General features: G+C 46.5%; 13 protein-coding genes and 2 long non-coding RNA genes across 17 annotated transcripts; 6 read left to right on the top strand and 9 right to left on the bottom strand.

Annotated features, from left to right (window-relative positions):
* The first annotated feature begins 7,854 nt into the window (after positions 1-7,854).
* LOC120691844 (protein NODULATION SIGNALING PATHWAY 2-like) lies at positions 7,855-9,759 on the top strand. Its single transcript, XM_039975039.1, has one exon. It carries the CDS (start codon positions 7,967-7,969, stop codon positions 9,644-9,646), a length of 1,680 nt encoding a protein of 559 aa, XP_039830973.1. The 5' UTR covers positions 7,855-7,966; the 3' UTR covers positions 9,647-9,759.
* Positions 9,760-13,458: 3,699 nt separating this feature from the next.
* LOC120687983 (mitochondrial phosphate carrier protein 3, mitochondrial-like) lies at positions 13,459-17,389 on the top strand. The gene is made up of 6 exons (XM_039970099.1): positions 13,459-14,077; positions 14,192-14,553; positions 14,650-14,693; positions 16,098-16,312; positions 16,482-16,606; positions 16,846-17,389. The coding sequence occupies exons 1-6, from the start codon at positions 13,799-13,801 to the stop codon at positions 16,922-16,924; spliced, it is 1,104 nt and encodes a 367-aa protein (XP_039826033.1). The 5' UTR covers positions 13,459-13,798; the 3' UTR covers positions 16,925-17,389.
* A 789-nt stretch (positions 17,390-18,178) lies between these two features.
* On the bottom strand, positions 18,179-20,894 carry LOC120687985 (splicing factor 3A subunit 2-like). Its single transcript, XM_039970101.1, has 7 exons — positions 20,658-20,894; positions 20,403-20,572; positions 19,628-19,704; positions 19,148-19,213; positions 18,961-19,035; positions 18,809-18,883; positions 18,179-18,716 (listed from the first exon to the last, which is right to left on the bottom strand). The coding sequence occupies exons 1-7, from the start codon at positions 20,807-20,809 to the stop codon at positions 18,393-18,395; spliced, it is 939 nt and encodes a 312-aa protein (XP_039826035.1). The 5' UTR covers positions 20,810-20,894; the 3' UTR covers positions 18,179-18,392.
* A 271-nt stretch (positions 20,895-21,165) lies between these two features.
* On the bottom strand, positions 21,166-22,770 carry LOC120687984 (protein STRICTOSIDINE SYNTHASE-LIKE 13-like). Its single transcript, XM_039970100.1, has 4 exons — positions 22,361-22,770; positions 21,963-22,282; positions 21,707-21,874; positions 21,166-21,571 (listed from the first exon to the last, which is right to left on the bottom strand). Exons 1-4 carry the CDS (start codon positions 22,742-22,744, stop codon positions 21,166-21,168), a joined length of 1,278 nt encoding a protein of 425 aa, XP_039826034.1. The 5' UTR covers positions 22,745-22,770.
* A 10,502-nt stretch (positions 22,771-33,272) lies between these two features.
* LOC120691362 (glycine-rich selenoprotein-like) lies at positions 33,273-36,740 on the top strand. The gene is made up of 4 exons (XM_039974407.1): positions 33,273-33,526; positions 35,962-36,065; positions 36,173-36,350; positions 36,435-36,740. The coding sequence occupies exons 1-4, from the start codon at positions 33,508-33,510 to the stop codon at positions 36,467-36,469; spliced, it is 336 nt and encodes a 111-aa protein (XP_039830341.1). The 5' UTR covers positions 33,273-33,507; the 3' UTR covers positions 36,470-36,740.
* Positions 36,741-38,384: 1,644 nt separating this feature from the next.
* LOC120689589 (probable BOI-related E3 ubiquitin-protein ligase 3) lies at positions 38,385-42,729 on the top strand. The gene is made up of 4 exons (XM_039971898.1): positions 38,385-38,574; positions 38,679-38,776; positions 38,868-39,166; positions 41,977-42,729. The coding sequence occupies exons 1-4, from the start codon at positions 38,477-38,479 to the stop codon at positions 42,505-42,507; spliced, it is 1,026 nt and encodes a 341-aa protein (XP_039827832.1). The 5' UTR covers positions 38,385-38,476; the 3' UTR covers positions 42,508-42,729.
* Positions 42,730-44,354: 1,625 nt separating this feature from the next.
* Positions 44,355-47,449, top strand: LOC120688349 (uncharacterized TPR repeat-containing protein At1g05150-like). The gene has a single exon (XM_039970636.1). It carries the CDS (start codon positions 44,633-44,635, stop codon positions 47,165-47,167), a length of 2,535 nt encoding a protein of 844 aa, XP_039826570.1. The 5' UTR covers positions 44,355-44,632; the 3' UTR covers positions 47,168-47,449.
* A 1,106-nt stretch (positions 47,450-48,555) lies between these two features.
* Positions 48,556-56,896, bottom strand: LOC120689859 (ASC1-like protein 3). The gene is made up of 6 exons (XM_039972295.1): positions 56,354-56,896; positions 53,382-53,590; positions 50,676-50,831; positions 49,608-49,793; positions 49,341-49,519; positions 48,556-48,988 (listed from the first exon to the last, which is right to left on the bottom strand). The coding sequence occupies exons 1-6, from the start codon at positions 56,450-56,452 to the stop codon at positions 48,969-48,971; spliced, it is 849 nt and encodes a 282-aa protein (XP_039828229.1). The 5' UTR covers positions 56,453-56,896; the 3' UTR covers positions 48,556-48,968.
* A 5,784-nt stretch (positions 56,897-62,680) lies between these two features.
* LOC120691023 (cold-responsive protein kinase 1-like) lies at positions 62,681-66,186 on the top strand. Of its 2 annotated transcripts, XM_039973974.1 has the most exons (7): positions 62,681-63,053; positions 63,174-63,375; positions 64,021-64,145; positions 64,292-64,502; positions 64,582-64,819; positions 65,039-65,189; positions 65,440-66,186. In XM_039973974.1, exons 2-7 carry the CDS (start codon positions 63,285-63,287, stop codon positions 65,803-65,805), a joined length of 1,182 nt encoding a protein of 393 aa, XP_039829908.1. In that variant the 5' UTR covers positions 62,681-63,053; positions 63,174-63,284; the 3' UTR covers positions 65,806-66,186. The 2 variants fall into 2 exon arrangements, with proteins under 2 accessions (XP_039829908.1, XP_039829909.1); XM_039973975.1 differs by lacking the exon at positions 62,681-63,053 and having other exon boundaries at positions 63,235-63,375; positions 64,016-64,145; positions 65,440-66,172.
* On the bottom strand, positions 65,945-67,412 carry LOC120691024. 2 transcript variants are annotated; one of them, XR_005682074.1, is made up of 3 exons: positions 67,256-67,412; positions 66,897-67,076; positions 65,945-66,801 (listed from the first exon to the last, which is right to left on the bottom strand). It is a non-coding gene; the product is annotated as an uncharacterized LOC120691024 (long non-coding RNA). The 2 variants fall into 2 exon arrangements; XR_005682073.1 differs by having other exon boundaries at positions 66,897-67,412.
* A 2,756-nt stretch (positions 67,413-70,168) lies between these two features.
* LOC120690831 (anthranilate synthase alpha subunit 2, chloroplastic-like) lies at positions 70,169-75,379 on the bottom strand. The gene is made up of 10 exons (XM_039973670.1): positions 74,762-75,379; positions 74,453-74,642; positions 74,212-74,363; positions 72,678-72,793; positions 72,350-72,596; positions 72,197-72,253; positions 71,955-72,107; positions 71,644-71,724; positions 71,075-71,161; positions 70,169-70,691 (listed from the first exon to the last, which is right to left on the bottom strand). The coding sequence occupies exons 1-10, from the start codon at positions 75,149-75,151 to the stop codon at positions 70,365-70,367; spliced, it is 1,800 nt and encodes a 599-aa protein (XP_039829604.1). The 5' UTR covers positions 75,152-75,379; the 3' UTR covers positions 70,169-70,364.
* A 21,633-nt stretch (positions 75,380-97,012) lies between these two features.
* On the bottom strand, positions 97,013-98,691 carry LOC120693345. Its single transcript, XR_005682969.1, has 2 exons — positions 98,304-98,691; positions 97,013-98,219 (listed from the first exon to the last, which is right to left on the bottom strand). It is a non-coding gene; the product is annotated as an uncharacterized LOC120693345 (long non-coding RNA).
* Positions 98,692-99,027: 336 nt separating this feature from the next.
* LOC120692891 lies at positions 99,028-101,257 on the bottom strand. Its single transcript, XM_039976281.1, has one exon. The coding sequence runs from the start codon at positions 100,760-100,762 to the stop codon at positions 99,449-99,451; it is 1,314 nt and encodes a 437-aa protein (XP_039832215.1). The 5' UTR covers positions 100,763-101,257; the 3' UTR covers positions 99,028-99,448.
* A 17,607-nt stretch (positions 101,258-118,864) lies between these two features.
* Positions 118,865-120,672, bottom strand: LOC120691621 (protein ENDOPLASMIC RETICULUM-ARRESTED PEN3-like). Its single transcript, XM_039974765.1, has one exon. The coding sequence runs from the start codon at positions 120,626-120,628 to the stop codon at positions 119,201-119,203; it is 1,428 nt and encodes a 475-aa protein (XP_039830699.1). The 5' UTR covers positions 120,629-120,672; the 3' UTR covers positions 118,865-119,200.
* A 1,119-nt stretch (positions 120,673-121,791) lies between these two features.
* On the bottom strand, positions 121,792-136,417 carry LOC120692181 (chromosome transmission fidelity protein 18 homolog). Its single transcript, XM_039975424.1, has 24 exons — positions 136,116-136,417; positions 135,697-136,029; positions 135,536-135,597; positions 134,308-134,445; positions 133,954-134,205; positions 133,760-133,846; positions 133,154-133,255; positions 133,016-133,081; positions 132,766-132,873; positions 132,621-132,682; positions 132,492-132,536; positions 132,304-132,377; positions 131,902-131,969; positions 131,747-131,815; positions 124,960-125,057; positions 124,792-124,873; positions 124,590-124,668; positions 124,432-124,519; positions 124,212-124,365; positions 123,688-123,879; positions 123,545-123,604; positions 122,808-123,073; positions 122,601-122,706; positions 121,792-122,063 (listed from the first exon to the last, which is right to left on the bottom strand). The coding sequence occupies exons 1-24, from the start codon at positions 136,300-136,302 to the stop codon at positions 122,007-122,009; spliced, it is 2,835 nt and encodes a 944-aa protein (XP_039831358.1). The 5' UTR covers positions 136,303-136,417; the 3' UTR covers positions 121,792-122,006.
* Between the last annotated feature and the right edge of the window lie 3,351 nt (positions 136,418-139,768).

Below are 139,768 nucleotides of genomic sequence, written 5' to 3'. Positions count from 1 at the left end.
AAATTGAATGGAGGAAATATCCAAGAAGTAAAATAAGCAAGCAATTTGCTACATATTATAGATGATGCAATGGCATTATTTGATTTCATTTAATACCCAGAAATTGCATTCACCAACCTAAAGTTTGCAATCAAAGACGGGGCAAACTACTTATAATTTTTGTTAAAAAAAGAGAATAATACATATGCCTTTATAAGCCATAAAACCATTCTGATTGGATCGACGCCCGCAAAAACTTGTTGGCACTCGTGCAAACATTTGAGCATACGAACTGCGCCTTAGATACTTTTAACAGTTTAACAGTTGTTTTTTGACAACATCTAAGTGAACTTTTAACGGCATCTAATGATCTTATTAGTGATCTTATAACAACATCTAAGTGAACTAGATGGGGTATAATATAAGCAGTTTGCTGTGTATATTGTGGTTGTAATTGATTCTATTGAACTGCTAGTATAGGAAATTAAAGTATCGACCGAGATTTTGAAATCATAATTAGATTAGTGGTTTCTTCAAGAAAGAGTAGTAGGTACTCATGCTTCTAGAAGCCATGAAAACATTCTAATTGAATGGACATTATGAAGCCTGTTGACCGCCTCTTACTGGTTAGAGAAAATAACAGAGAGCTGAATGAGCTAGCAACTTGATTCTAAAATCTGAAGTTCCTTTCTACAAAAAGTAATATTTCCGGGTTGTGGTCAGCTGCGTGCTTAGATATAAAGAGCACCGGTTCTATTGGCTCCCAACTCCAACCAGGCAACCACCATTTTTTGTGATGGAGACTTTCACAAAAACAAAAAGGGACAGCACAGAAAATTGTGGGTAGAGACACCTGAACACTTTTTTTATGACGAACTTGTTGCGCGCGCAGCGTTAGAAAAAGCCAAGAACTCATCATGGTTCAATATTGTTTTGTTGCCTGCCACTACTCCTAGCACAAGGATTAAAACAACCCCATGAGGCCATGATTAGGTGGCCAGGCCCCAAACAACACCTACCAAGTAAATTATGAGGAATTTAGTGCCATGATATAACGTTTAGTTTAGTTTTTTTAGCAATGATAAAGTTTATAATCGAAATGTGTTCCTATATAGAGATAGGGATAGGGGCTACTTATGTGTAGTTTGACCAGATTGTTTGGGGAACGAGCTGCCAACCAAGGAAGGCATTGGGAGCGTACCGTGGGGCGGGGGTTCATGGCATCTTGCCATCTCCAGAAGCCGAAACCCCTGGCTCTGAGAGGTTCAAATTTCAAAGGGCTAAAGGGCCACCAGAAGCTCACCAAGAAGAAGCCTCCTGGAAGGAAAATGATATACAAATAACAAATTAAAGACGAGACTGCCCCATATTTATCCTTGTGATGGTGTCCTCCGTACGCACAGGGATAGAATGCAAAAGGCCTAAAGCCAATCTAAATGCCCTTGGCTACAAACAAGGTCATTCTTTCTTAAGAGACGACCCATTTTCTGCCACTGCTCTACCAGGAACAACCTCCATGATGTCAAATTAGGCATGCACGCCGCAGGATTCTAAGCAGTTTCTCCGCCCGAGCCCGCTGAATCCATGGGTCGCTTCCACAGCCACCGCACGCAATGATTTCAGCCTCGCTTACCGGAGCACCGGCCATCATCGCCGGATCGGAAGCTAAACAAATGCTGCGCCTTTTCGCATGGCGGCTCCATAGTTTATGAGCAACTCGCCTCCCGCTGATGGCATCGCCCGGCATGTTAACGTTATCACATTTTGATTCTCGCCGCGCTGTCTGACCCAGGCCGCGACAAGAAACCACTTTATTGAAGTCATGCAATGAAACCACAACGGATGATGCAATCGGGAGGTTCTGCCTGGGCTGGGTTTATGCCGAGAATATGCGCGCCACCGATTTGGGCTGCATTTGCCGGAAGAGACAGCGGTAGGGTTCATCCTTCGTGTTTGCAAACTGGAAAGCTGTCCCTGGAAGTCTTCCTAATCGAGCATCGTCAAGTGGGCAGATGGAGATGGAAATGGAATGGGGTTGGAGGCAACGAGCAGAGCAGGTGGCCGAATTAGGGATTGATGCGATCTGTTTCTGTTTGGATCTTCTTGAAATGGATTCAGATTTCTATTACTATTCTCTGGTCCTCTTATGATCTGAAGATTGTTTTCTTTCTGGTCTTGTTTAAGAAATAAACCAGGCAGCATATATAGCAATGACAAGTATTTGTCTGCAGCGAAAATTGCCACGGATTTAATCACAAGGAAGTCTGAACTTTTGCTTTCAAGGAATAAAATCTTAACTGCTGAATTCAGGTTGCTTTTCCCAGTTCATTCACAGACTGTCGAGAGCGTTTTAATTGCTTTTAGTGCATAGTCCCTCCAGGTGTGAAAAAGCCAGATGCCAACACAAGAAGCCTGATGGATTGAGAGAGAGAGAGAGAGAGACAGGCAGCCGGCAACACAAAGTATAATTCTGTAGATTTCACCCTTGTAACTGACCATAGTCAACAAGTTCAGAAAACTTTACCTAGTCCAAGTGAACATACAAATAACAAAATCATTTCTTCCAAAAGCTCCTAGATCAGCTCGCTAGGAAAACATAGTTTAAACCTGCAAATTGCAAGACGACGGCCATAAGCGGCCACCAAATGATTTTTAGCCCCTGTCAGCATCAAAACCATCCATTCACCCTCCATCATTGTTGTAGGCCTAGTCGGACGCGAAGAAGAAGACGAGGGACGCAACCATTTCTTTACTGCCACCACCCACAAAATTAAACAATTGCACGGATGACGGAAGCAACGCAACACATAGCGCAGCGCCTCTTATTTTCTTGAACTAGCTTATCAAACCGTGCTCTTGCACAGACTAATAAAAAATAATATAAAGTTGAATCTTAAAGCTTGTTGCAATAGATTTCATTTTATGTCACATCTCAATGTGTGTTTGATATATATTTAATTTTTATCATACATGAATATACGGTGACACATATCGTGGGTAGTATTTTTATAAAAAAATACATAAATAATATACTAACAATGATAGAAATATTGATTTAGAATTTATATTGGTGCATTTTAATAATTTGTTATAATTATATAATTCAGATTTAGGGGTTACTTTAACTTTTAATATATAATTGAATAATTTATATGCAAATTTAGGGGGTTTTTTTATTAGTTTTTATAATGACATAGGTGGGTAATTTACACAAAGATTAGAGGGTTATTTTATATTTTTAATAATAGCAGACGTGGGTAATTTAGATACATGTTTAGGGAGTTACTTTAGCCTTTTTTCATAATGGCAGATGTATGTAATTTATTAGAAAAATAACAGATCCAATGACTATTATAATCAGAGTTGTTGAACTGATAGTTAAATGTTTCTAATTTTTGTGAGAATTTTTAGAATTTCTTTATTTTTTAAGTGTCCACCTAGGATCCTAGGTGGCTTCACGTGAACTCTTCAAAGAAATCTGTAATTAGTAATAGTAAATATGTAGGAGAGCTATATTAAAAAGAAAAAAATAAAACGTTCGGTTTACAACCGCGGAGCAGTGTTCACGCTGACACAGTCAGGCACAACGCTCCTGCAACAAGTGATATCAAGCCTCCCCCTTTTCGCTCGCGTTCCCCTTTCTCGTCTACAGTAGAGGGCAGAGGAGAGGGCGACCGCGAGGCGAACGTCGCTTCTGGCGGCGATTCCGCCGCCCTCCTTCTTCTTCGTCGGCCGTTTCGGCGGTGGAGAGGGAGGAGGGGGTGGAATCGACGCGTGGATGTACTTAGCTTAGGTAGTAGGCTGTCTAGGACTAGGGTTTGCTCGCCGTCAGGCTCCGGCGGTGGAGCTAGGGTTCCGGAGATGGCGGTGGCGCCGTTCCGCCGGATAATAAGGTCGCTTGCTGTTGGGGCGACGGGTTTGCTCCTCCAGGAGGGCTACACTGGTCACGCCGTCGGTGTTGACGGCGCCGGATCTGCATCCTGCCCTTCCTGCAGGTTAGCGTTTTGCTGCGGCAGGGGATCTAGCTTTCGTCTCTCCTGCATCGCCTGTCTTTTCCGGGTTCTCGGCGCCGCTGGGGACCGCGGATTTGCTTTCCGATCGATGGTTTGCCGGCCGTCGGGGCGGATTGTTTTCTTCCTCTTTCTTCTTCCTGTTTGGTTGCTTGGTGGTCTTCTTTGTGTTGCTGTTTCTGCGGATTGGAGCGCCGAGGCACGAGGAGGCGAGGGGCAGAGCCATAACGGGGATGTTGATGGCTGTGTTCACTTCCTGAGGATTTCTTGCAGCCTTTCAAAGTTTGGAGTCAGATCTTCGTTATGGGGGGGAGTGGAAGGAGGGTTGGGGCTTCGGTTCGAGTTTCAGCGACCGGATGGTCATCGTCAACTGGTCTGGAGGAGGAAGATGAATAGTATCGTCAGCAGGGGCCTAGTTGTAATTTTCATTTCTTTTAGAGTCTTTCCTGCAAAAAGTATTGTACTGTGCTATCACTTTTCTTAATATAATATACTTCCTTTCCTCGCAAAAAAAAAACGCTCCTGCAAAAAAAAACAGCGCCGCGCTTTTTGGCGACCGGATCGCAATAATTGCCTGGCGACGTCCTCGCCCCTACCGGTCGCTCTCTTCTCCGGCCGGCGCGCCAATCCCGAGGGCGAGGACCTCGCAAAGATGCGAAACGAGCGCAGTTTTTATCTCCCAGTTCCGGTTGGACGCACACAACGCTAGCTGCTGCCCCCTGTGCTTCTTCTATCCCCACCACTACTCGCGCTAGCTAGTAGCTACTCGGTCGTCCGGACCACGGGCGGCGACCGCGACGGCTCCGGCCGGAGCTTTGCCGTTTACTAATGGCGGAACGCACCGAGCACAGCGTAGGACGAGGCCGCGCTTTGCAGCCATGCATGGAGCCACATGTCAGCATCGGGACTGCGTTGATGCTGGAACTAATATTTTTTTAGCAGCTGGTAGCAGATGCATCATGCCAACGGGTAACTGGACTGCCGGCCGGCACTGGCTCTTTCCCTTGATCCATGAAATTCTAGTGTTTGGTTGACCACCGGGAGCGTCGGCATATTACAAGATTCCAGAGCAACATGGGATCGATGATGGAGAGTGAGTGAGAGCTCTCAATCATAGACGTTTGCATGGAGGCGTTAGGGTCAAGGTAGATTTGCAGAGCAAGTTGCTACTGAAAAGGTAGGCTGTCAGCTTTTGCTTACAGGTTGACAGTGGTTCATGGCTTACTAAAAGAAGGTAAATGCTGGTGGCTCACTAAGTTGGGAGGTCAAGTTGCCAATTTGCTCTTCAGCAAACGCATATAACAAATGTGGATATTTTCCCCCCATGAAAGGTAAAGGAAGCAAAGAAGATTGTCAAATGGTATGCTGTGTGCAAGACCATACTATGGACTAGCATATGGCTTATTACTCATAAATCCGCAAAGAAAATGCCAACTAAATTCAGGGCCTGTTTGAAATGGATGAATTACAAAGAATTCTATATATAAGATTAGGGGGGGGGGTGTTACTTTAGATTTTGTTTCAGAATGGCGGAGATGAGTAATTTAGGTACATGTTTAGGGGGTTACTTTAGTCTATTTTCATAATGGCAGAGGTGAGTGATTTATTAGAAAAAATAACAGATCAAATGAATCTGCGTGCTTGAAACTTGCATCCCCTCAATTTAATATACTAGTCTATCAACCTGTGCTCCCGCGCGCACTAATCAGAATTAATATAAAGTTAAATCTTATAACTTGTTGCAATAGATTTCATTTTATATCACACCTTCATGTGTGTTTGATATATATTTAGTTGAACCATTTATTTGTGAATTAGTATTCTTATCTCTTCTATCACACATGAATACATTGGTGACACATATCATGGATAGTATTTTTATATAAATAATATATAAATAATATAGAATTTATATTGGTGCATTTTTAATACTTTGTTATAATTATATAGTTTAGATTTGGATTTAGGGGTTATTTTAACTTTTAATATAACATAGTTTGATGATTTATATGCAAATTTAGAGGGTTATTTGCATTATTTTTTATAATGGCATATGTGGGTAATTTACATAAAGATTAGAGGGTTACTTTAGATTTTTAATAATGGCAGAGGTGAGTAATTGAGATACATATTTATGGGGTTACTTTAGCCTATTTTCATAATGACATAGGTGAGTAATTTATTAAGAAAGATAACATATCCAATGACTTTTATGATCAGAGCTGTTGGATTGATGGCAAGATATTTCTATTTTTTGTGAGAATTTCTATGATTCTTTTATTTTTCTAGAGTATCCATTTAGGATTCTAGGTGGCTTCACGTAAAGCCTTTAAAAGAGCCTCCAATTAGTAATAGTAAGATATGAAATAATTCAATCTCTCCCCGCCCCTGTGTTAGACGCTCCTTGATCAACACTACTAAAATAGCGACAGGTCCTTGGCAGCCCCAGCAGAGAGACAAATATGTGCAGATCATTTTGGCACCTATGGTGTAGGCCCAGACCTGTGAGCACACCTTCATTTGGCTGCTATTGCACGAAATATTTGGCAAGCACAAGCGAGGCCCTTTTGCAGCAAGTTTAGTTAATAAGATGCAGAGATGATTTCCTTTCCTTAGGAAGATCTGCAAATTCAGATTTCCAAAGGGGTATAATAATTAGTAATAGATATTTATCAAAATGATTAGAGCTTGTGGTTATCCTTTCATAGTCCAGCCACCAAGGTTGTTATTGCCTAATCTCCAGTCCAGCAGATGAGACATCATTAGACACACGGTAGTGCTCACTTACAAAGCTTCACTACATAGTGAGTTGGAAGAATCTTTTTGGATCATTTGTAACCTACTACAACTCAACGTGCCCTGATTCAACCAGAAACAATACCAAACAAATTAGTGCTCCCGTCCAACAGTAGCGACGAGAAAAGGATGGAATCATGGACGCAAACAAAAGCAAGCTAAAATATTACTTTTGTATCGTTTGATGGTACCCAACAGGATATACCATATGAATTGTTAAGAGACGTATGGAATGTGGTAACATATACAGCCATTTCCACAAAATCCAGAGAAATTTATGTGTTTTTAAATCTTAACATTAACAGCTTGAAAAATATTTTCTTGCAGAAATCTTTTAACATATTACCATGTAAAATAAAGTTTTTTTTTGCGTGGTGGTAGCGAGGGGGTGGGCTGGGGGGTTGGGAGGAGTGTTTGGCAACTTGGCATGAGTTGAAGAACAAACATTTTTGTCTTCCTGTTACCTCACAACAAAAGAAATTATTGTCACAATTATGGCAAAAAAACGTATTGATATTCATGTTTGTCCTAGATCTTATATTTAACAACGGATTGAGTAACACCTAAATTATAATAGCTGGTATCTCTTGATAGCTTTCAAGGAAACACTCATAACTAGATGGGTTATGCCGTTTAGTTTGACAAAACAGTATGCCAGCAGTGGTGGTTTGTTTGCTCAAATGACGAGGCATTCATGTGTCTAACAGAGATGTTAATAGCTTGTTTATTTGTGGGATTTCTATGACTTATCCTAACACCACTCAGCGTCTCCTAGGTCTTAAAGATTATACCAATAGAACAGTAAGATCGAGAGCACGGTGGACAAAACTTACTGTGATCTGTACGGTTTGACGAGGAAAAAAAACAAAAACCCACCCACCCTATCCAATATACTAGTCCCAATAGAGATGCCCGTGTCTGATAGTGTAGTGATGCTGTTATATTTCCAATTCAGCGTGGCAATGCCGGTCCGTCCGGGTCCCGGCGCCCGGAATGGTTAGCGCCTTCGTCTATAAAAAGGCCTCTCCCCTTGTGCCCTCCCGTACTCAGCAAATCCCCCCCTGCTCCCTTCCTACCAATCCATCCTCCCCTGCTCCCACGGGCCAAAACATTCGCGAGCACCAAACCAGTTCAGAGCACAGCTCGACACGACACTGATCCACGGGAGAGTCGCGCAGGCCATGGACGTGACCATGGACGACATGCCCGGGGATCTCGACTTCTCCGGCTGCAGCTCCACGACCACCTCGTCGTCGTCGCCGTCGCTGGACGACGGCATGGGGATGTACGCGTGGAATGGGCTGTCCCCCGTGGCCGACTGGGGCTCGTTCTGCCCTGACGACAGCAGCCAGGACCTGCACGGCCTCATCGAGTCCATGCTCTGCGACGACACGCTCGCCGACCTCCACCCGGCCATGTTCCCGGACGAGGTGTACTGCTGCACCAACGGCTCCGCCCCGAGCAGCACCACCACGACGAACCCGGGCACACCCGTGAACGACGGCGACGCGGCGCAGGGCGACGGCCCCGAGAAGGGCCTCCGCCTGCTCCACCTGCTCATGGCGGCGGCCGAGGCGCTCTCCGGCCCGCACAAGAGCCGGGAGCTGGCACGGGTGATATTGGTTCGGCTCAAGCAGATGGTATCCCACATCGGCGACAACGGCGCCGTCTCCAACATGGAGCGCCTCGCCGCGCACTTCACCGACGCGCTGCAGGGGCTGCTCGACGGCTCCCACCCCGTCGGGGGAGCCGGCAGGCACGCCGCCGCGGCAGCGTCCCACCACCAGCACACCGGCGATGTGCTCACAGCGTTCCAGATGCTGCAGGACATGTCGCCGTACATGAAGTTCGGGCACTTCACCGCGAACCAGGCCATCCTCGAGGCGGTGGCGGGCGACCGGCGCGTGCACGTCGTCGACTACGACATCGCCGAGGGCGTCCAGTGGGCGTCGCTGATGCAGGCCATGATCTCGCGCCCCGATGGCGTGCCGCCGCCGCACCTGCGCATAACCGCCGTCTCCCGAGGAGGCGGGGGCGGCGCCCGGGCGGTGCAGGAGGCCGGCCGGCGCCTCGCCGCCTTCGCGGCGTCCATCGGGCAGCCCTTCTCGTTCGGTCAGTGCCGTCTCGACTCCGACGAGAGGTTCCGGCCGGCGACGGTCCGTATGGTCAAGGGGGAGACACTCGTCGCCAATTGCGTGCTCAACCAAGCCGCGGCGACCACAACCGTCAGGCGCCCCACCGGCTCGGTGGCGTCTTTCCTGGCCGGCATGGCGACGCTCGGCGCCAAGGTCGTGACGGTGGTTGAGGAGGATCAAGGGGAACCCGACAAGGACGAGGAGGAGGCGGGCGGCTTCGTGGCTCGGTTCATGGAGGAGCTCCACCGGTACTCGGCGGTGTGGGACTCGCTGGAGGCCGGGTTTCCGACGCAGAGCCGTGTGCGCGGCCTGGTGGAGCGGACCATCCTCGCCCCGAACATCGCCGGCGCCGTGAGCCGCGCGTACCGTGCCGTGGACGGCGACGGCGCGGCGAGGGCCGGGTGGGGGGAGTGGATGCGCGGCAACGGGTTCAGGGCCGTGCCGCTGAGCTGCTTCAACCACAGCCAGGCCAGGCTGCTGCTCGGCCTGTTCAACGACGGGTACACGATGGAGGAGACGTCGCCGAACAAGATCGTGCTCGGGTGGAAGGCCCAGCGGCTGCTGTCAGCGTCCGTGTGGGCCCCGCCGCCGCTGTCGGTGCCGTCGTCGCCAGCGGAGGGGGCATTCCAGCCCGTGGGGATCGCGCCGGCCAGCGGTGGCGTGGGCCGGATGGAGTTTGACTACATCGACTCGTTTCTCGTCGAGCCTGCTTATGCGCTAGTTTGATCGTGGTTAGGTTGAGGTTGAGAGATTCAGCTGCTTAGCCCGGATTGTTTTGAGTTGTTCATCAGCTGTAAAAAGTTGGATTAGTTGCTTCGCCAATTTCACTGGTGTTTTTAGACCCGAGGCTCTCCCCCCATTTCCATTGCAGCAACGGAAATACCAGTGATACAGAGTTTGACGCAAGTCACAGAGAAGAAGAGGGGGAGAGGACAGAGGAGAGCAGGGGAGAGGCAAGGCGATCCAGTCTGATTCAGACAGGATCGTGCCAAACGTACCCATGATTCCCAGGCTTTAAGTCCCCGAGGGAATTACAGCAAAAGTTTATCCAGAACAATGAAAAAACTACCAAGGCGAGACACGAGCTTTCACTAAGATTCAGAAACCGACAGACTTCGGAAGCCTTATCACATCTCCTGATCATCATCCTGCGGTAGTGCAGTGGTGGGAGAAGCCTTCTTGTGGAGGAGGTAGTAGAATGACCCGTCAGGACCTTGTGAGCACATGCCAGGAGGTCTTGCACGCCTTCCAGTATCTTCTCCTGCATTGACTCATTCTAGAGGCCTGCCCAATAAGATAAAAAGGAGCAAAAAAGGGTTATGATCTCAAGGATTCTTAAGGTTCTTCCCTTCAAAACAAACTTTGTTTATGCATTTCCAGATGGACCAGCAGATGGCAGCACAGCCACTGGTATAAACCAGTTCTCCTCCTGGGAGCCATTTGGCTATCCACTTTTTGTATTGGTAGATGTCACGGGGGATGTTATTATCTCCAAAGCATAACCCAACAATACCCCAAATTATTCTAGCAACAGGACATTGAAAGAACAAATGATCAATTGTTTCATCCAATTTCACTGGTGTTAGTGCTGTGTTAAATCCAAGAGGTTGAGAGTTGCTAACTCTGGTGGCCAATCCCCTTGAACTTCAGAAGGCTACGTTCAGTACGGCGCAGCCTGATCGTTTGAACAAAATTTGGCGAATTTCTTCCTTAAAATATTTTTTGACAACTTCCTTAGAATATTTTTTAGGAAGGTACCGAATAATCCAAATAAGTAACTACCTAAACTTTTTTTGGTCTTTATCCTTTGTTGGTCTGAAGTCTTAGCGGTGGCCTTTGTGCGTTGTGCTCTCTAATCCAGCCCATGTCGTCTTGCCATCTTGTCGAGGCCTAGTTGGCACTTTCGGCCTTTTGAACCTTGCATCTGGGCTCCGGTTGAGAGGGGGGGCACTTTAGGTAGGGCAGTTTTTGACGCCTTGCTCCAGTTTCTGTTTGGAGACGCCGGAGCGGAACGGCCGGGGCCGGCGGCGTGCAGAGCGGGGGGGGGGGGGGGGGGGGGGGGGGGGGGGCGGCGGCGGCAGCTGAATCCTGCAGCTGGAAGTTACACTGAGACTTACCTAAACCCAGGGTTCACCTAACTGGTGGAAACCGGTCTGGTTTGACCGGTTACCGGTCAAACCGATCCGGCCTGGTTCCGGTTTGAGCCGGTACCAAACCGGTCCAAATTCAAAATTTAAATTTAAATTCAAAAAATGAAAAATTTCTTAAAACATACTTCAAGGTGCGACGAATTTAATGGTGTCAAATTTTCTCAAAAATTCGTTCATTTAGTATAGTTTGCAGGGATTTGAAGTTAAACAAAAAAAACGTGCATACAAAAGTATACAAATACAATATAAAAGTAGTACAAAAAAAGATTGGAAGGTTCATTTAGACTAAAATATGTTATACAAACATTTATTTAGTATACTTTGCGGGCATTTGAATTTAAACCAAAAAAAAAATTGAATTTGACCGGTTACCAGTCAAACCGGCCGGTATACCGGTACGAACCGGTTGAACTGCGCCATTTGAATTCAAATTTGAATTCAACCGGTTCTGACCGGTAACCGGCCAAACCGGACCGGTATACCGGTACCGGAGCCCGGCGGTTACCGGAGACCGGTCGGAAATTAAAACCCTGCCTAAACCTAACCTAATTGACCACCAAATTCCAGCCCAAAAATTGCCCAAGCCCAAAGTTGCTGCACACTTAAACTAGTCGTCCACACACTAATTAGATAACTAATCATAATTAGTCGATGATTAGTCGGACGACTAGAGTTCTAGTCAAGGTAATCGTGTCGGTGATCCTTATTGGTAGCAGCTGATTGATAAGGGCAATTAGTCGCGACGATTAGTCGGATGACTTTAACATTGGAAGACATCCATCGAGACCCTGGAACATCTGGAAAAAAGTCCAAGAATGCTGACAGTGCGAAGGAAGAGGAACGTAGCTGTTCCTGCTAGTAGGTGCTCTGTGAGTTTCTCCCCTTTGCTAATGTGAGAGTAGTGTTGCTAGTTCTTTTGCTGTTTTAGAGTTGTTCATCAGTTGTAAAAAGTTGGATTAGTTGCTTCGCCAATTTCACTGGTGTTAGTGCTGTGTTAAATCCAAGAGGTTGAGAGTTGCTAACTCTGGTGGCCAATCCCCTTGAACTTCAGAAGGCTACGTTCAGTACGGCGCAGCCTGATCGTTTGAACAAATTTTGGCGAATTTCTTCCTTAGAATATTCTTTTGACAACTTCCTTAGAATATTTTTTAGGGAGGTACCGAATAATCCAATAATCCAAATAAGTAACTACCTAAAAAAATTTGGTCTTTATCCTTTGTTGGTCTGAAGTCTTAGCGGTGGCCTTTGTGCGTTGTGCTCTCTAATCCAGCCCATGTCGTCTTGCCATCTTGTCGAGGCCTGGTTGTCACTTTCGGGTTTCGGCCTTTTTGCATCCGGGCTCCGGCTGAGACTTGAGAGGGGGGACACTTCAGGTAGGGCAGTTTTTGACGCCTCGCTCCAGTTTCTGTTTGGAGACGCCACGGCGCAACCTGGTATGGTAGAATGCTCGGTAAAGCCTACTAGGTGTCATTGAAACAAATGGGTGTCACAAAAAGACCATAGCTCCATTGCGTTGGAAAAAGGAAATAGAGGAAATTGTCGCTGCAAAGGATCTGAAGATGAAGACATCCATCGAGGCCCTGGAACATGTAGGAAAAAGTCCAAGAATGCTGACAGTGTAAAGGAAGAGGAAGGCGAGAACTTTCTGAAAATGAGCAGTCTGCTGAAGACAAACTAGAAGATGATGTTTCGGTCTGGCCGATGGCCCTGCCTGATCTAGCGTAGCTGTTCCTGCTAGCAGGTGCTCTCTAAGTTTCTACTCTTTGCTAATGTGAGAGTAGTGTTGCTAGTTCTTTTGGTGTTTGTTGGAGCACCTAACTCTTATGCTGTAACTGAATGATCTATTATATTTTCAGTGAGACGGGGACTTTTGCCTAACTCTTATATACGAAAAAAAAGAGAGAAAAGAACGACTCCCAGCACATGGAGTGGCCGTCCGTTGCATCACTTGCCTGCCGTCTATGCTGCCGATGAGAGTTGAAGGCTTCAGCTATACAAAAGTCCCAAAGTCAAATGTAGCCGATCAGCAATTCAAAAACTGAAAGAGGACCGAAATCAAACTACACTGCCAGCTCCCAAAGTCCGCAGGTCAAGCAAGCAAGACGAGAGATACCATGTCATGCAGATTTCAAATTCCAAACCATGCGACTCTGCGCTCAAAAAAAAAACATGCGACTCCGATCCACTCGGACGCCGTCGCAAGATGCCACTTCGCCGTCGGCCACGAAATGCGCGAACGTGTCCTTCCTCGTTTCCGCCGTGCGCCGCATCTTTTTCTCCGGCTCGGATCGCACTCGCGGAAAACCCCAGCCCGGAATCACGGATATGCCAAAAATCCCCGGCGCGCTCGGGCCTAGCCCAGCGCGGCAGCGCCCCCACGCCCACAGTCCCGCACGGCCGCACCCCGCGACACAGCCCCCACCCCATCCGCGAGCCGGAGGCCGCGGCCCAGCCGAAAAGCCGCCGCCGCGCGTTGGCGGAGCACGCCACTTCCGCCAGCCGCCGCCGGTGCGCGCGGCCGGGAACTCGGGACCCGGGAGGAGAATTGCGACTTTGCGAGAGCCCCCAGCTGCTCTGCTCCCGAGCGAAGCCGAGGGCCGAGGGAGGAGGCCGGCCGCGGCACCACGCGCACGCGGCCTTCGCCGCGACCCCCTCCCCGTTATCCCCTCCCCTACCATGCGCGAGGCCCTCCCGTCGGACCCCGAGCTCCCGTGCCTCCCGACCCGAGATGGCGAGCCGCGACAAGGTCGGGTGCTCCCCGGCCGCGCTGCCCCTCGACCGCGTCCTGGCCGAGCTGGCCGCCAACGCCGAGCAGCTCGGGAGGCGGTGGGAGGCTGCGCTCCGCGGCCGGTGCGGGAAGCGGGACGGGTCGGCGGTCGGGAGAGCGCAGGCCATAGAGATGCACACGCCGCTGTTCTACGTCACCTGCGCACTCGGCGGGACCCTCAGCACCGGCCTCACCCACCTCGCCGTCACGCCGCTCGACCTCGTCAAGTGCAACATGCAGGTCCGTGGAACCATCCACTGTGAGTGGGAACCGAGAGGTTCCTCGCTTGTTCTTCCTGATGGCTCAAATGGCTAACGGAGCCGCTGCTTGCTTCGATGTTCTTTCCCTCGTCAGGTGGATCCTAGCAAGTACAGGGACATTCCGTCTGCCTTTGGTGTCATGCTCCAAGAGCAAGGCCTCGGTGGGTTCTTCAAGGGCTGGATGGCCACGCTGGTTGGGTACAGCTGCCAGGGGGCCTGCAAGTTTGGGTTCTACGAGTTCTTCAAGAAGTGCTACTCCAACATTGCTGGTCCCGAGAATGCTGAACGGCTCAAGACATTGATCTACCTTGCAGCTTCAGCGTCTGCTGAGGTGATTGCAGATGTAGCTCTCTGCCCCATGGAGGCTGTCAAGATTCGAGTCCAGACGCAGCCGGGATTTGCTCGGTGCCTGATCGATGGGCTTCCCAAGATTGTCCAATCTGAAGGTGCCTTTGGGTATAGATACTGCAAGCCTTGTGTAATTTGTGTTGCAATTAATCATGTCCAACGTTTCGGAGAACAACACTCTAACACTACATTTGCAAATTTCAGGCTTTACAAAGGACTGCTTCCTCTTTGGGGCCGTCAAGTTCCTTGTAAGTCAAAATGTCTGTTAGAAGTTACCTTTTTTGCCACTGTTAGAAGTTACCCGCCACTTCTGATTTTATAAACCTGGTACTTTATAGTTTGAATACCAACTTTCTGTATTTAGTCCCCATTGCAGCACTTGCTCAGTGCCTCAGCTATGAATGAACCTGCTTGGTTTCATTGCTTGCTCCTGTAGTTGGTGCAGAAATACTAAAAAACTTTCGGAGTGGATAAATTATCATATTAACAGCTTTTTTGACCCATGCAATTCATTGTGCTCTGCATAGAAACCTAGGCCAGCCCGTTGTCAAACACACAATGATTTACTAGAGTTTAAAGAATGTATCAGATTTCATTTCATTTGGTTTGTTGTACTTTATTATTAAAGTAAATTTTATCGGTGGTCCTTTAACTTGTCCCGATTTTCATCGCGGTCCTGGTACTCTTAAAATGCAAATAATAGTCCTTAAACTTGTCCCACGCTCTCATCCTGGTCCTTAAACTTGTCACGAGTTCTCATCCCGGTCATCGCACTCTCAAAATGCACATAATGGTCCGTAAACTTGTCTCATGTTCTTATCCCGATCCTTAAACTTGCCCTACACTCATCCAGGTCCATATGCTTCTAAAATGCATTATTTATTTAGAAAAAACCTTTGCTAATTGCTTCAAATTTGTTTGGACTTCAAATCAACTTGATTCCTACTCAAAGTGGATCCAAAATTTATGGATAAATTATTGCGAATTGAATGTGAAATATCTAAATAACCTTGATTTGAATTATTTCTTTATTTTCTTAGGATTTTTTAGAGCAAAGGATAAATGATTTTAATATTATTTTAATTTTTAAAACAAAATCAACTATTAAATAAATGTATTAAAATAGCAACTCTAGAAATCGTTAAATATTGTATCCAAAATGATTGCCTCATGAATTTTTTATCAATTTTGAGTGAGATTAGAACTTGATTTGAAATTCTAAATGCTTAAAACAATTCATAAATGTTTTTTAAATATTTTGGAAGTATATGGGCTTGTTTGAGAGCATGAAATAAGTTTACGAACCATTGTGTGTATTTTGAGAGCATGAGGACCGGTATGAGAACCCGGGACAAAGAACCGGGATGAGTGCATGGGACCAGTTTATGGACCGCCGGTGAAATTTACTCTTATTATTGTGCTATTTGGAAAAGTATGTCATTAATTATATTTTCTTCCTAAGAGAAAATAATAGGACGATCTTCAAGTATGGTGTCATAAGTCGATTGTTCAACGGACTACCCATTGTCCACTCACCTAGGAGGTGCTTTGCAAGAAACATAGTCATGTAGATAATCTTTGCCTATATGTTGTTTCTGTTTCTACCTTGTGTTCACCTGTGTAGCCTAATTACTTTACATACTACCCTGCAGACACTATGATGAAATTTACTTGCTTTGAAACCATTGTCGAGATGGTCTACAAGCATGCGGTGCCAAAGCCGAAGGATCAATGCAGTAAGCCACTCCAGCTAGCAGTAAGCTTTGCAGGGGGGTATATTGCTGGAGTCTTCTGTGCTGCTATATCTCATCCTGCAGATAACCTGGTGTCTTTCCTCAACAATGCAAAAGGAGCCACAGTGGCAGATGTAAGCCACTAGTCCTATGTCAAAAGAATAAAGTTCAAAGTGAACTATAATTTACAATTCATGCCAAAAAAAAGTAGCTTACACAACTATACCTATGTTAATATCTGATCTCATTATTCTGTACTATTAATAATTTACTAAATTGTTTCTTAACGAACCATACTTCCAGGCTGTAAGAACTCTTGGAATGTGGGGCCTTTTCACGCGCGGCCTTCCTCTTCGTATTATTATGGTCGGTGCTCTCACAGGAGCACAATGGGCAACATATGACGCGTTTAAAGTCTTTGTTGGATTGTAAGTACACCTTGTTGCCTTTCATGCATGTTTGGCATCATCGACTCTTTATGCTGTGATACTAGGGGTGCAAATAGGTGACCCTTAGGTGCACCTCCAACCCTCCTTAGTTCAAATATTCGTACTACTTCTCTAAAATGGGATCACCTAAGGAGGGTTGGAGGTGCACCTAAGGGTCACTCATTTGCACCCCTATGTGATACTATGTTATCTCATGGCTGGTTTTGATTATTGTACAGGCCAACATCTGGTGGAGGGAGTTCTAGTTGTGCTGCTGCCTTCCCTTTGCACCAAGTGGGTCATGAAAAGCACAACTGACTGCTTTGAGAAGATATTGCGCTGAGGTATCTGGTACCGAAGACTGAAGTAGATGAGTTGTGTGATTTCGCTCAGATTTTCACTAGAGTTTGAAGATCAGAACTAAGTTTTAGATGGTAGAGCATTCTCTTTCAAGGAACTTTTCTTCCAAACCTCTTGACTGACATAACACTGTAGTGATCATACATCCTTTAGAAATGCATTTGGCCAATTGCCAAGCTGATCTGATATTTCCCGGCCTGGTGCCCAGTCTTGATTAATCAGGGTAAGAACACCTGCTTGTGCACTTGCTACTCGTCATTATGGTTATGCAGGAAGTTAAGCCTGCTGCTTATTTTGGAGGGGAAGTGGGGGCATTCAATCCAGTCTGAAAATTTCCTTGTACCTTAAGTCTCTGTTGTTTATTTTGGAGGGGAAGGTGGAGGAATTCAATCCAATTGGAAAAATCCTATGCACGGTGTACCTTTAGTCTTAAGATTGCCTAAAAAGGAATTTTGGTGGCCAAAAGATTCCTCCACATTTTAGAGCGGCATGAGATCTTACCACATGTTTCCAATTACTTCAAAAAGTTTCATGTGTCTATGGACCCAGAGATTGTGAGTAGCACATGCCTTGGCGGGTCCGAGGAGAGCGTGGGCAACTGATGCTGATCCAAATGTCAGTTTGGCTGAATGTAATGATCTGATGATGGTTTAATGGAATTCTCGTCCCAAAAGACAAGTTGCATGCACCTTTCCTATTGTGTAAATGGTAACAGCGGTTCTCGTCTCATCTGGTGTGGTGCCTTCCATTTATTTTGGCCTGTGTTGTGAAGAACTAATGTGACTGGTAAACCTCTCAAAAGTAAAGTACGCGCTACGAATGCAGGGAGTAGTGTAATTTCAAGATGACGTTGCTAGTTGTAGAAATAGTGAACTTTATTCTGTTCTAGTGCCTCCACTACTCTCCTTATATCAAATTTACTACATCATAATGGTATTTCAGTTGAGAGAAAGAGAGAGAGCAAAAAAGTTTTGCAGAATTTTAAAAGACAGTTTGAAAACTTCTAGTGGTAAATTATACAGGAAAGATAAATGTGGAGAACTAATGAGCCTGATGACCACATTTCCTTGGGCAAAGTGATTAGGAAAGGGAACAACCGGATAACAATATCCACCTCATGTCTGCCCCCACCAATTCAGATTACCGTCCGGCGTGTTTCCTGTAGTCTGGTCATCCATTAAGGCATTAAGTCCACAAGTGCACAACATTAGATGTTACCCAAGAAAAAGAGTGATCACTTGCAATTTTAGATAACAGGTACATAGCTTAAACCGCATACAAAATTCAACCCTATCACTGATAGGCACATGCATACACAGTTTTGAGTTGAAATACACAACAAGCAATCTAGGCAAGTGCTAAACTCTTGCAGGCTGATATTGCTTCTTGAAACTCAGGTCAACTACTGCTGTTGCCCAGCAAAACCTTACATTGGAGGGCGCGGTGGTGGTGCTCCAGGAGTAAAGTTAGGTGGCGGTGGAATCATTGGACGTGGAGGTCCATTAGCAGGTGGCGGTGGTGGTGGAGGTTGAGCACTCCCAATTGGTGGCGGAGGGATCCTTGGGGGCATTCCCATAGGTGCAGGAGGAGGTGCGTGAGGGGGCGGTGGAATTTGTGGCGGGGGCGGTGGAACTTGTCCCGGTGGCCTTGGTGGAGCACTAGGACCTCCAGTCCCATTAGGCAAAGTCCCAGGAGGAGCCGGTGGTGGCTTATTAGCTTCCGGTGGTCTTGGCTTGAAGTACAGTTGCAGCTGTTACAATAAGCTCAAAGTGTTGGTGTCAAACCAAGCTACAAATCCAGCTAAATTCAAGGTAAAAACTTTGTTAAAAGAACAAAACTCACCAGGTACTCCTTCTTGTCAGGATCCCAATAAGAGAAGAATTTATCTGCTGATTTGTCAATCTCTGTGCTTGGTATCTGCGACATAAAACAGTGTTAATAATATAAATTGGCCAGTGCATCAGATGCCCTAACAGTTCCGCAAGATAAATTACCTTAAATCCAATGATTTCGTAGGGCTCTGCTGCAAAAAGTAGGTATTGATACCTCTTGTCCCAAGTTTCAACTTTCTGCACAAACAAGAAAAGAATATTTAAGCACACAAGACAGTACATAGACCAAAGCAGCATAACTGTTCAAACAGACATGCCAGCCCTCATCATGTTCAGAGTTTAGCTTTACCTGTTCATATGATGACATGAAACGGTGCCTTGGCTTGGTATTGTCTTCGATTTCAGGGTAACCAATCTAAACAGAAAAATATCAAATGTTAGCACTCCATTGTATGAAATTATTTAAACTGTGCATAAGTTGCATAACAAAATAAATTACAATGGGAGATTAGCATCTTCCAAAATGTGTTGGCAACTACTGCAGCATTTATCAAGATTGCATTTTATATTCAATCAAATGCAGCAGACCAGCATATGCAATGAACATAAAGATGCAAGCTGGAAATAATTCAACTGGTACCGTTATAAGATCTTTGGCATCTGAAAGCTGTTAGGTGGCCTACATTTTATGACATGAAAATAGATTACAAAAAAAATATGCATTGATATGGGCAGATTGGAAATTAAAAAAACTGCATTTTACATTATTCAGTCAATCATGTGAAGATTTTGTAGGTAATGCGAACACAATGAATAATTGAATACTCACCTCAAAAAGAAATGAGTGTTGCTTGGTGTCAGGATCATATTGTTTGGTTACTGTATAACCAGGTCTGCCGATCTTAACTGCAGAGGGAGGAAACATAGTTATGAAAACAACTGCCAAGAAAAACATAAATTGTGGGTGGACAACTGAAGTTATAGATAATGTATTATGTATGGTATTACCAAAGGGTAACAACAATATAGTAAATAAGTAGCAACAATCACCAAGTGTGTTATTTACGAAGGATATATAATCATAAACAACGTACCTAAACATCAAATGGCAAATGAAGGCTAGGCTAGTATATATAATGATCATACCTAAACATCAAATGGCAAATGAAGGCTAGGCTAGTATATATAATGATCACCAACTGTATTGTATGCCTTGTTGTTGACAACCGAAAAACGCATCCATCTTAGACCACTATGCTGCGGTGAATATCCAAATGGAATCAAGCGCTTGGCTTTACACCAAGAGGGAACTTGAAGCGCCATGGAATCCTTACAACAAGTAACTACTGGCTAATAATTTGACGAAAGTATAAATTGATACCAAGAATCAACTTTACAATAACCAGACGCCCCAGATAAGCCCTCTAAAAAAAATCTGAACGAGCCTAGCGCAGAAGCAAACTTCTATCTGATTGAACCAAACAATGTCCAAGCAGCTGGGGAAAGTAAATAGCGCGCCCTAGTTGGTAATTGCAGCTTAATCCCCAGAGAGCTGAATTGGGAAGAACAAAAAGGAGAACGAAGGTTATGTTTTTCTCACGCACCAGACTTGCGCGGTGCGAGCTTGCGCTTGTTGGGTTGGGGCTGCGCGGGCGCGTCCTTGGCCTCGCGTGCGGCGCGCTTGGCGAGGTTGGTCTGATGCCGCTTGCCCTGCGTGTGCGCCAGGTAGTTCCCCTCGTTGTTGTGCAGCGTCAGGCACAGCTTACACTCGTAGCTACGCGGACACCAAAACCGAGCGGAGTCAGCGAAGCGAGTCGGGCGCAAGCTCGAGGAGGGAGCTAGGGTTTAGGGCGGGTTACCTGCCGAGGTGGTTGCGCATGAAGTAGGGGTCCTTCGCGAGGTCGATGGTCTCGAGGGCGAGGCGGCGGAGGCGCTCCCGCCGGTCGATGGCCTCATTCTGGGCGGAGGCGGCGCCGCCGCTGCCGGGCTTCGAGCCCCACTCACGATCCATGGCGTCGTCCTCTCAGTCTGGCTCGCCTCCTCACGAGCCGACGACGCTCCCTTCTGTTCGATTTTTATTTGCTGCGGCTCAGGTCGGTTTTCTCTTTCCTCACTCAGCGAAAGTAGGTCGGCTAAGGCAGACCGAGCCCAACTCGCCGGCCCGTAGCACCAAAGTCCAGAGCTGATTCGGCCCAAACATATTTTGCTCACATCGATCGATTTCTATCCCGTTCCAGACTTCCGTAATGTAAATTATCCATATTATTCAATCTGAAATTGTCCATTATTATGGCAAATACAAACAAGACAACGAGCACTAGTCACCCCCCATCAGACAAAGGGAAGACACGGCACGGTGCGGCTCGGCTAGTCCAGTGGGTAGGGGATGGTGGCGATGTGGTTGTGCGCCACGGTCCCGATCCAGAGCTTGCGCCCCACCTCCCGCACCTCGCTCACCAGCTTCATGACCTCGCGGCCCCGGTCCTCGAGCACCTCCACGACGCGCCCCTCGCCGTCGAGGAGCGCGAGCACCGTGTGCATCCGCGTGGCGGCCCTCCGCATGAGCATCCTGAGCGTCAGCGGGAACTTGAAGTACACCGTCCGGAGCCACGGCCGCTTGGCGAACGCCTCCTGCGCCGGCGTCCGGCAGCAGTCGATGGCCACCCAGAACTGGCCCTTGCCGTTGGAGCGCACGTTGTCGGGGAACCCCGGCAGGTTCGCGAACACCTCCAGCTCGCCCGTTCTTGGGCCTTCCAGCCAGTACCTCATGATCCTAATAAGCAAGGAGAATTTGATGTGTAAATTATTTAATTGATCATGCTAATCGGAGCCATTATTAGCTGGTTATGAAGTTCGTATCATATGTGATAGAATCGTGAGCATCGAATTTATTTACAGTCTGTTTCACCTGCAATTCGTTGTCTCGGAGAAGAGAAGAAACCGTTGGTCAACTGAGATCTGCAGGCCGTTTGGGAAGACGAGCCCCTTGAGCACGACATGGACAGCACCTGTTCCGGGGTCGTATCTGAGCAGCCTCCCGGTGCCTTCTCCTTCTAGCAGGATGTTCAAATGATCCCTGCAAAACGAGCTCTGGTCAGCCACTCTTTCAGCAGAAATGCAGAAAGATTTTTTTTTTTACTCTTTCAGCCACACTTTCTGCTCACTTTCTGCTGTATCTCATGCTCGTGTCGGTGAAGAACACGGAGCCGTTCCGGTGGACGTCGAGGTCGTTCGCGAACCGGATCAGGTCCCCGCCGGCTTCCGTCGCGAGGGACGTCGCCACGCCGCCGCTCCGGCCGACGGCCATGAGCCCGTAGTACGCGTCGGCGACGTAGAGCTCGCCGGTCTCCCTGTGGAACCTCAGCCCGAGCGGCCGGCCGCAGAATTCCTCCTTGTCGTGCTGCTTTCTCGTCGTTGAGTTCGCTCCATTGGCGCAGACTTTCTCTGACCTTTTCCAAGCAAGACGAATTGCACATTGTGTCAGCTGCCAGTGCATGCTCATGCTCATGCTGTCATGCCGTGCAAGTAAGTTATTACAGATCAAATGTCTTTCCACGGGAACGTACCAGCCAGGATTCATGACGGCGAACGTCTCCCACCCGACCTCCTCGCCCATCCACCGCACGACGCGGCCGTCGGCGAGGCCGGCGTACGGCCCGCGCCCCTCGCCGTCGAACTCGATGGACTCAGGCCCGAACACCTCGCCGACGAACTCCAGCCTGCCGTGCCGGAGACGGCTGGCGTTGTCCCTGGGCCAGCTGCCCATCACCTCCCCGTACGGCGCGAGCTCGTGCTTCACCGGCCGGTAGTCGACGCCGGCCAGCGGGCTGAGGCGGAACGGGTCCGCGACGACCAGCGCCAGCGCCAGCGCCGCGAAGAAGAGGTGCGGGCACTGCACGATGCCGTCGCGCCCTCGCCGCCACTGCAGCTTCCTCTTCTCTTCCATGGAGGGCGAGATCAGCAGGGCTTCGGTTTGGGCGCAGAACCAGAGGATCGAGAGGAGAACAAGGGAGGCTGTGATCTTAATGGATTTGTTCAGGAAAGACTACGTGCGTAGGTGTCTCCATCGACTTGCATGGAAGTTGCATGAGTAAGATGGATTGTTTGGGAGTAGGTGTCCTCTTGGTTCAGAATAGCCAAGGAATCTAGCGCTTTAGGCCGGCCACAGTGTGGATAGCGATGCCCAAAAATTGTGGGACCCACGGAGGAAAAATAGGCATTCTCTAGAGCCGCAGCGTGGAGAAAAATTGAAAGTGGTGTTATCTATTTCCAGATGGAACCCACTAATAATAAATAATTGTGACGTCTGTTTTCTTCGCGCGGCAGGAAAATCTCTTCTCTCCTTCCTCCTTTCGCCATATCCAAAGGTCATGTGAGGCAACAGCTTCCAACATAACAGTAGGTCCAGCCTGATCTCCACGGGTATACTACCCCTTCCATGCCACCGGACAATTTCTCCATTGCCAATGCATGCAATCTACACTTCCCAACATTCCTGGGAACCCACGAGCAGATCCTATATGAAGTAACCTTTCGGTGTCTTGTCTAGTTGGTTTTCTTAGGTATGTAGGACCAAAGCACTCAATCAAACCTCTACAGAAGTTACTCATGCACTCAATAATTATAGTTTCAGCAATTCGTAGATTTTCATCCCACATATCCGCCGGTGTTCCATATGCTAACATCCGCATGGGCATTTGTGCAAGGGTGAAAAGCCCACCTTCCCAAATGCATCACTTCTTTGGCAAAAATAAGGAGACCAGGAACTAAGAGTTTGCACAATGTGTAGAAATAGGTGCTTCTTCATCCTATACCTCCGTCGAAACTGAAAATCATTGTATACTGGATTTTCTATGAAGTAATCAGACATCAATCGATCCCTAGCAGCTCCACGATCTCTTTCTATGTGTCTTCTACGAAACCTTCGGTACTGTCGGTACCCTGTAACAGGGATACCCACTCTTACTGTGCCAAGACTCGTAGTTATCCATAACTACGACCAAAGGAGCTGAGCAATCGGACCCCTGGGGTCCGACTCCATCTCATCGGATCAACGGACTCGGACCCGCATCCCGCTCGGGGTCGGGTCCGGTGTCACCACGTGTCCCGGAGAAGGATGCACTCAGACAAAACAGCCGGGGGCCCCGGACCTCCCACGGGGTCCCAAACCCCCATATACTATCCGGACCTCGGTAGGGAGGGAACGGACCCCGCCTGGGGGGTCCGGAGCCGCCACGTGTCCGCAGACGCAGGTACGCGCGCGGCTGCCAAGCTTTCTCGGGAAGACTTGGCCACCTACCGCATTCAATGCGGGAGACGTTAAGAGCGCTCTGCCACAGCAGAACCCGAGGAGACTCTCGCCAGGCTGTACTGTTGACCGCGTGTTACCAAGGTACACTGTACAGCCGCTAGCGCCACTCACGCCGCGCACGTCAGTCTGCTACACCAGTTAGACATGACAACTCGGCGACAGAGTATCATAACGCCTACGCGGTAGACCCAACAGTCTACGCCGCAACCTACACTGCCTCAACGGGCGTCTCACAGATGGGACGGGAGAAGACTCCCCTCGGTCAGAACATCTACAAGGTGATGAAGCGTATCTGGCAAGAGATGCTCCACCACTGTAGCTCCATTAATGCCTATAGTATACATCCATGTTGGACCCACCTGTCGGGGTCCCACACCTGTGTACGCGCCCTCCTTGCTCTATAAAAGGGAGGTGCCCGTTAGGAGAAGGCAGGCCCGGCGGGGCAGAGGATAGACTCATTCATACAAGTGCAATACACACATCAGTGGATGTAGGGTATTACGCTCCGGCGGCCCGAACCACTCTAAATGACGTGTGTTCTTGCGTTCTTGCCCCCGAGCTAGATCGGCCTAGTAGCTTGGCACTTCCCCGAGTACTCCCCCTCAGGGAATAGGCGGGTGCGTTCCGCCACCCGGCTGTGGGTACCCCCTAATGCCCGCGACAGGTACTGAGTAGACATACCTCTCTCTTGTGCCTCAATCTGAGCCCTGATTTGTGCCTCAATTTGAGCCTCAACTGGATCATTCATGAAGTCCGAAAAGAAGTTATCAACTTCAGCATCACTATCACAATCTTCATGTGTTTCAATGAAAACATTTGAATCCATTGCCACCTTTTATGGAGAAACTGGTTTGCTGGCTGGTAGAGTAGGAAAATTTCTGCTGGTTGAAATGGTCTGGAGTGGGCAAGGTAGACTGGAGGGTCCTTCTTTTATAGGAGGGAGCTCACAACAGCTAGTTTTTACAACGGCTAGTTTTTACAACGGCTAGTTTGTCAGAACAACTAGTTCCTTGCTTCAACTGCATTTTTCTTTTCTTTACTGGTCATTTGGGAGTAGTAAAAAAAACCAACAAGGCAAGGTATCACAGTTATGCATATAGAACGAACAAGTTAATACATTGATAGTAGCGCATTGATACATGATCTGATTCACAGGAGCAGTACAACAATACTCATTTAATTTAGAGAGGTAGTACAAGTGAACTAGTCAAAGAAAAAAGAGATCATTTCAACTAAAAAGCTGAGTAGCTAAGTAAGTCAGCATCTCTTCATGTCGTGCCTTGGTAACTTCATCATAGCCTGTAGTGTCTTTATATAGCAACGCCATGTACTTATCCATCATCTGCAGCTTTGTCTTTCCCTTCTCAGCATCTGCCATTTTATTATCAGCTTCAGCTTTGGCTTGTGCAGCTTGTGCTTTGGCAAGGGTTGCTTCAGCCATTTTTTCAGCAGCAATAGCTTTTCTTAACTGAAGTTCATTGAAAAGGCTCACATTTTCATTTGAAATAGTGTCTTCTGAATGTACTGACTTGCCCTTTCCTTTTTGTTGAGCTTTGGATGTATTTCGCCCGGGTGGTCGGCACCTGACTGCAGGGTCTACATCTTCGCTGTCTTGATTTGAAGAAGAATAAGCTCCTGATGCATTCAGCCTGCTTCTTTTGTTCATCATTTCTTCAATTAGGTAAGCTTTACTCCACTTGGGTTGATCCTTCACTGCTCTCCACCAATACTCCAATGCAAAAGGTCTCTTTTTGTTAACAACTTTTTTGTACTCTTCACGGGCTCTTTCCATGACTTGGTCATTAGATTCGCCACTAGCATGCTCTCTCCTTGCCTTGTCATAACATCCATTGAACTTGGTAATAAAAGGTATAGTCTTGTTCCAATGGTTTTTCAACTTAGCTGCTGTTCTTCTTTGCTCTTTGGGTGCATGCAAATTGTACTCTGCTGCAACATCCTTCCAGTACCTATCTCCCCTTCTATCAACTCCTTGAATTGGATCATTAGAACACTTCAACCAAGCACTTACTAACCTAAGGTTTTCCTCCTCTCCCCAATTCACACGCCCTTCTTTCTTTTGCCTTTCGTCGGGGCTGCTATCACTCCTCTCACTCCAATCTGCAGGGTTAGCAGGATCTTCTTGTTGAAGTTGCTCTTGGGACACCGGAGAAGCTGAACCAACATGACTGCTCTCATCAGCTCGTGAATCACTACCTTGAAAGAAGGTGCTGGATCCAACTAGTGTTGCTTGTCCACCTCCCTGTTGTTGTTGCCTCAGGCCCTGGTAAGTCCCCTGATGATAGCTTCCTTGTGTGAATGGGAATTGTGGTTGTGGGTAGCTTGATTGAGCTCCAAATGGATTGAACAGATGTGCATACTGAGGGTTGAAATTGGGAGGGTATTGTGGTGGTGGATAATTCATAGGGTATTGGGTTGGAGGGAAATGGTGCTGCTGCTGACTAATTTGCTGCTGTTGACTAATTTGATTTTGTGGCTCACCATTTCTGATTGCAGAATTCAAGAGATTTGACAAAGAAGAGGAAGTGTTCTCCATGACTACAATGCGAGAGCAATAGATTTGTATGCTCATGTATATGGTCTCTCTCTCTCTCTCTGTGTGTGTGTGTGTGTATAGCACTTTGGTCTAGATGAGCCAACGGTAAAATTCTTGTGACCGTTGAATGTAGACGTTGGCTGCATGCAGGGGGAGAGAGTCAGGTTTCAACTGCCACTGTTGCTACAGTAAATATATGTTTCTTTACTCTTTGGGCACCGGTGAATGTAGATGCCTCGCTTCCTGGTTTTTGGGCATCACTTTAAGTTAGCTTCACTAGCTGCAGTGGGTGGAGTGATGCCCAAACCTTCTCTCTCATGTTTGGGCATCACTCTAGGAACAACACTGTGGAGGGCCTTAGAGTGTTCTTAGAGTTGCACGTTTTCGTTGCTTGGGTGACGGTGCAAGGCGAACGGTTCAACAAGCCTTTCTATCATGTGAGATGACACAAGGGGTTGCAGGTATCTTAGCAGCAAGCAAATAAAAGGGAAATGTATGCTGGAAAAGGTCTCTTTTTCCAAGATGCTTGTTTTTCTCTTGCAAAAGAAAATTGTTTTCTTTTTTGAAGGTTGTCAAGATGCTCGCTATGCACTACAAATGCCCTATGTAGGGGTGTGGGGGGGGGGGGGGGGGTAGTCAGGCAGACCAGTCACCAATGGAATTAGCTTTTGGCATGGCAGCAAGATGGAACTGCTATATTCATCAATCAGACCATTGGATTCAACTTGATCAAGCAAGGAATTGAACCTAGGCACCTAGCCTACTTTGTGGAGGATGAGTGTGCGCATACACTCTCATCACCCACACTTAAGTCCTCTTCAACTTGGATTTGGTAGTTTTTTTTCCTCAATAAAAACACTTAGCTTATAACATTTCCAAAGTTTATAATAGTTTTTTTAGATAAAGGAATGTTCCGACCTTGAACACTCTCAAGAGAATGTCTACATCAAATGAGGGATAGGACCCTCGAGTTACAAGAGTTCTTAGCCTCCAAATCTCAAATGAGGAATTTCACAAAAACAAGAGAAACTAAAAAAATCAAAGAAAGAAAGCTAGAAGACTACGCTTTAATATTCTTCTTCGTTCCTGTTTCAACCTTACAATATCTTTACACAACACAAATCCATCATATCTCTGTCTACTTAGAAACTTGATGTCCCGATCATCTGTGATTGTCATATCTATTCACGTAAACCTCTGTCAGCTGGTAGGCTAGCACATCGGCACAGCCTCCATGAACAGCAGCCCCATTGCTGGCTGGCGTAAGGCCAGACAAAGCAACAATCCATCATATCTCTGTCTACTTAGAAACTTGATGTCCGGATCATCTGTGTTTGTCATATCTCTTCACGTAAACCTCAACCAGCTGGTAGGCTAGCACATCGGCACAGCCTCCATGAACAGCAGCGCCATTGCTGGCTGGCGTAAGGCCGGACTCAGTAGCAATTAGCGACAGCCACCAAGGCAATTCGGGATCTCCGAAAGCAACGCCGCAGGCGCCGTAGTCGCCAGTTCAGAAAAACTAAACACAGTTTTCACCAGGAGTCCCGATCGTCGAAGAGATGGGAAGCAAATCGATGACGCTTCCGAGAAGGAAATGGCCCACAGACGGCGGCGTCATCAGCACTGACACAATGCTAGTGTAACATCCCGAAAATCCACAAAATAAATCACGCGCTAAGTTATTTTCAAAATTATTTTTCGTCGTTGAGCTCGAGATCCTCCTAAAGCCGTAAACCCTAGATTCCGGGAACCTTTCCCTGTCCCGAACACCCGATGTCCCATCTTCTTTTTCCCGCTCCGCGCGACGCGCTGCGTGTCGCCCGACAATGCGCGTGTGGCCGACCAGCCCGCGGTCGCCGCCGCGGATTTCGTTGGCGCGCGCACAATCTCTCTTCTCTCTCCCTCTTTCCTTTTTTTCTTTTTCTTTTTCTGTTTTCCTTTTTCCTTTCCATTTTCTCTTTTCTTTTCTTTTCTTTTCTTTTTCCTCCCTCCTTCCTTCTCCTTTCCCCCTCCTCTGCCCCGCTCCCGCGCCCCCCCGAACGCTGCCCGCCACCGGCCACTCCCCGCCCTCGCTCCACGCGCGCGCTCTGCCCCGGCCGACCCCACGCACGGCCCACGCGTGCCTGCTGTCCACGCGTTCGCCTGCTGCCGCTTGCACACGACACGCCAGGCGCGCCGCGCCGCCCGCTCGCCGCCGGCTCGTCCCGTCGATGCACCGCACGCGCACAGGACCGAGAGCACCACGCGTTCCACGCGGCCGCGCCGCTCGCCGTGCCGTCCATCGACCCGAGCATCACCACTGCCTTCCTGTGTCCGTCCTCGCCGCCGGCCGCCACACGCACACGCACGCACCACGCCGCTGCCTCGCCGCTCGAGCCCGCGCGACGACACACACAGCACCCGGGCCCCCTCCACGTGCCTGCGCGCATGCCCGAGCCGTCACTTCGCCCTGGTCCGCCGCGAATCGCGCCACCGCCGTGTCGCGACACCGAACGCCATTAATGGCGCCCGTGTCGCTCGCCGGCCGCCACCGCCGCGCTCAACCCTCCCCACCGCCTCTCGCGCCCTATAAAGGAACCCCCAGCGCCACTTCCCCGCTCCACGACCGCCTCCACCGTAGCTAGCCCCCTTCCGAGCTGCAGCAGCGCCGCCGCCGCGATCCCGCTCCGCCCACCGCGCCTGCTCCCGTGGCTGGCCCGCTCCGCCGTCTCCCTGCTCAAGCCAAGGGCCGAGGTAGGTGCCCTGGCCCTCCCTCTTCCTTTTCCCCACGACCACTCACCCCGAGTCACCCCTGCCTGCGCCGCCCATGGCCGCCGTTCGCCGCCACGACCATGGCCGCCACGCCCTTCCTGCAGACCCCCTTCCATGAAATTGGAGAGGGGAATCAACCCCCCATGGCCCCACCTCTCTTTTCCCCATGACCCCGGCCGCCCTCGAGCCCCCAGGCCACCGGAACAGGGCCGCCGCCGGCATGCGCCGCCCTCCCCTGCTTCTCAGCGCGGGGGGAGGAAGAAGACAGGGCACTTTTGCCCATAACCCCCTCCCCTCTATTCTATTTAATTAAGAAACCTTCCACCCTTTGGTTTCTTTCAAATAACACCCTATCCTTTATGATATTTACAAACAAAACCTCCACCACATAGACTTATTTATAAATAGAACCCTACCCTTTTTCCCGAGTAACCCGAACCTTTCCCGAAATTCTAAACAAATCCTTTCACTAATTACACGCAGGTCCCTGGACCCTTATTTAACCCCTAGGCCTTTATAAAACCTATCATTTCATGCGCCAAAACATCTCTGATCGACCCGAAACTTCACCACGCCATTTCTAATATAGTTTTGGCCGTGTCATTAAGAAATCACCTGAAAATATCACTTCTATCTCCATATCTTAATTATTTCCGATTTGAGCTCAACGATTAAACTTTTATTTCTGTTTCTTGATTGTGTGTTTGTTTGTACGCATCGTAGATCACGGTGTGAACGAGGGAGAACCCGTCGACGAGCAATACTGCGAGCAAGCGAACGAGGACCAGTTCCGCGACCCCGAACCCGAAGGACAGTACCTCGATTAGGACTTCCCGGAAGGATTTGAAGACGGCAAGTTCAATCCCATCCTTTGATGCATACTTTTGTCCTAGTTTTTATAAACACAACATATTGGCCTGTTTTAGAAAAATGCATATATTTTGCTTGCTGAAAACATGGTTGGATAGCCACTCCTTGATTTGTTATGACCATTCCTTGACCACCTAGATTAATGTCTGAATGTGTTGTTTGGACGTTAATCACTGCTAGAACGTTATGCTTAGGACCTTAAATTTAATACAATTTGTTTTATAAAGAAAAGGTGGGTGTGTGTGGGAAGGGATAAAAGTGGAATTTTCGAAAGACAAGATTAGACGGGATGGATGGCATTTCTATGTAATTTGCCGTTTGGTGTGCTCGTGCCTGTGTGGCAGGGCAAGGAAAGGAGATATCCATCTTGTCACCACTAAGGACCGAGTTGATGTGTCATCTCACCTAACTCCACTATCGTGCAAACCACTCGACCGTTGAATAGGCAACGGCTTAGCATAAACCCCACTAGTTAGTCTGATAGCATCAGGAGAGCTGAGAGCAACGGGTGATCAAGGAGAAAGGATTAGCTTTGTGTGACTTATGCCCCGATTAGAACCTCTGTGATAGGTCAATGACCCCTTGGTGGATCCCGTGATGGCTAGTCAGGTCTAGCTAAGGTGGGTAATGGCTTTGTTAGGATCTGCACCGACACTAAGGTGATCGAGTTGTGGTACCCCACTTGTGGGTAAAGTTGCACACCTCTGCAGAGTTAAAACCTATTCGAATAGCCGTGCCCACGGTACTGGGCGAGTTACAGTGTGGTCACATAACTAGTGTTTACTTTGGGATGGGTTGGCGTGAGTTATTTCGGAAATGTGTCCGGCAGTTGTGCCGTGTGCTACGGCGGATGAGGAGTCTGGTAGCAGCTTAAAACTTGGATCCTGTGTGGATCAACACTACGTGTTACTCGGTACAAGAAAACTAGCTTTGGAAATTCTTTCTTTCAAATGAACCCCTGCATAAAATATTGCTTTCCGCAAATTAAACCCTAGCCTTACCCTTGATTTACCCTGTGCATTATATTCTGTTTATACCCCCTCCGTGGATGTGATTGGACTTGCTGAGTACGTTTGTACTCACCCCATTCTTAATTTTTACAGAGGAAGACCCAGACTTCGTTCCAGAGGACGTTGAGTAGGGTACCGTCCTGTACCCAGTCTTGCCTGTGGATTCGGGTCACCCGCAGGAGATACCGCATGGCGCAAGACTATGATGACCCCTTTTTATAATTAATATCGTTGTATGGGTGTGGGTTGTAATCCTCGCGATAGTGGCGCTTCTCTGCCCACTACCACGTAGAGTTGTACGGTAATGAACCATCTGATGTAATAAATGTGTCATCAGCTTCTTAGGACTGATGTTTGTATCACATTTAAGTCTTCTCTTATGAGGGGACGCTTCAGCTAGGCTAGGCTTTCGCCAAAGATCCTCCCGCCCCTCTGCCATGTAACAACTACCGGAGGACAGCCAGCCCCAGACCGAGTCTCCACCAGCAGGCTGTAGATGCCATTGCCGCCTCCCAATCCCGCCGTCGTGTCGTGCCGGCCATGGTCGAGCCACCGGATGAGGGGCAGCATGTCACGCGGCCACCCCAGTAGGGATGAGAGGAGACATGGTGGGGGCCTAGCGAGCACCCGCCCGTGCTCCGGCAGCAGCGCGGCGAGACTTGCGGTGCCTCCACACTCCCTCGACGCCGGCAACCAGCAAATAGGAAGAGGGGGAGTGCAGGCGCTCCACCAGTGAGCCCCTAGCCGAAGATGCCCCTCCGCTTCCGTCCTCACTGCCACACAAGCTCGACAGCCCGCCCAACCAGCGGCAAGTGCGAGTGGAGGGAGGATTGGGTCGTCACCCACGAGATCTCGATCTAGAACAAGAAGAAAGGAGCTGCTCATATTTGATTGGTTCAGCCCTGAGATGGCGATGTTGCCCGCCACTGTTCTCCTCACTGTCGCACGGACTTCCGACAGGTAGCTCCGATGGAGGTGAGATGGGATGGAGGAGAGGAAGGGGTGGCGGCGATCAGGATGGAGGAGCGGTGTAAAGTTTAGAACAGTTAATTTTTCTTTTGTATAACAAGTTATTCGCATATTCATCTTTCACTGTGATGGTGACTTTAAAACTGTTAATTAGATTCTAATGTGAGTTTAGGTTTATCCATACTACATCAAAGTATTTTCGACTTGAATTTAAGGTTTTCAAACCTCTATTAACATTGCATCCAATGATTTATATTCTTCTCTATCTCAACTTGTGCAACAACAGCTAGGCGTCCTCACCTGATCTACTGCCGCTCCCAACCACCATACGAATCTACAGTAGCACACTGCTATTGTTCCTCACTAATCACTACGACCTTCACTACCAACATCCATATCATCTCGTTGCCTTACCGTAAATTATCTCTACTATTTTCTTTTTGAGATACAGGGCAGACACAGATAGAGCCTGATTGGTTGGCTAATTTTTGGCATGTCAACGTTTTGGCTAGACAAAAGTTGCTAATTTTTTGGCCAGCACTTGGTTTACTGCCAAAAGCTGCCAATATCTTACATTTAGCTTACCAAAATGGTGGCAAGTATTTTCGACCCGCTCAGTTCGCTGGGGTGGACGCGGCTGGGGCTGGTGCTGGTGCTGGTGCTGGACTTGCTGGAAAGAACATGGCTACGGCTGGACTTGCTGGAAAGCACCCCAGCAGCTCCAGCCTAGCCGGACGACTTCTTTACTTATATTTTGGCCAAAATTTTGGCATACTAATATTTAGGTAGCAAACCAATATGACTTATAGTAACAACTAGCTATTTCTATCGCTACCAACTATCTCTGCTACTAAATCAACTTTCCTTCAAAATCCTTAAATCCTAATATGTGTCGTTAAGTATTGGAATCCTCAAACCTTCTTTATTTTCTTTTTTGAGATCATGATTTTTTCTTTTTTTGGGGTAAATTATGGATTTTCTTTTGCTGCAAAGGAGGCAGCAGCCGCAGGCCCGCAGCCCGCATTGCACAGGTTGAGCGCGCCCGAGCCTGGTTGACTTTGACCGGTTTGCGAGTCCCGACCGTATCGGCGTGACCTCTGGCGGTCTCTCCACGCGCGACGAGGAAGGTTCGGGAATCCCCTTCTCCCTTCGCCCTCGTCTTATATTACTCCCCGCCAAACCAAAGCACAGAACATCCTAGTTTCCATCGAGGAGGGCGGCAAAGGGGATCCAGGGCGACCATGGCTTACGTCGAGAGAGGTAATCCGATTTCCGAAGGCACAGTCCAATTCTTAAGATCCGTTCTTGGAATTGCGTATCTATGATTTGTTCTGTGGGTTCGCTTGCCTGTCCGATCTGTTAATCGATTGATTCGTGTGATTCTTATGATCTTGTAGCTGTAGATGCCGTGTGAGTTGAGCATGTAATCCAATAGATTCGGACCCTAGGGAAGTGGATAAAGCATGCTGACATCTCTATTTCCAGATGCATAGCTGAAGTCCTGGCCATATAATAGGATGGATGTCTGCCCCATGTTTTTCTTCTCAGCAAGAGGATGTTTCTTTCTGAATGACCAATTATTCCCCTATCATCGGAAATCAAGTGTAGATTCTGTTGGAAATTCCAGCTAGTTGATGTTTGGATGAAGGATAATTCAAAATCCCCAATCCAACCAGACCCTTTAGTGTTGCAACTGTAGCCAACTACCCTCAGTGTTTGGTACCTTACTGACTTTAGAATATACTGGATTACATATCTTGGTGCTGTCGCTGTATGTTTATTTGAGGCATCATGATGAATGACTAGATTGAACAACTCAATGTTTATTTGAGGCATCATGACGAATGACTAGATTGAACAACTCAATGTTTGTGCTGTAGTCCTTCATTCTTGATTTCGTGGACAACGTCATGTAGGCAAGAATGGGAGTAGAATTATCCAGTTTTACAGCCGAACGCACTGGAGGCAGGACCCATCTCGGAGAGAGGCACTGGCCCCTTAGTCCTCTCTACTAGTATCTTATTGATCATATATAGGTGCCTGTGTCTTTTCAGAACAAAGAGATAGCTATTAGGATTGTAGAAATTTAAGAATATAGAAGTAGTTCATATTTTGAGGAAAGTACAATTGTCAGTTTATTTTTTTATTTTAGCAATACTGAGTTTTCTCCCATGAAAAACGCTGAGCTATTTCCTTTAAGCTGCGGAGTTAGAATGCAAAATGCAATTATATCACTCAGCTAATGAAGTGCTGAGTTATTGTATGCTGTCAATCATGCTATATGTTTTTCCTTTTACGAAACTGCAGACTTTTTGCTTGCTAAAAAGTTAGGAAATTTAATAGGTTGAAGTGCCTTCTGCCATCCAAATTTCATAAGTTGTTCTTTGAGGTCAAGAACTGTTAGGATGTTTTCTGACAAACAGCTGCCATACTTACCAGCGGGGCTCGTAGAAAGCAAACACAGCTTAAGATATCACATGTACCTTTTTTTCATGCACATATAGAGGAATTATCATGTGTATATCTAAAACAGAATATTGTGTGTGTCCTGGTGCTTGGTGACTGTATCTGGTTTAATTTTCTTCCTTCAGAAGGATTTGAAATTTCAACTTTTAAAAAAATAAGTGGACATGGAGTTGGGGGGGGGGGGTTGAAATCTTTTCTGAGCCCGACTTAACGGAAAGGAGAAACTGAAATGATTCCCTTGGCATAAGCCATAAGGACATGATAGAAGTATATGCTGTGTGTGGAGAACTTGGTAATTTACCAGCATAGTATTTAAGGACAGTCCTTGTGGGGGTTCTAGTTGGCTCCTTTTTCTCGATGCTGATGCTTAGTAGTGGTTGTAGGTTTTCTCTTGCACTGATCTGATCACTATCCATTACAGATTCATAGTTATCCATGGCTCCTTAATATATTAGGCTTGTTGGTGATGTTTGCCTACATCATTAGTATCCATGGAAAGGTTCTGAATACCCTGCTTTGGTTGAAGAAGAGTCTGTAACTAAAAGGGCGTACCTAGTGCCGTAGGCTTCCCGCACTGTGCGGGGTCTGGGGAAGGGTAGAAGAGTCTGTAACTACTCATGTAAAATATCATTCTTTAGATTTTCCAACTGATCTAAGGAAATGATTATAACAAGCAGTATTAAATTTCCTGGAGATAATGTCTGGTTTAATAAAATTGGAAAGTTTAAGGTTGCATTTTCTAAACCTGTTTTCAATTATTAATTTCTCTGCAAAAATCGATGTTGTGGTTTTGGACAGTGAGGTTATAGAAAGTGGAAGATATTATGTTGAAGAAAGTGATTCATTTGTGGTGAAGCACTGAAGGATCAGGATACTTTGTCCTGCTAGCATCAAATCATAAGCAGGCTGCTCATGATTTTTCTGAGCATCATCAACATGCATTTATTTGGATAAACCACATCGGATTGTTGCATTTAAAACTTTTTTAATTTTGTATAGTTTGTCAATTCATTCCTAAAGAACTTTTGGCAAGGTTGATTGAGGTGCTTCAATTCTGGAGGATGAAGCAGGAAGTTGTTATGTTTACTTTTGAAGAATTCATAAAGGGTTCTTAAAATTGTTAGGATTGATTCCATTTCAATTGTTATTAGGATCCAAAAAGGATAACAGCAACACACACAGACAGAGTCGCCTTTTCACATATAATCTAATATGGCCTTGCTTTGCAGGTGTTGTGAAAGACAAGCGGACTATATGGCGACTGAGCATAATCTCTGACTTCTTTCGAGCTGTTGTGAACTTCATCAGAATCTTCTTTCAAACAATGTTCTCAGTAAGTAATAATACTGAAGTACCCAATGTTAACTGCAAACTTTGCATTTGTTGGATACACTTAAATTTGACAAACCAAAATATAATCATTGTACTTGGACCTTTTAGGTGGAAAAAACAGACAACTACAGGAAAGGATATGGTTCTGGTAAGAAATGGGATGGTGGACCCGGTGGTGGTGGACGCGGCCCATATGGCGGCGGAGGTGGCGGCGGCGGTGGAGGCTTTGGCGGCGGCGGTTCACGTGGTCCTCGCACGATATCTGACATTCGATCCAATGACCACAGTATGTATTCAATTATTTCCGGACTACATAATCCTATTTCACCACTGTGAACTTCTGTTTTCTAACCATCAGTGCTCATTTCAGGTTCTCTCCCTGCTTGTGGATCCTGCTGTGGCTAATAAGCGCACAACCATTCTGCCTGATGACTGTTTAACGGATGAATACACATGCTCCTACATGCTCTGAAGGGCATCATAGCTATTGATATGTATTTCACTATCGACAGAGTATAGTCAGTGTGTTGTTTTAAACAGTCCACTCTGTAGCTTGACTCTGGCATGATTCGCATAGTACATTCGTGGTTTATCTTACGTGTAATGATGTCTGATGCATAACAATACCAATTACCAAGCTTGATAAAGTGTCTCATTCACTGCGTTGTGTGATTAATCCTTCTTATATGGTAATTGGTAGGTAAACAGACACTGAAGTAGCTATGGGCAGCTGTATTTGGTTCCGGCTGCCGTTCATCGCAATCTGGCTGCCCAATTTGATGCCTCTGATGGCATGAGGTGCATCGAGCTTACTAGGTCGTCAAAGCATAGCTTTCTTAGTCTTTGTTTTTCAAGAAAGACACCTGGTGTCTCGTATTAGATTCATATTAAGAGGAAAATAATTGGTGATACAAAAGAAAAATATCTTCTTATATTTGATTCATATTAAGAGGAAAACAAGTAGTGATACAAAAGAAAAATAACTTGACACAAAACAACATAATAAAATAAAATTATATCGAAAAAATTCTCTGGTGGTCTTCTTTATTCGATCAAGTTTAGCTGCTAAAAGTTTAGCTGCTAAGGTATTTTCTCTGGAGCTGATGAGTTTAGCTGTTTATGGCGTGACTCCGGAGAGCCAGCTTTAGGCCTTTAACCTCTACAGTTAGAACTTAGAAGATATTGTGACATTAAATTATTATAGAAGTTATTCAACAACGGTATAAGACACTTCCGTCCCTAAAAGAATGTAACTTCCCCTTAAAAACAAGTTCAAGTTTGATCAAATTTATATAAAAAAATATTAATATTTATATCTTCAAAAAGATTTAGTATGAAAATATATTACAGATTTAATTTAATACTACTTATTGTGTAATATAAATATTAATACTATTTGTATAAATTCAGCTAAACTTAAAATTATTTGCCTCATCGGGAAGTGAGAGTTACCTTCTTTAAAGATGGAGGAAGTGCCAATGATAAAATTTATGAATTTTTGTAACATCTCAGTGAGATGGAGGTCTCGGTATGGTGTATGGCCCATTGCCATACCTTGTTTTACTGTTAGTACTTATCATATACCATATCTTGCTTCCTTTCTATGTATTTTTACTTCACTACCACGATCAGTTGAGGATTGGAGCTTGATCAGCCCAACTGAGCCAATCCATAGCTTTAATTTGTCCTCCACCACTGTTTCATCTCGTACATGCTATTGCTCCTCCATTTCATTTGTACTTGCTATTTTTTCCTTGAAGTTGCTGATTCAAAATTTCACATTGATGAAAAAAAGTTTAATGATGTTTTCACACTCATCTTTTGATTGTTCCATATCATTAACCGATCATATATGCATTCTTCTCTTAAGTCGCATTTTGATAGATGATGGTTCTAAGATGCGAACATAATCCCATGGACTTTCTTTTTTTTTGGAAAACTTCACGTATTTTTCATGTATTATGAACATCATTGTCTAGTACTCACTTCGTCCTAAATTATTAGTCGTTCTAATTTTTCTAAATATATAGATTTCGCTATGCACTTAGACATAACACAAATTTAGATGCATAGCAAAATTTATGCACCTTGAAAACTCAAAACTACTAATAATTTGGGACGGCGGAAATACATATAAAAATATCTGAACTGATTTTGCATATTTTGACGAAGCACCGGGGTGTTAGCAAAAATCAGCGGATCAACGGCAACCATGTAGTCCCTACTGACATGCGGGGTCAAAAAGCATGGCCCCACATGTAAACGAGAGATATGTAAACCCATCTCTGTATCTCTAATTCACATTTTGCCATTCGCCCCCAGAAGGCTCCTCTCTCTCTCTCTCTCTCTCTCTCTCTCGGTGACCCGCCCCTTTCCCCTCGGTCCTCTCTTGCCTCCTCTCCTCGGCTCGCCATGGCGTTCTTCTCTCACCACCATCTCCAGCAGCCGCACCCGCAGCAGCCCCCGCCGCCGCCGCAGCATCAGCAACAGCCGGTGCTTCCTTCCTTCAGGTGATTTCTGGACCTCAATTTTCGTTTGCGCCCCTTCTCTCGAGAACTGCTGCAACGTGAGAATCGCGCTCAATTTCCTTTCCGGATGCTGCAATTTTGGGCAGGAACGCGCTGCCAGTGCCGGTGGATGGCCAGATCCCGGCGCCCCTTGCCTTCTTCAACCCGCCGCCTGCCTTCCCGGAGCAGCCGCCGCAGGCACCGCGTAAGCTTTCTCCTCTAATCCTCTGTTCGCCTCTTGGAATTCCCCTTGAATTGGCGCTGATTTTGGAGGGGTTTCGCTCTATTTTGGGTAGTGGTGGATGCGGTGGGGTTGACGGCGGCCGCGGGACTTGGGTGGAGGCAGCCGAGGGAGCAAGAGCTGCTTGGGGAGAACTCCCAGATGTCGTCCATCGATTTCCTGCAGACGGGCTCGGCCGTGTCGACGGGGCTGGCGCTGTCTCTGGAGGACCGGCGCCACGGCGGGGGCGGGGGCGGCGGGGCTGGGAACTCCTCGGGCGATTCCCCGCTGCTCCTGCTGCCCATGCTGGACGATGACATCTCCCGCGAGGTGCAGCGGCTTGATGCTGATATGGACCGGTTCATTAAAGCTCAGGTCACCCACTCATCTTTCTCGGGTGTGCTCATAAATGTAATTGTTGAAACATTGAGGGAGGTGTGCAACACTATACGTCTGCTCAACCAGGTCATGTTACTTTTAGGAAATTACCGAAGAGCTAGTGTTTGAGGTTTAGGCCACCAGTTTGTGGAGATGAAGGGTGCATGTCTAGTCTTTGGCTAGGTTGCCAATGGTGGCATGGTGCACATAGATGTAGTCTAGATCTTTACCTGTTCGCACTAGGTGGAGCATTGAGACAATTTCCTCTTTTATGTCTGATTTAGCATTCATATTCCCTTATTGCTATCTTCCATGTTTTGTAGCTGAGTTTTAGTCTTATCTGACTATCATAATTAATCAGGCTAAACATGATGGCAGTAGAGTAGGCGTATGATTTGATAGCACTGATATCTATGAATGTTGTATGTGGATATAGACTTTGTGGGTTTCAAGCACAACTGCACAAGACAGTAGCACAATTAACACATCAAGCATACTGAAGTGCAAGAATAGAACTTTCTGATCCAAGACCAAGATCGAAAGTGTGAAATAACTGTAGACACATTCTTTTATGTGCCATGGTGTATCTTTAGGTCTTATGTCTATTAATGCAAGACAACATTCTTTCATAGTGCATCACGTTTCCTAGCACATCTCTAATTACACAGGGTAGTTTCATCTGTAACACATCTTAGTGTACCTTTCATCTGTACCACCAGGCTATGTCATGACGTGTGGGGTCTGGCCCTACATGTCGTTGATACTGGTGATGTACATGAAAGGTGCACCTCAAATGGTGGTATGGATGAAATTTATTCCAATCACGTGATCACATGTTAATTGTAATGGGGTGGCTCTTTTTATCTGTTGATTTTGTTGAAATACATACATAAGCCATTGTAGTGTATCTTCAACAGTCTCCCTTGTGCCCTTTAACTATGATTTTGCTCCTGAGTTTTCGTTTTGGTGTGTGACCCTGCCACCATTTTTTATGAGTAACTGCGATTAAAAGGAAGAAGCTACGCCCAATGTTAAAAGCTCGCACACATGTTGGGATCGGGCGAAGGGAATTTCTAGGCAGCCTCATCGTTGATTTTTTTTTACAAGGAGGCTGGTTAGACCTCTGGGACACAACTAGAAGGATTGTTGTACAATTTGGTCTCCAGATTCTCCACCAACTGTCCTGTACTATGTCCCTGGATTTCCTCCTGAAATGTTATTGTTAATTTCATCTAAGGAGCCACTGCATAAACTCCTTGTAACGTGATGACACTTATTTCCAGCCAAGCAACCACCAAACAAGCAGTTCTAGTAATTTTCTTGAGTACAGATTATTTGCTTCTCAAGTTTTGCGCACCCCTAATGTGCACCATTGAGGATGCAAACGGATTTGTGCTACTGCTAGTGCACATCCTGATGCATCCTTAGGCCTCAGTTGTGTTGATTAGGGATGCACATGCCCCTGGGGAGACATCGTTTTCCTGACTTAATGTTAGTTATATCTTTGAATGTGCTTGGTAGAAAAGAAATCCTCTGTATGCGTTTGCAAAAAAATATATATTAGCACAGTGGTCTTGCATGGGCTTCATTTTTGGATATAGCTTGTGGTGGTCATGTTGGTTTCGTCATCAGCCCTCACCCATGAAGCAAGCAAACCATTCTATGTCATCACTGTTGGTGCATTTTGTCAGGATTTCATATGTTATTGCAAGCATTAGCTTTGAATAGTTGTGATTGATGATCTATATGAATACATTTGTAACCTACACCCACCTAGTCTTTATATTGTTGTTTAAAGGATAAATAAAAAACATTTCCTGTTTTATATTTGCATTTTTCTGTCCTTCGGCTGTAATATTACTGTTGAATTGCACGGGCCTGGATAGGCTTAATGAACTGGTGTTTGCGACATGATTTGAAAATCTAATCAATTCTCATTAATGTGAGAACACTTGATTTTTTAGCAGATCTGGGGCTGGAGGTGTGTATATAGGCTTGAAGATTGGTTGGCGGGCTTTACTTTTGGGTGGATTATTTTATTTTTATTGTGTCTTTTTTAAAGCCACATTTCAGAGTTCAATACTCAAAGTGGAGGGTAGGGAGAAAAAGAGGGTGTGGGCAATATTGTATGTAACAAGAGAAGCTTGGTTGCATGTTCTTCAGTTGAGGTGTCAAACTTTCTATCTGGCAGAAATGCAATCAGTGGGTGTGTGTATGTGATAATAGAAGTTCTTAGGCCTGTAGGCAGACAAGCCAAAAACAATGTGACTTAATAATACTTGTCTATCATGAGAGTGATGTTGCTAGTACGAAGGTTCTCCAAATCCCTCAAATAAATTAGGGTGAGTTTGTGAAACATAAGTTAGAGGAGCAAGTGCTGCAGGTGCTATATACATCACCAAACATGTTTCATTCTAATTTGCAGTACTTGACATTCCAATTTCATTATTTAGTGCTATCTTTATTGATACAGTAGTACTTGGTTAATTCTTTTGTCCGAAGTTTGAACTTTACTATCAATCCCTGGAGTACTGGATGCCTGAACTATCTTACTTTTATGAAACACTGGAAGATTTTTTAGCAAGGGAGAGAATGATTTTGACCGATCACTTGTGATATTTTATCCACTGCAAGATAACAGTTACACCTAGAGTAGTCATGCAGTAGGCAGCCGCATAATTGAGCAACCATAAAGTTTTTTTCCCCCTTAGAATACTTACTCTTTATAATTGGCATTATTACTGGGTTGCATTCATTGTTTGGCATTTATTTTTGGCATCCTAATTCTAACTTTCATCAATTTGCAGAGTGAACGGCTGAGGCAGTCTATATTGGAGAAAGTTCAGGCAAAGCAATTTGAGGCACTGGCCTCTGTTGAGGACAAGATACTACGAAAAATACGGGATAAAGAGGTGGAAGTGGAGACCATTAACAAAAGGAACTCTGAACTTGAGGACCAGATTAAGCAGTTGGCAGTGGAAGTTGGTGCGTGGCAGCAAAGGGCCAAGTACAATGAGAGCATGATCAATGCACTCAAGTACAACTTGGAGCAGGTATGTGCCCATCAGAGCAAGGATTTCAAGGAAGGTTGTGGTGATAGCGAGGTAGATGACACGGCATCCTGTTGCAATGGTGGTGCCGTCAATTTGCAACTGATGCTGAAGGAGAACAGGCAACCGAAGGATTTGACGGCCTGCAGGGTCTGTAAATCAAGCGAGGCATGCATGCTCTTGCTGCCTTGTCGGCATCTTTGCCTATGCAAGGAGTGCGAGAGCAAGCTGAGCTTCTGCCCCCTGTGCCAGTCCTCGAAGATACTTGGCATGGAGATATATATGTAGAATAGAATTTATGTACCACATGAGTATCTTACGAGGTATCTTACGAGATACTGCTGTGTTAATATGCCAATCTATTGCCAAACTTTAGAACATGTGTACCACTATGACCTGCCACTGGATCGAAAAGACTGCCGTTTATGCTAGATTTACCTTAGCAAATTTCCATCAGACTTTAATGCTTAATTTGTAATAAACTTCTTAATAGAGTTGATTTTGTCATTCTGTGCTACTGGTTGTTGCCTGCACTGCATTTCAGGGACTAGGCGTTTTCAGAATGCAGCAGGCCTTTATTTTGTTATTCCCTATTTTTTATATTGAGGAAAAGTCAAAAGTATTGATTATTTTGAAAGGATAAAAATATTGATTATCACTTAGAATTTGTAACTTATCAGTTAGAAGGTGTCTCCAGCCATTAGGATTTGACAATGTCCAAAGTCTAAACATATGTAAAATAAGGAGTCAAAGCACTACATGAATTGCAAAGCAGCTCCTATTGAATCGGTGATTTCGGATACTGATCGTAGCAGCATCTTTTTTTTCCAAAAAAAAAAAAGGTCTAGCTGCTCGTTTCAGACGTGCGAGTTATTTTTTTTTATAAACTGAGCATGGAAGTTAGCTATAGTTTGCAGTTGGTTTTGATACAAGTACTAAAAAATTTTATGAGAAAGATAAATGATGCTATATATTAATGGTAAAGAGCTAACCAAGAAACTTTATAAGAAAGATAAATGAGGCTATATATTAATGGTAAAAAGCTAACTACTATACAAGTGGATTGAGAGATAAACTGCAAAGATTCTTACCGTGGCTATATTATTATTCTTGCTGTAGGTATATAATTAATGTTTCTCAAATTTGGTTGGCGTACACGGATTGGCTATGCCACTTGATAACCTATCTTCAGGCGGATTACGGCAATTATGACCTGGTGCCGGGTGGTTAGCAAAAAGCACCAATAGCCTTGTCGTTCAAGCCCAGCAAATCAATTACACTCCTGTTGCCTGCTGGCCCGGCTATCTTATTAGTTTAGGGGGATCGATCCTTGAGAAGTTCAGATACGCCCTAGGCCCCTCAAAAAAAAAACGCCATATAAATATTCTCTGCTCAGATTGTGACTCTATAAACGGACTGCAAAAACCACAAATAATCAACAAACCGGTCCCCCGTGACCCCAGATGATGGTATGGTATCCCACCAAAAAAAAAACTACTCCCTCCGTTTCAAATTATAAATCATTCCAAAAATCTTGGAGGGTCATACTATTTCAAAGTTTGATTAAAATTATAGAGAGAAATCCAAAAATTTATGGCATCAAATAGGTATACTATAAAAATATAACTAACAAAGAATCTAATGATACTTAATTGGTGTCGTAAATATTATTATGTTGTATAAATTTCGTCAAATTTAGAAAATTTTGACTCTCCAAAATTCTTGAAATAACTTATAATTTAGAATAATTTAGAATGGAGGGAGTAAAAAATAAAAGCAATGGTAGACGACGATGCCTTGGACAGTTGTGCTCCCCTCCACCTTGTCCAGTTTTGTTTTGACGCCTCCGAAATCCAAATCGACGGTTCCAGCAAAGCTGCTGGGCCCCGGACCACGCCAGCTAGGCCCGGTCGCCTCGCCCTCGCGCAACAGGATCCTCCTGCCGCTATCGCCGCAGCTGTACCACCACTTCTCCATGACTCCACCCGTCCACAGCACCACAGCCCCGGGGGCGAGACGAGGACGACCCGGGGCGCCCCCCGGCCAGCGGTGACGGACGCGGGGGCGGAGCGCCCTATCCACCGGATATCCACCATGTGAACGTTGGGGGCGAGCCAGCCAGGCAGCCGCCCAGCCAGCCGCAGCCAGCCAGCAGCCTTCGTGCCCCCGTCCACCGTCATCATAGCCATCGTCTCCTCTCGTTTAGCAGCTAGCCTAGCCATAGGCCGCCAGCGCACGGCCCCGCCGCCCCCTCCGCTCCGCCCTCCCCTCCGCTCCGCCCGGGCCCACCCGGCATTCCTGAACTCCCCCCGCATCAAATCCCCCACCCGTGCCGTGGGAGCGCCCGCCCCCGCGTGCCCGAATTCCCGCCGCAATCCGGCTGGTGTTTCCCGTGAGCAGCAGCGGGGCCGTAATGGCGCTGTCCGCGTCGGCGGCGTCGGCCGGCCGCGGGTCGCGGGTGGAGAAGGTGAGGAGGATCTTCGAGCGCTTCGACGCCAACGGGGACGGCGGGCTGGACCGGGACGAGATGGCCCAGCTCGTCGTCGCCGTCAACCCGCGGGTCAAGTTCAGCGAGGACCAGATCTCCGCCATCCTCGACGAGGTCTTCCGCACCTACGCCGAGTTCATCCTCCCCGACGGGAAGGGCCTCTCCCTGCCGGGGCTGCTCCGCACATACGACGACGGCGCGGGCGACGTCGACCGCGACTTCCTCGCGCTCTCCCTGCCCGCGCTGGACTCCGACGCATCCTCCCCGGAGATCGCCCCGGGGGACGCCGCCACACCCTCCTCCCCGCCCCCCGGCGCGGCCGTCGCCGCGTCGCTGCTCGACGACCACGTCAAGCCGCTCGGCGCCGGTGGGGGTGCCCCGCCGTCGTTCAGCTCGCGCGCCGCGGCCGCGGCGCCAGCGTGGGCGACCTCGCCGAACCACGGCATCGCCTTCGACTCCTCGTGGGGGCTCCTCGACGACCTGGAGATACTCGTCAAGCGCCTCCGCTCGAAGCAGCAGCGGAAGGGCTCCATTGACGGGAGCGTTGGCGGCGGCGCTGGCAACAGCAACTTCGACTCCTTCTCCGACGCCGGGTGGTCCAGGGAGATCTCCGGCGCGGCGGATTCGGCATCCAGCGCCGCGCCGTGGGACGAGACGAGCCGCGACTACCTCACCTTCGTCAAGGAACTCGCCGTGCTCCGCACGCGCGCGGACGCCTCTCGCTCGCGAGAGGAGGCCTTCGACAACCACATGGTCATCGGCCGGGCGCTTTCTGAGCACCGCCTCTTCCGAGACGCCCTAGCCAGCTTCCGCCGCGCCTGCGAGCTGCAGCCCACTGACGTCCGCCCCCACTTCCGCGCGGGGAACTGCCTGTACGCCCTCGGCCGCCACGCAGAGGCTAAGGAGGAGTACCTCCTTGCCCTTGAGGCCGCAGAGGCAGGAGGCTCCCAGTCCGCGGACATCCTCCCACAGATCCATGTCAACCTAGGCATAGCCATGGAGGCCGAGGGGATGGTACTTGGGGCCTGTGAGCACTACAGAGAAGCAGCTATACTGTGTCCATCCCATGCCCGGGCGCTCAAGCTCCTAGGGAGTGCTCTCTTTGGTGTTGGAGAGTACCGTGCAGCGGAGAAGGCGCTGGAAGAGGCCATCTTCTTGAAGCCAGACTATGCTGATGCGCACTGTGACCTTGCGTCAGCCCTGCATGCAGTAGGGGATGATGACCGTGCTATTCAGGAGTTCCAGAAGGCAATCGATCTCAAACCCGGGCATGTTGATGCCCTATACAATCTTGGTGGATTGAACATGGATGCAGGTCGTTTTGTGAGGGCTGCAGAGATGTATACTCGTGTGCTGAGCATCCGACCAAACCATTGGAGGGCACAGCTAAACAAGGCAGTGGCTTTGCTTGGGCAAGGGGAGTCTGAAGAGGCTAAGAAGGCACTTAAGGAGGCATTTAAGATGACACAAAGGGTTGAAGTGTATGATGCCATCTCTCATCTGAAGACACTGCAAAAGAAGAAGCCAAAGGCGTCCAAAGGAAAAGATGATGGTCAAGGTGAGCAGGCCTATGTTGTTGTGGAGGCATCCAAGTTCAAAAGGGTTGGCAGGAAGACTACCTTGCGACAGGATTTGGCTAATGCCTTAGATATAAGGGCCTTTGAGAGGATGACAAAGCTAGGTCACTGTGATGTGGAGCTTGTTAGGAAAGAGATGAATGAGACTGATGTCCCTGTATCTTACTCAGGCACTGGCATCCCTGAGAAGTCAATACGGAAAGCAGCTCTTGAGGTTATTCTTCGCAGGCTCCTCTCATTTCTCAAGCCAGATACCTTTCAAGGAGCTATCAAGGCAATCAACGAAAGAATTCTCTCAGTCCTTGATGCCCCTGGCTCTGGTCGGGTTGATCTTGGAATGTTCTTCGCCATCATTGCTCCAATCTGTTCTGGCCCAGTGGAAAGGCGCAAACGTGTCGTCTTTGATGCACTTCTTTGGCGTCCTGCTAGCGAAGGCGGCAATGGACAGATTAGGAGGAGCGATGCGCTTACTTATATTAAGCTTCTTCGAGCTGTTTATATACCCACCCATGGTGCTAGTGACATGCTTGAAATGCATGGGGAGTCTGACCCTACAATGGTATCATACACAGAGTTCCTAGAGATGTTCAATGACCCAGATTGGGGATTTGGGATCCTCAGCACTCTGGTGAAGCTTGAAGAGAGTGATCACATACGTCACGGCCGCCACACATGCTCCATCTGCCGGTACCCTATCATTGGATCACGGTTCAAGGAAACAAAACACTCGTTCAGCCTGTGTAACCGGTGCTACAGTGAAGGGAAGGTTCCATCAGCGTTCAAGTTGGAAGAGTACAGGTTCAAAGAATATGGTAATGAATCTGAGGCCCTCATCGATAAGTGCATGTGCTTCAATTCTAAGAAGTTGGAAACTGATGCTTGATCATTCAAACTTTGATCTCAAGTGCTCAAGCATCAACTTGTGTATTTTCCTAGGTGCAAAGGTGTCTAGTTAGCTCTACTGCCCCCTTGTAAACTAAAGTGCTATTATTTGGAGTTCTCCAATGTCTCCTGGTTACTAATAACCCTAATGTGTTAGCCGCTATTTTGTTTGAGTGTGCGGGAATGAGTAAATGTGAATTCCATACACACTGTTGTCACAGTCAAATACAACCTTGCTGACCCTTGCATATTCTTGTTTAAGCCAGTACAATTTTGGGTTTCTCATTCAGGTTTTTATCCTGTCATCTCTTACTCCATTTGTAGAGTACTTTATCTTACTGGCACATCATTTTCGTTTTTATTAAGCCATTCATGGTGTTATTGTTTGTGGCCCTGGTGAGTTCACTGTGAGCAAAAGGACTTGAACGTCTTTCTGCTGGAGTAGTGATGATTGCCTAATTCTGCTTCCTCTACCCGAGCACCTGTGGTTGGTATGACGAACTGAGACAGGTCAGAGAAAGGACTGGACCTAGTTCCTACATTTTACCGGGTGAAGAAATTACACATGCTGAAATTTTTCTGCTTTTATGGAAAAGAAAAGCAAGACCTTTGTGAATCAGTTGGACACTGCTGGAGCTCCCTCGCTAACCCCGTTGGAGTCAAGTCATTTCAAGATATATGTACTCATGAATTATGATTTTAAAGTTTGACTGAAAGCATATCCAAAATGTCATGACTGGCACTGGCAGACCAATTCTGGTGCGATAATGTGTTAAGAAAAACCGCCCCTTAGGCCGCGCGTGTTGAAGATCGGGACGTGAGAAGATGACCGATAAGACGAACGGTACAAGTAGGAAAAAAAAACTAACTGTACAAAACGATCTTCTCAATTATTATTCCCATTGAACTGACACAGAAGTCGTTGAAAAACAGACCACTGCCCACTCCCTTCGACATGGTATATTTAGTCAATGCAGTTGAAGTTTTCTACGCTGATTTGATCAGCGAACTTTCAATGCCTCCTTATGTATAGTAAAAGTTACGCACCCAGTATATGCTTCACAAATAAATGCAATTGTAGTCCGATAATGTAAAATTGATGATATCCACTAATATGAATATTTCTCCATTGAATTTGAAGAGTTCAGATTGTGTTTGATACGGAAAAGTTACATGTTCGCATCCACATTTTTCATTTTTGTATTAAACTGAAGTCTAATTGGGAAAAATCTAATAACCAGATGGATCTAAACCATATTTCTATCCTATTGCATAGAAGAGGGATAATGCATATTCTTAGATGGGAACTTCGTCCAACTAGAACTCGGATTACGCTGTACAAAAAATTTGTACAGCTGCATAAAGTTCAATGCACATCACACCAGATTATTAAGATACATGTGAGATTTACTCCCGATCAAAAGAATCAATTTATTACCATGAATTAGAACTAAATCTACTCACAGGTGAAGTATACTGAACATGGTACAGAGGGGTTCTGTAAGCTTCGAGAAAAAAAGCTACGGAACACGCCCTCTCATGTCTTTTCCCATATCAAAAAAGGTGAACCAAAAATTTGTGAAGGAACCTTCAAGTAAGCTGCTAGCTATACCCGTCATGTATACGACCTGCTCCATTCTCGGTCTAGCCACGTTTGATATCATAAGGCAATATACAGATATCAACTTTCCTATCCGTGCCCCGAACTTGCCAAGACCAAAACAATCTATTGTGGAAGCAGGCATAGAAAAGTATCAGCGAAGAAATGACACATTGCAGACGTCAAAGAATGATTCTCCCTATTACTCGTCGTCCTCGGAATCTGCATTATAACAAAATAAAATAAGTTAATCATTAGAACTAATGCTAATGCCTTTTCCACTAGAGTCTCTGTTCCAATGAAAGTTCACATATGCATGCAATACTATGACAGGAGGGCTCCTAAAATATGTGCCAATCCATTTGCGAGAAGGCAATCTGAAATAGAAATGCAGGACTTGTCGTTACACGCATGCTATGATGGCATCCTCTATTTCTTTTTTCTTTTACCTAAACAATAATAATAAAATAAATGCAAGGCTCTCTTGTTGCAAGTAATGTGCCAAAATAATATCCATGATTCATGGCTAGATGCAAACCAATCAATTGAGTAATTCTAAAGAAAAATTATTTACCAGATCGAACATCATCTGTAACTTGTCCTTTATTATTCAATTGTCTCATTATCATCAAACATATGAGTTTCCCCCAGTACACATGGAACACAAGCAATGTGAGAAGCATCGTGTTCAAGATATAGTACAGAGTTGTAGGGAATTCATCCAGCTTCCTCAAGAATGTGATGGAATGATAGCTGGCATTGCAAAGTCAACAATAGTAAGTATAAAACTACAAGGAAGCAAAAAACAAAAAGTTATCATAAAGAGAAGTAGCAAACAAACCTAGAGGTTTTGATTATCCAAAATGGAAAGTAAATCAGACGCAATAGGAGCCACGAGATAGCAAAGAGACCAAAAAACAAGCTAGCACCCAGCTCCTTTTCTGTGTACTTGCACAATTTGGCAGTCTCAAGAAACACATCACTTGTATCATGCAGGGCGAGAATGATGGTCCCGATTCGGAAAAACCTGCAAGAGACCACAACTTTAGCTATCTTAACATGGCAATACCCTATGCCTAAATGGAACCACATCAAAAGAAAATGAGGTGGAAGGAAAACTGGTAATACCATGTGCCTAGCAGAGACATAAATTTTCATAACAATTAATGTGCAAGAGCAGACATAGTTATGCGGGTGGTCAAATCAAGGACCGGAACTGAAATATCAGGATCAACCGATGCCAATACATAGTTACATACCTTTTATATCCCATAGTCATTGAGGGTTTTGCTTTTCTATTCATGTATAACCTTAGATCCAAATGTTTATCAATACATTCCAAGAACCAAACTACCACTCCGTTCTCACTCTATCTAGAAAAAGCGACTACTCAAAAAAATACTACTCCCTCCGTTCCAAGTTGTACGTCATTTTGGCTTTCTAGATACACAGTTTCTGCAATGTATTTAGACATAGTGTGTATCTATGAAAAAAAGGGCGTACCCAGTGCCGTAGGCTTCCCGCACTGTGCGGGGTCTGGGGAAGGGTTGTTTTTAAGCCCAAAGCCTTACCCACACAAATGTGCAAAGGCTGGGGCTCGAACCTGGGACCTTCCGGTTACAGACGGTAGGCTCTACCACTGCACCAGGCCCGCCCTTCAGTGTGTATCTATGAGCGTAGCAAAAATTAATTTAGAAAAGCCAAAATAACCTATAATTTGGAACAGAGGGAGTATCTAAGCCCTGTACATCCTTGAATTCCTGTGGAAATATGGACTAATCAATCACACTGTTGCCTCATAAAACTCACAATATTACCAGTAGACCCTAAATATCTAACACCAGAATGTAAGAGAATGAAGGTGTTGTGAAGTGAAAATACATCATTAGGTGATTGAAAAAAGATTTACCCGGTCAGATACGAAACTCCGATTAGAGCAGATGTTATTACATGATGAGACATCATTACAGCAAAATCTTTTCTGCGGGTTTCCCAAGCAACAAGAGCACCAATGCTGTAGACATAAAATCCACACTGGCACATGTAGAAAAGCATCAATATCCTCCTGAGAGAAAGTATAATATACATTAGAGGAAGCAAAAACTACCAATTCACTCCAGATAACATGTTAGTAAGTCACAAATAATATGCTTGAGTGTGTTTCACTTGTGGAAGTTAGAATAGAAGGATGACAACTCCAAATCTGAGCCATTCAATCAGCAGGGAAGAAATACAGGGAGTTGTGCTGCTGGAATTAAATGGTGCAGCTTAAAGTTTGTACAAGACATGTTTAGCAGAAGCCTCTGCCATTTGTAGTCAAACAATGGCAAACAGAAGTAAACTTGATGAAGTACATTTATGATTTATAGTTACAGCTGCTAGCAGTGAATTAAGCAGAGGATTCAGCCATCAAGATGTGAAAGCTGTAATAACAACCACGGTGAATAAAAAGGCAGTAGAACAAGTAGCGTGCTTACATGGTTGTTAGACAGCAGATTTGTTTTTATTGTATGCATGTCCCAGTGTCACCTTTAACTAAATCAAAACAAAGTTCATCACATAGCATAATATATGGCCATGTGCTTTAACCACAATTAGGGAACTAGATAAAAGAATTAGCTAGCCAACAAAATTGTACAAAAAATCATCTAAATTTCATCCCAACTGAATTGCCAACAAAAGAAGAAAACAATGACAGTGTTTGGAGGGAGTTAGATAAGTATTATGTTGTTCTTACTTTCAAGTGCAACTAACAAAATGGTATAGACAAACAAGCATGGGAACAGAAATTTCCTTTGGCTACTCTGGTCAGCCTCACCAGACTAGGGTCTGATTGCTGTGCCATTTTGCTTGACATGGGGGAGCAAAATAAGAAGAAAAATAGACAATTCTATTTCCACAGACAATGGTTAAAACATGACAACTTTTTAAATTTGGTAGCTGAGAAATGGCAGCTAGGAAGGGAAATGTCCCGACTCAGCCTACTCTTTAGATAAATGGCACGGTTTATTATCCAGGCTGAGACAATTTCTCAATGGTGGGGGGCGAAATTTGAGAGGTGATTTCAGAAGAAAGAAAGAGGAACTGATAACAAAAATCAAATGCTTAGACAGTCAGGAAGGGCCAGATGGGGAGGGGATTGACCAGTTAAGAGCACAGTTAGAAAATGAGTTAGAGTCTTTGTTTCAAGAGGAGGAAATGTATTGGCAACAAAGAGGGGGTGAGAAACATGTGCTTGAGGGGGATGCTAGTACAGCTTTCTTCCACCTCTCTGCCAATAGCAGCAGGAGAAAGAAGACTATCCTTTCCCTAGAAGATGCAGGGGATTTAGTTACTGACCAACAAGAAATAAGGCGCCTAATTGATGATTTCTTTTTGGGAAGCAGCCGCAGAGCTTGGAAAGGAGTGCTTGGAAAGCCGCGATTCTCGTGACAGAACCATGAATAATGGTCTTTGTTGGGTTTCAACTCTAGCCTACCCCAACTTGTTTGGGATTAAAAGGCTTTGTTGATGTTGATGTTTGAGCCGCAGAGCTCAGTGTCCCTTGATAAGGAGACATGGCCTTCTTTGGGGAGGTTATCTGTGGAGGATAATGAGTTTTTAACTAGACCCTTTAGTGAAGATGAGGTGAAGAATGTAATTGTTAGCATGAAGGAGAACTCAGCGCCAGGGCCCGATGGATTCGGGGTGACCTTCTATAAAAGCTGCTGGGAAATCATAAAGAAAGAATTCATGGAGATGGTTAATGACTTCCATAAAGGGGGGGGGGGTAGATTTAGACCCTGGGGTGGGAAAGATCGCCAGTCAGCTTGGCTGACTGCCTTGATTTTCTTATTCCTTTGGGGTGTCGTGACTCTGACCTTAAACTCTTTATCTTGGTGATCATTGCTCGTTGTGGGTTACCAGAAACAGAATCCGCATTCAGCATATTTTCCCCCATTCACCTGTCTCGGTTCTATATAAAATCAACTTCTTTGTGCAGAAGTGGGCAGTGCTTCTGTGACCACCTGATCAGGAGAAGCTGGAGTCCATACACAAAATCATGGAAATCTGGGTGAAGAACTTCGAGGAGATGAGGACCGTGTCCACTGAAGATTGGTGATGCTAGGGTTCAGGATGTGCCCCTGCTTCTCTCTTCTTCTTAGTTCTGTTTGCCGGTCTAGTGACGGCTCTATCTGTCTTTTGTGCGGCTTCCTGTAAGTTGGTAACCCCAACAAGAGATCTCTCTCAAAAAAAAAGGGATAGAGTAAGTACACCCAGATGGTTGATAAAGCGCAGGGTGCAGGCAGATCCTAAATAAACATGGTTGCACGATAATAATGATTTTTTGGGTACATTCAACTATCATGTTACCTTAATAACAAATAACAAGAATGAAAATGTGCTGATAACAAGCAAGCAATGATTTCCAGTTTTCCACAGCTACCAAGTTTTAGAAAATAGCTCGTCCATTCCGCAAAACCAAGCACTTAAATGCCATGGAAGATTCCACGGCTAGAACATTTGGAGGATAATTTATTCTAATGATAGTGATGAAGTGCTGTCTCTTCAACTTCAAAGAGAGTGGCAACAGCAGTAGATTTCAGTAACATATTGAGGAACAGTATGCACTCACGGAATGGGTTGATTCGGCCAGCCATTGAAGTATTGCATCTTATCCAATGACCATGGTTCCTGCTTTATTATCATGAGGACCCATGCTTGAACAGAAGCATAGTATGTAAGTTTCCAAATGGACTCTGAGAACTTGACAATCTTTGCTTGCCTGACCTCATCATTCATCAACTTAGAAGCTTTGGTACTGAATAGGTAAACTGCCAATGGCTGAAAAGAAATATTTACATAAGGCCAAGTGTAAGATGTATAAGTTAAACTGACAGCTATCTGGCATGTAAAAAGGTAAACTGAAATTATGGAAAAACTTGAACCAACGCCAGGATAATCAAGAGGTTACCCAGGGGAGCAGTAATATAGTAGCTATTAGTTTCCTTATAGAAAAAAATATATATCACCATATTTGCATCACCTCTATGTTAGAGTATAATAGTTAAGGGTATAAGTGTCATTGTACTAGTCTAGGGTTTGGGGTCTCCTCTTGTATATATAGCCCTTTGGGCATATCTCAATACACAGTTCACTCTCTCTTCCTCTCCTCAATCGTGACATGGAATCAGAGCTCTAGGTTGCCTGATCCGGCCGCCACCCTCGTCGTCGCCGCTGCGCTGCCCCTGGGAGCTTTGTCTTGCTCCTGGGGGCGGCATTCCTCAGCCCCAAACCCATTTTTTTTTCTTACCCTAGTCATGTCGCAGCATCAAGTTTCGCCGCCCCGTCGGTCCTGTGTCTTAGTAGCAGCAGCAGCAAGATCTCCGCCGCCAGCAGCAGCAGCAGCAAGATCTCTGCCGCCGCCGTCCTCTCCGGTGCTCGTCGCGGGTGGATCCACTCTTCCCGGCCGCCAGTCGCGCGGCCGCGGGCCTCCGTCCGCGCGACCGTCCATCTGTCTTCGCCGCTCATCGCGGCCCGTCCCTTCCGCCGTCTTCCGTCCGTGGGGGAGGACCAGCGCCCTTCATGGATTTGCCGGCCGCTGTTGCGGCCACCTCCCCGCGGATCTCCGCCGTCGCGGCCTCCCCGCGGGATCTCCACCGCCACCGGGCCTCAATTCGTCGTCCCCGGCCGCGGATCGAGGGGGCCCGTCCTCATCTCCGCCGGTTGCAGAGCCGTTCGTCCGCGCGGCCGGCCGCTCGTTGCCGGCCGCCGTCGCAGCCACCTCCCTCGCTGCCGCCGTCTGCTCGGCCCTCCGTCCGTGCGAGCAGCGGCTGGCCGGCCGTCTGGCTGTCCGCCCGTTGCCGCCCCTCCTCCGGCCGTCTGTCAAATCAAGTCGCCCAGCAGCCTCTGCCCCTCCGTCCGCCTGTTGTGGACGTACTGCTGCTGCCCGCCTGGGTCTTCTCCCTAGCCTCCCGTTGGGGCCTCTGCAGTGCAGACAGGGGGTGCGGGTGCAGCTGTGCTGCTCTGGTCTGCTCTGCTCATATATGAACTCCTCTGTTCTGCTACTGCCTGCTGCTGGTTGGTCTTGTTTCCTGCTGGTTGGGCTGCCTCTCGTGGCTTGCTGGTTCAATTGACATATACATCAGTCCTTTGCTGCTCCTAGTGCAAGGCTCCACTGTCTCCTTTTGCCTGTTGATTGCTGCTGCTTAAGTGCTTATAGTGTTGAGGCCAATTTCCTAAATTTCATTGCATCACTGTCAATCCATCCATCTTTTGCTTGTGCTTGCTGCTTGCTGCTGCCTATCCATAGTATATTGTCATATTTCCATCAGTTTCCATCCAAGAGTGCTGCTAGCATTGGTGTCATTTGCATCAACATTAATCCAAGTCCAATTGCTCGCATTTAGTTCGTCAAAGCTGTGTGTGCCTACATCCTAGTTGCCAAATCAGCCACTTTCATTTTCTCTTCGGGTTTGCCATGATGTGTGGCTGCCCCATCAGTTGTTGATGCGACCTTTGCCCTCTTGGTCCCTTTCGGAGCCGTTTTGCTCCACATCATGATCAATGGCCGTCTATTCGTCATCATCAACACATGTCCTCCTGCTTGCCGTCTTCAAGCAGTGATCTCTCATTCCTTCCTTTTGGCTGGTTTGACACATCTCTATGTTACTGTCGGGTTCAATTCTCCAAAGCAAGGCTCATGTTTGAGGAGTTGAAGTACTGGTTTGTGAAGACTTGAGGTATTTGCTGAAGTACGGTTGTGAAGGCGGTACCCTCTTGTGGAGGAGATTATCTACGTCGATAAGTTCAAGAGTTGCACGCTTTGATGACATCTTTCATTTCGGACTTTGGATGTATCATTTTTCATGTTTATGTTTAGTCTAGTGCTTAGTATCAACTCTCCAAATGCAACGTCATTGCATTCACGTTGCATTTGAGAGGGGGTGTTAGAGTATAATAGTTAAGGGTATAAGTGTCATTGTACTAGTCTAGGGTTTGGGGTCTCCTCTTGTATATATAGCCCTTTGGGCATATCTCAATACACAGTTCACTCTCTCTTCCTCTCCTCAATCGTGACACTCTATTTGGTTCAAACCTTCTAGACAAAGAGTCGATGACATCATCATGGACTGGCGCAGTTCAGGAAAAGATAAAGCAATTGGCAAGCCAAACCAGATGTAGATTTATTAAGTGCAACAAGGGTTTATTGCAAACAAGCCTCGCATAAGCACAAAATAACTGATCCACTACTTAAACCACACCCAGGCCATGAGAACAAAAACATAAGCTCGTATGAGCCAACGTTGATCCTCAGCAGAGTAGCAGCCATCAGTAATAACGCAATTAATGACCAGTTTTCAGTTTGGAGACAGGCGGGAGCACTACGTGACGCGCGCGCGGATGATCCCGCCGCCGGATTAGCGGGGAATCAACTGATCGGTTTCGAAGACGCAACGAGCAGCGGCGTATACCCACACCCCGCGCCCGCGTTGCGACTCGCGACGGGGAGCATTGGTGGCGCGGGCCGCAACCAGGGAGGCGAGAGATCTCGCGGAACCCGGCGCGAATCTGGCGGTGGCGGGACGAGAGGGATTATCACTGTACCTTGTAGACGAGGCGGTCGAGCAGGAAGCGGGCGCAGATGAAGGCGAAGGAGAAGAGGACCGCGACGGACACCGCCTCCGCGCCGCTGACCCCCACCATCGCCGCCGCCGGACGGACGACCTCCTCCCCCGCTGGGCGGCGCACCCCGTCGTCGCTCACGCGCCGCGCACCGCCACCAACAGAGACCGCACGGCGACGGCACACGCGACGCCCGCCCCAGACGCCTGCGCGCGCGTGGATAATGTGAGCGGCCGGGGGGATTAACCGGAGGAGCGGGAGGCCGGGGCGGCACGCGCGCCTATATTTCTACTAGTCGCGCAGGCAGGCTGGCAGGAGGAGGAGGAGACGGGCACGCACGCAGGCGCGAGGCGAGGCGGTGGGGATTGGGGAAAGGGAGGGAGGAGGACGATGTGTGCGTGAGCGTGGTCGCGGGGCGGAGATTTGGATCTCCCTCCCCTCCCCTGTCGTCTCCTCGCCCCAGCGGAGAGCGCCCCCGGCTTCCGTTGCGCTTCCTCGTTTTGGATCGGCCTGGACGGATTTGATTCTGCTGGAGCCGATTAGTTCAAACCGGGCGCCGCAGATCTCGGTAGTACGGGGGCTCTTGGTTTGATGGCAGCAGGTCTTTCCCAGCCCCACGGCCGAAGAATGTTGGCGTTTCTTTGAAGGAAAGAGGTATAGATAGATAATAATCCCACTTATTTTTTGTTCAAATCATAAAAGCTTATGAGGTTCTAGTAGTATTATTGATTTATTATATGATAAATACAATCTGTTAGTTCAAAAATACAATCTGCAAATGCATTCAGCTTATGAGATTTTCTTCATGTTGCTTGCAGAACACTTGGTGGAAGCAAGTGTGTCAACGCCATATGAAAGCAATTCATCTCTGTTGGGCAACAGTGTCTGGTGGTTTTCTTCATGCTACTTGCAGAACACTTAGTTTAGTATTACCTAGCTAGTAATCTATCTCCATAGTCTATCTTCTCCATGATTTTTACCTCCAACTGTGGACAAAACCATATGAAAGCAATTCATCTCTGTTGGGCAACAGTGTATGGTGGTTGATACAATCTTTTGATTGGTCTAAGTAGTTTGTAATATAGGATTCGCATGGTGTGAATCATTTTAGTCATGTCTTATCTGTATGTTGGTGTTAGTCAAGATGAATAAGCTTATATGGAATAGCAAATGCGTGTTACCCTAAGGATAATACAGTAACTATTCTGCTATTTTGGATGACATCTTGATAATATATGGATTAAGCTTATATGGACTAGTATAGCATCTGACATTTTGAATTTTGTATTCGTTCATCTCCAGATAAAATATTGCTTGCATGGACTAGTATTTCTCTACGCAAAACACCAGCGAACCTAAGTAAGCCAAGGCCAACAGACAGAGAGCTTCCAAATGGTGGCAGGGGAATTTCTCCTGCGGGGTGGAGGGGGATTCTATTGTCCAAGAAAATTTCCGTGAGGGGATTTCTTCCCTTGGTTAATTAGCACCTGCTGCCAAATTAGGCCTAAGGAAACATGGTGGAACTTAATCAGCAAGAGTCTCGCTAGACTAACGCGCTGGCACTGAAGAATATTGGTTGGACGGGTCTTACCGTATGGCTTGGAACAATTTGTCACTTCTCTGTTCACTTTGTCTGAACCTTAGAATTTTTTAATATTGGAGAGATGGAAGCATAATCTGTTGAGAATGCTCTTAGAATGGCCTTGTTTGGTTTATGTCATTCTAGGAAATAGTAACACTTTGACCGTTAATTACGGTGTCAAACAAAGTCAGTTTACAAAACCAACTTCAGAACCCCACGCTAGGAACCCTGAAGATTCTAATGAGGCCTTTGACGCGTGATTTGAAGATAGTTACTGTAGCATCACTGTAGCTAATTACCGATTAATTACCGTCATTAAATTCGTCGCGAAAAGTTACGCCCATCCCTGAAAAAGTTCTGCAAATAGACTTCATTTAATCCTTCATGCGGAGCTAGAAAAGCCATTTTAGGATCCCTAGAATGGAAACCAAACAAGACCAATATCTAAAAGATAATACCGTTGTAGAAATGGTAACGTACGTGCTCATGAGATCATGAAACATTCTTATGGTTTTATGGGCAGATCTTGCCGCATAACAGTATTGGTGTTCTAATCTCATGTGGAATGGGCTCATGCTTTAGTCACATCTTGACACCCGGCATGTGCTTGCACAGTACTATTCATTTTTTTCCAAAATAAATTGAAGAAAATATTAGCTTACAAGAGAATTTTCTGCATGGTACTAAGGTTTCACTTTATCCTTGAGATGCCATTAAAAAAAACTTTGGACTTGGTAAGTTGGTATATACTTCTATCTAGAAAAACATAGTTAGATTTTTTCCTCCTTTGGTTAACCCTTCTCCCTTTTAAGAGAACACTGAGTTAGCATTACACCAGATAATTGTTTAGAGCATGACAGTTAATATCCTTCGAGCAAATAGATCCTAATTTTTTTTGTCGCGTTTCTGTTTGGTAGGAAGTATTATGAAAATCAAATAGGATGAATTAAGTTCCACTAGATTGTTTATTTGGGCAATGAGGTGTTTGGAATGCAGAAGTGATTCTTTTAGTTTTGTTTAGGAAGTACATCGAAGACAAACGGTTAACACACATGACACAGCACACTCATATTATCTTCGTGGACTGGCTGCATGTACTATCTGAATTTCATGCTTCATATTAAATTTGAAGTGTATGATAAAACACACAGTACAAGACAAAACATCTTGCGGAACGGAACCTAGACACAAGTTTCGTGCGCTCGCTTGTACGCGGGCCCTTGTGCACAGCTAGCCAATCGACATCAGCTAACCCACCGGCTGGCAGATTTCTTACAGGGTGCCGCACGCCGCTACCGCTACGAACACCCCGGCGCGGTAGGGGGGCGGGGCGGTCGGGTGGCGAGGTCGCCGCCGGCCGTGGGCGGCGGCCTTCTTGTTTGGGGTTGCTGGGGTCGCCGGAGTTTCTCGGCTATAGAGGGAGGCCGGAGGCGGCCGGCTAGCCCGGCGGAGGCGGCGGGCGCGGGGCGGCGAGGCGCGGTGGTGGGGGCGCCGCCAGCCGAGCGGTGGGGTACGGCGGTTGGGCAGGGTCGGGGCGGGGCGGGGGCAAGCTGCGGCCACGAGGCTCCGGCGGCGATGGGGGAGGTCGAGACGGCAGCGGAGACGGATAGGCACTACTAGAAAAGGAGTCATGCGTTCACCTCCAAATAGTACCGGTCGTTTTAAACCTGGTACTAATGTCAATTTAGTACTGGTTGTATAGCACAGTGCCTCCCGGAGCCATTTAATACCGGTTTTCAACATCACCCGGTACTAAATGCCACCATTTAGTACCGGCTTCCGGGGGCTCGGTACTAAATGGTCCGTCTCGATTACTTTAAAATGATAGCATCTTCTATGTAATCACATGTGTTGTGTGGGTGAGATGGTAGAGGAAACTACGTGTGAGGCCACATGTCACGAGTTCGAACCCCACGATGTGCGCATTTGTTCAAATATATTTTTTCCCTAAGTGCTACTCCATTTAATACCGGACGCCACAACCGGTACTAACCGGCCGGTACCGTGGCGGCTGCACTAAAGGCCCTGGCCGTCCGGTACAAATAGTTTTTTTTTTCTAGCTGTGAGGGCGGCGGCGGGGGCGAGCTGTTGGAAGGTGAGGTAGAAGAAGAATAATATAAGGGTGGGTCTTCATTCGCTACAACGGGAAGCAGCGAACAAGCGCTGTCGAGTTGCCCCCACCGGGTGGTCCGGGTTAGAGAAGAGCATACTATCTGAACTTAATTACTTTGATTTGAGTACTCTCCCGTCCTCAAATGTACTATACGAGTACGTAACAACTTTTGCAAATTTTATACCTCAAATTAATGAGGCAGCCTAGCTTCTGATTGGTCAGCTCTTAATTTGGTTAGTACAACTAATGGACGTTCCAGGCTTCCAGCTCTTGATTGAACAAACAGAAGTCTCCATGTTTTTCAGAAAAATCTAAACGGTAGATTTCCTTATACTTAGGGAGTTAGGGAGTACTCCTACCTAGCTAAGTCATACAGAACTGGAAGTGAGCGTACGTATCATTCTCTCTGGAATAAAATATTGGGTCAGTTGGATCCATGCCACTCTAATTTCTTGAAATTGGATCTCATGTTGAAAATCATGCCATTGATTTTCTGACACCCAATTTCACGGAGTTGTGGTGGCATGAATCGAATTTTCCCTAAAATAAATAAATACTTGAGAACGACCAAACAATTGTAAACAAATGAATTGAAATTGCGGCATGATTAATCAATCGCATATGCATGTGAATTAATCTATCATTGAGTACCTACCTTTTTCTAATATGGCCAACACTGTCCCAATTCACAAACGCCTTCTATAGATCCCTTTCAGGATCATGTCTTGTGTGAGAGAAGCAGCATCCTAGCAACACGGTTACCACCTGCATTAATTGGATGTGCGTTGAACTTTAGTAGTACTTGACTGTAATCTTAGGTCCTGTTTAGTTTCCACCCCGTAAATGTAAAAAAGCCGTAAACACAAAAAAGTGAAAAGGAATCTTACTAATTTGAAGTACTAAATGAACTCTATTTACAAAACTTTTTGCATGGTTGGGCTGTAAATCGCGAGACGAATCTAATGAGCCTATTTAATCCATGATTTGCAATAGTGATGCTACAGTAACCATCCGCTAATTATTAATTAATCATGGATTAATTAGCATCATTAGATTCGTCTCGCGATTTACAACCCATCTGTGCAAAAAGTTTTGTAAATAGACTTCATTTAGTACTTCAAATTGAAAAAATTCTTTCGCAAAAAAATTTTGCGTTTACACCTCCCCTGGACTAAACACGGCCTTAATATCGGATCATGTTGTAGAATCTTCCGCATCGACTGCCAGCGACTTTAAAGTTTTGCTACTATACATTTGCCACCGTCATGTCACCATCAAACTAAATAAAGTCAGTCAGCCTTGCTTGCTCGTTCAACTACTACGTGGCTAAAAGATAGTCGTTCCTCGACCTTGCTTCTTTTTTTTATACAAAACCATGTACTTCTTTTTATATTTCCTTTCAATAATTAAGAGGGAACCTTATGCGAACTGCCAAAGTGCCAAGTAGAGAAAAAGAAGAAAAACCCCGGACACAAACGATCCCAAACCTTATGCGAAGCAAACGCGCAAGCATGTTCGGCGCGATTGCAGCTCGTACAAGTCTCGAGCACGCGTGAACAGAGCCTAGGATTTCAGACGCGACGTGAAGACGAATGTGTTTAGATCTTTTTGTCGTAAATTTTTGAAAAAGAAATTTACTATTTCATAACACTAAATAAAATTTATTTATAATTTTTTTTGTACGGATGGGTTGTAAATCACGAGACGAATCTAATAAGCATAATTAATTCATGATTAATTTATAATTAGCGGATGATTACTATAGCATCACTATTGCAAATCATGAATTAAGTAGGCTCATTAGATTCATCTCGCGATTTACAACTCATCCGTGTAAAAAGTTTTACAAATAAATTTTATTTATTACTTCATATACATGTGTCCAGACATTCGATGTGATGTTTCTAGATCGAGAGCAACACATCTCACGACACACGTCGCCCTGTTTACTGACAACTGGCGCTGAATCGCTGATCGACAATTCAACGCCTTGCAATAGCACGAGCGGATGAAGCTGGTACGAACTCACCCATGTCGTGTCGGCGTACGCCCACCTCCTCTATTAGGTTAGATGCCCTAATCTTGTCCCCGTCAGACATTTGGAAGCGACTGACAAGAATCAGAACCCGCAATCAGACTCTACATAGTTGGTGATCTGAAGTTGGCGTTGCCTTCTGGTTTCTAGAAGACTTGGACTTTCAATTTGTCTCCGGAATTATCAGTTCTCGGCCACTAATCTTGGGACCTTTTGACCAAACTGCTCGAAACAACAACAATCTTTAGACCAAAGGTTGAAAGAGAAATAGCAAGCTCTAAACATTTTTTTCGTTGACCAAACCGTGGGACTGTACAGTGAGCGTGGACCTGGAGACTGGCAACGGGACTCGCTCACTCGCCGTACTACGCTTCCCGTCCCCCCCGGGCCAAGCACGACTGCACGAGCAGCTCATCCGAGCCGTCCGCCCGGCACGCGGTCCCGCGGCTGGCACGGTCAGCGCGGCCGCCGCACACTCCAGCCTGCTGCCGGGGATTCAATTTCCTGGCCACGCCGCTGCCGGTCGTCGCCTTCGGCGGTAGAAAACGTGGACTTTCTTCTTCTCCGGGGGGAGGGTGTGGCCTGTGGGGTGGGTGCGGGAAGCACGCCTGGCGATCTGCGTCTGACTGATCGCGCGCGTCGCCACAGGAGGGAGAGAGCAACAGCGACAGGGGAGCCAGCGAGCCGCGGGGGCGCAGCGGACCGGGTAAAAGCGCCGGGCCTCGGCCGCCTGCTCCGCCTTCTCTTCCCTTCCCTTCCCTTCCCCCCCTCTCCACCCAGTCGGCCTGTCCTCAGCCAGGCGGCGTCGGCGCGCCGACGGTGACAGGGCGGAGCGCTGGGGCGCCACCGCGGGGGAGGAGCAGAAAAAGAGGAGACAAGGAGCCCAGAGCTTCGGCTGTCCGCGCTTTTGCTGCCTGCGGGGCCGACGGCTCCCCGCCTCTCCGTCCACCAGGTTCGTACCCAATTCTTACTTGCTTTTGGGGAGCCAGTATGGCGTATCGAATCCAGCTATTTCCGTGCGTTTCTCAAGATTCCTGCTGAATTTTTTCACAAACTCGTCCCCCCTCTATAGCCTGTGGCGACCGAATAGGCGGACGTCGTCCTCGTCCTCTCTCCGCAACAAGGAGTATAAATTGGAACTGGTTTCGGATACACGTCTGGAGGAAGCGTTGGAATTTCGACCATGGGGAGTTCGGTCGGCTGCTTGGGAGGTGGCTCCAAGTCTAGGCAAGATCAGAATGGTCAGGCCGCCGCATCTAGGTCTCCTCGTTCAGGTACATTTCATTCAGTTCCGTTCTGTGAGCATACGATCCGGGCCTCGGGGGGACTTCTGCTAAAAGGTTCTGCACTTGAAAACACTTTTTTCTTCGAATTCAGTATGTTGCTTCACATTAAAAGTGTTGGCATGATTGCCACAAATTGTAGCACACGTTAATGCAGGGAAATAGGGAATAGGAGCAAAAAAAAATTATCCCCAACACGCAAAAATAGTGCACAATATATGCTTAAGACAAAACTAGCTCTCGATGTTCTTATTCGTTCTTGTAAACCGTACATTACTTCCTGCACGTGAGGTTTCGGTGGGCTGTAATTCACAGCCAGTAGCACAAGGGGCAGCATCCTGACCCTAAACCTTAGTTTTTACTTTTTAGTAATCATTTCCAGCACTAGAGATTCTATCTTTCTGACATAAACAATAACCATGACTTAAGACATTAGGGAATGTGATTACAACGGTAAACTTTTCTATACCTCATGCACAAAGATATATTTTTTTAAATTTCTAATTTGTCAAACTAACATATAAAGCAACCAAAGTGAGTGTCATCCTTTTTCGGTGCACTTTGGTGCTGACATTTCTTTATTGTCGGTTCTTTTGCTTAACAACAATTGACGATGCAACTCTGATAAAAGTGCAGGTCGTGTATTATCAAGAGCTGGAAATAATGTACAAGTCTTCTCTCTAAACGCGTTGAAGACTGCCACACGAAACTTTCACATGCTGAATTGCGTTGGCCGTGGAGGTTTTGGAGCAGTGTATAAGGTGAAGCCAGGACTTGTTTATGCATTTTTTTAAGATTCTTGCTTATCTGTTGCTTCTGCTCTGAAGACCTCTTTTATAGAACTTTGCAAATATTGTAGTCATATAACCTGCAGATATGGGACTAACGAAGGTTCTACCTCACTTAGGGAAACCTGAAAGATGGCACTCAAGTCGCAATAAAAAAGCTTTCAGCTGAGTCAAAACAAGGAATTAGCGAATTCTTGACAGAGATTAATGTCATATCAAATGTCAGGCACCCAAACCTTGTCAAGCTACTTGGTTGCTGTGTTGAAGGAAAAAACAGATTGTTGGTGTATGAGTATGCGGAGAATAACAGTTTGGCAAATGCTTTGCTTGGTAAGTCAAATATTGAGACTTTACTTTCTAAATCAGCCAGTCTAAATGTATTAAATTTACCTTTGTGACTTATGACCAGGACGAAAGAATAAATGTATTCCATTGGACTGGCAGAAAAGGGCTGCTATCTGTATTGGAACTGCTGCTGGTCTTGCATTTCTTCATGAGGAAGCGCAACCACGCATTGTCCACCGTGATATCAAGGCTAGCAACATTTTACTTGATAAAAAGCTTCTGCCTAAAATTGGAGATTTTGGACTGGCCAAGCTTTTTCCTGATACTATCACTCACATTAGCACGCGTGTTGCAGGAACAATGTTAGTGCCTCTCTGGATCTTTTGCTTTATCTTCTTCGCAAAAAGATGCTGTATTTACTTGCTTCTATGATGAGGCTATGTGCATTTCATGCCAATTTCCTTCATAGTACTATGCTTATTTTAACTAAGTGCTTAGTGATGAAAGATAAGACATATTAGTCAATGCTTGTCTGTTATAACATACCTGTATTAAACTCGGATTATATAATTTTCCTGCAGGGGCTATTTAGCACCTGAGTATGCCTTATTGGGACAATTAACCAAGAAAGCGGACATATATAGTTTTGGGGTGCTTCTTCTTGAAGTTATAAGCAGTCAAAGCAGCAGCAAGTCAACTTGGGGGCCTGATATGCATGTCCTTGTGGAATGGGTAACTCATCTTTCCCTCTTGTTTCCCATAAAGTGTGAAACTGTGAACCTTGTAGCATTTGCTGTGCTTGCATTAACTCTTGATGGACTGAAATATCACACATGAACCTAATAAGTACAAACTTTTCCCATGACAGACTCATAGTACATGTTGACGACGGTATTTGCAATTTACATATTAGATTGAACATATACGAGTTGCTATTCTTCAAAAAAAAATGATTGAATCTATTACGTGGGTTAAACTGCAGACATGGAAACTGCGGGAAGAAGAAAGGCTCTTGGAAATTGTTGATCCAGATCTGGACAAGTACCCAGAGGAGCAAATGCTCCGTTTCATCAAGGTTGCACTGCTGTGTACACAAGCCACGTCTCAGCAAAGGCCATCCATGAAGCAGGTTGTCAATATGTTATCTAACCAAATGGAGATCAATCTGCAAAATTTGGTTCCACCAGGTGTGCTGAAAGAACCACGCCCGCGTACCGGAGGCTTTGGGAGTTTGGCAGTAGACACATCCTCAAGCCAAAGCACCAAATGCAATCCAGCTGAATCTTACAGTACACAGACGAACATCAATAGTGGTCAGTTTAGCACAACTGAGGTATCACCAAGGTGATGTAATGGACTGTCAACCAGCAAGTTTGTATAGCATTTTCAGAGGTTTGAACCATCAATGAGGTTTTACTGTGCTGAAAGGCCTGATCCATTTTTATCCTGATTTAGAACTACGTAGGATGCGAGGGCCGTTGTGAATTGCTGATGTACAGGAACTGTAGTTTTTCCCCCCTTTTTGCGGAGGAATTGTAGTTCAATTTAACAATTGCATTCTGTTTCATTAAAGCCCGTTGTAGGGATACAATGCAAAGAGTGCGAGAGGAGTGCATTGTAGACTGCAAAAATTGCACTCAGCAAGAAAGTTGTGAAGAAGAGTTACTCTTTTTTGAAAGATTCTAAGAAGAGTTACTATATATTAATGTTCCATACATCGACTATCGCAGCTCAAAGTATGATTTCTTCTTTCATCTTGCTGAACATGATTGCTTTCTGGAAAAAGAACATCTTTGTGATAGTATTAATTTTTCATCCATGCCTTGAAGGTTATGGTGTTAGCTGAATGTCTTTTAGTGACCTATGGGTGCTGCTGTGAGCCAGGAAGCTGCCCAGATCCACCGCCGCCTACAGCTGCACTGGCCGGACGGAACCTAGCGGAGCTGCGTGTGAAGAGGGGATGGGGAGTCGGGGGAGACGGGGAGGGGCAGGCTGCGGAAGGGAGGAGGGGAGAGGAGAAAGAAAAACGGTACGATGCAAGTTAGATAACTTTTGGGTTAGAGTCGATCTAAAAAGTTGATAAACTGAACTAGAATATCATTATACGTAGAGGATTGTTACGGTGCTTGAGAGGAATCAGTGGTTCCTCCCCATCAAAAATATCTGGATCGTTGATTTTAACAGCATGTGTTTTATTTTAATCAGAGATAGTTTAGTCATTAGTCATCAGCGAAGATCGTACGGAGGCCGGGTACGGCCGAAGCCCGTCGACCCCGTAGACCCGTCGGCCATGGCGCTGCGGCTTCGTCTCGCCCACCAGCACCCTCATCAACACTCCTCCGCGCTGCACGGGGGCACATAGCACAAGTGCTGCTGTCGTCACGACGGACTGGAACAGTGAAGCGGAGCGGACTAAGGCATGGGGGATGAGGGGCAGACCTGTGCGCAGTGCTGGAGAAGAGATGCAGCGCCGGGACGAGGACGACCCGGCCGCCGCATGGCGAGGCGGGCGGCCGCTGCGGAGTTGGCATGCCGATGGCTTCGGCGGCGGAGGCCAGCTGCCCCGGCGCGGCAGCGGAATCCTCATGTCACTTGCTCTGCGCCTCCTCGGTCTCGCCCCTGTCAATTCACTTGAGTGAGACAGAGGAGAGGCTCTGATATCAATCAATAGCAGCCAGCCAGTTGACCGTGAAGCTTGCTTTGAAGGAAGAAAAGAGGGTGCTAGATTCTATGCCAAATAGCATCTCTTTTCCAGATGTTCAATCCACAGAGAAGCTATGGAATCGTCGACCCCTTACCAAGTAGACCGACTCTTCTAGTTTCTGGGTGGGATCTTAAGGCTTAATCTCTGATTGCGTCTTATCATCATTGATGTTGTTGTGCGGTCGAATGGCGACGACGAGCTCGCCATGGGCGCGGACGTGGGCGCAGGCGTGGCCTGCTGCGGCGGCGGCGCCCTGGCCGCCGGCGGCGTCGGCACAAGCCATCGTTTTTACTCTCCAAACATCCTGTTTAATGATTGAAAGGATGTGAAAAGTACTAAAATATTTTTAAGATAATTTTTCATAAGTGGTTCCTGGCCCACTAAAAAATAGTTCTTGGTCCACATATTTAGTTCTTCGTAACTGGTTCCTCCTATTTTTTAACCATTGGATTTAGATCCATCAACAGTTCATAAAATCTCCGAGCACCGTAAAATTTATAATTTGCAAGGGGGAATGAACTAGAGTTCATTATGCGTAAATAAAATTGGGATGGTACACGAATCATAGAAATCCAGGGAAATTCTTACTGGTCCTCCATCGCCAATGAAGCTTGATCTATATCTGCTCGTGAACCCTCCCACAATTGCTGCTCTATGCCCAATTTCCAGAGCTCTGTTAGACCTCTCCACTGCGGTCATAAAATTGACAGAACCCAGTTACAAGACAATGGAAAATATGTCGCCTTGGACCAGAAAAATTGAATCTGATGCAAGAAGTGACAAAAAAGTTCAACTGGAAAACATGTATAGAAGATATATAACAATGTTTTAGTTCCCTATAAAAGTGGCATGCACTTCCAAGGGCGGTAAATTGTGATCATTGTGAGGGCCTAATTGCTCAAAAGGAACCGCAAGATGCCATTCAAAAGGAACCCATGCGTAAACCCTAATTAGTTAATCCAAAAAACACCTTTGGGTACCTACTTGCATCTCTATATGTGGGTAATTTTCGTGAAAACTACTCTCCACAGCCGATGAAAGCAGGGTCCGACCGACTGTGAGAATTGTAGGGGTCCGCTAATTGCGCGCGCCAGGAGCGCTTGCAGCGCTCAATCTCCTACATGGTATATTTCCTATTCAGGCAAATTTATTTTTCTACACAATTTTGAATTTTATAATTATGTAAAATTATAATTTGTAACATAATATTTTTAGTACAACTTTTTGCACATCTTCATTAAAGATAAATTCTCGTCTTAACATTTTATGATGCACATAACTTTTACATATAACTCTTTCGTAATAACTTGTAATACAATTTTTTAGCACAACTTTCATGATACATATACAACTTAATGCATACTTTTCTAAAATAACTTATAGAGGATAACTTTTTAACACAAATTGTATGAAGATGTTATCCGGAAGATTTCTCGCACAACTTTTTACGCACAAATTTATCATGCAATTTTTAAACACAAAGTTTTGGTATAATCTTTTAGTATGATTTCCATGCAAAAGTTTTCAAGAAAACTTCGAACATATAGAAGGTAAGATTAATCCTGAAAAACTATAATACTTATGGAACGTAAAGGGGAAAATAGATATGGAAAGCCGTCACGTCACTCACGCGGGTGAGTGCAGTTAACAACTCCGTGGCGGCTGTTGAATTGTGCGCTACGAAACTTGGCAACGCGCGACTGTTGAATTGGATTTCCGAGAACCGTATAGGCAAAAAAATGCTTTCTCTAAAAGTACACGGCCACAGCTGACCCGTTTGGTTGGCTTTTGGACTTTGGCTAGAAGCCACGGCCCCAAAAAAATCCAACCAAACAGACCCTTAATATCAATCACTCTATTCGACTGGCTTGTCAGCCAATCAACCAGCAGTGCTTTTCTCTCACACCAAATCAGCACTATCCAGCCAGCATTATTTTTCTCTTACAACAAATCAGCACCAGGCACTAGCCATAGCCAGCCGAACAGAGTAAATATCTGTAGTAATCTTAAAAAAATGTTGAACGTGCTATCAATCGATCATTTATGCTTTCTGGAATTTACAGAAAGAAAGGAAAGTAAGAACATTTCAAAATTTCTGTCTACAGCCGCATGAAGTTGCTTCTCTCATCCAACGTGGTGTTCTATATCTAGTGCGTGGTAGAGCACTAAGCTCCTGCGTTTGTTTTGTTTCGAGAGAAGTCCTTTAGAATACCGAGTATATAGTGCAGGTATTTAAATACTAAGTCAGTAGGTTGTATATACTGCAGGTAGTTTGACAAAAAAACCATGTTATTCTACAATGAGTTGCAACAGCGACTGCAATTGAATATGATTTTTTTTTTGCGAAAAAATATGATTATTTCCAGCAAGTATCCTGGTGATTTAAAAAACGCGCTACTCAACAGAAGGTATTATATCTCCTCTAATCACAAGGTTTATCTTGTTTCATTAAGACAAACCTTTGATCAACAAATATTATGTTAATACTTTTCAGTGCATATTTTCTATGAATCTAACTTGATGTCTCTATAATTGGTATTCAAATATTTGCTTATGAATATATATTTTTTATAACATAAATGAAATATCAACAAAGTAATGGTTGTTCGAATCCTTGTCGTATAGTGTCTTACAAGAAAAATGTAAGCAATATGCAACAAACTGACAACACGAGTTAAAGAGTCTATTGAGTATCGAACCAGAAAGGAGTCGAGTGCCAAACTGCCAATCTAACAAAACATTTGAAATTTTTACTATGCATCTAGATATATATTATGTCTAGATGCATAGCAAAATCTATGTATATAGAAAAGCGAAAACGACAAATAATTTAGGACGGAGGGAGTACTAGGATACTAAATGGACGAATATCAACCTTTCAGCTGAAGAAACAATAGGCATATAACATAGGGAAAATTCGATTCATGCCACCACAACTCCGTGAAATTGGGTTTCACGTTGAAAATCATGCCACTCAATGGCATGGATTTCAACATGAAATCAAATATAACATAACCACAGATCTCAGATTTATAGTATTCCAAAAAAGTTCTCAGATTTATTTGTTTTGCAGGAGAACATAATATGCTTATTGCTTTTCTCCACCCACTAATGGCACTTTTTTTAGATTTAATGGCACCTTTCTTAACAGAAAGTGGGTAAAGAATCATGAACTAGAATTAACAAATAATTCTCTGGACACACTATTCTTTGTCTACAAAAGCTGACTCTGCAAGATCGATAGCCCGAGCTAATGCTGCAGCCTTATTCTCGCATTCACGCTGTTCATCATCTGGGCTACTGTCAGCAACAATGCCCGCTCCAGCCTGAAGATGAGCAACCCATTCCAGGCGCCTATCAGCAGCTTTGTATGAGTACATCGTGTTGTGGCTTGGCGCTGTTGAGAATACAATGGTGCGGAGACCTAGTGCGATTTGCATATCACCATCAAACGATATCCCTCCTAAACCACCACTATATGGTCCTCTCCTTGTGACTTCCAACTCATCTATCAACTCCATGGCTTTAACCTGGTTATATAAACAAATTTTCATTAATCAACATTTGTTCAGAATAGGAAAAAAACCTTTAAACAAATAATAAGGCAGTGATGATTTAGAACATCTACAAACAAGCCAGCCGCCAAACTGAGCAAAGTAGCCAGATAGATCTACCAAACGCATTGCTTTGCAGTTCAAGTACATGCATCAGGAATCCAGGTCCGCTACGTGCCTAATTGTAATAACTGAGAATGCAAAGAAACCACTGATGATAGTAGAGAAAACGTGGTCTATATAAAACACAAAAAAGTCTCAAGAAGGGAGTAAATTTGGAAAACATGCCACACTTAAAATATAGAAGAGTGAAGGTTTGACGGTAGATCAAAATAAGAATATTAGAAGGGAAACTTCACCTTTGGTGCTCCACTGACTGTTCCCACAGGCAATGCAGCTCTCAGGGCATCCCAGCTCTGGAGATGATCATCCAACTGTCCACTAACCTGCAAAACATTCAACCAGAAGTTAAACATTTTGGGGAAGACATTAATATTTTCTGGAGGCTAGAATCCTTCATACACTAAAAATCAAAGGGCATTCAGTAGCAAGAAACATCTGATGAATAAGATGGGAAACAAACAAAAAGGTGATAAAAGTGCACAATCAACGGGTGCTTATATACGACAAGTCAAACAAGATAATAAAAACAACATTGCAGGTTGCTTGGTGGGTTGTTTAATAAATTGTTTTCATGTTGTTGAGCTGAAGTCCTATTAAGTTCATGCTGAAGTAATGTTTTCTATATATGTGAGCTAAACCATTAACACTGTATGCTATACAAAGAATAGTGACTTAAGAAACATGCTCAACTAAGTTCATTGAATGTGACTATTAAGAATTGTCAAACAATTATCTATAAATTGCCAAAGTATAGAATTTGATATATCATGAGAACATTTGTTATACAAAAGAAGAAGAGCCTAACCGTGGAGCTAATGTGCATAACATGGGAGTATCGCTCAATGTTCATTAACTTTTCCACCTTTACTGATCCAGATTTGGAGACCTGTGAAATAGTAGTAGTCATCAGAAAATATCTATAGTGCTGCAGCAGAAGAGTGGCAAAAACATTCATTTTCAGAAAATATCTATAGTGCTGCATACTTCAATAGGGCTGTACCACTAGGACTCAACAAAAGAAAAATATATCGAAAGAAACAGAAAGAAAATGGCACGTTCAGTGTCAGAATGCAATGCAGTAGATCTCATGGGTCACAAGGATAAAGGAATACAGACCTTGCCAACATCATTTCTTCCCAAGTCTACAAGCATAATGTGCTCGGCACACTGTTTTTCATCACTTAGTAGCAGTTGCTCTTGCATTTGATCTTCCTTCTCGGTCTTGCCCCTTCGAACAGTCCCAGCAAGTGGCCGATTAATAATCTTGCCCTGAAAAACATTTTAAAAAGGAGCAGATTAGTGAAAGGTCAATGTTGAAATTTAAAGAATAGCTATAAAAGGGTTAACAATCCACATACCTTACTGACTCGTGTAAGAATTTCAGGGCTAGATGCAACTAGGACACAGCCTCGTGCCTAAATATATGATCAAAGGGTGTTGATTAGAATCTCAGGAAAATCAGTTCACAAAACAATGTTCAAATTTTGCATGCTTCATGCCTCTATTCCTACCTGTACATAAGCCATGTATGGGCTAGGATTCACAATTCGTAATGCTCGATAAACCTCAAACGGGTTGGCATATGTTCGCCTCTCGAACCTCTGGCTTAAAACAATCTGGAAGATGTCCCCAGCCATAATATGCTCCTTAGCCTGCATAACAGCCTTCTTGTACTGATCACTTGTCATGGTTGACTTATTCAAAGGTGTACCAAACTGGCGAGTGCGTAGCTTCACAAATCCAGGAGAGAGTGTGGGGCTGTAGTCCAAAGCAGATAGATCTATGAGCATCAAACAAAATAAGCAGCAGAACTTAATGAATAGGCGCCGCATAGCTTACACATTAGAATTGTGCACTTTGGATAGCAACAGGTCCAGCCGGGATCTGCCATCTTGGTATGCTTCCTCAACTGATGCATGCCGGTCCACATTTACCCAATGAATGACATACACTTTCTGAAACATGAAAATAGCCATATAATTTGAAATGGACACATATTTCAAAAAAAATTGTCTTCAAGGGATAAATTACACAGAGTCAATACCACGATTCAATTGCAGCTATAGCAAGTAGTTTCATGAGATGCAGATTGCTTAGTGCAGGACAGATGCTGGTGTAGTTTCAGTTACAGTCTGATAAATTACATGGTGTCCGCTTTATTATCAGTACTAGCCTATCAACCTGTGCAACTGCACGGGCAAGTAATTTATACTACTTTATAGTTATATATGTCCCTAGTTAACACTCCCTCTGTTTTAAATTATAGTTTGTTTTTTATCTTTCTGCTAAAGAAAATTCATCTAAATTTGACTAAGTTTATGGAAAATATAGTCCAAGACATAGTTTAGTCTATCTAGTGAACCTAGTTTAATATTGTAGATATTTACAGATTTTTTCTATAAACTTGATCAAACATAGAGAAGTTTAACTTTGAACAAACTAAAATGACTTATAGTTTGGAATGAAGGGATTAAGAAAATAGAGTTTTTATTTATACACCATAATACAAAGAATTTGAAAATATTATAACTTTTTTGCAAGTAAATAGACTTTAACTTGTATACATCATAATCATGACTAATGCGCTAGTAAGCCCAGCTCTATCTTAATGCCAGTCATCTAGGTTAACACCACGGCATGCTGCTCAACACAAAAGTATCAAATTTTGTTTTTAGAAAGGACGACAGCTCTCTTTATACATAGAGAGATGTAAACGTATATCTAATTAGCCCTTTGGGATAGACTCTCTGATTTGAATAAAGAGATGAGATTAAGAAGAATAGTTAAGGTAGATGCGACCGGTACTATGTTATTGACTTAATTTTTTTTGAAAGATCTAAATTAGGCTGGATCCAATTTTTTCTATAATGGCAGATGTGGGTAATTAAGATATAGATATAGGATCTAAATTAGGCTGGATTTAATTTTTTCTATAATGGTAGATGTGGGTAATTAAGATATAGATATAGGGGTTATTTAGGTTAATTCTTCATAATGACATAGATGGGCAATTTTTAAGAAACAAAGTAAATGCAACGATGATGATTACCATATATTGATTGGCGTCCAAGTATTTTGCTTTTTTAGATAATTTCTCTCTTTTTCTAGGGTGTCCACCTAGGATCCTAGGTGGCTTCACGTGGAGACTTCAAAATGAGCCTCCAATTGGTAATAGTAAGATAGTTAACTTTCTAATTTTAACTACTGGCAATCTTATTGCTCCTACAGGAAATGATTATCTAAATGGAAACAAAATATAAAATTCAACAATATTTAACTGCGGTTGCAGGAGAATAGCCCTCCCTGAAAGGCTGAAAAAATCAGAACTTAGTTAAAGAATGAGATGAGAAGATAGGATTTCAGGAATAAACACCTTCTCAACATTGTCGAAGACAAGAACATCATCGTAGAGCCCCAAGTGCACATCAGGAAGGTTCCTATCATCCTGAGGGGCACCAGAGAATGGTAGCTTCTTCTTCTCAACATACCGAACCGTATCATAGGAAAAGAAACCGACCCATCCGCCTATCACAAATAAGAAACCGAATGTGATTGCTCGCATAACACCGTTGGTAACATCTAATCTTCTCTACTCAACAATATCCGCTGCTCACCTGAGAAGGATTCAGGGAGCTCGTCGATCTGCTGTGGGTGCCATCCCTCCATCATGCTCCTGGGCACCTGCATAGGATCGTCCATGACCTGCTCCGTCACCTGGCCCTTCTCGTGGTCCATGATCGTGACCTTGTGCTCCTTGGCCACTATCTCCATCACCGGGTGGGCTCCCACCATGCTGTAGCGGCCCTACAATGCAACCCAATCCAATCCAATCAGTCCTGCAGAGTTACTGACTTGGATAAGAATCGATAAGTGAGCTTTCGCCCCCAAAGCAAAATGGTAATCAGGGAGCGGCAGATACGTACGACGTTGGTGGTACCCTCCGGCCCCTGCTCGACGGACTCGAAGAGGAAGCTCGGGGCGTCGACGTTGTCCTCCGGGACGAGGCAGCGGTAGGCGAGCACGGGGGTGAGGTGGTCCGACACGATGCACTCCCACATGGGCACCAGGTTGCCCTTCCCGGTCCCCCGCGCCGCCGCCTCGAAGAACCGCCTCTTGTCCTCCTCCGCCACGGCGCTCCTGCGCACCGCGGCGCTCGGCTGCGGCGTCACGACGGCGCGGCACCTCAGGCCGCCGCTCCTCCCCCTCCTCCTGGCTGCCACCACCGCCCCGGCCCTAACCAGGGCCCCCGCCGCCGCCGGGGAGGCGACGCGGGACGGGGAGAACACGGAGGAGGCGGCGGCTACGGATTCCATTGCGCTAGCGGCTGGCTTCCGCACCCCCTGCACCGTCCAATTTCAATCTAGCGATTTCGCGCTCGGGGTCGGAGAAAACGAATGGGGACGGTGCGGGTTATATAAGTTGTAATCCGATTGGAAAATTCAAAACAGGGGCACTCGGAATCGCCGGGGGCAGATCTCCAAAGCGATTCCAATGGTGGCGACTGGCGAGTGATGCCGGGAGACGGGGTCGGCTGCTGGCGTGGGTGGGGTTTTGTGGTTACCGGTGGGAACCCGTCCGGTTTGACGGTCCGGTCCGGTTCCGGTTTGGGCCGGTACCAAACCGGCCCAAATTTAAAATTCAAATTTGAATTTAAAAAAATAAAAAATTCTCAAAAAAATTTTAAAAATACTTCAGGGTGCGGCGAATCTAATGGTGTCAAATTTTCTCAAAAATTCGTTCGTTTAACATATTTTTCGGACATTTAAAGTTAAAACAAAAAAGAAAAGAAAAAAAATGAGACGGCCCAATTGGTAAACCGGCCGGTATACCGGTCTAACCGGCCGGTATACCGGTCCAAACCGGTTACACATGCGATTTTAAATTTGGATTTGAATTCAAACCGGTCAAACCGGCCGGTAAACCGGTCAAACCGACCGGTAAACCGGTCTAACCGGTCGGTATACTGGTACAAACCGATTGGACTGAATTTTTTGAATTCAAATTTGAATTTGACCGGTTTTTTACCAGTAACCGGTCAAACCGGTCTGGTAAACCGGAACCGGTGGCCGACGATTTGGGTCAACCAGTCGGGAAAAAAAACCTGTTTGACTCTTCTGCGTTTTGCCTGATGGGGGCTTTTGAGAAGGGGTAGGGTCGTAGCAGGGGCGGAGGGAGGGGGGCGGACAGGGGCCTGGCCCCCCTATGATCTCTAAATTAACACTACAAATTTGAATTTTGATTAAATTTTTATAGAAATTTATATGATTGGCCCCCCCTAACAATAAAAAAAAACACTTCGTGGCTCCGCCCCTGGGTCGTAGGGTAGGAGATTTTCCGAGAGGAGAGAAGAGGTGGCCACTGGCCTGTGGCCTCTGCAGCTAGTCTTGATGAACGCTGATGCTCACGTGGCACGTCTGTGGGATTCTGCTGTCAGTGTCACAGCAACCGAGCCATCTTATCAGAGATGGGACCAGATCGCCGGTTTCCAGTGCGCCACGAAAACCTCATGACAGAACTGGTCCCCCCACCAATCGGAGGAGCGCCGGAGCGCGGACGGCGACGGCCACGGCCACATGCCCACATCCCCCATCACGGTCAAGCGGCGGAGCAGTTCAAGTGCAGCGGCGGGCCAGACCCACCGCGGCCGCGTCAGAAACGGTAAACGGCGGAGTCTTCCCGTCGCTCACGCGCGGGCGCCCCATTGGTCGTGCCAGACTTGTGCTGCGGGAAGGAAGATGCTGCGCGGCAGCAGCGTGGTCGAGCGCCCGCGGCACCACGGTGCGCACGAGCGCGGTAGGTAGGGAAGGCAATCCCGCTGATTTCCCATGAGGGAAACGAGATTTGTTTTTTCTTTTTTTGAAAAAACAAACGAGACTTGCCTTTGTTAGATGCAAAATTCAAAATTTCAAAACTATCACATCAAATAAGAATCTTACATGCATGGAGTAGTAAATCTAGACGAAATAAAAAATATATTATATAGTTTGCTTGTAAATTGCGAAACGAAACTAATGAATCTAATTAGGCTATAATTAGACACTAAATTGCTACTGTACACATGCTCTAATAATAGATTAATTAGGGTCTTTAGATCCATCTCGAAGTTTACAGACGAGTTCTACAATTAGTTTTATAATTAGTCTATGTTTAGTACTTCAAATATTAAAAGATTTTTTTTCAAAAAATTTACAGCATGCATCTAAACGACGTTGTTTTTGTTTTGGGAGCGAGAGAAACGAGACGCCGTGACACCACGACAGGCTTGGCCGGCAGCGATGAGGACTATCCGCAGACTGGAAAGCCAGAAAGGAAAGGGCGGAACTGACCGCCCCATCTGTGCTCCAGAGTCCTCGCTGCGGAGTCCGGGCTTATTTGGATGGCATCCGGGAAAGCTGCCCGGGTCAGGCAGTTTATTCAGACCATCGATTTCGTTTGCCTGGAGCCACGATGGCTGCTGTCAGCAGATGCCTGGATGAGGTCTTCATCCAAACAAGCCCGCCGTCGCGAAGACCGGCAAGGCCTGTCACTGGCCGGAGTGCGGAGCTGGCGCCCGTCGGCATCAGCCGGTGACAGCGGTCCGGGGACGGTGTCGCTTCGTCCAAGCAACAAATTGCAAAACCCATCAGGAGTTCTGAGCTGAGCTCGTTGCCCGCGCAGTGAAAAACAGACTTTGCTGCCCGACTTGGATCGCCCTATCAACTTGTTTAATCCAGCAGCCCACGAAGCAGCACGTGTGCTGTTTGGCTGCTTGCTTCGGTATTTGACCGGATCCGATGCTGTGCGGGGGGTTGCCGACTCCCGCTGTTTGAGCTGATCCTGACGGTGTTAACGGATCATAGCTCTATCATCTCTTTGTAATCTAATTTGATTCTTATATCTTTCTAATTTGAAAGGAACAATTGTAAAGCTACCTTTGTTTTGAAGTCCAACTACATGTTTACCTCTGTTTTTTTAATTTTGTATATTTGCTTCTGTTTTTAGTCTTCCATTTGCATGGTTGCCTCTGTTTTATTGAAAGACTAAAAATAGGGGCAAATATGTAAAGTTAAAAAAATAGGAGCAAATGTGTAGTTAGATTTCAAAATAACGGTAGTTTTACAAATGACCTAATTTAAAATATATAAAATTAACTAAAAAGTTCAACTCTTTTAGATTATCTAAACTGGCGTGCTGTATTGTATTGTAGGACCTGGGACAGAAGCGATCTCGAGATCAGCATCTCAGCGATTTCCATCACATGGACCACGATCGGAGCACGTTGTTCAAGGCTCTGGATAATTTCAAATATCATATCAAGATCCGGACCCCTATGCCAGGACTTTAATGCCCTTAGCCTTGTCGTTTCTCTCGAGTTCGGCTCTTTGCTTTGGCCAGTGGTGCAGCTGGATCAACGTGCTGCTCTCCTCGCGTTTTCTGTGGCGTCGAGCAAAGTGTGGCTGCTGAACGAGGGATGATGGTTCTGCAGGCATGAGGTGGTGCATCGAAGGCATCGTTTGTGAATTCAGAATTCTCGCAAATCGCAATGAATATGGTTAGAGCTAGAAGAAAAGCTCATAATTTGTTAGCGAGCGCTCACTCTCTAGTTGGTTTGTGCTCGGCTTGGCTCGTGTGATTTTTTTAACGAGCCGAGCTTATACTTTTTTCTTCATTAGAGATAATAATCTGGCTCGCGAGCTGCTTACGAGCCGAGGCAATTGAGCTACTCCGTAGGCATCAGCGGCAAGGCAGGCAATCCATGCCGAAGGCAAACGCCGCCCCAAAGGCTCATCCTTATCTTCTTCATCCTCATCTCTCTCTACCACCACCTGTTTCGATCTCGGCGGCGAGGGCATCAGCAGTTGCGGCAGCTCCTCCCCTTTCCTCGGCATCGTCGTCGCCTTCCTGAAGCAGATCTAGCTGGCTCCACCAAGGCGTCGTCCGTCTGCATCTAACGGCATCTCCAACCATCCAAGAGGCCAGAGGCACCACTTGCACTATCGCCACATGCTCGCTCCGATCTACATGCACATCTAAAAAAATGTTTGATGATGAGGCATCGTGGGACCTCCAAGAAAATTTCCCTCCCGGAGATTACTCCGTTCTGTCCACTATCGACGAACGTAACTCTGATATCAAATCCAGGTGGACGAGGTACCTGCAAAGATGTCGCTTTGGCAAGGGCTGCTGATGTCTACAAGTGATTTGCCTCATCCTTGTTACGTCCGTTGAGGCATTGACTCCAGCGTATACACGGGCTTCGAAAGCTTCAGAGAAATATATTTTGTGCAAGGGTTTTAGAAAAATGCATAGACATTAGACTTTCGTGGAACGAGTATGATTGAATATTTATAGTCGTTGAGCAAGGGAGACAGAGGCCAAGAATATTTCTTTAGGTGAACAACAATACGTGTTGCAGTAATTTAGAAGCAAATATTGGAGGTTCTTTGGGTTAACGCTTTCACAGTGGCAGCTGTCAGTACTTTAAAATAAAAAATTAGAGGTTATTTGGGTTAATTTATTCATAAGGGGCTCTCTGCCGGCCGGCCGCAGCGGAGCTCGCTGGCCGCCTGCATGGGCGTCACCTTGCTCGATGCCGCGGAAGGGTAAATTGGCAGTGGCGCCTCAAAGGAGACCTTCGGCGGCAGATGGAAGAGGCTGTATTTGGATGACGAGACCAGTATGCCGAACTTCTGCTGTAGATACAAGGTGCGGATGCCATCGGCGCCCGCCCCGGCCGCCGCAGTCGCGCCTGGAGAGGACTTGTGCTCGCTCCAGTACACCACGATGTCCTGATCCGCCGCCACTGCCACCGCTGCAATCGCATTCGCCGATTTGCTGCTTCTGCACGCACTGATGTAGAGACGAGTTGGGGAAGCAGAGAGATTGTGGGAATGGAGCTAGTGAGTGGCACGGGCGGCCAGGTGAGCTCCGCCGCGCTGCTCTGAACATGGTTTGGCTTAGAATGGTGCAAAACAGTTGGAGTTAGAAAAACTAACGAGAATGGTAAATTTCAAAGAAACGTGATCTTTTGATGCTATATAGCTAGAGATGATTCTTTTGACGGTACATAGCAAAAGATAGAATCTTTTAGTGGTACACATTCAATATTCCCAAAATTGTTTGTTTGACTAGTAAAATGTACGTGCGGCACGCACGTATTTAGAAAATATTTCAAACTTATATTGTATGTTTATTGTATTTTACAACACTATCTTGGTGCCCTCAACGACAGCATGTGTTCGACGAGGAAAAGAACGAGGCTAGCAGACCGTGTTCGTAGTGTGATGATGATAACCTGCAGGAGAGCTTCTCCGTGGCCGAGGAGAGCTTGACGAGATCCGTTCGGGGATTGAGATGGGGTGCGACTGACAGACGGATTCAGTGTAGGGTGTGTAATTTAAGAAACTAATTAGATTTAATTTATTTATAGTTTACTGAGAGAATCAACCACATTGTGCAAGAAGAAATAATTTAGAAAGATCTAGTGTATGTGTATAGAAACATCTACTGCCCTCCCAAGCACACGCAGCTTGTATCCACTCTCAGTCTTCCTGGTTTCACCACCATCCGAGTCTGATGCAAAAGACAAAAAAAAGTATTTTTTGTGGGCGTGTGTAGCAATTTTCTTGGCGTGTCTGCTAGCCTCTGCACGGCTGCCGTTGCCGCAGCTTGCTTCTGCTTGCCTTCATCCAGCGCGCACCAGCCCTTTTGCACTGCGCGCTTGCATGCTTGCCCCTCGCTGGCCCCCAGCGTCGCTCTCACTTGCTCCGCGCACGTTTGACCATTGCTCGCCAGCTCCACGCGCCGCGCTACCCGCCGCTCGCCATCTGCCGCTTTCCGAGCATTGTGCTGCTCGCCGCAGCCTTCGCACTTGGTATTGGCCACTGGGATCTGCCTTTTTTTTAGCCTCTCATCTGGATATACGCAGCTGTAGCATCTGTTGGTACATGTATGAACATCTATGCAACACCCTCACCACACACGCACAAAACAAACCTACACTTACACGCAGACCAAAACCGTGTCCTTTTTGAGATCACTGGAGAACTCCATAGGCGACGGACACGTCGCAATACCTTTGTAGCTTCACACGTGAGAGGCAACGACAGACAAGACGAACAGCCAAAGAGGCCACCGAAACTCCTGTGCAAGAACTCACAGACCCGACGCCGGCACCGGAGCACACGCCGACAAAGGAGGGAGAAGTCTGGAGTAATCAATTCCACAAAGATGAGGCCGTCTCCCCCGACCAAGCGCCATCAGGAAACACAGGAGGAACCCCGCAGGCTCGTCGCCGGCATCGGAACAACACCGACGAGGACAAGGAAGCGCCGGGGGAAATTATTCCAAAGTGAAGCCGTCGCCCTCGCCTAGCAGCAGCCGCCAGGACAACGATGAGAAGGCAGCCGAAGACGCGGACCCTCTGCCGCGGAAAAGCCGCCGCCGCAGCCGCCACGGGTCGTACCCGCGCCCCCCGGCCCCGCAGGCCGCCGCACCGCGCCACGCGGCCGGACGAACGACGCCGCAAGCCCACAACCGACCACGCGCGCCACCCGGCCCCGCAGGCCACCGCACCGCGCCGTCCCGCCGGAGGGCAGACGACGCAGGCGGAATCGCAAGTGCTGCCGCCGCCGACAGCCAACGCGCTGCCCGCCAGCACGCCGCCCGCGCGCGCCGCCCTGCCGCGGCGCCCGCCAGCGCCAGCACCGTGCACCGCCGCCACCGCCGTCGCCAGCATCACCAAAAGCTTCGCCAGTAAAACGAACTAGTAGATAAACTATACAGCTATACAAGTCCCTCGCGCACGAGGTGCCAAGATCCCCTACCCACTCCGCTGGAGGGGAGGGGCCGGCGGATCGATGAAGGGAAAGACGCTCACCTACTTTTGACCGAGGAGAGTCCTAAGTTTGAGCGAGAACGGACGGAAAGAGTCAAAGAGAGGACGACGAGTGGGTAAGCGAGGTATCGGTGAAAAAATTAATTAGATTTTGGCAGAAACACGCTCCAACTCGCGGTTTTTATGGGTCTCCATCTCCTCCCACCTCTCTTGACCCTGACAGGTGGGTCCGGCGTGAGGTGTACGATGAACCCAGTTTGGGTGAGAAACGTTTTCAATTGTTTTCGATCTTTATAGTACTAGTGGATATGTACGTGCCACAGGCACTTGTTTAAAGTCAAATGGGTTAAAAGTAATTGGATTGCATCGAACTACTACTAAAAAATATCATTTGTTGCGTGAAGAAATAACACAACAAAGAGAAACAGAGGAGTTTTATGACTTACAGCTTACCAAAGGCGCATCAACCTCCTCCATCTTCTCTTTGCCAAATAGACGCTCCACCAAAGCGAGAGCAAACTCAATTGCTGTTTCTGGACCCCGGCTGGTCATGGCATTCCGATTCACCACCACCTTTAATTTCATAGGCATCACATCTGCAGTGAACTTCTCCACGAATGATGGATAACAGCTTGGGCACATATAATTACACATCTAATTTCACCAAAAAAATTATACCCTGGGGAATGGTGCTAAAAAAACATGCCGATATGTGCTCTAAGAATTCATCGCCTGACGCATGCAAGCAAATTAAAAAACAAACATTGTTAAATAAAGTCCCTAGACGATCGATGTTGCTTGATGTCCTACGCCGTGGAGAAAATAAATACCTTGATACAATATGCAACTTGGGGGTCAAGATCTTATGGAAAACACAGGTGGATCTTGACAGTGTCCTGATTTAATGAAACAAAAAACAAAGATGGAGGTCAGCGATCTCGACGGCAGTTATCAAAACAAAAAGCAAACATCGCTAGACAAATCCCTGAACACCATGGAGAAAACATGCACCATGCCCAAGTTGCAACGGGGGGAGTGGGTGGCGTCCTCACCGCTGATTTAATGAATCCAAGATCAAAGATGAAGATCGGCACTTGCCTGGGGCAGTCGGCCATCACGACGATAGCATGTTGCAGTGGGTGTTCGCGAAGGCGCCCCGGCGATAGTATGACGGCTGCCCGCGAGCCAATCTCGGTCGAGCGTGGGAGCGGCGCACCTGACGGAGCACAAAAGCCCTCGATCAACTAGCGCACAACACAAATGGAAGATTTAGCACCCAATCAATCAGCGCACAGCACAAAAGGAAGATAAACAAAAGAGGGTTAATCAGCTCACAACAATAAGAAAATAAAAGGAGAGATTTTAGGATGTCTTACCAAAAATTATGGTTGCCTCATCTCTATACAATGGAAAGTAACAAATGGATACAAAGGTGGGTAGCTAAAAGTGTTTGGTGTAAAATGTATTAGGATTTTGGTGGAAACATTTTTCTTCTATCAATTTTGTGGGTCTACACCATCTTTCGTCAAACCTTTGGGCTGATAAGTGGGACATCCGTGAGGGGTACGTTGAGCCTAATCTTGGTGAAAAAGGATTTCAATTGTTTCAACTTTTACAGATAGATAGATAGATTCAATCGCAGAGGAAAGCTGGATGGATCGGGCCCTCAAAAAAAGAAAAGTTGGATGGACCAGCTACCCAAGTATTGATCTGACAAGATCGACTTTTTTTAATTTTGATATTATTTAATTTTTTATTTTTCAAAAATATATGCCGCAAATTTTTTTTTGCAAATCTGGCCTCCTATCGTCAGTTCAACTGGCGGCAAGGACATACCGCCGGATGAACGGGCGATAGGGGTACTGTAGCGGTGTTATCACCGGTTCATCCGGCGGAATTTCTTTTGACCCGGGCTGCTCACTTTCAAAAAATCATAACTAATTTATATGAACTCGGATGGATATAAACTTTATACAAAAATTGTAGATCTCGATGCGATCTACAACTTTGTAGTTCAATTTTTTTTCATTTGGAGCCATCTTGGTGCTCAAATAATCGACACACATTTTAGATCTAAAATTTAAATTTTGGTCTCAACACTGGACAGCACACCTTCAAAAAATCATATTTAATTTATATGAACTCGTATGTAGATAAACTTTATATGGAAATTATAGAAATCAACAAGATCTACAACTTTGTAGTTCAAAATTATTTCATTTGAAGCCATCTTGGTGCTCAAATAATTGTCACAAGTTTCAGATCCAAAATTAAATGTTAGATCTGGAGCATTTATCGATTATTTGAGCACCAAGATGGCTCCAAATAAAAAAGTTTGAACTACAAAGTTGTAGATCTCGTCGAGATCTATAATTTTCATTTAAAGTTTATCTCCATTCGAGTTCATATATATTAGTTATGATTTTTTGAAAATGAACTGCCTAGGTCAAAAAAAATATCGCTACAGTACCATAGCGCCGGTTCATCCGGCGGTATGTTCTTACCGCCAGTTAAACCGGTGACAGGAGGCCAGATCTGCAAAAAAAAATTGCGGCATATATTTTTGAAAAATCAAAAAATAAATAATATAAAAATTAAAAAAACTCTGGAAAGATCTTAGCACCAATCCACTAGTGGCCCAATAAGGCAAGGACTAGGGCCCAGAAATAGGCGTCCGTACTTTTTTTGCTACAGATTTTGTTTTTATAACATTTTGCTACAGATATGGCTGAGTAATCGAAACTTGGGAGTGGTTATACATCACCTAAGGCGATCGTTCCGACATTCATCACCCGAAGAAATATTTTTCACATTTAGTTAATGGGCTGCCAGCCCAATAATCTAGATGCAGATTTGATCTGCTGCAATTATTCAAGATAGAGAACAACCGGTGCATACATGTAAACAAGACAAAACTGGTGATGTCATCCCACATGTAAGAAAGTTTAGAACTTAAAAAAATTATAAATCTTGAACCGTGTATTCAAATTAAATTTGAATTGTATCATTAACTTTCTTATGACAAGATCTTCAAAACAAGATCACACTTGCCTATGTTTACATGATATTTTAAAAAATATTTTTTTAATACTCAATAATAAATTTCGGCTACTGCGAACAAATATTTTAATAACATGAACAAATATTTATTTTCCACGAACAAAGAGTTAAACATAGCGAACAAATAATAATATACAACGAACAAAATATTACACATTGCGAACATTTGATTGTATAGGATAAATAAAAAAAAAGAATATCACGAACAAATGAGTCAACATGACGGAACAATTTAATTGACAAAGCGAACAAATAATTTGGTGTTACGAACAAATTATTTACACACAGATAAATAATTTTACATGAAGACAAATGCATCTACATCATAAAAAGTTATTTTTCTAAGTATATATACACGCTAAAAAAGTTAGCATATAAAGAAAATAAATTATTTCATACCCCAATTTGTAAGTCTACAATACAAATAAATTAATATACGGTTAGCATGACTCAATCGTAAATGTGAACAAATATTTATACAATAATAATAGGTAAGTATACATCTATTAGCATTTGAAACAAACATGGTTGATATCAATTATAAAGGATAAAAAAATCAAATATAGATTAGGTTCATAATAGAAAAGAAAGAATGATTAATAAATAGAAACAAAGGACTAGACAAAAGTGCAAGGAAAGAAATAGGAAAAAGGAGAAAAGAATTAGAGGAACAAATTTATGGAAAAAATAGATAAACATATGAAGAAAAAGAAAAGAAGTAAAAACAATGTACAAATGCATTTTGAAGCATAAGAGATTATCCAAACAAAATAGATAAAAAAACAATAAAAATAGTGTCCATCTGTCTATCTAGTGGATATATTTGCATGGATATATTTGCATTCAATGTCAGCATGCATGTCTAAAATAGTAAAACACACATTGAAAAATTAAAACAAGGAAAAGATTACCGAATCATTTATTGCTCCACTAAGTGTCAGGTGAAAGCACGAAGCATGCTGCCTTATCTATTGCATGCGCCCTTGGTATAGACTGTCACCTACCTAGAAGGTTAAACTACTATTGGGCCAAATAAGTCCGCATAGAGCCCACTACCAGCTTCAGGCGATGGTTTTGATGTTTGTAGCCCGAGTGACGTATAGTCGCAGCGATCGAAACTTACCTTAAAAAAACTAATCAACATTTTCCTACTAAAAAGAAGAAAGCGAACCTTGCTGCTTAAAGTATTGTTTTGTTTGCCCCCCGCCCACCCCTAACCCCCCCCCCACCCCAAAAAAACTATTGTTTGTAGTTTGCACGCTTAATGATACGCAGTAGAACTGTGTCTTCGTACTATTGATGAGTAGGAAAAGAAGGGTACCAGGCCCAAACAGTGTGTAGCTTGCACTATTCTTAAGCTAAAACGGCACTGGGCCCAAAATTTGAGGGGACCTATCAGCGGTTAGCCCATCTCACTACAGGTTAATTTCTACTTTTCTACAGCCTGTCAGGCCCATGGCACCTATGCCTCGCATAATCGCATTCAATCGACGCAGCAGCATGACAGCGATTCTCAACAAAAAAAAAACAGCATGACAGCGATACTATCGATGAATCGGCGATCATTTTTTTTTTATCCCTGACTTTTTCTAGGGTGAGCAATTCATAGGGATGTTATTTGAATGACATATTAGTTCTCGATGTTCCAGAATGAGCAATTCATGGGGATGTTACTTGAATAATATATTAGTTCTCGATGGAAGATTTTTTTCTTCCCTAGGTTTAGCTCCCGGAGCTGGCTACATGAGAGGGCTCTCCCGATTATGATCGGCAGTGGGCCAGTGGCGGATATAAAGTTAGGGCAACTAGACCTATAGCCCTAGGCGTTAGGCCCATTTCTCCGTATTGGAGCTACTGTAGCATAAATAGTCCAACCCAGCTAGCAAATATTTTCCACTGAATAGCCTTGGTCCAGCTCCGCCCCATGATCGGTGGAGAGCCTCCTACCCCACCATCCTATATTTATATGTTGAATGTAAGCAATGGTTGGCGTCTTTTACGGGCCAACACACGATTGTGCTAGGTCGCGCGACGCGAGGAGGAGCTCCTTGCAGCACCTCCTGCGTGGAGCGGTCAGACCGGTCGCCGTGCACAACGGCGACGATCCGACGAACGCTCGCCCGGGAGGGACCCCGTCGGGGCAAGCGCGCGTAGGGTTGCTCTAGGCTCGGCAGGCCAGCTAGGGCGTCCTCAAACGCCATGGAGACGAGAGAAGAACAGCATGTCAAGGTTGCAAAAGTAGGATAACGAGAAAGAAAGGTAAAAACAATAAGGATAAATGTATTTGATTGGTTCGATTGGGTTCTTCCTTCAATCGGCCGTGACCCTTTATATTTATAGGGTGGGGAAGACTTACCCCGCAAGAAATCATGTTTACATATCTAAATCTATTAAGAACTCTAATTGTACTCGGACTCCTCCTAGACCGGTCAGACCGGTTGGTCATGCCAGACCGTCTACAAACGCCTAAACCGGTCAGACCGCCTGGACACACCGGTCAGACCGGTCTATTCAGGTTACTGCCAATTTTAGTCGTCAACATATGCCCCCTGGTCGTCAGACCGTCTGGACACACCAGTCAAAGAACACTTCTCTGGACCAAAATTGTCTAAGGGCGACGATTAACAATACGTCGGCCATTCATTATATTTAAACATGCTAAAATAGCCGAACTAAGAGAACTAGCATGTAACAATTTCTAACTTACGATCGGCAAACTATTTCGGCTTTACATTCCTTAGCATGTTCAATAACAAAAATCTTGAGACGGCCAATGCAGCCGATTATACAAATCATAGCTCCTTGGTAAAGTATAAAACTGATAATCATAATTTGGCAGCCAAGGATTATGACCAAACCATGGATTAAACAAACCTGAATATGCAGACCATGGTACGTGCATCGACGGGATAAATGACGAAGACCAATACGATGACCGTTGATGCTTTCTTGATCTTGGTGATGAAGAACTCCTTTTTCATTTGCCTTCCAATTGATTGCTTTGTTTTTGCGCAGATATCTTCTTGTATTTATCCAGAAGCTCCTCAAAGGTCGGCTTGATCCTATTTTTTGCACCACCAGACTTTCCAGGTTCAGACTGGTCAGACCGATCTGACGAACCGGTCAGACCGGTCCTGTCAGGACCGATATGGTTGCTCTTATCTTGCCCCCAGCCGAACTTAAACATTGTTCGACTACATTGTTTAAATCAGGATAATCATTGGTGACAATTTTACTAATTGAGCTATCCAATTGCTCTTCAACAATCGGCTTTTCTTTATCTAGTGTCAAATCTGAATTTTTGTTTAACCGTCCATCTTTTTTGACACGATAAACTTGCTTGATCACCTTGTTTTTCTTTTTCTTCATAGACCGATCTTTTTCATCAAAACGGTCATTAATGGTAGGTGATGATTTACTAATTGCCGGCTCCCTATAGGTAATATAATCTGGATACAAATATCTAGGACGAGGCGGCATACATGAATTATAATACCATGACGGATAAAAGGAAGGCATGCTATAATAAGATCCGTATGGCATATGTATAGACGACCTATATGATGAAAACGGCATTGAATTAGGAAAATTATTCAGCTGCCGATTCCAATCATGGAATTGCTGTTTTGGAGTATACCTCGAGTGTTTTGGATGTTTTGACCAACTAGCATCATTATTTTGTTTTTTGGATTTAGCCGGAAGATCTCCAAGAAAGGGCTTCGGCTTTTCCTTTTGATGTTTGTGACGGCCTTTGGATTCAACGGTTTTCCACACACCAATCTCGGGTTTTTTGGGCTTAACCATCTTAGATTTTGATTTATTTTGCAAAACCCTAGATGAATCGGTTAGACCGGTCGTGGAACCGGTCAGACCGGTTGCAATGCAACCAGCATCTTCGCCTTTGTTTTGTTGCCCCCGAGCATTGAAGTACTAGATTTAGTCTTTGTGCTCTTGTTAGGGGATTTTGGTTCAACAATTTCGGCTTGAGACGGCCGAATTGTATCTTGACCAGCAACATCAGGCAAATTTTTGCAAGGTTTATTAGTCGGCTTTTCAATAACCGACTTTTGAACAACAGGAATTGGATTTACTTTATCCACTATATCAATTAGTTCAGGTTTATCAAGCAAATACTTGATATAAATACGATCACTATTGGATAAAATACTTGTAGACAGTACCTCTCTCAGAACATCGTGGTATGATGGCGATCCTTTGTCCTCCATCCAGCATGAAAAACTCAGGTCGATCTGTACTCGAAGAATCTCTTGACCCCTAGTTCAGAAGTCATCGCCAAAGGTATGTCTTCAGATTGTGCCATATTGCTAGGGCTCGATTTCGGTTATGCAAAAACCGAAACACCTTTGTCCCCAGCAGAGTTGCCAAAATATGTTGGCACCTTTTACGGGCCAACACACGATCGCGCTAGGTCGCGCGATGCGAGGAGGAGCTCCTTGCAGCACCTCCTGCATGGAGCGGTCAAACCGGTCAGAGGGACCGGTCAGACCGGTCGCCGTGCACAACGGCGACGATCCGACGAACGCTCGCCCGGGAGGGACCCCGTCGGGGCAAGCGCGCGTAGGGTTGCCCTAGGCTCGGCAGGCCAGCTAGGGCGTCCTCAAACGCCATGGAGACGAGAGAAGAACAGCATGTCGAGGTTGGAAAAGTAGGATAACGAGAAAGAAAGGTAAAAACGATAAGGGTAAATGTATTTGATTGGTTCGATTGGGTTCTCCCTTCAATCGGCCGTGACCCTTTATATTTATAGGGTGGGGAAGACTTACCCCGCAAGAAATCCTGTTTACAGATCTAAATCTATTAAGAACTCTAATTGTACTCGGACTCCTCCTAGACCGGTCAGACCGGTTGGTCATGCCAGACCGTCTACAAACGCCTAGACCGGTCAGACCGCCTGGACACACCGGTCAGACCGGTCTGTTCAGGTTACTGTCAATTTTGGTCGTCAACACAATGACAAGCACATGCAAATCAATCTCAACTTTAAAGAAAATTGATAATTCGTGGATCACACATCCAATCAAAATTCAATTATACTATTATGTTCCTTTTAACAAGAGTTTCAAAACAAGATTCCACTTGAGTATGTTTCGCTCAAAGTGATGAAGTTACTTTTTTAAAAACAAACCTTAATTCCTCAACCATATAAATTAGTCAGAAATTACTTAACATCATGTACACTATTGACAAGTTACTTCCTGTCACGAACCAGAAAGTCAATTTTTCTAAAATTCATATGCTACAATATTACTTTTCGTAATTTTGATGAAGTATAAAAGTTACTTTTAATAAAGCACGGATAAAAAAATATTTTTTTAATATTAATGTACAAGTACAACGAAGTTATATTTACGTAACTTTCATGAAGTACAAAGTTAACAGTGGATCCCTCAAATTATTTTCAAAGTAAAATGATATTTTTTCTTTTTGGAATCTGATATGATTGGACATTCCATTTTATAAGAAAGTTTAAAGACTCTCCTTTTAAGACTACCTCTCCATTTAGATTTTACCTTAGCTCCCCTTTCTTCCAAATTAGACCTAGATGGATGGAGTCCTTCCTCCGGGGTTGCGTGCGGCTGAATCCACGATTTCTTTTCATTTAATATTCTAACTCAGCCACTTCCTATTCTAAATTAGGTTTTTTTTATGAAATATTCTCAATTAGGTTGATGTGCGAGTCTAATCATCTTAATGGATACATGGAGCTTGGGCTTCTAATTCTATTGGCATCGTTGCATCGCATGTGCATCAAGATTCGAGATCACAAGCAAAAGCAAATTATCCCCCCCCCTACTTTTTTAGTTACTATGAACTATAGTATTTCATTTATGCTATTTGTATTTAGCATGGTAAAGTCTAAATACATTTTAGCTTCTTATCCATTTAGCATAAAATCTTATGGTAGTGATGCTAGCGGAGCCTACCCGTTTCCCTTCAGTGGTATCAGAGCCATCTTGCGTAGTTTTTGGTCTGGATCTTTTGCATATAGGTGATATGTTGTTGTAGTAGATTGGATCTATTACTTTTGCACGGTTTGATTAGATCAATTGGTCATAAGGGGTTAAAACTGGAGCGAGTTGATTGCGCGGCATATGACAAAAGATTAGTTTGTGTTCTTTCTCTGTTATGCATACGACATGTCCCTACCGGCTGGAATCACCATCGGGACTAACTGTGTGCATAGTCAGCAGATTGAACCAACAGATCAAGGTCATGTGTAGATGCAGTCTTCTCAAGTGCAAAGTTTGCACGGTCAAGGTGATTGACCTAGTGAAAATTGAGGCATTATGAATGGCTCGGATTTGAGGTGATGCGATCACTCTGATGAGATTTTCATAGGGATTCCATAGATGCGATATGTGTAATTCCGACCGCCGTTGCTTTCTCGCTGTAGCGGCTTCTCAAGCGCTACTTTGGTAGAACACGTCGTACGCCTAACTTGTTTTTGCAGGGTGTGATGTGAATGGTATGACCTCAATGTCATGTGATGATGTATGTGATGATTTGTGCGGCCTGCGTGTCGCAAGTTAACACAATCGGGTTGAGGTTGCACCATTATTGTATAACGACCTGCGTGTCGACTTGTGATGTTTGAATCCTCATGTAATTATTTCACTAGCTATTAGATGTAGTAGCTTATTATCTTTTCATGGAGGCTTCAATCATGATGGCGATGATGATCACCACAAGACAGGACGGATGGCAATGGAGGTCACCTTGGAGCCATGGCGATGGTGCCCATTGTGATGCAAGAGGCCATACTATTCACAATATAATATGATTATATGCTTGTGATGTTTATTTTCCTGTCATACTATTCTTTCATGCTTTTACATATGGTGGATGCTTTAATCATGATAGAATAACTTTCCTCAGAAAAGGTTGAGTTTTTGATGCCTTTTACCAATAGCTGCACCTATAAATTTTGATCGTTGTGTGGTAGGTTTACCAAAGTAGAGTACCCTCAGCTATCACTTTTGTATAGGGTGGATGTCGGACATTCACAAGCATAGTATTGGTTTACTCAGCAAAGCTATCAAAACAGTTTTGGGCTTTAAGGCATAGGGTTGGGCTCTAAGCTAAAGCCAGCACCTAAGGCCAAATCTGGCCCTACTTCTGAAGATGAATGCTTCCACTGTCATGAAAAGGGACATTGGTCTAGGAACTGCAAGAAGTACTTGGAAGAAAAGAAGAAGAAGAAGGGAAGTGAGGACTTCCACTTCAGGTATAAATGTTATAGAAATAAATATTGCATTATCTTCTAGTGAATCATGGGTATTTGATACTGGATCGATGATTCACACTTGCAAATCGTTGCAGAGTCTAAGTGAGACTAGAAGATTTGCAAAAGGCGAGTTGGACGTTCGGGTCGGCAATGGCGCAAAGGTTGCGGTGTTGGCGGTCGGCACCTACCACTTGTCTCTACCCTCCGGATTAGTTTTGGAATTAAATAATTGTTATTGCATTCCTGCTTTGAGCAAGAACATTATTTCTTCTTCATGTTTGGAAGAAGTTGGTGATTTTAAGATTGTAATTGAGAACAAACGTTGTTCTATCTTTTGCAATGGTATTTTTTATGCTCATTGTCCATTGGTGAATGGATTATATGTCCTTGATCTTGAGGATAAATCTGTCTGTAACATTAATACTAAGAGGCTTAGACCAAATGATTTGAATCCCACTTTTATTTGGCATTGTCGCTTAGGTCATATAAATGAGAAGCGCATTGAACAACTCCATAAAGATGGATTGTGAAGCTCATTTGATTTTGAATCATTTGACACATGTGAGTCTTGTTTGCTTGGAAAGATGACCAAAACGCCTTTCACTGGTCAGAGTGAGAGGGCGAGTGACTTGTTGGGACTTGTACATACTGATGTATGTGGACCAATGAGCTCAATAGCCAGAGGTGGTTTTCAGTACTTCATTACTTTCACTGATGACTTTAGTAGATATGGCTATATCTACTTAATGAGGCACAAGTCTGAATCGTTTGAAAAGTTCAAAGAATTTCAGAATGAAGTACAAAATCAATTAGGCAAGACAATTAAATTTCTGCGATCTGATCGTGGAGGAGAATATTTGAGCCTTGAATTTGGTGATCATTTGAAGCAATGTGGAATTATTCCGTAGCTAACTCCGGCCCGGAACGCCTCAATGGAATGGGGTATCCGAACGGAGGAACCGAACCTTGTTGGACATGTTTAGGTCCATGATGAGCCAAGCTGATCTTTCATTGTCATTTTGGGGTTATGCTCTTGAAACTGCAGCGTTCACACTGAATAGGGTTCCAAGTAAGTCTGTTGAGAAGACACCATATGAGATATGGACTGGGAAGCATCCCGGATTATCTTTTCTCAAAGTTTGGGGATGTGAGGCTTATGTCAAACGTTTGATGTCAGATAAGTTTACTCCAAAGTCAGACAAATGTTTCTTTGTGGGGTATCCTAGGGAAACCAAAGGATATTATTTTTACAATAAGGCGGAAGGCAAAGTGTTTGTCGCTCGCAATGGTGTTTTCTTAGAAAAGGAGTTTCTCTCAAAAGGATTTAGTGGGAGCAAGGTGCAACTTGAAGAAATTCAGGAAACACCCGAAACTGTTTCAGCACCCACTGAAGATCCACGGGATGTGCAAGATGTTGCACAACCCGTAGTTGAGGCACCAGCCCCACGAAGGTCTATAAGGGCACGTCGCGCTACTGACAAGCTCAACCTCCTTATTACGGAGGAGCGCCATGTATTATTGATGGAAAATGATGAGCCCTTGACCTACAAAGAAGCAATGCTGGGACCCGACTCCGACAAATGGCTTGAAGCCATGGAATCCAAGTTAAAATCCATGCATGATAATCAAGTTTGGAACTTGGTCGATCAGATTGACAGTGTAAGACCTGTCGACTGTAAGTGGATTTTTAAGAAAAAATTAGACATGGATGGAAATATTCACATCTATAAGGCACGATTGGTGGCGAAAGGTTTCCGACAAATTCAAGGTGTTGACTATGAGGAAACCTTTTCACCCGTCGCAATGCTAAAGTCTGTTCGGATTCTCCTAGCAATTGCCGCATATTATGACTATGAGATATGGCAAATGGATGTCAAAACCGCTTTTCTTAATGGACATCTAAGTGAGGATGTGTATATGACACAGCCTGAAGGTTTTGTCGATCCTAAAAATGCTGTGAAAATATGTAAGCTTCAGAGGTCCATCTATGGATTGAAGCAAACATCTCGGAGTTGGAATATTCGTTTTGATGAAGTAGTCAAAGGGTTTGGCTTCATCAAGAATGAAGATGAGCCTTGTGTTTACAAAAAGGCTAGTGGGAGCGCACTTGTGTTTCTGGTCCTATATGTGGATGACATATTACTGATCGGAAATGATATTCCAATGCTTGAAGCCGTTAAAACCTCATTGAAAAAGAGTTTTTCGATGAAGGATTTAGGAGAGGCGGCTTATATTCTGGGTATTAGGATCTATAGAGATAGATCAAAAAGGCTAATTGGATTGAGCCAAGACACGTACATTGACAAGATATTGAATCGGTTCAATATGCAAGATTCCAAGAAAGGTTTCTTGCCAATGTCACATGGCATTACTCTAAGCAAGAGTCAGTGTGGCTACGACACCTGATGAGCAAAAGAGGATGAGTACGATTCCTTATGCTTCAGCCATAGGGTCGATCATGTATGCTATGCTTTGCACGCGCCCAGATGTTTCCTTTGCTCTAAGTGTTACGAGCAGGTATCAGTCAGATTTCGGTGAACCTCACTGGACAATTGTAAAGAGTATCCTTAAGTACTTGAGAAGAACTAAGGAATATGTTCCTAATATTTGGAGGCGAAGATGAGCTCCTTGTAAAGGGTTACACCGATGCTAGTTTTCAAACAGACAAAGATAACTCCAAATCGCAATCCGGTTTTGTTTTCTGCCTCAATGGTGGGGCAGTGAGCTGGAAGAGTTCCAAGCAAGATACGGTGGCTGATTCGACGACAGAGGCCGAGTATATTGCAGCTTCCGAAGCTGCAAAAGAAGCTGTTTGGATCAGAAAGTTTGTTTCTGACTTGGGTGTTGTTCCTAGTGCGTCCAGTCCAGTGGACCTCTATTGTGATAATAGTGGTGCCGTTGCACTAGCAAAGGAGCCTAGAACAACTAAGAAGTCCAGACTATATACTGCGAAAGTATCACCTCATCCGTAACTTTGTTGAGAGAGGTGATGTGAAGGTTTGCAAGGTGCACACGGATTCAAACGTTGCTGATCCGTTGACGAAGCCTCTCCCACAACCAAAGCATGAGGCGCACATGAGATCTATGGGTATTAGATACTTACATCAGTGATTCTAGTGTGCGTGGGAGATTTTGTGTCATGAGTATGTTTATGTAATGATAAATAATTGTTATTTGTTCCATGGATGATTATTTTACATTGATTATCAAGTATGTGACTTGTTCGTGAAACTCTTTGTTGAAAATGATATGATTCTAAATTATCCCTAGTTTATGTCGTTGTGTGGGGGCAATAACGACGTTGAGACTAGCACATGCATTAATTGATGATCATGTTTCACGGATCATGGATATGGAGATATCGGATTAATGATGTGGACACATGTTGGTGAACATGGTGTTGGATTGACCCACGCCAAGACAATGTTGGGATTGTTATTTTGTATGTGCCATCAGTTGTTCTTGAGTGTTATACCTACTGAATCCTTAGACCTGAGATCGCCATTGTTTCTCACTGTGTGTAGTGGTGCATCTTGGGGCTGCTAAACGCTACTCCGTGACTGGGTAGTTACAAAAGCAGCTTACAGGTATGTCATGAAACATGGAATGGGATGTGAGCGGATCAAGATGGAATTTGCCCCTCCTAGATAACGGGAGAGATATCTCTGGGCCCCTCGAGATAGTTGGATTTGAAAGTGCATGGCCATGCCAAAGTGATTAAAGAGTTAATCATGATGACTAAAGGTTAGTTATGAATAGAATCCACTATTAGATCGAGAGAATGGTCGAGCTATCACAAAGGTGGCACGCATCTCGCTTTGAGCTTGACTGATATCGTGTGGCAAAGGGATCGGTGTATGAGTATATCTATGGTTCGGCCGATATGGTCTTTATGTGTATTTGTGAGTCACTATGCCCTGCTAGGTGCCGCTATTGACTTGTGATTCGGAAATGATTTCCGATCACGACCACCTACACATGAACCTAACGGGTCACACACTTAAGGGTTTTGGAATGTTGGAAAGCTTGCATGTATGATTGTCTCTAGTGCAAGTGGGAGATTGTTGGTGATATGCCCAAGAGTCCATCATCACAATACGGTTTAAAGGCCCAAGTGGATATTGATCCAAGAGGGATTAGGGTTACTAATGGGCCTATGAGATAGAAGCCCATTAGTACGCCCTATATATATGAGGGAGGGGCTAGGGGGGCGATGACCTGAGCCGCGCCACCTCACTAGCCGCCGCCCCTCCCTCTCTCTCGGCCGCCGCCCTTGCCGTGCGTGCGGTGCTAGCACACCGACGCCCGGCGTTTCATCCCCGTACGTGTGGACTCCGTGGAGGCGCTGCTGCGACTGCTGCGCTGATCGGCTGCTGGGATCAAGTACGAGGAGCTCGGTTCGTGGGACGTGATCGACTACTTCCTCTACATCGACGCGCGACTTCTTCCGCTGCGCTGCGCGTCTAGTGGTAACGATCTATGATCTTCTACTCGCAAGTATCTTGGGTTTATGCGGTAGTGATGCTAGCGTAGCCTACCCGTTTCCCTTCATATATAAACACAAAATCAAGTAGAAACAGCTTTATTCTAAAGCTACCTAGCACCAACGATGTGTAACTCTGTCCACAAAATGATGTCTAGCTTGAGTACAAATATCTAAGGCATATGGCACTATGTTTTCAGAATGAGTAACTCTGTCCACACAACGATGTCTAGCTTGAGTACAAATACTACAGACAAATAAATAGAAATGCAGCACCTAAAACCCCAAATATGGAAATCTAAGACTATCAACCATTAAAGTGCAAACATAGTGAAGGAAAGGGGAACTTGATCCAGGATGGAGAGGCTAAATGATACCCTAGATACGATATTAGAAAGAAGAAAAGAATGGAGCAAGCGATCAAAGAAAATGCAGGCCTTAATAAGTAGCCATACCTCAATAAGATATATCCAAGTCACCTTTTTTTTTACTAATGTACATGTGAAGCTAAAGCAAAGGATCTTGTCGAACTAAAGCACAAATGAGATGAAAATTCATACCAATCACAGTTCTCTAAACCAAGACTCTGGATTATGAAAGCGCAAACTCAGTGAATGAAAAAAGAGCTTGATTCAGCGAAGAATCAAAGTAAAGCAACATGGAAAAATTTTAATCTTTTTGCTCCGATTCACAATCCTTCCCGCACGCACAAGGAAAAGTACAATCTGAAGTAAAAGATACAGTTCACAAGATCAAAGATAGGAGGCCTCTAAACAGAAAAATATGCTATTTTTTGGTGGGCAAATCATAGGAAAAACATCTGAAAACGATGACAAGAAACACAAGTAATTGTTCCTAGTTATGGCACCTTCCTTCTCACAGGTCACAAACACCATCTCATGTGCAGCAACTCTACAGGCAAAGGAAAAATCTTAAGATCAGGCCAAAACAAAAGCAGACACAAAGATCAAAAGTGGAAGCAAAGGGTGAGGGCTTGCTAATCTACACGGGGGAATGGTAGGCTAGAGGAGCAAAGAGAGGAAACAGCAGCCCAAGTGTTTGGAAGGGGAGTGGGATTGAGGAGGCTCTGAACCAGACAGATGGAACAGGAGTGGGATTGAGGAGGCTCTGAACCAGACAGATGCACAGAGTAGGTAGATAAGGGAGGAAGGGGCACTTGTCTTTGGGCCGATAGTGAGTGTAGGCGAGGGATGAGGACTCTGTTATGTGTATAAACAATGTATTTTTCCACATCATATCAACCTAGATACTAATATCATATTTAAACAGACTAATATATTATTTGAACACATTGTTGACCATATTGATTTTATTGTTGACCGATCAATTTGATCACAGTACATAAACTGCGTATGCAGCCGCAGCACAAAAAGACATTAACAATTTCCTCCATTTAAGCTCCTGCAATCAATCTACGTGACCCAGAAGAGTGCAAAATATGTATCTAAATTTTCAAGGAAAAAAATTAAACATCAGGAAAAATCTAATGCGCTGAATAAATCAGTTTGGCATATACAAGGTTAGAGCTTCAATTTTTTTTACAACAAATTAACACCTAAGTCCAAGATCGATGAGCAGCCTACATCCACAATGAAGAAATTTTCAGATCTATTATTTTTTTCAGGGAGAGAATGAATCCAATCAAAACGAAATCCCCCTTCCTGCTGCAAGGAGACAGGAAGGGAGGTAGGGAACATTTCCGATCAATAACTTGCCTGAGTAGAGGACGGATTTAATCAAGAGAAATCCCCTTTCCTGCCGCAACAAAGAGAGAGAAGCATTAGGTAATGGCGTTGCTACCCAAGGGGAAGGAGGGAGGAAAGGAAGGCCCGGACGTACCTTGGCCTTGCTGTCACTGAGGATGCCTCGACGCGGATCCGGAGACGGAGGCTCTCCTGGAGTGGTGGGTGCCGGAGGCACAGAGCCCACTTGGCCAATGCTCGGCGCGGGTCTTCATGGGGAGGAACACAGAAGAGGTCGTCGCGCCTCCCCCGAGCATTCTCCCCCTCGCGTGCGCAGCGCAGTCACTGCTAGCCGCGCCTGTCTCCCGCACGCAGCCGCTGCCAGCCACGCCACGAGCAAGCCCGCCGGATCCACGTCGTCCCGTGCCGCGCGGAGGGGTGAGGGGCGCCGCCAGGAAGAAGGCACCAGGAGAGAGAGAGAGAGAGGCGCTGTTGGGGAGCAGGAGAGGGAGAAGGGAGGGGAGGCGGCGGCAAGGAGCAGGAGATGGGAGGGAGAGAGTGGGCGGCGGCGGGGAGGAGGGAGAGGGGTAGGGTTCAGGTCCGCGCGGGAGGGGTAGATGAAAAATGCCTTCCAAGGGGGTGTTTGCAAAAATGATAGAATGTTGGAATTTTTTCTTCTTTGTGTCGAAATAAATATTAGTCCGAGGACCTTCATAGGAAAATTAAGAACGTGGTTACTGTGCAGTCTAGACGATCTGGGTTTTGTTGTGATTCATAAAAATAGGAGGGTTTTTTCTGTAAAATGACCAGAGCTCAGGCTAGGCGACACGCGTCCCTCTTTCTCCCGAGGAGAGCAAACACCAGCAGGTTTTAATCAACCGGATGAGAAGCCAGGATAATTATGCATAGACAACTAGACCATGTAGCAAAACAGTTGACAGGGGACCCAACAACAGTAGCAGCCACACAAACATGCCAACCACACCACTATACATGACTCTGGCGCGTCGCATCCGCATGGTAGGGTCGCTCAACTCCGTATCATTCCCAACCTCGATCGGATCCGGCAAATTAGATGACGGCATCGGCCACTGCCGATTGCACGGTCCAACCAGGAGATCCAGAGCTCCGGGACAGGCGCGCGAGCCTCCCCACGACCGCGCCCACGCCGCGCCGCGGCGAGTGACCATAGCGGCGGGGACACCGAACTGGCAATGGGGCAAAGGAGCCGCGAAAAGGCTATACACTAGTACATCGTGCAGGCTGGCCGCGTCGTGGCCTGGCCATCGTCCTGGCTACTGGCTAGCTGCTGTAGAGGATGACGAAGCACGGGAGCACGGCTCTGGGGTTGAACACCAGCAGCTCGACGTCGTCGCCGCCGGCGCCGGCGCGCGCGGGCACCATGGAGTCGTAGGCCACCTTGTCGTCCGCGGCGCCGCGGCCGACGCGCCCCGCCACGACGCGGCACACCAGCATGGCGCGGCGCACCTGGAGGAACGCGAACTCGCGCTCGACGTCCTCGGGGAGGGAGGCGTGCGCGGCCCACGCGGAGGCGTAGGTGGCGATGCCGTCCACGTCGGCCTGCTTCCCCGCGAAGCCGTGCCGCAGGGTGCTGCACACGCAGCAGTAGGGGCTCCCGCACACGCCGCCGCCGCCCAGGGAGCAGAGCATGGTGGAGCAGTGGAAGCGCAGGCGCTCGTTCCCGTCCGCGACGCACCGCTCCTCCACGACGGCGGCGCCGCCCTCGCCGCGGCGCCGGGCGGCGCGCGCGCGGACGAGGTCGCGGTACTCCTCGAAGCGGGCGAGCGCGCGGGGGTTGTGGTGGATCCTGAGGATGCGGCGGACGGCGGGGGCCTCAGCGGCGCCGGACGCGGCGGGCTTCCACCCGGCGAGGAAGATCATGCGGATGATGTTCATGCTGGAGTCGAGGTGGGTGAGCTCCGACAGGGAGTGCTTCATCGCCTGGTGGAGCTCAAGCAGCTGCGGCCTGCCCAGCACCTCGCCGCACACCTTGCAGGGGAACACGTCGCCGCGGGCGGCGAACGACTGTGACGACTGCCTGTTCGCCTGCAGCAGTTTCTGCGGCGAGGACGGCACGGGGGTGGCGCTGAGGAAGCGCACCGAGAGCGGCGACATGAACGGCGACGACGCGCACGGCGATGACGGCGTCGACAGCACCACCGACGCCGAAGCCTGAGGCGCCAGGGACTGCGCGAGCGGCGAGGACACGGTGGTGGCCGCCGCCTGCTCCTCCCTGCCCGCAACGGCGCCATCCTTGGCCCCGGATGAAGAGAAAATTCGGTGGAGGTAGAACCGGAGGCTGGCGGCGACCGACGACGCGTGCCCGCGCCGGGCTCTGGCACTACCGTTGGTAACGGCAGAGGACGACGCTGCCGGCGAGAAAATCAACGGCGATATCTTCCTCCTCTTGTTGCTCCCGCCGCCGCCTCCCACCTTCCCACCGTCTTCCGCGTCCGCCGCTTCGTCCTCCTCCCGCGCCGGCGCGGCAGCCCCCGGAGAGAAGCAGCAGCCGGCGTGGCCAATGTGGAGGAAGAGGAGGAAGAAGAGCGACAGGAAGCCGCGCAGCAGCGAGCTTCCGCCGCCGCCGCCCGCCATCTCCGATCCCTGATCACCAGAACCTAGCTTGCCCAGCCCTCACGGCCTCCACTCAGATCATGTCCGCGCAACGCAATGAGAAGCTGAGGACCATAAAAGGAAGGAATACTCTGACAGGTGAGCGGAGGAAGCAAGCTCCAAGCCGGGAATGAAGTGATCGAAGGACGGAGGTGGAAAGGGGAGGGTGAAAAGGCCGAGAAGAGAACGTGCCGACGTGGTGGACGGTGCGCTGGTGAAGTACGGACTGAAGCCGAAGGCAAAAGGCGATCCGGCGGCGACAGCGACAGGGAGGGTGTGCGGTTGTGCCGTGTATACACGCAGGAACGGCAAAGCACGCAGCTCCTTCTTGCTTCTGGTGTGGGCCGTGATAGCGCTAGTCGGCCAGAGCCATGCACCGGTGCACAGGCGGGGGAGAGAAGGAGCCATGCACCTTGCACCGGTAGACTTGTGAAGGCAGGGGAGAGAAGGATGGTGGATGTGGACAAGCCACCGATCGATCAATCGGGAGTGCTAGGCTGCTACAGTAGCTTGAAGGGCGGAGGTTGACGCCGCGCCTCATCTCGCTGTGCCGCCGCCCGCCGGTGGGCCGGGGACATGGATTGGAGCGTGTAAGCTTGGAGGGAGCCATCATCATTGTCGACGCGCCTCACCTGCGCGCGTCTGTCTCCACACCGATCGATCGATCGATCTCCATGGCTCATCATGTCACGTCTCGCTGACCCACCGACTCCATTATTCATTGCCGAGATAAAAACGGCTGGTTGCTCTGCCCAACGGCCTCGCCGGTCGTCGCCTCGCCAGCCGCGGGGGGCACGCATGCGGCAGCACGCAGGGGGAGACAGCGGGTGGGACAAGATGCCACTGTCCATGCCGCGCTCCCGAACAAGGCAAACGTGCAGCGGCAGTCTGACCCGCGCAGCGCGCCGCAGAGATCCCATGGCTTGGCTAGCTACGCCTGCCTGGCCCCGTGGCCCGTGCGCTCCCCCCTCATGATGCCGCCACGGCGAAACGAGCACGAAACGGACGGGAAGCCGAAACGAGCTGTATTTTTGCCGTAGAATACGTACGCCTCGAGGACCCTCACCACGCGGACGTGCCTTCTATACGCAGCTAAACGGATGGGAAGAAGGCTCGTTGGCAGCGCTGCGTAATCATCAGCATCAGCGTACGTTGTGCTCGAGCATATGGGATCCGAGACTCGCGAGCTAGCTGTGGAGTGGAGTACATCTCGAATCCGAGTCGTACACAAGGTGCGAATGATGAGCTCCGGCTCACAGGGACAGACCGGGGTTCTTGAGATTACCTACTTGAGATTCGATGTTCACTTTGCCGTGCTGGGTTACGTACAACTTTATCCTTTTTTTTTCCTGGATGAGATGTTCGGATGTTTTTTTTTTGCCCAATGCTTTGTGGTACGATTCGCCATGTTCTGAACCAAAAGGAAGCCATTCAAGCCCATGCAGAAACAGTCATCCAAGAAGACACCAGACAATGTGATTCCCGGACCTCATCATGAAACAACAAAAGTTGCGAGCCAACCAAGAAGAGCATCTAAGCCACACAGACAGACTCACAGACATACCCAAAGAAAAAAGAAGAGGTTTTGGCCAATGCTCTATGTTACAACTCACGACGTTGCCCATGCACAAAGGCACAACACACAGCACTTTCTGGAGACGCTGGACGCCTAGACACTGATTCCCGGCCCTTCATCATGACACAACAACAGTAGCGACCAGGCCAAGCATTAGTGACAGGAAGTTGTGTTCATTTGACTTGTCAGCCAACCGGCCAGCAGTGTTGTCCTCTCATACTAAATCAGCACCAACCACCAGCTACCGGCCAGTCAGCGGTACTGTTCTCTCGTAATAAATCAGCACCAACCATCAACCACAGCCAAGCATAACTTCAGAATCATTTAACTCCAGACGTAGCAATAGCATAACTTCAGTTCGTAACAATTAATCAACAAGGCACACGAGAATCTACAGTCTATAAAGATCCCCATTTGGAAAAGGATAACTCCTCGAAACCTTTATAATTGAACTGTTTCCTATGGTGTGCCTCCAATATACCAGCAATGCAACGCACTTCAAGCGAACCCTAGCTTATGGCGTGCTACAACAACACTAACCACATTTGCTATATATGACTAAGAAACCTATTTGGAACACTGCATTTCTACTGTCCAAGTATAATCATCAAAGTTATATGTGAAGTCTCAAGATATTTACAAAGATAAAATATGTGTGCCAAGTCTAAAAGGAAAAATGGAATTGTATAAATTCGGCATCTTGCAGCAACATCTTTGAGCTAAAATATTGAAGATGTTTCCCAAGGTGGATAGAAAAAGAGAGAGTATTAGTGCATCACATATGACCATGACCATTTAAGATAAGTCAGTCAACGATTCACAGCATCATACCCTGGTGCTGACAGAACAAAATTAACTAACATGATATCATGCATTGTTTCTCTGATGCTGAGTGCCTGAAGCTGAAAGAAGGACAAAAGGGTGCTTACAAAATTCTTTACTTAAATAAGAAAGCAGGTTGCTCATCACATAAGGCCTACATGCTCGCTGTTGTCTCTTTCTTTGCATTATATCTGATAAGTTATTTGGACACAAGCACCCTACCTAACATTCCTAAAGAACATGCATACTAATCTAATGTCACAGATACAATTTTCATGGTGACATTATGAAATGAAGCTTTTAATATGGACGAAAGCTGCCATTTGGAATGAATAGGACTTTCTTTTTTGGTCCGGGTGGAATTAATGAGCATGAGACTTGAATTATGCTATTTCGTACGCTATGGTAAAAGTACAATGAGCCCATTGTACAACATAATTTATTGCACATATCCAAATTCCAGCAAGCCAATATCAAAACATAAGAACTATAGGTGTTCAAGCAAATAAATTTGCACATAAATCTGTGGTTGGATTTGCAATTTGAAATGACCCTACTGCATCAATAAAGAAAAGGTTGTGAGGTTGAACAAAGTTTAAAGAGGAAGCCACCAACTATATTTTTAGGTAGTACATTTCTTTCATGATGATTAATAGGGTACACCAAAAGAAAAGCCTTAAGTTCTCTGAAAATGAGATTGTCCAACATGATGAGCAGGGAATAGTCAAGAGTAACTAACCTGCTCTCAACGAATTTACTGAAGCTGTTGCTAGTTGCCGAAATATCTTTCAAGAAAATTGCGGCCCTATTTGGCAGAGTTCTAGCTCCAAAATGAAGTCCTAAGGTTCTTGACATTTTTTTTGTTCTAGTCTTCTAGATGTTGGTGTATATGTGAGCCCATGTATAGAGGCCCATGTATAGGAACTATATATCCCACCATTCTAGGGTTTGGAGGAATACATCCATTATTCTCTCCTACATGGTATCATTTGCCTAGATCCTCTCTTCCTTCTCCAGCCGCCGCCGCCTTCATGGCTGGCCGGCTGCCACCGCCGCCAGCCTTCCCTTCCCTCTCCTCCTTCCCTCCTTTTCTCCCCTGCTTCTGCATCTGGCGGTGCAGCTTCTGGCGCCGCCGGGCCGCCCCTGGCGCTGCGGGCGCGGGCCCTTGGGGCCCTGCTCCGGCCGCCTGTAGCAGCACCGTCCAAATTAAACCGGCTTAAATACACTAACCATCATCTTAATACTTAATCAAGTTACTGTGCACTTAAAACGGTGTAACCTGACTGGCTGTCGGGTAAAATCCCGATTAAACTACTGTACTCCAGGATCATAATTGCACTAGTAGACCCGTATGAAGACGAGCACAGGTGATATAAGCATACAGAAAACCTTAAATTAATTTACAACACGAGTTTTACATAAAAGGTTTAAATACAAACGGCAGAGTTCAAAAGCACAGCGGAAGTTTAAAAACCGAGTTCGAAATACAATACGGTAACCACGACGACGATACAAGGTGAGCTCCACATCCTACCCACCGATGTGACGCCAATCTGCCCGATCTTCACGGGGAAGACGGGGCCCACTCAACGGTCCACCCAGGAGGAAGCAGTTGTCCAATCCAGGACACACAAACCTCCTCGAAATCAGCGGGAACACAACCTGCTCAGAAGAGTTACAACAACAACCCTGAGTATACTAATACTCAGCAAGGCTTACCCGACTCTGGGTATACTTAACCCAATACCTAGACATGCAAGCTTTTTGGCTCTGGAGGTTTATCTTGCCGAAAAGGGCTACTAATGTTGTGTCCTTATTTTCCAAATTTTAGCCCCGCTTGATTTATTAAGTAACAACTAGGTTTGCCTACACAACTAAGCAAACATGGTTAACCATATTATCCTTTCAGAGCACCACCACCACAACTCGTATGCTCAATTTCCATTCTCAACTCAAATTTTTACTACGATGTGACAAAGTGACCAAGGCTCTCATATACGCGAGTCACGGCGAATCGATCCGATTTAACCTTGCAAGGTGGACCCAACCAACACGACACATGTAAGCCCCGTCGGGCCACGCGCGTCAACTGTTTCCATCATTACCACGACATCTGAACCACACCTGCTAAAACCCAGGTGATGGGCCCCTCGCGGTGAACTCCCAGAGAACCCGGAGGCGGCATCCTATCCAACACCCGCAAACTCCCACGCCCAGCGTAGCAGGACAGAATTCAAATTACCGTTGTAAAGCGGTACACAGCTTACCGGTTTCGACTACCTCCTACTTCCGGTATGTGGTTAGTACTGTTCAATCCTCGATCAACACTGCCAACGACGGTACGGTCCTCAATTGTCACAGGCGGAGATTTCTTTTCATCCATTCCATACCAATAATCCAACTCATTTCCGCCCGGTCTCCATTTCTTTTTACTCAACAATTCATTTCAAAGCCATAACTAAGGAATCAAGATCCTAAAACTCGCGAGTGACAGTAATCACTCGACTTTTACCGAGATCCTACTTAGCAAAGCATTGCTAACGATACCTGCACACTAGTATGGACTCACAGGTACCTAGGGAGAACATGCAAACTAGGGTTTCATACAAATCCTAAAACTTAAATGCACAAATACTTAAATAAACATTGAATAATTAAATTATGGTTATGCTCCGGGGCTTGCCTTGCAGGTCAGTGGGGTTAGCAACTTCTTCGGAAGTGGGCTCGACTGCGTCCTCCTGCTGCTCTCCCGCTTGCGGCTCCTGGATCGGCTCGGCGATCAGCTCGTAGGCGACTTCGTTCGCGGTGTCTACACGAATAAAAATATGCCATGCAACAGTTAGAACACAGTGCGTCGCATGAGTGCTCAAGATGCGATGCAATGCGATTCAGAAGTTCAACTCGTTTTAGCCTGAAGTTTTTCCTTCAAAACAACAACTACTAAACTTGCTTAGAATAGCATGGATTAAGACAGAGGCTTGCTTTGTTAAGGTTACACATGCATGAAACAATAATCAATTAACCACAAGAATAAATGATAAAATTGAAGCTAGGAACTAATTAAAGATCAAAACTTAACACGCCACAGGGATCTATTAACACAACTTTGCTATCATGAAAAACTACTGATACGGAGTGCATAAATAAAATACCAACATTTTTTGATATAGAAAAGCATTTCTTTTAGCCCTAGAAAAGGAAAACAAGCAATAATAGATCCACAAACATGCACAAAGGCTATCCACTTGAAAATTTTCCAGTAGACTACCCATACAAAGAGTAATTTACTGGATAAAATTCATAAATTTTTGAGCAACGGAACAACCGTTAATGATTAAACTAGCTTAAACACACCCCGAATTTTTAGCAGGGGCAAAATTGACAATTCCCATGCACAAGTATTTTTCTTCTGAAGATCTTGATTTTATAAACCTAACAAAATTTGTTTGGCATTTTTCGCATTTTTCTGTGAACATCTAAGCAATTATGAAATTTTAGCCGAAAACTAAATGAAAAACATTAAAAGTGGGGCTGACAGCCGGGCCCCACCCGTCAGTGAGCCCAGCCCGCCCCCTCCTCTGCTTTGCGCCCGCACGCGCGGCCGCGCGCGGCCAGGCAGCCCGCGGCGGCGCTCCCCGCCGGCAGGGACCGACCGGCGGCGCTGCGGCGGGGTCCCAGGCCGGGACGGGCAGGCGGGCCCGGGGCGCGTGGCGGCGCAACCAGGCCAGCGGCGGCGGCGGCTTGCGGCGGCGCCGAGCCGTTCCGGCTACGGCAGCGTAAGGCGGTCGCGGAATGGGGCGGCGCGGGGTTCAGCACGGCCGGGTGGCCTCGGGGCGCGCGGCCCCATGCAGGGAGGTCCAGCGGCGTGCGCACGGCGGTGGCGACGCGGCCACGGCGGCGCGGCGGCGCTGCGGCGGCGGTAGCGCCGGAAACTAGGGGAAAAGAGGTCGGGGAGCAGGAGAGCGGCATGGGGAAGCTCACCGAGGGATTGGTTTGCGCGAAGGAGGGCCGGAGGTAGGAGATCGTCGAGTGGGGCGGAGCTCCGGTGAACGGCAATGGCGGCCGGGGCGACGCAGGGCCGATTCGACCGGGGTTGGGGCTCGGCCGACCCCGTGGAGGGGCGGAGGAGGTCCGGGGCGAGGCTAGGGAAGTTAGGGCGCGATGAATCGAGCTGCGGCGGCGAGGATTGGCCGGTGCGACGAGCGGCGGCGGCTTCGCTAGGTTCTGCTAGCTCGAGCTCGAGGAAGGGAAAGGAATGGACTGGACGGGAACCTTCCAGGGCCAGTGCGAGGAGAAGAGCGGCGCCGGGGCGCGATGGCCGACGCGTGGAGGCTCGCCGCCGGCCACAGTCGCCGGTATGGGCGGCGCGCGACACCGTGGCGAGCACAGTGGAGCATTAGAGACTACTGATTACTCGTTGAACGATTTTTACTCAAGTTTGACCCGCTGAAACTCCAAATTTCATATAGAAATTTGGAATTTGACCAAAATAAAAGTTGTAGAGGAAAATAATATCTACAACTTTCGTTTTGGGCGAAAGTTGATTTGAGGTTCGGATCATCGAGAAAAACAGGGTCAAACACAGCTTAAACAAAAGTTACAATGCGAACTCGATTAGCAATAATGACGCGGTTAAGCCACGATTAGTGATTAAACACGAGATTAGCATAAAATTAACACCGAGGTGTTACAACCTTCCCCCTTTAAAAGAATCTCGTCCCGAGATTCAGACACGAGAGAATTTAAACAGGCGGAAAAGTTCAAAGATGAAGTACCTGGATGAGCGTTTAAAAAGTCCGGATACTTGGATCTCAGAAATTCCTCTTTCTCCCAAGTAGCTTCTTCTTCGAAGTGATTGCTCCATTGAATTTTGTAGAATCGGTTGGTGGTGCGACGAGTAACTCGATCCTTGCGATCAATAATCTTGATCGGATGCTCAGGATAAGTGAGATCAGACTCTAATTGAATCGAGTCACTTTCCACAACTTCAGTCGGAACTCTAAGGCACTTTCTGAGTTGTGATACATGGAAAATATTATGAATGGCAGAAAGGTTTGCCGGAAGATCCAACCGATAAGCCACAGGACCGCATCTTTCCACAATTGGATATGGACCGATGTAGCGGGGAGCTAACTTCCCTTTTTTTCCGAATCTTTGCACGCCTTTCCAAGGTGATACTTTTAAATAGACATGGACACCAACTTTAAAGACGAGTGGATCCCTTCTTTTATCCGCATAGCCCTTTTGTCGAGACTGTGCAATCTTTAAGTTGGCTTGGATAAGACGAACTTGTTCTTCGGCCTCTTGAACCATGTCGGGTCCAAAAATAGTTCTTTCCCTAGTTTCAGACCAATTGAGAGGTGTACGGCATCGACGACCGTATAATGCTTCAAATGGTGCCATTTTGATGCTTTCTTGATAACTATTGTTATAAGAGAATTCAGCTAATGGCAAACATTGATCCCATTTCTGTGGATAGGCTAAGACACAGGCACGGAGCATATCCTCCAAAATTTGATTTATCCTCTCCGTTTGGCCGTCTGTTTGAGGATGATATGCAGAGCTGCGAATAAGATGGGTGCCCAAGCTAGCATGTAATTGCTCCCAGAAGCTAGCATGTAATTGCTCCGAGAAGCGAGCAACGAACTGAGTTCCTCGATCGAAAATGATGGTCTTTGGCACACCATGCAAACAAAGTATGCGATTAATGTACAATTCCGCATAATGCTTAGTCAAGTATGTCATCTTAACTGGGAGGAAATGTGCCGACTTGGTCAGTCTATCCACTACAACCCAAATAGAGTCGTAACCCTTTTGAGTTCGAGGTAAGCCGACGATGAAATCCATACTTATATCTTCCCATTTCCATTCTAGAATATTCAAGGGCTGGAGAGTTCCAGCTGGTCTGAGATGACTAGCCTTAACTCTTCTACAGATATCACACTCTGACACATATTTGGCTATTTCCCTTTTCATTCGAGTCCACCAAAATTGTTGTTTCAAGTCTTGGTACATTTTATTACTACCCGGATGGATTGATAACCGTGAAGTATGGGCTTCGTCAAGAATATGTTTTCTGAGCTCAAAATTTGTAGGCTCCACTAATCGGTTCTTGAACCATAACACATTCTCAGTATCCTGGTGGAAGCAATTCACTTTAGGGTCTCCTTCTAATAGTCTTCTCTGAATTTCCTTCACCCCTTTATCTTGCTTTTGTGCCGCTATGATGAGATCACGAAGAGTATGAGTAAGCTCTAGATGAGCCAATGTGTCATGTGGTACTATGCTTAAATTCAGCTTTTCCATTTCATAGCAAAGAGACTCGCTTAATTGTACAGCTGAAATGCAATGACAGTGAGCTTTGCGACTTAGTGCATCGGCAACCACATTTGCCTTTCCCGGATGATAATGCACTTCGAGCTCATAATCTTTAATCAACTCAAGCCATCTCCTTTGACGCATGTTCAGATCAGCTTGAGTGAAGAGATATTTGAGACTCTTGTGGTCAGTATAGATGTTGCACAATGTACCCAGAAGATAGTGTCGCCAGATCTTCAGTGCATGGACCACAGCTGCTAATTCAAGATCATGAGTGGAATAGTTTTCTTCATGCCTCTTAAGTGATCGAGAAGCATAAGCAATCACTCGGTTCTCCTGCATCAAGACACAACCAAGTCATGTGCCTGAGGCATCACAATAAACATCGAATGGTTTTGTAGTATTAGGCTGGGCCAAGATTGGAGCTGATGTGAGAAGTGTTTTCAATTTCTGGAAAGCTTCTTCACAATGATTACTCCAATAGAACTTGGCACCTTTCTTAAGAAGTTCAGTCATTGGCTTCATAATTTTGGAGAATTCTGGGATGAACCGACGATAATACCCAGCTAAACCCAAGAAACTGCGGATTTCAGGAACTGAAGTTGGGGCTTCCCAATCGAGTACATCCTGTACTTTACTGGGATCAACGAAAATACCTTCAGCAGATATGACATGACCTAGAAATGGAACTTCCTTAAGCCAGAAATCACACTTGCTGAATTTGGCATATAGTTGGTGCTCTCTCAGACGCTGAAGTACTATGCGAAGATGATGAGCATGTTCTTCCTCATTCTTGGTGTAGATCAAGATATCATCAATGAAGACCACGACGAACTTGTCTAACTCCGGCATGAATACCGAATTCATGAGGTACATGAAATAAGCGGGAGCATTGGTTAATCCGAAAGACATCACCAAATACTCGTAAAGACCATAACGAGTAGAGAAAGCTATTTTTGATATATCTGCCGGTCTAATTTTGATTTGATGATAGCCGGATCGAAGATCTATTTTTGAGAATACTTTCGCTCCAGCTAATTGATCAAAAAGAATATCAATACGAGGAAGTGGATATTTATTTTTGATGGTGACTGCATTCAGAGGTCGGTAATCCACACATAGCCTCAGCCCGTGATCTTTCTTCTTTACGAACAGAGCCGGACAACCCCAAGGTGAGGTGCTCGGTCGAATAAAACCTTTATCCAGCAACTCTTGTGACTGGATTTTTAATTCAGCTAACTCACTCGGAGTCATTCTATATGGCCTTCGAGATATGGGCGCTGTGCCAGGCTGTAACTCAATGACAAACTCAATATCCCGATCGGGAGGCATGCCCGGCAAGTCCTCCGGAAACACATCGGGGTATTCACAAACCACCGGAATTATTTCTAGAATTTTCCCCTCAAGATGGTATATGACAGTGGTTGGAATTTCATGCCGGGAAAGATGAATATCCATAGAACCATACGTTGAAGAGTTGAACTGAAGGATACGAGAAGAGGTATTGATGATAACGTCATGCTTCTTCATCAATTCATTCCAAGTATGACATCTATCCCTTGACTTGGAAGGACAATGGGAGTGATCAGAAAATTTTTCCCACCCAAGTTACGGGGAACATTTCGAACTACTTGGCCAGCATTTAACCGGGTGCCCGGTGTCTGAATAATGTAGGGTCTCTCTAGGCATGTTACTTGTAAGTGAGGTAGTGCCACACATGCTTCACTGATAAAGGTATGAGATGCTCCCGAATCAAATAACACAGTAACAGGGCAGTGATTAACGGAGAACATACCCGCCATCACTTGGGTGCCCTCCGGAACTTCCTCCAGAGCGGTGTAGTTCACGCGACCAGTCTTGGCAGGTACAATCTTCCTTCTTTTTCTGGTTCTTCTGGCTGGAACCTTGACTCAGTGCAGGAGTCTTGTAATTATTCTGCCGAGGTGGCAGACGGCAATCACATGCAAAGTGCCCCAGATTACCACAATTGTAACAGGGATAGTTGATGGGGCGTGGAGCTTGTAGCATTAGAGGTCTCTGCTGCTGTGTCGGGAAACGGGGTGCCCATTGCTGTTGTTGCTGTGGTGGTCTAGCGACCCAACGACCCTGCTGTGGAGGATGGTTTGAAGCCTGCTAATTCCCTGTCTGAACCAACCTGTACCTCTAGGGGGGCATTGCTGGAGGATCCAGCAGGTGCCTTTCTCTTCTTGTCAGCTTTGTGCGCTAGTGTGGCATCTTCCTGAGTAATAGCTTTATTAACTAGCTCAGTAAAGTTGTTGCATGTGGTGAGAGCTAGCTTGTCCTGAAACTTTGTGCTAAGTCCCCTTCTGAAGCAATCATGTTTCTTCTCATCAGTATCCACATGAAAACCGCCATACTGGGATAACTGATTAAAGGTTTGAGCGTATTGGAGCACGGTGTTGTTCCCCTGCTTCAGGGCTAGGAACTCTGCTATCTTTCTCCTCATCAAACTCGTAGGAATATGGTGGGCTTTAAAAGCTGCCACAAACTCATCCCAGGTGAGATGCGTATTGGCGGGAAGTAGAGCCTTGTGATTGACCCACCATATTTTTGCAGGTCCTCTCAGCTGTTGTGCTGCAAAGGCGGCTTTGTCCATTTCTGCGCAATTGAGGATGCTGAACTTATCCTCAATGGTGTGAATCCAAGCATCAGCCTCAAGGGGATCATCGGCCTTATGGAACAGAGGAGGCTGGGTGGCCAGAAAACCGACATAGTCAGTTTCTGCTGGTGGTGGCAGGGGAGCGTGTCGACCTCTGCCAACATTTGTTTGGGCTTGCACCAGTTGCCTTATCAACTCAGTCTGCTCGTTGCGGTTCGCGATAAGAGCCGCAACAGCTTGAGCCAAAGAGGGAGGTGGTTGAGGCAATGCTTCGTGATCCTCATTGTCATGATTATCACCCATCTGCAAAAATAATCATTTCCCTGGTTAGCCATTTCGCTATCAGGACTAATTCATGCAAATAAAGAATGTGCATATATAATATGAACACACGGCATGAATCCTTCCCCTCGCGATATGGTTCACCAAGGGAAGATAAACTAACTTGCTTCAGTTGAAACCGCCTCAACTCAACAAGTTCCATCCAGAGTAGCGCTAACCTATGCCATACTAAACATCAGTCAACAAGATTTCAGATTCGAAGACGACCAAAACACAGCTCATAGGTGAAATTTCACACTACCGACATTAATGAACCAAAGCAGCAACCAGGAAGATCATTAACAGAGGCAATTTACATTATGCAGCCACGCTGTTTGAGCTGGTTCAAGGTTCATTACATTACTACAACTCTGCTGCGAAAAACAAACTAACATTAGAGAAGGGTTCACAAACAACCCGACAACACACCACTACGAAAAGAGGGGTCTTACACGACCCGGCTACACACCACACTAGCGAAGGGTTATCCTACATGACTCGAACTACCGAGCCACAAAAGAATTCTCAACCCAAGGTTAGCCTAGAGCACTATGTTGGTCATCCTACCCAACTATCCTACGGTTAGGCTACACTGCAAGGGAAGAATCGACACTATCCAGCTACGTTCTCACGGAGTCCCAGGTCCCGACTCGACTCCAGACACTCCCTCGATCTCCTCAGGGTCTTCTTCTTCTTCCTCTTCTTCTGGCTCCTCCTCGGCTGCCTCAGCCTCCATGTCTGCTACTGCCTGCACTTGAGCCTGGACGTCCTCAATCAACTCATGGGCCTGCTGAAACTGCCCCTCAAGATGCTGCACCATCTGAGTCATGTTCTCCAACTCCTCCTGCAACTCCTGAATCCTTATCTTTCTCGCTCTGGACTTGGCCTTCAGGGTCTTGATCTTATCTTGGGTACCAATCATGTGCTGCTCATGGAGGTGAGCCTCTCGAGCCTTGCTCCTGCATATCGCATTTTCCTCGCGAAGCTGCTCATACATGTTGACCAAAGCTGAGGAGCAGCTGAACGAGAGGGTTGTCCTGACGTTGTAATCGGGCATCATGTAGTTCATGTTGCGGTTCACCCGATCTACATAGGCCTGAGTGGTCTCATCCTTCAAAGGAAACACACTGTAGGGAGTATCTATCACCTCTGCATTATGCTTCTCCGAGAACTCCTCAATGGCCTTCCTAGCAGCAATCTCCCAGGAGTCTGCCAGCTTCCTACCATAGACATTGAGCTGCCACGAGTCCCATTCCAAGCGAGTGGGGCACGCAGGAATCTTCACGATCATCTGACAGCGCTCGGTGCCCAGCAAGCTAGACTCATGTCCTGAGTACTGTGGGGGCTCAGTGTAGTCAAACGCCCTGAGCATCTGCCACAGCAGACGAGGAAAGTGGCCGGTGTTGAGGGCATTGGAGTGCGCCCAACCCTCAGCGTCCACGATCACGTGCGTGAAGCTAGCCATCTGTAAGAACACATAGCGCTAACGTAAGCCACAATTTTCAAAAGAAACAGATTTAAACTTGGCAACGCAACATAAATAAATTTTTGAAGAACGCATAGTAAAAACATAGCGGTCCAAATAAATTTTTATGAAGCGCAACTGCAAGCAACAAAGCAATCAACAACTCGGGTATGCAAGATGCAAGATGCATGCACGTTCTAGCGTTTCTCACCCAAACAAGTACCAAATATGATATACGAGGACAATCGGTGGCACATTTACGTACTCTCCCTATATATAGACTAGTCGTTCCTACGACCAAGGATTTCATAACGCGCTTAACGTGGTTAGTTTCCTGCAAAAGAACACAGAGTATATAACCACTTCTGGACCCTTCGTGCCAGCACTCACGAACGGCCCCCATGTGTCCTACGCCTCACGGGTAACGCATATGCAGTTTCCCACATATTCACACATACATTACCATCCACTATAGAGATGGCACCCAAACATTCGACGCTGAATGGGCAGCGCTGCATATGTCATAACAATGTATTCACTTCCCGTACACTCGCCTTACGGGACATCCAAGGGTAGACGTGTCCCAAGGGTCACGGTCATGGCCAACCGCATGACAGGTTTACATCTCGTAACATTGCCTTACGAAATGGCCGTGATCACAATCACATGGTAGGAAATCCGCACTCCATATCAGGCGGCAGATAGCGACAGGCTCGTTTGAATTGAGCCTTATCACCTCCTCGTATGCTCATCATACGGGACCCGCGCACATATGAACACGTGGGCTATTCTAAAGGACTACCAAGAATGCTTACCTTAGCGTAGGTGCGTCGTTACCGAAGTAAGGTTTAACAAAAAAGTAAAAGCTGAAAGTGCTGGAATAAAATAGATACTTAGATGCCACCTAACTTATGTAACATATTTAGGGCATACGAACTATCTATCCTATTTCTTAGCGCATATAGCGTCAACTTTTCGAAAACCCCGACATCGTTGCAAGGTAAGAGTTACTTAACGTAATTAAGCACGTCAGTAATCACCCCAGTGCAATTTAGAGCTCTGATGCCAGCTGTAGCAGCACCGTCCAAATTAAATCGGCTTAAATGCACTAACCATCATCTTAATACTTAATCAAGTTACTGTGCACTTAAAACGGTGTAACCCGGCGTCCTACGCGGCGGGCGCGACGGCCTGCGCCCGCGGTGCCTCTGCTCGCGATGCCCGCGCCCGCGATCCTGCACGCGCCTATGGTGCCTGTGCCCGCGCCTGCGGCGCCCGTGCCTGCGTTCAGTATGCCCCCTGCGGACGCGCCGTTCGCCGCCACCGCCTTCCGCGGGCAGCCGATCGCCGCCGGAGCTGCTACGGCCGACGACGCTCTCGTCGCGGCCCTCCTCACCGCCAAGTCCGAGGCTTTGGCGGCTCAGGAGCGGGCCCGCGCGGCTGCCCTCGCTTAGGAGCGCGAGCGCTCCGCGGCCGACGCTCTCACTCGTCAGGTCGCCGCAGAAAAGCCCTACTTCCTTGTCCCGCCCGTAGTCTTCTTCACCGAGCACGGCGCTTCGTCCTCCTACCAGGCTCCGCCCTCTGGATCTGGACTCCGGATCGACCCGCCCGACCCCCTCCCTGGTGCTCCTCTCACCGGCCAGACCGGGGGTGGGGGAGGCCGAGGGCATCGTCGGCGGAGGGGACGTGGTGGTGGTGCTCGGGGCACTTCGAACCCGACTACGGCTCCCACTCCTGCTCCTGGCCCTGAAGGTACGCCCTGGCCATCCTTCAGCGCCCCATGGCCCAGGCGCATCCCGATGTGGCCGTTTCAGGGTCAGGGGGCCCCTCGTCCTCAGCCCCAGCCGGCGGCCATGCTTGCCGCTGCTGCTCCCCTGTTCGCGTCGTCCTAGACCCGGCCCGCTCACCCAGCCAGCAGCCGACCTGGCCTGGGGGTGGGACCAGGCCGCACTAGCGCAGTCCTTCAGCGCCATGGGGCGGACACCACCGGTCAGCACCGAGTGGATCGCCGACTCGGGTGCCTCCTTCCACACCACCCCACATGCCGGTATCCTCTCTTCTGTCCGACCCCCACACCCCTCTTGTCCTTCTTCCGTCATGGTTGGTGACGGGTCTTGCCTTCCTGTCACCGCCGTGGGTTCTGCTCCTGGCTCCTTTCGTCTTCCTAATGTCCTTGTTGCTCTGCAGATGGTTCATAACCTTATTTCCATTTGTCAGTTTACAGCAGACAATTCTTGTTCCATCGAGTTTGATTCTTCTGGCCTCACTGTAAAGGATTCGGCCTCCCGGCGTTCGCTACTCCGGTGTGACAGCACGGGGCCCCTTTACACACTTCGACTTCCTTCTTCCGCTGCACCACTCTCGCCTTCTTCTTCGCCCTGGCCGTCTTGGTCTGCTGCTCTTGCCGCGACGCCGTCTTCCACCACCTGGCACCGCCGTCTTGGTCACCCTGGATGCGACGTTCTGACTCAGCTCAGTCGTAATACCGATGTTCCTGGTACTAGGGCTCCTGCTGAGCCCCTCTGCCATGCGTGCCAGCTCGGTCGTCATGTTCGGCTCCCTTTTCTTCTTCTTCTTCGCATGAGACGCATGCATTTGATTTTGTTCACTGTGACCTGTGGACCTCTCCTGTTCTTAGCTTTTCTGGCTATAAGTACTATCTGGTGGTGGTCGATGATTTCTCGCACTACTCTTGGACGTTTCCTTTGCGCGCCAAGTCCGATACCTTCCTCACCCTCCTCCACTTCTTTGCCTGAGTGTCCACTCAGTTCGGCCTCACCGTTAAGGCCGTCCAGTGTGACAACGGGCGGGAGTTCGACAACTCCACCTCCCGTTCCTTCTTCCTCTCTCGGGGTGTTCAGCTGCCTATGTCTTGTCCGTATACCTCTCCTCAGAACGGCAAGACTGAGCGGATGATTCGCACGATGAACGACGTCGTGCGCACCCTTCTGATCCAGGCCTCTCTGCCCCCGCGCTTCTGGACTGAGAGCCTCCACACCGCCACCTACTTGCTCAACCGTCTTCCGTCCACTGCTTCTCCTGCTCCCACTCCACACCACGCTCTTTTCGGTACCCCCTCCTCGCTACGACCACCTTCGGGTCTTCGGGTGTGCGTGTTACCCTAACACCTCCGCCACTGCTCCTCACAAACTGGCGCCCCGCACGACTCGTTGTGTGTTCCTTGGTTACTCCCCTGACCACAAGGGGTACCGATGCTTTGACCTCACCTCTCGCCGCGTCCTGATCTCCCGACACGTCGTCTTTGACGAGTCTGATTTCCCCTAATCCACCTCCTCCACACCTTCTCCTAACCTCGAGCTGGAGTCTCTGTTTCCGACTGATCCGGTGGTTCAGCCACCTTTTCCTGTCTGTCCTTTCCCTGCAGGTTTTCCCGGTACACCGGCACCGTTCCCGGTTGGAGCGTTGTCTGCTGATCTGGGTGATCCGGTGGCTGATCCTACTGCCTACCGGAGTCTGGCTGGCGCTTTGCAGTACCTCACCTTCACCAGGCCGGGCCTCACCTTCACCAGGCCGGGCCTCACCTACGCTGTTCAGCAGGTCTGTCTTCATATGCATGATCCCCGGGAGTCACACTTTGCTGCGCTGAAGCGTCTCCTCCGCTACGTCTGTGGCACTGTGGACCTCGGCCTGGTGCTTCACCGCTCGTCCTCTGCTGAGCTGGTGGTCTACACCGACGCTGACTGGGCTGGCTGCCCGGACACTCGTCGCTCCACTTCCGGCTACGCCGTCTTCCTGGGCGGCAACCTGGTCTCCTGGTCGTCTAAGCGGCAGCCGGTTGTCTCCCGCTCCAGTGCTGAGGCGGAGTACCGGGCTGTCGCTAACGGCGTGGCGGAGGCGTCCTGGCTACGACAGCTCTTGGCGGAGCTCCACAACCCGCTCGCCAAGAGCACGCTCGTCTACTGCGACAACGTCAGCGCCGTGTATCTCTCCACCAACCCCGTCCAGCATCAGCGGACGAAGCACGTAGAGATTAACTTGCACTTCGTGCACGACAAGGTTGCAATCGGCGATGTTTGGATACTCCATGTCCCGACCACCTCCTAGTTTGCTGACATCTTCACCAAGGGACTACCCTCCTCGACCTTCCCGGAGTTTCGCTCCAGCCTCAACGTAGCAGGTGGCTAGTTGTGGCTGCGGGGGGTATTTGCCCTTTGTACTTTCTTCTTGTCCAGTCTTGAACACCGTTGCAACGGTAGTTCAGACTGCGGGGGGATGTTGCCTTTCTTGTTGTCCAGTCTTGAACACCGCTGCGCCGGTAGTTCAGAATGCGGGGGGGTGTTGGTGTATATGTGAGCCCATGTATAGAGACTCATCTAGAGGCCCATGTATAGGAACTATATATCCCACCCTTCTAGGGTTTGGAGGAATACATCCATTATTCTCTCCTACACTAGATTTATTTTTCAGAAATTTGCGGAGCTGAAGCTGTGGGTAACTGGGTACACAAGTTGTTTGGTTGAACTGTTTTCATATGATTCTAGGCAAAAAAGGGGGAAAAAATAGAGTCGTAAGTTTCTTGATTCTAGCATACACACTTCAGAACAAGGGTGAAGCTTGGAACTAGGAGTTGTGCCAATACTGCCAAACAGGGTTGCAACAGTTTCATCAAAATCTATACTACAACAGGAATAAATTTATCTGATTTGTAAGAGTAAAAGATAAATCATCCGGCAGGAGTAATATTTCTACCAGTCTGCACCGATACTATATATATGATCATGCCCAAAGGATTACTGATATTCCTATTAATTATTTGAATTCTGTGTTATCAACTGTCTCGATGATTACTTTACTCATAATTCCATACGTCCTACTCCTAACCTTAGCTTCTAATGGTGAGGATAGCAAGAGGTTACTTTCAATGTAAAAAATAAATCATTCTAATGCATTTGACATGATAAGAATAACAGGTTGGCATAGTGCTCTCAGCTCAGGATGCTGTGGCAGGGTAAAAGTTAGATGATATGTAAACAATTCCACTGAATCAAGGATGCTTTTTGACAAATGACACTGTAGCTAAGACTTTGGTGCTAAGAGATTAAGAAAATAGTTCTACATCAGGTGAAAATGAAATGCATCTGCAGAAGCCAGAAGCAAGACATGTGACTATACATTGATACATAATATCGTGCAAGGCAGACTACACAAGACCCATATTTCAGTACCGAATTGTGCATGAAGACATGAACCAAGAACGAGAATGCCATCATGTCAATGCACTTTTAATATCTTGGTAGACTTACTGAATGGTCACTCCATGTCCACAAGGGGAGACTGCTATGAGAGAGGAATAGCACCAGCAAGGTGGGAAGTCTCCCACACTTCCACACCTTGCATCTCTACTCTTGTCACAAACAGGCGATCTCCACCCCCTTCCATCATCTGTATCATCCCACGTTTAGCATCCTCTTCAGTGTCCACATAGCAACTCCTATAAGATCTTTCATCAATTCCTTCACTTTTGGGACTTTCCTTTGTTCCTGGTTGCTCTGCCAAGTCACCTGTGTTATGGCGTTGTTCTTCCAATCGGGACCAAGCCTCCAATCCATCCTTCCGGCTGACAAACACTTGAGACTGGTGGCAATGCAGAACACTTCCATAGCCTCCTCCGCTCCCTCTTGGTCCTGATGACATATAAACCCAAGGGTCGTTACCAAGGCATCTCAGGTCTGCCACTGCTACATCTCCTGACTTTGAGCAAACCTTGTATATTGCCTGCTGCTTGACATCAACATCTGCATCTGCAAATGGATCACCAAACCTACTGCTTCTTCCAGCTCCCCCTGGCTCGCTCGTCTCCCACACCACATTCCCGGACCGAATATCCCACAGCCTCATGTAACCAGAATAGCCAAATGCCCCGGAACTCACAAATGATGCAAACACCAGCCCAAGTGCCGGCAGATGCACCACTCGATCTGGTGTCGATGACTTTGCTGCACTGCCACTTTGCCGGCCAATCTCCTGTGTGGGCTTCAGAGTTACAGGGTCGACCACCACGATGCAGTTCTCCCGGTGAGGGCTCTCAAATGTTGCCAGGATGGGTGAATTGTTATCAGCTGCATCAGCTAGAGGACCGGCAGCAATGGCGATTACCTTCGCCTTGCTGACGCGAGTGTCAGTGGGATCGCACCACTGAACGGAGGCGACATGCCGGCCTTCGAGGAAGTCGTACACGTGTAGCCCTGGAGCGGAGGCGGACCCGAGGACGACGAGGCTGGGGGGCAGTTGCCGGAGGGAGGTGATGCGGTGGAGGTGGGTCCGGAAGGTGGCGAGGTGATCCAGCGCCGGGGAGTAATAGGTGACTTCCCCGATGCCGTGGGAGAGGCAGAGGGACCCATCGTGGTGCGGCGCGAGGGCGGTGGGGTACGGCTCGGAAGCGGGGCAGAGGGTGGAGGCAAGGGAGACGGAGAAGCCGCGGAGCGGCGGCGGAGAGAGCGCGGCGAGGAGCTGCGCGTGGAGGCCGTAGAAGTGGGCCTCGTCGAGGAGGACGCGTGCGGGGAAAGCGGGCGCGGCGGAGGACGGGGCGAGGATGGCGGATAGGAGGGTTGGGTCGCGGTCCACGAAGGTTGGGTTGGGGGAAGGGGAATCGAGAGAGAGGGAGAGGGAAAGGGAGCTTGCCTCCAGCGAGAAGAGTTTGCCCCCCACGTTGAGCTGCTTCACTGTGCTGCTCTTGCCGCCGCCGCCGGCGACGGTTCCCATCATCCGGGCTGGGCATTCGGGAGGAACCGATCCGTTCGGTTACTCGGTTCCTACAGAACTTCGGAACTTCGGTTCTTAGATAATAGGTATCGATCGGTTCTTTTTAGAGGTAGGAACCGAGCAACTTCGGTTTCGGGTAGTTCGGTTCGGTTCCGGTACTTACCGAAGGAACCGAAGTTTCAAGATGTATAAAAACAGCTCATTCAATTCAAACAAGCAATGGTAGCATTATAGTAGCAGCAAGCATTATAGTACAACACATAGATGTTTTTGTTGTCTCAAATTCAAATGACTAACTTCAAGTCACCACAACACATAGTAGCAGTACGCATTACAACAACTCAGCAACCTTAGACTGAGCCCAATGGGTTGAATTTCGGTTTTTCGGGAGAACCGAGCCCAAGAACCGAATATCCCGAGGAACTTCGGTTCTTTAGATCATGGAACCGAACAGGAACCGAACTTCTTCGGTTCCGGTTCCTTCGGTATCGGTTCTCGGTAACTTCGGTTCGGTTCTTGGTTCTCGGGTTTTTTTGCCCAGCCCTGCCCATCATTGGCTCGTCGGGCAGCTACTGGCTACTGCTGCTGGTTGCTGTTGCGCTTTCCGACGGGGCGACGACTTTTCTTCAGACTGCGGAATGGATCCAGGTCAGCTCGGCCCATATCAGACGAGTCCTTGGATCATGCTGTCCCACCCACAAGCCCACTATGGGCAATACTACGCTGTGTCAGCCAACCAGCGAAGCGAACAGTATTGTTCTCATACTAAATCAGCATCAGCCACTGGGCAATACTACGCTGTGTTTGTTTGCCTTGTCAGCCAACCAGCGAACCGTACTGTTCTCATACTAAATCAGCATCAACCACCAGCTACCAGCCAACAGTACTGTTCTCTCATAACAAATCAGCACCAGCTACAATCAAACAAATAGTTTCTTTTTGGAAAAAGAATAGAAGCCCTTTTTTGAGCTAGTATGGAACATCTATGGTGCTGGTTCGCTAATTTTTTTGAGCCATGTTGATCGCTAGTTCTTGGAACAATGTTCATGAACTTTTTATGATTCCTGCTGCCTTTTATTTTAAAAATGAATACTCCTACTTTAAACCATACTGATCTTGGCATGGAACCAACAGAAAGCGCTTGACAGTTGAGACACCAGACACAATACATCCTGATGGCATTCTTGATTTCTTCGTCTCCCAAATCATAGAAAAAAAACGTGCATGTGCTATTACAGACAAGTGTAATTTTAGTTTGATACATCAATAGTTTCAGTCTATCCTACTAGATACAGTTGGTGCAATCAATATACAGGGAGGATAATTAAAAAAAAGAAAAGAAAAGATGACTTTACAGGACAAGGGCAGGGACCAAACGAGCCTAACTGAGCAGAAGATCGCGAACTCTCACTGGTCGCTTCACCGCATTTGTGAAACCCTGCGCATTGCAATCAGTCAATCACCTTATGAGATACTGGCAAAAGAAATAAACTACGAAGGGGCATGCAATTGGTGACATGAGTCCAGAGTTGAGCCCAAAGCCAAAGGAGTGGAATCACAAGGCACGGATTAGCATACAAAAACATGTCGGCAACTAAATCAAATTATTGAATCAACATTCTCCTCAGTGCTATTTGGGAGGTATCGTTGGCATTAGGTCCCACATATGATCCTCGCATTAAATGTTGATTTCTACATTACAATGTCCTCAGTTCCATTGAGCAAATTTGTATCTTAATTCCAAGAGCTTAAACAAAGTAACTTCTAAAAAGCATTGTTCCATCAACAACGTCAATATATATTAGTAAATACATATCTGTATGTTGGACCTCAGGCGACACCCGCGTCCAGTAAAATTAATTATAAGGGACAACGAATTCCATAGGACTTTTAGTGCCTGTGCTTATTATATGAAACAAAAGGATAACTAAATATCAGTGCAAGAGGGTCACAAGAGGATCTGTGGAGAACACACCTCATTGTATTTGAAGATCAGAGGGCGTGAATCCCTCTGAATTGTTGCTCTTTGCTGGCCCGCATCAATATGAGTTTTTGTATCTGCCGGTCTTTGCTTCCTAAATCTGTTTACGTCAAAGAAAATAGGTAAACTTTACCATTATCAACAGTCATGCAAAATGGCAAGTTGGCATCTAATGAGTGATGGCGGGCATTGCTAAATTACCTTTCAAAGAAATTTGTTGCACGGTTGGAGTGCTTTTTGGCAGGTGTAGGATCTTTACCATTCAGGCTAGAGGCTGAGTTTAGTTGCATTTGAAGTGTAGTCGAATTGTGCTTGGCGCTATCCTTAGAAGAATGTAATGCTGGAGCAATAGAAACGGCTACTGCTTTCTTTCTTATATCTGATAAAGCTTTGCTCCTGGTATCTCCATCACTAGCTTGGTTCAACAATTTGCCAGCACTATATTTAATGATCTTCTGCTTCTCTACCTGCATCAAAGATATTACGTTGACAAGGATGAAAACAAATTGTCTTTGTTCTACAGCAAATTTCCCGCATCGAAAGCTTTCTCGTGTGCTCAAGTATGCATATTGCCCTGTTTGCTTCGATTTAGCTTCAGCTTCTTACGCCAAAAAAAAAACCAAGCAAACAGGTTTCAAGAGGAAATATGGAGTTACTGAATAGTTCGAAATTTATGTTAGTACCTATGAAGAGAAAGCTTTCAAGGTGCAGCTCAGTCATATGGCAATGCAACGTGCTTTCCTCAGTGAGTATTTATAAAAGGCCAACATAATTTGCCGAAAGATTAAAAATAATAAATGGTCATCTTAGAGAAACAAAAGGATAGATATTTAGTTGTTAAAGTTAAATTAAGTCAGAACTTAGAAGTTTGGCATCAAGTGTTAGCAATACATGAAATTATAAATTTACATAACAGAAAAATCAGAAGGGTCGCTCACCTCATGCACCAAGACCTGTTTCATGGCCAGAGACAGATCAATGTGCTCTGATTGATAGCCCTGATATCAGAAGCTATGTGAGATACAGTGAGATGAGTGCACAAGTGTAGAACAGAGAATAAAGACTAAAAAATTAAACAGACCTTAAAGTTTATGACATCACTGATTGGAGGATAAAGAGACAGTGAAGGAACATCATGTGGCACCACAGACATGTTTGCCCTTTCTTGAGGGGCAAACTTTGTGTTCCTATATGTAACTGAGTAGGAAACCATAGTATCAACTAGCTGCACGAGTTCATCCTTTTCTCTCTCTGACAGCAAATTCAGGGCTACCTGAAAAAAATCCTGCACTGTTAGAAACCGTGTAAAGAGATGAAAACATAGGTTATATTCAAACTTGCAATACCATCTAGGACACATATGTTTCATACTGGTCAACATGGAAACATAGGGCCTTAAATCCTTAGTGGATATTATTTCAGAAAAAAATATTAAGATATTGGCTCCAAGTTCCATGCTTCATTCATGGTACTTTAAAGTACTATAAACATATATTACCATGCAAACTCACTTTCAGTTGTTGACAAGTTTGAGCAAATAAATACTGTATACCAGAAGAATAATTTCGAGGTAAAGTTTGACACGATCATTGAGTGACAACTTACAGGTCTTAAACTCAGTGGAGAGAGAATATGTAAGAAGGGGGAAGCAATGTCTTGAACGAATGATTCTACTGACATGTGCCTTGAAACAACCGGTGACATTTGGTTTTGCCAGGTCTTCAGCATGTCTTTCTTTTCTAAAAGCAATGTTCGAGACCTAAAAAGCCAAAATGTTAAGCCCACTGATCAGGCAGAAAAATATATGAATACGTGGAGGACTTACCTTTGCAAAGCTTTTGGCCATTCAATATTTGGCTTCTCAACTTGAGCAACCATACGACTTATGGTGATGGCAATTGGAGGTTGATAAGCTGAAACGAGTGGTTCAGCTTTGTTAGTAAAATATCCATACAAAGAATAGAATATACACTCTGATACTACCATGAAGGGGCATCTGCTGAGTCCGGTAAACATATTGTGTCAAGGAATCTGAAACTCCAAGTATATCGAGACATTTTACCTGTATGGTAATTTAGATTATAACAAGTATGAAGACGAATTCATAAAGGAAGAATATTAAGCTTCACGCAAATCAAACACCTCAAATCATTAGCCAAAATCAATGTCTTGTACAGATACTCACAGTTTTTTGCAACATCGGGTCATGGTATGATAGTCTCAAGAAGTTTTCGTAGATCCCGTCCATGGTAACCTCATAGTCACCACTGCAAATGAAATACTTCATGTAAATAAAGAAGTGATACCAGCTCAAAGAAACCAAGTAAGAAAATCTGACGGAACAAACTTTTACCGGTTAGATACGAGTGTGAAGAGATAATCTGTGTCCTTGTCTTTACTGAAATGACTTTCAGCCTTTCCAGCTCGCTTGAGTTTTTTCTTTTGCAAAACCTGTGGTACAATTAAACTTAATAAGATGAAAAAAATGAGAACAAAATTTTGTGCTGATTTTGGGTGAAATTTTGCTAGCATAGGTCCTAAGACCTGATTTAACATAAGAGCAGGAGTAACATTTTCTTCTTCTTAATGAAATGATACTGTCATGGTCGGACTACACTACAGGCGCCGCAACAAGTCTAGTTAGTAGAGTCCTAGTCGGTTTGGATTAGTTATTGGTCATTATCTATTTGAGTTAGTTTGTTACCAGGCTCGGCAGGATATAAGCCGTGACCTGGAGTTTGTTGAGTCGAGTAGATTGTATCTTGTTTCGGTTTGGTCCCTGCCTTCCTGCGCGCCGTGAGCTTCAGCCATAGCTCCTGCGTGCCGGCGAGGTCCAGGGCCAAGACCGGCCACTACCTTTGGATATAATCTACGTCAAGTTCCTCCTACCAATTCCAATCCATCCCTAGCCCGTGACACCTTGGTATCAGATTGCCCTGGTTCCGTGTCCATGGCGGCCGACGGCGAGAAGAATTCCCTGGAGACGACCGTCGACGAGATGCTCACCAATCTCACCGACCTCGCCGCCAAGGTCTCCGAGCTCGCAACGCAGACCGCCGCCCTCAAACCCTTGATCTCGCTCGCCAAGCAACTTGACGGCTTGCCGGACAAGGTCACCACCCTCCAGGCCGCGGCGTTCGAGGGCGCGAATCAGATCGCCGACCTGAGCCTCGCCGTCTCGCGCTTGGAGAAGGCGCAGTGTGGTGACAACGATCACCCCACGGACGATGCCGCAGGGGCAACCGCGTCAGCGCCAGGCTCCCTCCCGTTCCGTGAGACGCCACATCTTCCTCACCGGGACGCCGAGGACGACGACGGCGATCCACGCTTCCACCCTCGCGCCCGCATCGAGTTCCCGACGTTCGACGGCAAAGAAGACCCCCTGCCCTGGCTGAACCGATGTGAGACGTTCTTCCGGTGCCAGAACACGCCAGAACGTAGGCGCGTTCCGTACGCGTCGCTGCATCTCACCGGGTCGGCCCAACTCTGGTTCTATCGCCTAGAGCTGACGACAGGAACACCGTTGTGGCGCCGCTTCGCACAACTCGTGCAGCAGCGTTTTGGGCCGCCCATGACGGACAGCCCCATCGGCGAGATTATGCTGCTCCGTCGGGACAGCACCGTGGACGACTACACCGACAAATTGCTCGCCCTCGCCTTCGCGACGCCGATCTGACGGAGTCCCAGCTAGTCCAGATGTACACAGCCGGCCTTGTCAACCCGCTCAAGACGGATGTCGTGCTCCGTCACCCCGCCTCCCTCGACGACGCCATCATGCTCGCCAGGGCTTACGAGCAGCGCTTGCATCTGTCGTCGACCGACCCAGGACCGACTAGGGGCTCGCGCTCCTCGTTCCGACCATCGACCACACACACGGCAATAGCGCCGCAGGCCTCCTCATCGGCAACAGCGCCACAGGCCTCCTCATCGGCAACAGCGCATGACGCGGCATCTTCGGCAACAACGGGGTCGGGCAGGACCACGTCGCTCGCATCCACCCTTCCACGCCGACGTCTCTCGCCGGTAGAGATGACTCAGCGTCGCGCGTTGGGTTTGTGCTACAACTGCGACGAGAAATTCGTCGCGGGCCATCGATGCAAGAAACTCTTCGTCATCGAGATCATCGGGTTCGACGAACCAGAGGAGCCCGCCGCGGCCGCCGCCATCTCAGCCACCGACGACGCCCCCGGCATCTCTACACGCGATCTCCGGTGTCCGAGCGCATGGCTGTCAGACTATGAAGGTGCCCTTCTCCGTCGGCGGCGTGACGGGGGTCGCCCTGCTCGACTCGGGCTCGTCCCATAATTTCCTGGACATCGACATGGCGCGACGAGCGGGCGTTCAACTCCAGCCGTGCCCAAATCTCTCGGTCACCGTGGCCAACGGCGATCGCGTGGCGTCCCCGAGCAAGGCTCCGGCTCAGCACGTCGACATCGACGGGGAGGCGTTCGACATCGACCTATACGCCCTCCCCTTGGGTGACTACGACATGGTGCTTGGCGTCCAGTGGTTGGGCACTCTGGGGCCGATCCTTTGGGACTTCGCGAGGCACACCCTGTGCTTCACACGGGCCGGCAAATCCATCACGTGGAAGGGCGCCGCCACGACACCTGGCCTGGTGTCCGCATCCCTCATGAGTCACGACGGCGACTTGCTCGACGCCCTGCTTGAAGAGTTCGAGCACCTCTTTGCTGAGCCCCAGGGCCTTCCTCCGGAGCGCCATCTCTGCCATCGGATCCGTCTCAAACCAGGCGCAGGAGCCATCGCCGTGCGCCCCTACCGCTACGCCCACGCCCAGAAAGATGAGCTCGAGCGCCAATGTGACGAGATGCTGCGCTTGGGCATCATCAGGCACAGTACATCAGCGTTCTCCTCGCCGGCATAGCTGATCCGCAAGCGGGACGGCTCCTGACACTTCTGTGTGGACTACCGGGCGCTCAACGACGCCACGATCAAGGATAAATTCCCGATCCTGGTGGTGGAAGAGCTACTGGACGAGCTCCGTGGGGCGTGATTCTTCACCAAGCTGGACATGCGATCGGGGTATCATCAAGTGCTCATGCATCCCGACGACATCCACAAGACTGCGTTCCGAACGCACCAGGGTCTGTTCGAGTTCATGGTGATGTCGTTCGGCCTCACAAACGCGCCTGCGATGTTCCAAGCGATGATGAACGACATCCTACTGCCATACCTACGCCGGTTCGTCCTCGTTTTCTTCGATGATATCCTAATCTACAGCTCATTGTGGTCGGACCACCTCCGCCGCGTCCGTACGGTGTTTCACATGCTGCAGGATCATCAGCTCTTCCTCAAGAAGTCCAAGTGCGCGTTCGGGCTTCCATCAGTGGCGTACCTCGGCCATGTGATCTCGGAAGGCGGCGTCGCGGTGGATGGGCAGAAGGTGGAGGCCATCCTGTCCTGGCCGATCCCTTCCTCAGCCCGCGCCGTTAGGGGTTTCCTCAGACTGGCGGGCTACTATCGGCGCTTCATCCGCGACTATGGCGCCATCGCCGCTCCGCTCACGGCCCTGCTCAAGAAGGAGGGTTTTCGCTGGAACCACGAGGCAGAACGCGCGTTCCGGACGCTGCAACACGCCTTGATGGAGGCGCCCGTCCTGCAGCTGCCGGCCTTCCACCGCGACTTCATCGTCGAGTGCGACGCGTCGGGATCGGGCTTCGGCGCGGTACTGCATCAAGGCGGTGGTCTAGTGGCTTTCTTCAGCAAGCCAATCGCCCCGCGACACGCCAAACTCGCGGCGTACGAGCGCGAGCTAATTGGCCTCGTGCAGGCAGCCATGTTATACAGTCGTCCGACTAATCGCGATTAGTCGACCTTATCGCTCTGCTGGCTTCGATAAGTGAAACGACTAGCTTTTGTCGATCAGATGTCTGATCGTCCGACTAATCGTCGCCTAATCGCGATTAGTCGTCCGACTAGTTACTTGGACGATCAGGCCAAAACCAAAAGATGTCCAGCATACCAGCACTCCAGCCCGCCGCCTGTACTAGGCTCAATTAGCCATTAGCCATTAGCCATTAGGGTTAGGTTAACTATATAACTTGCACCATTAGCCATTAGCCATTAGGGTTAGGTTAACTATATAACTTGCACCATTAGCCATTAGCCATTAGCCTGTACTGTGTGGGACAAGAATATGGAGTTCTGAACAGTTCAAACATCAAATCTCACAAGTGTCACCAAACTGACTATCATTGTGGTGTTCCTGCTTGCTATATAGTATATAAGTACATATACATGTACATATATGTCATGGGATATATAGGACGACTATAGCGACGACTAGGACCGACTAGGGTCGACTAATCGACCTGATCGACGACTAGTCGCGACTAGTCGCCTTATCGGTGCCATGGCGACTAGGTTCGACTAGACGACTGTATAACATTGGCAGGCAGTTCGCCATTGGAGGCCGTATCTATGGGGCCGGCGCTTCATCGTGCGCACGGATCATCGGAGCCTACAGTTTCTCCTGGATCAACGCCTGACAACAATCCCTCAGCATCAGTGGGCTAGTAAGCTACTAGGCTTCGACTTCGTGGTGGAATACAAGCCGGGCTCGCTGAATACGGTTGCTGATGCTCTATCAAGGCGCGAGGAACACACAGCAGGGGTGGCCGCGTTGTCGATGCCCACCTTCTCTGTGCTCGACCAGATTCGCCAAGAAATCAATGGTGACTCGGCTCTTTCAGAGCTGCGCGACGCCATCAGAGGAGTCAAATCAGCGCCATGGAAGGTGGTGGATGGCCTCATATTGTTCAATGGACGGGTGTATATCTCACCGTCATCCGGTATTTTGCCTACTATAATAGAGTCTGTCCATGGCGTGGGGCATGAAGGGGTGCACAAGACACTACACCGGCTGCGGGCTGACTTTCATGTGCCCAATGATCGTGTGGTACTACAAGATTTTATTCACGCATGTGATGTATGTCAGCGTAACAAGAGTGAGCACCTTCAACCGGGAGGTCTGTTGCAGCCATTGGAGGTTCCTTCAACAGTTTGGGCAGACGTGGCCATGGATTTCATTGAGGCACTGCCCAAAATTCATGAAAAATCGGTCATCTTGACAGTCATTGATCGCTTCTCCAAAGCAACGCATTTCATCGCCTTGGCTCATCCTTATACAGCAGTGTCTGTGGCACGAGCTTTCTTCTCGGAGGTGGTGCGTCTACATGCATCCCAACCTCGATAGTGAGTGACCGTGATCCGGTGTTCACTAGTTCGTTTTGGCGTGAACTATTTCGCCTCTTCGGTGTCAAGCTGCAGTTCACATCGGCATTCCATCGTCAGTCTGATGGACAGTCGGAGGCGGCCAACAAGATCATATCCATGTATCTGCGGTGCTTGACGGGTGATAGGCCGCGCAATTGGGTGGAGTGGCTTCCCTAGGCTGAGTTTTGTTACAACTCCTCTTATCAGCAGTCACTGAAGACTTCGCCTTTTCATGTGGTATATGGTCGTCCTCCGCCGACCATCCGTTCTTATGAGCATGGTGATGCTCGCTTGCCGGCAGTTGATCAAGCCATGCGTGACAGAGACGAGTTCCTGGCTGAAGTTCGGGATCGCTTGGAGCAGGCCCAACAACATTACAAGGCAGTGTACGACCGTAGGCATCGTCCAGTGGAGTTCTCGCCTGGGCAATGGGTTTGGCTACGCCTGTTGCATCGGCCTGCAGCTTCTCTCAACGTTCGTGGTCGTGGAAAGCTCGGACCTCGTTTCTTTGCCCCCTATCAAGTACTGGATTGTATCGGTGATGTGGCATACAAGTTGGCTCTTCCAGTTGGTGCAAGGATTCATGATGTCTTTCATGTGGGTTTGATCAAGCCTTTCCATGGTGATCCTCCAGAAGCAATTCCACCCTTGCCACCGCTGCAGCATGGTAGGGCGGTGCCAGAGCCTGAGAAAGTGCTGCGGAGCCGGCTAGCAAGGGGCCAGCGTTAAGTATTGGTTCAATGGAAAGGGGCGCCATCAACAGAAACATCATGGGTGCTGCTTGAGGAATTTCAACGCATATTTCCGAAGTTTCAGCTCGAGGACGAGCTGCTTCTCCAGAGGGGGAGAGATGTCATGGTCGGACTACACTACAGGCGCCGCAACAAGTCTAGTTAGTAGAGTCCTAGTCGGTTTGGATTAGTTATTGGTCATTATCTATTTGAGTTAGTTTGTTACCAGGCTCGGCAGGATATAAGCCGTGACCTGGAGTTTGTTGAGTCGAGTAGATTGTATCTTGTTTCAGTTTGGTCCCTGCCTTCCTGCGCGCCGTGAGCTTCAGCCATAGCTCCTACGCGCCGGCGAGGTCCAGGGCCAAAACCGGCCACTACCTTTGGATATAATCTACGTCAAGTTCCTCCTACCAATTCCAATCCATCCCTAGCCCGTGACAGATACAAGGCTCTCCTATGTGTTCGAGGAAAAATAAAGAGCAGGAGTAACCAAAAGACATCTATTGGAGGACAATATTACTCCAGGCAAAGCTTCTAAAATGTTGTATTACATTGAACTAGGCGTATAGCCCGCGCATTTGCGCGGCTAGTATTGAAATTCAAAAATTTGCATGTCGTGAGATTATACTAATTTTTACTATATATCACACTGTTCATTACCGTAAATTATGTATTATTGTTGGTTAAAACAATTCAAATATGATCTACCTATAATTATTCTTATTTTTGTTTTATTTTGATTGATTGTCGTTAGCTTTAGTTTTTATTAATAGTATATATTTGTAACTGATACATAGCTAAATGATATTTTATATTTAATTTTTCATAATGGCATTGGTGGGTGATTTTTAATTAGGCACAAGGGTATTTTAGGCTAATTTTTTCGTAATGGCAGTGGTGGGTAATTTTAATTTCTCTTATTTTCTCCGATAATGTGGGAATTTCTAGGCCTTGAGAGCGAACGTGGAGGCTCCGTTTGTTTGCCAAATAATAAGATAATAGATTACAGGAGAAAGGTAAGGTCCATAAAGTTGTTAATAAGGCCGAAATGAACTATATATAGACTTACTCACAATGGCATTGGTTTATAAGTGGTTTTAGTTATGATTGGCACGCTGTTCTGCAGAATTAAAAAGAGAACTGCGGAAGAGGCGTTACAGGAAAAAATCAAACCTGTTTCCAAACATCAAGGATGCTTTTTGACTTATCCTTCTGTCCGATTACTTGTGAATCAAATGATGACTGCTCGATATACACATATCATTAGAGAAAGAACACCATATCTGCTAGTAGTATCTTCATATGGCTAACTAAATCGGTTCACTTACGATGTTTAGTGCCACCCCTTTCTTGTTCAAAAATTGAAGTGTGTTTAAGCATGAACGGATGTCACATTCTGCAGGGAAATATTTTTCAGTCTATGAAAATAACCATTCACCCTCAGGGGTAGCAAAGATTCTCCATGCAAATAATAGCAATTCCTTTTCATCCATCCAAGTATTAGAAAGTGCATAATACAAGCAAGAGAAGCAGCTCGTTAAAAAAAGAGTAGCCAGGTTCAAATATTGAAATGCAGATTAAGATAGGTTTATATTAATTAGGCTGAACAGCTTTATCATAGTTCTGTTACAGCTAGAATGAACCGTGCATGTTACCGATTCATTACACAATAATACTTCAAACATATGTTTCACTGTTGTTACAGATAAAAATGTGTAGCAGAAACGTACCAGTATACTCTGCTAATGCAGAAAGAGCAATTGCACTTGTCTTGAAACCTTCACTTTTGCATATATACTTGAGCCTAAACAAGAAAAGTGATTTATGAACAAATGGTTTGTCATAAAAGTGCATGGCTAGAAAGGTAGGTTTTGTTACTAATGTGATGAAGCTAAAGGAATAAGTGCAGTCACATCACCTGTTCACCACACGACTAATCGTTGGCTGTACGAACACATGAACCCTGTGAAAATAAATCAGTCCTCATAAGCAACACCTTTAATGATTTACAAATGTACTAAACATAATGAAAGAAGGAAAATATTACTTCGCTACTTGGCGCAGTTGTCTCAAGGCTGGAGCATAAAGGTCGTTGCATATACAAATTACCTTTGAAAATTGTATAATCAGTATATTCAATAGATTCTAAAGACACTAAAATGGAGCCAAAAGGGTGCAATGTCAATGCTTACAGGCCTCAATAGTTTTGCTGTTCTGTGACTTTTTCTAGATGCCTTTCGGGCTTGAGTTTCTTCAGCATTAGTGCTTCTGTCAGAATTATTACTCTTTTCAGAGTTGATCTACAAGAGAAGAGCAAGCCATCTGATGCACACTCTTGTTTGGTTAGATGAAAACCTGACATAGAAGTTGTGGGGGGGGGGGGGGGGGTAGTAAAGTAAAGCTGCAGCAAACTATAAGATAACAATGTCAGGGGAGGACTACCATCTTCAGAATAACCTCCACTGCACCTTTTCCATCACCAAGTGCTCCATCAATTTCATCGATTACCTAAACAGGACACAAATTCAACAGAATATAGAGGAAGAAATTTGACAACTTAGGCAGCATTATTCAACTCACCAAACACTTGGGCTTGGAATCTGACATGATTGAGTTCATCTGAACTACATCAAGAATTTTCGTTTCAATGGATGAAGCAGAACGATCATCACTAGCATTTATCTGCATTCAACACTGAACATAAGCGACATATAGAACTTGAATTGAGAATATGGCAATGCATATATGAAGCATCCATGATAAAATCATGTGGATATGTTGACAGACCAGAATTTAGTACATAGACTATAATGGACATGGTTACCAGCGAAAATTTATCTTCCTGAGGAGCATGAGGGCTCGACAGGCCAATTAGCCAAACCAACAACTGGAGCATTTTTTTTAAAATAAGAGGCAGTGCTAAAAGTTTGAGATAAATGATATTAAAAGGAGGATCAATACAGTTTCAGCATTAAAAATATAGTTGCCAGTGTGTTATATATCAAAATCTTAAGCGTTGAGATATAGTCATGCCTTGAAACGTTACAAAACTGACACAGGGGGCTTTGGAAGGAAAAGAACAGATATATGTGGCACTAATCAGATAGCACACAAATCTTTATTAGTTTTGTATCATCACATTAAACAACAAACCCACAGCTAGTATTGTATGATCATAACACAGACCTCAACAACATGGTAGCCACAATGTCTGGCTGCAACATGAGCAAGTGTTGTTTTTCCAAGACCAGGTGGACCACAGAGTAGCAACACCTGCAACATCAGGAAGGTATTCAGTTACAGTAGGGAACCAGCATGACAAACCAGCAAAATCTTTTATAGAAAGCTTTTGGTCACAACACAGTTGTGCTAACCCCCACCTTTTGCTCTGGTGTGCTGTCTACTGGTGACCTTTTGCTGAAGGAGCCACCCAAACCTTCTGGGTTGCTACTGGGTGCATTCAGGGGCATGTCAACAGGACCTCCCTTAGTCTTGGAGAAGAAATTTTTGTTATTTGCATTCTTTTGGATGGTAGAAGAGTGCCGACGCAAGGCAGATAAAACATCATCACATGTAGCTCGAATATGGGACCCAAAAACACAGGAGTCCCATTGTTTTAGCCACAGAAGTACCTGAACAAGGCACATATACACATGTCAAGTAAAACTGATCAAGCATCATCATAAAGGTTAACGTCTTTGAAGTAGCAAGGTGCAATTTGGAATAGTATTTACCTCCCTGTTTGTGTGCTCGTCACTTAACAGCTCTGTGAAAGAATTTGGTGCGTACTTTTCCACCCAAAGTTTTTCTGTGACTAGTGGAGTCACTGAACAAGCCTCACGATCTACTGAATCTGTGCTTTCCTGCAAGGCCTTTATAGACATCATCAAAAGTGAGTGAGGTACTTTCAGTTGACGTAGTATAATATATTGATCACATGACATATCATCAAATGCAAAACTGGTCAGCCAAGCCCTTTCTGAGTAGTAGTCAGTGTATGTTGTATACAGTAGACTCCCTATGGGCATTGAAGTACTGAGTACTGAAGCTGAAACTTAAAATAAACACTGTCTTTTAGATCACTCCATAAAACAGAAAATACAGGAATTGTTTATTGAGAAGAAACAAAAATGGGAATTATTATGTGACTTATGAGATTATTGTGGCAAATTTCCACTGTAAAATCTAAAAGGAACAAAGACATATATATATATCCCTGTTCTGGGCTGAACCAAAAAGGAAAAGTAACATAAGTGATTACCACTTTCTAGTACCAATCGACAATATCCACCCCCTACATTTTCCAGCAACTACACAGATAAGCACAATTTGATTCTTAGTGCTCATTTTACATATTAATTATGCTCTGCGTGTAGTCATAATTAAATAGTGTTAAGATCGACCATTTAGTGTCAATGTTTACAAATCGTCTAGTCGAACCTAGTCGCCATGGGACCGACTAGGTGACTAATCGCGATTAGTCGTCGACCAGACCGATTAGTCGAGACTAGTCGATCCTAGTTGTCCATATAATAGTCCTGCATATCAGGACCTATACGACTATATATATACACCTATATATACTATATTGTCTGTACAATAAATCAAGCATATGACTACATTAGTGTTTAGCTGCTGACTTACTTGTGAGAGTTGTTTTCTGCACTGTCCAGAATTCCATGTTCCAACCCTAAAAGCCCATACTACCAGCCCATGTCCCAGGAAATCAGCCCACAAATCAGCCAGCCCCGGAACCTAGTCGTCCATGTCCAAGTCGGACGATTAATCGCGATTAGTCTTCGACTAATCGGACGACCAGAGTTTTGATCGAACAAATCGCGTCGGTTGCCCTTATCGGACGCCAGGGACCGATAAGGTCGACTAATCGCAATTAGTCGGTCGACTTGTAAACATTAGTCTCATCTATTGGTTATTCCTAACGATATCCATTTACATATATACCTTTGCTAAAGCCTCCTGCTCAGCACGCCTTGTTAGTGAATGAAAGGATTCAGAAAGCAGGCCTGCAGAAGCGCAATAAAAAGGGAGACAAAATGAGCCACGACCAAACTAAGTCAATTGCATCCTGATTCCCAAGAGAAAAAAATCACTTAGTAACTAACCCTTGTGGCTGAGATTTGGGTTGGAGAAGTTTGCCCCTTGCCTCGTTCCACTAATTCCTCCGCCAGCCAACCCCTCCATCGCAAGCTTGGCATAAACCCTCTCCCCGTTGGGCGCAGTGACGGGCACACAGTCCCCATGGATCTCCGATGCGAACCGCGAGATTGTCTTCTCGGCAACGACGACTTCGGAGGCGGGAGGAGGCGAGTAGCGCAGCCAGTCCTCGTCCTCCTCATCCTCCCGTTCCACGTTCCTCCGTTTGCTCCTCTCCTCTTCCTCCTGCTCCGGCGGTGGTGGAGGCGGAGGACGCTTCAACCCGCCTTCCGAAGCTTCACCTTCACATGCATTTGGTAAATTCCGTCATAATCGAAACAATGGAGAGCTAGGGTTGCGGTGTACAGAGAGGGAGAGTGTTGCATACTAGCGCGTGGCGCGGCGGGCTCAGGCGGATGCGAGGAATCGCGCGGCTGGTCCGAGTCGCCGGGGGGCGGGACGAAGCCCTCGTCGGGGTCATCGGAGTAGACGTCCTCCTCTTCCTCCGGGAGGAGACCGTGGCTCTCCATCCACTCAAGCTCCTCCGGATCTGGCATCTCCATGTCCATCTCCATTGCCGACTCGCCGACGCCGCGGTGGCAGGTATCAGAGCGGCGGCGGTAGCCTGGCGGCGGCGGAAATGTGTAGAGTCGATGGCGGGAAGTGGGGGGAAATGGAGTTGGGTGTTGCCGCCTTCTGCCTACTTTTTTTTTTTTTGGCGTGCCTTTGTGGCGGACCACGCGGTGGGAATAAGCCCAACATGACTTTTAAGCCCGTGGACTGAGACAAGCCCATGGATAAATGGGCTCTATTTTGTTGATCAATTGTTTTGTTTAACATTAACCAACAATCGTTTAACTTTTTCTCACTAGATAAAGCTTTGAAATTAAATTCATCTAATATTACAATTAATTGGAGTCAAAAAAATATTACAATTAATTTATCAAAAGCTATTCTGATGGTTGCATGCGTAGCAATGTACAAAATAGCTAGCTATAATCTCTGCTATCTCTTGCTACAACTGATTGAGAAGGGTTTCCGCTATTTGCTTGCATGTGCAATTTAGCCTCTATAGCTTCATTAGCCCGCTATTAGATGTTTTAGTGGATCAAATGCTAAATGGCTTAGTCCACTATTTTGTATATTGATGCGTAGTGCACTCAGAACTACTAAATTCGCTATGGAAAAATCATTGTTAGTTACTTTATAACCATGTAGTGGCCAAAGTTGCATTTGAAGATTATATTCATGCCCAAAACATTACATCTACGAATAGGTAGAGCAGTTTAATCATCCAGGGTTAATACTTACTTGCAACTCATAAGTGAAAAGTGTCATGACCTGTTTATGCACGAATAGAATGAGGATAAATTAGATCTTGTTATGATGTTTTTTTTGTTTTAGAATTAGCAATTCAGTTATCAGTCATCGCAAAAAGGGAAAGCCATGCCTAGGAAGAAAAGGGAAAATAAAGAAAAGGCGCTTAGGCTCAATTGAAAAACGTTTTCTCTAGTCATGTCTTGAAAAAAGAAACAGTAAAACTTTTGCAATCTATAAAGAGGACACAGGACATGCAATGATGCAACTTTAAAAGTTCAGATCTGCGGTTTAGACGGCAACTAGTAGGGGGAAAGGAATATACTCAAATATGCTGAGCGATCGAGTATGGCTGACAGTTGCATTGCGCAGGTCGAGCTACTACATATATATGATTTTGTGACGGTGTCGAACTATCTGTCAGCCTATTGTTTATTCTCCTTTTTGAATCATAGCTCTGTATTTTTTTTATTTATCGATTACGTATGCATCTAGTAGCCATGATCCAATGCAAAGTCGAGGCTGCAGCTGCCGTAAAGCATTGCATCATCGCAGAGAGCACGCTTGTTGGATTTCGCAGGCCAGTCACCTGGTTTGCATCTACTACTAGAACACTTTTTAAAAGAAAACGTTGTTTATTGATGATGAAATGCATTTTTAAACAGAACCTCGTCGATTACTTCTGGGACGAATGATAGTGCTTGTTGGCACCTGATAGACGTCTTGTGTTGTGCAGGCCCAGGTGCCCATTCGAATTCTAGGACAAGAGATCTCGATAGGGGAATGAACGTACGTGTGGTCAATTTGGGGGAGCAGAACCGGATATATCTTCGCCGAAAGGAATGTGAACGAGATCGATATGTTGACGATAGGCTTGCTTTTCAATTCAACCAGTACAAAATCGCCAGAAAAACATGTCACGAAACGCAGATGCTGAAGCTGAATTCCACCCACAACCCTGCACGGCGGCGGTCGCTGCCCTCTTCACCGCATCACGGAGCGGAAGGGTCGCTTCCACGTCAACCGACGGGGAGGAAGGGAATGGATCATGCCGCCGCCGCCACCCATCGACGGCTCGAGCGGAAGCGAGGACGCGGCTAAGCAATCCGTTGCGACCCTTCCACGGCATCCTCCCTCAGGAACGTGGACCAAAAGTTAAAACTTCAAACGCTCCCCGCGATTCGTTTCGGGAAAACAGGGGGAGCAAGCAAAACCGCTTGGGAAGCTGCCGGAATCTATCGTTTCTTCCTGCGAAGCCACCGACGCCCGGCGGAGCTGGCTGCTCCGATCCGATTCCCGGACGATAGATGCTCGCTGTCCTGGGAAGATCGGGGCGGCAGACTGATGTGCCGCGGCGGCCCGAGGGTATTTTCGTTCTCCGGCAGCTAGACAGTGACCGTGACGTTGGCTGTTGCCTCTTATGTTCAGTGTTCATCACAAGGATCCCATTCGCATCTGTCTAGCTGCCCCTCATGTTCTCTGTCATCACAAGGGTCGCATTCGCATCGCATGGCATCAGTTTTCTCTTTCCTCTTCATCAATCGTTTCTCGCCTTTTTTGGCTCCTTTTTTCTTTCTTTCTTTTTCGTGTGAACTGAGGAACAGGGCTGCACGAGCACGAGGGGTCGCTCTCGGCTCTCGCCAATAATGGCACATGCTGACATGCAGGGCCGGGATTGGGACGGGCACGTCCGTATTTTCTGAGGTGAGATTGCATCCGAGATTTTGCTTCTTTATTGCCCGACCCCGGTGGTCTAGTCGAGCAGCTCAGCTCGCGGTAAAACAACGTCGTCGTTGGCTGCGACGGATACTAGATCTAATCTAATGCTGCAAGCCTGTAAAGAAGCAGATGATGACGAAGTAATTACTGTGCCCTCCACGTTCATCTCGCATCAGCAGAGCAGTGAAACATCGTCACGTGGAAAACCATCAGTCCGTCACCCATGTGCGGTCCAAACCAGGAGATAAGCCGTTACTGTCGTGCAGGCACGATGGAGCTGACCGACTGTAACAGTGTGATTTCCTGCTGATTGGTGGTGGTAACATGGAACAGCTTACGGTTACGGGGGCCCGTGTGGCCTTGTCGCCTAGCGTTGCCGTTCTAAAAAAAACGCCCACGGGATCAGCGACCAGCCCCGTTCTAACTCTTTTGGGAATTTTACCGAACACATCATCACTCATCAGACTGGCATCATGCCAATGCCATCAGTAGATGTAGATCCTACCCACTCCGCATGAACTTTTGCAGGTTGCTTGTACCCTACCAGTAAAGAAACTAGAAACAGACCATTTCACGCAGGCCAGTGGGCTGTGGCGTGCCGTAAAGACTCGAAGAGGATCAGGATTCAGGCGCGCGTTCCTTTTATAAACTTGCAAAACAAGTAGTATTGTACTCCCTCATTCCTTTTATATATATTTGACTGATGCTGGGTTAATGTCAAATCGCTTTCTATTTTCTTTGTCACTGTATGTGTCATCGATGAAAAGGCTACGCGCAAGCCAGAGTGCCCAGCAGAAGGAATAATAAAAGGCAGGTGGGGTCGTCGTGGCTTAGGAGGCAAAAATGAGGAACCAAAACCAAACATTTAGGTCATGTTTAGATCACAATTCGTAAACCCGTAAACGCAAAAAAACATCATATCGAATGTTTGGACACATACATGGAGTACTAAATGAAGTCTATTTATAAAACTTTTTGCATAGATGTCTAATGAGCCTACTTAAT

The sequence above is a fragment of the Panicum virgatum genome, chromosome 9N (assembly GCF_016808335.1).
Source record: "Panicum virgatum strain AP13 chromosome 9N, P.virgatum_v5, whole genome shotgun sequence".
Lineage (NCBI taxonomy): Eukaryota > Viridiplantae > Streptophyta > Magnoliopsida > Poales > Poaceae > Panicum > Panicum virgatum.
This window is presented reverse-complemented; position numbering and strand designations above follow the sequence as displayed.

Coding starts and splice junctions, on each gene's coding strand:
- LOC120691362 (XM_039974407.1), top strand. Junction 36,066..36,172: donor TCTTTCAAACAATGTTCTCA/GTAAGTAATAAT, acceptor TGGACCTTTTAG/GTGGAAAAAACAGACAACTA. Junction 36,351..36,434: donor CATTCGATCCAATGACCACA/GTATGTATTCAA, acceptor TGCTCATTTCAG/GTTCTCTCCCTGCTTGTGGA.
- LOC120688349 (XM_039970636.1), top strand. CDS start 44,633: ATGGCGCTGTCCGCGTCGGCGGCGTCGGCCGGCCGCGGGTCGCGGGTG.
- LOC120687983 (XM_039970099.1), top strand. CDS start 13,799: ATGGCGAGCCGCGACAAGGTCGGGTGCTCCCCGGCCGCGCTGCCCCTC. Junction 14,078..14,191: donor TCGTCAAGTGCAACATGCAG/GTCCGTGGAACC, acceptor TTCCCTCGTCAG/GTGGATCCTAGCAAGTACAG. Junction 14,554..14,649: donor CAATCTGAAGGTGCCTTTGG/GTATAGATACTG, acceptor TGCAAATTTCAG/GCTTTACAAAGGACTGCTTC.
- LOC120687984 (XM_039970100.1), bottom strand. CDS start 22,744: ATGGAAGAGAAGAGGAAGCTGCAGTGGCGGCGAGGGCGCGACGGCATC. Junction 21,875..21,962: donor AGCATGAGATACAGCAGAAA/GTGAGCAGAAAG, acceptor CTCGTTTTGCAG/GGATCATTTGAACATCCTGC. Junction 21,572..21,706: donor TCCGAGACAACGAATTGCAG/GTGAAACAGACT, acceptor CTTGCTTATTAG/GATCATGAGGTACTGGCTGG.
- LOC120692891 (XM_039976281.1), bottom strand. CDS start 100,762: ATGGCGGGCGGCGGCGGCGGAAGCTCGCTGCTGCGCGGCTTCCTGTCG.
- LOC120689589 (XM_039971898.1), top strand. CDS start 38,477: ATGGCGTTCTTCTCTCACCACCATCTCCAGCAGCCGCACCCGCAGCAG. Junction 38,777..38,867: donor GCAGCCGCCGCAGGCACCGC/GTAAGCTTTCTC, acceptor TATTTTGGGTAG/TGGTGGATGCGGTGGGGTTG. Junction 39,167..41,976: donor ACCGGTTCATTAAAGCTCAG/GTCACCCACTCA, acceptor ATCAATTTGCAG/AGTGAACGGCTGAGGCAGTC.
- LOC120691844 (XM_039975039.1), top strand. CDS start 7,967: ATGGACGTGACCATGGACGACATGCCCGGGGATCTCGACTTCTCCGGC.
- LOC120689859 (XM_039972295.1), bottom strand. CDS start 56,452: ATGGTGGGGGTCAGCGGCGCGGAGGCGGTGTCCGTCGCGGTCCTCTTC. Junction 50,832..53,381: donor TGGCCGAATCAACCCATTCC/GTGAGTGCATAC, acceptor ACTTTCTCTCAG/GAGGATATTGATGCTTTTCT. Junction 49,794..50,675: donor GGAGTTTCGTATCTGACCGG/GTAAATCTTTTT, acceptor GGTCTCTTGCAG/GTTTTTCCGAATCGGGACCA.
- LOC120691023 (XM_039973974.1), top strand. CDS start 63,285: ATGGGGAGTTCGGTCGGCTGCTTGGGAGGTGGCTCCAAGTCTAGGCAA. Junction 63,376..64,020: donor ATCTAGGTCTCCTCGTTCAG/GTACATTTCATT, acceptor ATAAAAGTGCAG/GTCGTGTATTATCAAGAGCT. Junction 64,503..64,581: donor TTTGGCAAATGCTTTGCTTG/GTAAGTCAAATA, acceptor ACTTATGACCAG/GACGAAAGAATAAATGTATT.
- LOC120687985 (XM_039970101.1), bottom strand. CDS start 20,809: ATGGATCGTGAGTGGGGCTCGAAGCCCGGCAGCGGCGGCGCCGCCTCC. Junction 19,214..19,627: donor AACACTCATTTCTTTTTGAG/GTGAGTATTCAA, acceptor TTTTCTGTTTAG/ATTGGTTACCCTGAAATCGA. Junction 18,717..18,808: donor CTGACAAGAAGGAGTACCTG/GTGAGTTTTGTT, acceptor TTATTGTAACAG/CTGCAACTGTACTTCAAGCC.
- LOC120691621 (XM_039974765.1), bottom strand. CDS start 120,628: ATGATGGGAACCGTCGCCGGCGGCGGCGGCAAGAGCAGCACAGTGAAG.
- LOC120690831 (XM_039973670.1), bottom strand. CDS start 75,151: ATGGAATCCGTAGCCGCCGCCTCCTCCGTGTTCTCCCCGTCCCGCGTC. Junction 74,364..74,452: donor GCTCCCTGAATCCTTCTCAG/GTGAGCAGCGGA, acceptor TATTTGTGATAG/GCGGATGGGTCGGTTTCTTT. Junction 72,254..72,349: donor CATACATGGCTTATGTACAG/GTAGGAATAGAG, acceptor TCATATATTTAG/GCACGAGGCTGTGTCCTAGT.
- LOC120692181 (XM_039975424.1), bottom strand. CDS start 136,302: ATGGAGATGGACATGGAGATGCCAGATCCGGAGGAGCTTGAGTGGATG. Junction 133,256..133,759: donor GTGGCTACCATGTTGTTGAG/GTCTGTGTTATG, acceptor TGTTGAATGCAG/ATAAATGCTAGTGATGATCG. Junction 131,816..131,901: donor AAGGGGTGGCACTAAACATC/GTAAGTGAACCG, acceptor TATATCGAGCAG/TCATCATTTGATTCACAAGT.